At 40.5% G+C, this 144,179-nt stretch overlaps 5 protein-coding genes across 7 annotated transcripts; 1 reads left to right on the top strand and 4 right to left on the bottom strand.

The window, feature by feature from the left end:
* Window positions 1-53,268: 53,268 nt before the first annotated feature.
* On the bottom strand, window positions 53,269-68,087 carry LOC135468089 (neuroglobin-like). Of its 2 annotated transcripts, none has more exons than XM_064746143.1 (4): window positions 67,743-68,087; window positions 67,364-67,505; window positions 56,184-56,412; window positions 53,269-53,741 (listed from the first exon to the last, which is right to left on the bottom strand). In XM_064746143.1, exons 2-4 carry the CDS (start codon window positions 67,459-67,461, stop codon window positions 53,604-53,606), a joined length of 465 nt encoding a protein of 154 aa, XP_064602213.1. In that variant the 5' UTR covers window positions 67,462-67,505; window positions 67,743-68,087; the 3' UTR covers window positions 53,269-53,603. The 2 variants fall into 2 exon arrangements, with proteins under 2 accessions (XP_064602213.1, XP_064602211.1); XM_064746141.1 differs by having other exon boundaries at window positions 67,628-68,086.
* A 9,128-nt stretch (window positions 68,088-77,215) lies between these two features.
* LOC135467837 (uncharacterized) lies at window positions 77,216-88,888 on the bottom strand. Of its 2 annotated transcripts, none has more exons than XM_064745722.1 (6): window positions 88,817-88,888; window positions 86,276-86,438; window positions 85,070-85,210; window positions 81,055-83,713; window positions 79,986-80,066; window positions 77,216-79,325 (listed from the first exon to the last, which is right to left on the bottom strand). In XM_064745722.1, exons 2-6 carry the CDS (start codon window positions 86,332-86,334, stop codon window positions 79,278-79,280), a joined length of 2,988 nt encoding a protein of 995 aa, XP_064601792.1. In that variant the 5' UTR covers window positions 86,335-86,438; window positions 88,817-88,888; the 3' UTR covers window positions 77,216-79,277. The 2 variants fall into 2 exon arrangements, with proteins under 2 accessions (XP_064601792.1, XP_064601793.1); XM_064745723.1 differs by lacking the exon at window positions 88,817-88,888 and adding an exon at window positions 87,518-88,201.
* LOC135466976 (trichohyalin-like) lies at window positions 86,372-98,429 on the bottom strand. Its single transcript, XM_064744730.1, has 10 exons — window positions 98,384-98,429; window positions 97,890-97,969; window positions 97,122-97,151; window positions 96,652-96,741; window positions 95,047-95,138; window positions 94,616-94,778; window positions 92,990-93,361; window positions 91,395-91,577; window positions 89,828-89,934; window positions 86,372-86,438 (listed from the first exon to the last, which is right to left on the bottom strand). The coding sequence occupies exons 1-10, from the start codon at window positions 98,427-98,429 to the stop codon at window positions 86,372-86,374; spliced, it is 1,230 nt and encodes a 409-aa protein (XP_064600800.1).
* Window positions 98,430-98,514: 85 nt separating this feature from the next.
* Window positions 98,515-106,586, top strand: LOC135467823 (CCA tRNA nucleotidyltransferase 1, mitochondrial-like). Its single transcript, XM_064745701.1, has 8 exons — window positions 98,515-98,599; window positions 99,691-100,175; window positions 101,134-101,263; window positions 101,629-101,755; window positions 101,878-101,963; window positions 103,049-103,156; window positions 104,040-104,152; window positions 105,884-106,586. The coding sequence occupies exons 2-8, from the start codon at window positions 99,759-99,761 to the stop codon at window positions 106,283-106,285; spliced, it is 1,383 nt and encodes a 460-aa protein (XP_064601771.1). The 5' UTR covers window positions 98,515-98,599; window positions 99,691-99,758; the 3' UTR covers window positions 106,286-106,586.
* A 3,427-nt stretch (window positions 106,587-110,013) lies between these two features.
* On the bottom strand, window positions 110,014-136,916 carry LOC135467703 (protein PALS1-like). Its single transcript, XM_064745516.1, has 14 exons — window positions 136,789-136,916; window positions 135,307-135,364; window positions 119,333-120,457; window positions 117,895-118,178; window positions 117,512-117,661; window positions 116,956-117,031; window positions 116,319-116,404; window positions 115,812-115,898; window positions 115,326-115,528; window positions 114,499-114,632; window positions 113,408-113,569; window positions 112,607-112,809; window positions 111,915-112,025; window positions 110,014-111,581 (listed from the first exon to the last, which is right to left on the bottom strand). Exons 3-14 carry the CDS (start codon window positions 120,348-120,350, stop codon window positions 111,402-111,404), a joined length of 2,694 nt encoding a protein of 897 aa, XP_064601586.1. The 5' UTR covers window positions 120,351-120,457; window positions 135,307-135,364; window positions 136,789-136,916; the 3' UTR covers window positions 110,014-111,401.
* Between the last annotated feature and the right edge of the window lie 7,263 nt (window positions 136,917-144,179).

Genomic DNA, 144,179 nt, shown 5'->3' with positions numbered 1-144,179 from the left:
TATTTTCATCAGTTCCCCTTGAACAGTGACAGCGATTTAATGTTGAATATTATAAGGCAACATTATATTGACCAATGCCGAAGGCAAATATCAATGACATGGTCCAGCTGCCAAACGTAGCGTGACACTTTCCCTTATAAAAAGCTATTTGTGTTTCTTTTACCTGTATGACAGCCTTTGTTTCATCAGCGGTTCCATCAGTGACATCGCTCCCCCACCCCTTCGCCGCCCCCGCAAAAAAAGCTTCCATAACGTCATATCTTTATTTAACTCTCCACACAGCAAAAAGTATAATCTATATCTAGTCTTTATTTTCACAAAAACGTCAGAGAACTTGAAAATGCACGTCACAAATAATGAATTCAGACTGTTAGGAAATTGTCACGGATAATCAGCGTTCTATAAATATAGACAGAGGGCTATAAAATAGTGTTCAAATGGTAGGAAGTCGTAACCGAGTGGTTAAAATGTATGATATTGAATCGCTATGGCACACGAGACGTTGGTTCAGTCCCAGCCGTGGGAAGAGGACCATCAATATTCCCCCGCTTCCACGCTTCCACTCTCTAGCATTCCTAGTAGCAATGTGTGGTCAATGGCGCTCGTTTGGCCGTTCAGGCGGTCTAACATGAAGTTCATGAGTGATAACTTCCCTTCCACCGATATGACATACATTTGCACATCACTTGTGAGAAAGCCTGCTCGATTTTTAGCCAAAGAACCCCAGTATCCTTCAAAAATAAAACTGACTAACCTGATATGTTTGAAAAGAATTGTTGAGCCCACCGTCAAACCCAGTCAAAAAAATAAATAAATATTTTTTTACTGATTTTTGTCTGTACTGTCGAGTCAGTAATGGGCACTCGGGCATGTCGTTTTTCTTTTGACTGTCGGTATGAATTTATAGGTTTTAAACCACGGATTATCAATAAGTACATCGGCAATCTAATTTATTGTTCATTGTATCGGATTATAAATCATTCAGTCAATTATTCAGAATAACGTGCTACACGACATTCACATATAAAACTATACAAATGTTACATTGAGTTCCAGATGAAGTGGCGTAGGATGTATTTCATAAAACCAGTATTTGCCATCTCCAATGGATAACAATTTATAAAATCTTTAATCCTTTATACATATATCCTTTATATAACCGAACGAGGCACACGCTGAAAAAGAGAGCTTTAAATGATTAGAGATTCTTGTCAATTCCTGGTGCCGCACATTTAATGTGTCCAAAGCAATCAGGGTTGTTTTTCAGAGTTCAAAGAAAGTAACGGGTGCTCAAAAACACGTCTGACATTTGCCCCAACTGTGTGTTACCAGGACTATAAAAAACATGACTGATATTTACCACATGTGGGTGTTGCCAGGACCATCCCGACCATCTCTGTCAAAAACATGACTGATATTTACCACCCGTGTGAGTTGCCAGGACCATCCCGACCATCTCTGTCAAAAACATGACTGATATTTACCACCCGTGTCAGTTACCAGGATCATCCCGACCATCTCTGTCAAAAACATGACTGATATTTACCGCATGTGTGAGTTACCAGGACCATCCCGACCATCTCCGTCAAAAACATGACTGATATTTACCACACGTGTGTGTTGCCAGGACCATCCCGACCATCTCTGTCAAAAACATGACTGATATTTACCACCCGTGTCAGTTACCAGGACCATCCCGACCATCTCTGTCAAAAACATGACTGATATTTACCGCATGTGTGAGTTACCAGGATCATCCCGACCATCTCTGTCAAAAACATGACTGATATTTACCACACGTGTGAGTTACCAGGATCATCCCGACCATCTCTGTCCAAAAGATGACTGATATTTACCACCCGTGTGAGTTACCAGGATCATCCCGACCATCTCTGTCAAAAACATGACTGATATTTACCACACGTGTGTGTTGCCAGGACCATCCCGACCATCTCTGTCAAAAACATGACTGATATTTACCAACCGTGTGAGTTGCCAGGACCATCCCGACCATCTCTGTTAAAACATGACTGATATTTACCACCCGTGTCAGTTACCAGGATCATCCCGACCATCTCTGTCAAAAACATGACTGATATTTACCACCCGTGTGTGTTGCCAGGACCATCCCGACCATCTCCGTCAAAAACATGACTGATATTTACCACACGTGTGTGTTGCCAGGACCATCCCGACCATCTCTGTCAAAAACATGACTGATATTTACCACCCGTGTCAGTTACCAGGATCATCCCGACCATCTCTGTCAAAAACATGACTGATATTTACCACACACGTGTGTTGCCAGGACCATCCCGACCATCTCTGTCAAAAACATGACTGATATTTACCACCCGTGTCAGTTACCAGGATCATCCCGACCATCTCTGTCAAAAACATGACTGATATTTACCACACGTGTGTGTTGCCAGGACCATCCCGACCATCTCTGTCAAAAACATGACTGATATTTACCAACCGTGTGAGTTGCCAGAACCATCCCGACCATCTCTGTTAAAACATGACTGATATTTACCACCCGTGTCAGTTACCAGGATCATCCCGACCATCTCTGTCAAAAACATGACTGATATTTACCACACGTGTGTGTTGCCAGGACCATCCCGACCATCTCCGTCAAAAACATGACTGATATTTACCACACGTGTGTGTTGCCAGGACCATCCCGACCATCTCTGTCAAAAACATGACTGATATTTACCACCCGTGTCAGTTACCAGGATCATCCCGACCATCTCTGTCAAAAACATGACTGATATTTACCACACATGTGTGTTGCCAGGACCATCCCGACCATCTCTGTCAAAAACATGACTGATATTTACCACCCGTGTGAGTTACCAGGATCATCCCGACCATCTCTGTCAAAAACATGACTGATATTTTACCACACGTTTGTGTTGCCAGGACCACCCATATAGCCTGTAGGCTTTCATTATGTAACGATCTGAACACAGTTTCCAAGGAAGGGTTAGTTAACCCCACCTTTAATTAGATCTGCAAAAAAAGTTTCCTTGCGTTATTGTAGGTTTTGCGATGAAATAACAGGTGTGAGATGGAATCTTCTACTAAACAGGTCTCACAAAGACCTGTGTTATACTGATTGAATGTATATAGATATGAATTCACTGGGAAATGACCCGAGACCAGTCGGTGAACAAGAACATCGGCCCGTCTAGTAGGAATCTGCACAAGCCGAGAGGTCACAAGTGGGCACATTTGATGGAAAAACCTCCCTTTCATTTGATGACATTTGGGCATTTTAAAGATTTCAAGGCAGATAGGGAGTCACTTAATATAACACATTTCAATGGTTTAAACACGTTAAGAAACTGGAGGGCCATTAGAATACCCGTTAACTTGGCACAGTAAACAGACTCGTAGTCAGATAACCTGGACTTGTTACCATAATTAAGTTCTGGGATGCTTATGCTTACTTACGGGTATCAGGGCATTTCGAGGCATCGGAAAAAAACAGCAAATACTCTGAGCAATTTTTTTTTAATGTAATCATTACAAAAACATCCTGCTTACGTCCGAAGGGTCAGGCTTCTTAACCTAAGACAACAATTCAAACGATATGTTAGGGATACAAATATACCAGGGTGCGAAAGGATAATACAGCATAAGTTGGTCAGCACCAGATCTCTGGGAGATATTATTTCCCCGGAGCTTAAAGACATATAAGACATCATATACACATGCCTCTAAAACAGCAGAGGCCGAATTTCCAGTGGCAGACTTCAGTTTAGTAACATATTTTAAAGTACGGAACTGACGTCTAATGTATAATGGCTATTCATTACAGAGTACCTGAAGCACATGGAGTGGTGTCGTCCTCAAACTCCATGTGCATATCCGGAGAACAGCACATTGCACGGCATCCAGTTTAGCGTTAAGGGAAACACATGCTGAGTCGTTCCCCCAATTCAATGTCATAGTCGCTTTTATACACGCCATATCACAAGCTCTTGACCATACATGCTGTTATACACGGCATGTCAAAAGCTCAGGACCATGCATGTTGTCACACACGTCATGTCACAAGCTCAGGGCCATACATGCTGTTATACACGTCATGTCACAAGCTTAGGGCCATACATGCTGTTATACACGTCATGTCACAAGTTCAGGCCTATACATGCTGTTGTACACGCCATGACACAAGCTCAGGACCATTCATGCTGTTATACACGTCATGACACAAGCTCAGGACCATACATGTTGTTATACACGTCATAACACAAGTTCGGGCCTATACATGCTGTTGTACACGTCATGACACAAGCTCAGGACCATACATGTTGTTATACACGTCATAACACAAGCTCAGGACTATACTTTAATAATCACGCCGTAGCCAAATAATCATGCATGACGTCCCATGCCATAGATTGAATTTAACACGCTATATCCAAAGATCAGTGTTATAATATCAAGTTCATGGTCATTGGCATACTCTGCCCCTAGCTTAAGTCGAACACGTTGTTAAAGACACCACGTCCCAATCTAAAGTGACACATCCTTTCATCTAATTCGACATTATGGCGTAGCCCTTGAGCAGTATGACACTGTGTCATTACCACACAATGCCTTTGATCCTTCAATAAAAGGCACGCTTTTTGTAAGTTGATTAGATAGGGCTTATGGAAGACATAAAAACGGGGATTTGAAAGTCTATATTTTTTTGGCTGTGCAAAACAATTAATCATCTTGTGTTGTAGACTTAAATCATTTTTTTCTTGTGGTAAAATGATTTAATTTTCTCCACTCTCATCCCATCAAAGGGTTAAGAAGTAGACAGTTTCTCTTTAAAGGATCTTGTGTTTTCTAGAAAACAAGTAACACAAAATCAATAGACTGTTGTTCAGACAGATGGGATTCGCTTCTGCAGAAATCGTCTAAATTCAGATCAAACCGAACGAGCCTGACAGGGATTGCCATAAACCCTAGTGACAGCTAACCAAAAGGCATAACAGAATGTTTACAAGAAAGCTTAATGAATGAGTTACATCAAGCCACGGTTTAAACTTCTTCTCGATACCTTTATCCTGTTACCTTGGCACAAGATAAAAACACACTGATGTGGTTTATGCCCTTTGCTTTATAAACAGGTAAGCACAGCGGTACTTATACTATATTGTCTTCTAATTCCATATGAACAACGTTTAAACAACGCTTAGAAGGTCAGTTTCGGAGAGATTTCCACGACCTTGATCGTCTTGATGTCAACCATGCAAAAAAAAACCCTCAGGCTTAAAAAGGAATTGCTAGTTTTTTTAAATTATGTAAATTATGCTCATTACAAGAGATGAATGGAAGCTTTTCGACAAAACATCCAACAGCTCAAGTTATTCGTATGACAAACATAGTTTTTGAAAATTCTTGCTGTCTGTTTCCAGAAACAATAATGATCTAAAATTTTCATGACAAGCATATTTCCACTTATTTCTAGACTATATGAAACTTCTGTAGCGTTCGAGTGTTTCATTAAGTCAGCGCATTAATGTAGTAGCCATCATAAAAATGGCATTTAAAGTTATATGACAGATAAACCATCCTGTCATTATGAATACAGTACACATGGTAAATTTAGTGCTGTCCCCTGTAGTGTGTGTCCGGCTACTCGCACAGCGGTAAGTGTCCCATCGATATCATATCAGACACGCCGTCTATATATAGAGGGCTGTTAACACTTAGCGATGCCTTGGATAATGGTAAAATGGCGCCACTTCCGGTCCAAACTGTCATCAATCCAAGTTATGATTTTGTAACAATCAACGCTAATTAGGTCTCTACGCTTGTGCTATATGTGTGTTTTTGCTACAATGTTTGGGCCCTGCCCCTCAGTGGGGCTACCATTATAGTTTCAGCTATCATCCATCCCTTTATTATCCTGGTTGAATGTGCTTGCTTCCGGTGACTGTAGTGCGGGCAGCTCCAGAGACTGACCGGCTAGTGTTGGCTGGGCGGACAATTTACCGGAAGACCAATTCAAATAGGCCATAAATCAACGGACTAATCAAGACCACTTTCTCCAACTTAGTTTTCGCATTAACAAATCGTAATTATTTTTCCTTTGAGCATTTAATGAAAGATTTATAGCGGCATTAATGAAGTCTTTATAAATACGTATAGGTCCTATATAACATGGCACCGATCACCAACGTACCAACACCGCAAACATGGTACCGTTATTACCAGCCGTATGCATCTATTGTCTATTTTGTCCCGTCAGTTACAGGCGGAATCTTGACAACGGGGGCAGCAGTATCCAGAAAAAAAATCGTTTTCAATCAACAGGGGTAATTATAAATCAAGTCTGCCATTAATTTGTCTAATTCAGTTCGGCCGATGGATGTTTCTACATGTATTCCTAGGCGGGGTTAATCCGTCTCGAGACCAATAGTTGCGAGGCATTGACCAATGAGATTCAACGCTTCGCGGTAATGCAGATAGGGCCTATACCTAAAGTAAGAGTAGAAATGTCCTAGGTAACTCCAGCTCAGCACAGAGGTTTAGAAGGAGATTTTGTATACGCTTAACCTACAATCCGATTACTGGAGAGTTAAAGATAAGTTTCTTCACAGTGAAAATACCAGTAAAATTGAGCTTACACAAAATGTCTGTCACTGAAGTTGATTTTAGAGGAAGACTTGATTTTGATTGATTTTGTTAACGTCATACTCAAAACAAAAGCGGTCTGTATTACGAGCGGAAGAAACAGAAGTAACAGGGGAAAATTACCGACATTGACAATTTACTGACAAATCTTCCCACACGTGACGTTCAAGATATGCACACCATGTTGATGGATGACGAGTGAGTTTTTTTAGCGAATGTAGACTGCGCAAAAGACCGCAAGCGTAGCCTATCAAAGCCCACAAACAGTGAGAGCGGAGGAATCTAACAATTCCCCGTCTAAGGCTGGGTGTTTGGTGGATCATCATATACTGCCTCGCGTTACCTGACATTCAACGGATAGCCAGAAGGTGGAGCCGTTAACATGTTCAAAACACAACAGCAAAATAAATGGTGACATCGATCAATTCCGACTGGCTGTTATATATTTACGTATTTGATTCTTGTTTTACTCAAAAACTGCTTACTTGTACAAATCATTTTATGAATGTCCAGGGTAAACTATCGACATTTGGCAAGTTGCTGACGGACTTTCTTGAGTGTACTATAACGTAATGACGTCATCAATCTGAAGAACTACATGTTGTTGTGGTGCGTATTAAACTTCTAATTCGTTTCATTGTTGACCCAATATGCCTATATAATAACTATAGGATGAAACTTGGTTGATAATACAAGGTTGCACGGTTAAAGTGAGTGTGACTACCATGCCTATATACGCTTATGTAATACAGACCTGTTACCATGGTAGTTACAATAAACAGCTACAAACACAGATATAGAGGAGATAGGTATGGGTTCAAATCCAACCTGGACTGGACAGGGAATCTGGAGATTCCTCCGCTGTCAATGATTATAGGGCTGTAGTGGTAATATATGGTCGAACATAGTCTTGTTTGGACCATTGTACAGTGTTATGTTCGCCGAAGGCCACTTATGTTCAACCAATAAGGTGTACAAATGGGAAAATTCTATAGAAGCCTTAGAGTATACATTAAAACATATAAATATATATAAATTGGCCTCTAACCAATGCGGTTTCTGCGAGTTCAAGCTCAGGTCATCCTGGCTTCCTCTCCGGCCGTACGTGGGACGGTCTTGCAGCAACCTGTCGATGGTCATTGGTTTCCCCCGGGCTTTGCCCTATTTCCTCACACCAAAATGCTGGCCGCCGTCGTATAAGTGAAATATTTTTGAGTACGGCGTAAAACACCAATCAAATAAATAAATAAATAAATACACAATGATGTCGAAAGCATATACATACATAAATACATACATATAGTCTATGTCATCTTTGAAGTTTTTATAGCATCTTACAGCTCGAATTCCTATTCAACACGTATAGAGTGTTCCAGACAAATGTAACTGACTTTAGTTACATGTACATGTTTATACAAATGGACAACATAAGCAGTCAAGTCCCAGACGCGGCTGAAACCATCAACACACCCTGTAAACTACTAAGGAACACTGGTATTTCAGACAGGTGAGATGTGGAGACCTGTCACTTGACTGAGATGTTCACACCTCAGTCCGAGGTGATTGACTGAGGCACTCAATCTTTCGTATTTTAAAACTGAAAATCCCTCTTTCTGCAAAAAGCCAGGTGTATTTTTTTTTACAACTTTCCCATCTTCTTATTCATTAAGAGTCAGAATAAAATAAAGCTGGCGTTCGTCGATGCGACTGACACTTAAACTGACTGTAAAAATGATAATGCATCAGTTGGTGGGGACTTTAAGACCACAAAACGTTTTTTGCATAATGAGTCCTGGGCCTTCATGATGCTTATCAACCCGTGAATATGGTCTAGTTACGAACCTGCTGTATGTGCTACAGCACATTTTTTGAATGTATGGGTTTCAAAAACAACTGAAATAACTTTAACAAAACTAATACGTTATTGGGTAATTTGACCAGGACCTATATTAAAATGTTATATTTAAAGGCGTCAAACAGCCTATAAAAATTAAAGACGTAGACAAGATAATCTCTTCGCTACTTATTAACATGGTTTCACGAGTATTTTAGACCTATCTTGAGGATGGCTTTGTTGACCAGTTGTGGAAGTGTCACTAACCGATATCACATTGGTGTATATTTAAACTTTTGCTTCATTTAAGTTCCTCTTAACACTATGTTGGCTGTCTTGATAGAGTCTATCATTCCTCACCTACTTCTTCTGGATTCCAGGAACACACCATGGGCCTCTCCACTACGCGTTGCTCAGATAAATAAATAAGCGCGCAGGTCTAAAGTTAATTAATCGTAACGTACAGCTGTTTTTCAGCCAGTGCGCAGATGCGTCGATGCAACTTTGGGTGCATGGTGCTGAATTCCCGCTGTAAACTTCCGCTGGGTAACCGGAATGAGTGAGGAGGGGGCAAATATAGGTATACAAACACCTGCTCTTGAAATGACGGATCGTGTCCGAAAATAGACAGTTTACATAGTTACCCCGGTAGAGGGCGTGTCAGAGTTGTGTAACCATATAGGCGTATTGGCTCAATCCCAAAAATAAACACCAACGTGACGAAGGGTGGTGACACGAGATATTGCGATGAATGTCGACTTGTGGCTTGGTACTGTCTCTAAATGAGCATCCGTTGCTTGTTTTTTTAGTACAGCCATTTTGACTGTCCCGTTGTGTTTAACATGGCTGAAAATGACAGAGTATTAAACTGATTGATCTACTATGAACTGAAAGAGATCTGTCATATGCAAATTAACGTTTGCTTTTCTGTTACGGTACCTAACCATCTCTTGTTGAGGAGGAAGATATTTTTTTTTGCAAATTTTAATCCGTGAACCATTACTGCCAACAGAGGTGTTCTCGTAGCAGTTACAACCAGATGAAATAAAGTAATTGAAAAGCCATGATGTCATCAGTGCCAATTTTAAGTGTAAAACATCGTTCTTGGAAAGATTTCTTCTGTTTCCAACTGACAAGAAATGATAACGGTTAAGAGTTTAGCGTGAGGAATAACTCCGATTTGGGCATATCCATTAGCATCAAAATATAAAATATGTCCATGTGACATGAAAGCGTTGAAGAGTTCTTTCCATGGCCCATTCGTTACTCCAAAAACACAACATAAGTCTGTGCAAAGGTATGAAATGTAAAGGAACAGTTTTGATTTGATGTCATCAGAACCTACCCGTCTACCTGTCAACGATTTCATGATGGGGGCGAATCGTGCCTCAGTTGGTTAGCGCGCTAGCGCAGCGTAATGACACAGGGGCCTCTAACCAATGCGATTTCCGCGAGTTTAAGCTCAGGTCATCCTGGCTTCCTCTCCAGTCGTACGTGGGACGGTCTGGCAGCAACCTGTCGATGGTCGTTGGTTTCCCCCGGGCTTTGCCCTATTTCCTCACACCAAAATGCCGACCGCCGTCGTATCAGTGAAATATTTTTGAGTACGGCGTAAAACACCAATCAAATAAATATATAAATAAATAAATAAAATTTCATGGTGTAGCAGTGTATAATGCTCCAATAATCGGTGGAACAGTTACAGACGGTTTAGTGAAGCGACAGGCGTTGACAGATTTCTAGTCAGAGACGGCATGCCTATGCTATTACTGATAGTCATCCCTAGATCAGCGGTTATTTAAGGGTGCTGTGACAAAGATGGGTCTATAGCAGAGAGCTTTGAGAGTATCAACAAAAATGCGCAAGCGCTGTGGCAGGAAGCCCCTTAACCCACAATGCCTGTTGTCAGGCTGTTATAGGCAACTGTTGATAGGGCTAGCAGACATGTTTAAAGAGCCTAGCTAAGACAGCAAAATTACTAAAAAGTACAATTGAAGCTCCGTTATTACAGTTTGTCATCTCTTAAAATGACTGAATGAATGATTTTGGCTTAACGCCACATCTGCAATATTTCAGCCATATCGCGACGATCTATCTTACTACGAAGCAGACCTTTAGATTGCCACGCTGATCTAATGTCAACACACCTTTCAACAGGTGCCGAACATTCCAGATTCCTTCCTCGAAGTGCTTGTATACACTATTTAAAAATATATATTGGATTGTCTCCATAGTTTATTAGAGAAAAGTACTCCAAAACGCATGGGCATATATACGTCAGTGTGGCATGCATTAGACGTAACCATGACATTCAGTTAACAGAAAACTTCTTAGTTCTTTAAATGTCAGCGTTATATCGAATAAAGGAATCGCTTTAAGAGCTTAAGGCAGAACAAACTCATCCCTGAGCAAAAGAATAGGTTTCAAAAGGGAACTACAATACCCTTACCTGCGTCCGTTAGATATCAAGAAAAGCCGAGCGAGTCAAGAAAGGTAAGTATATCTTCTGTCCCCTCATCATTTTGGGACTATCCTCTGTATCAGAACAACATTTTGTAACGAAACAAAACCCTGCGGAAAGGTCTAAAACTCTGTGACCGTTTGTAACCGTCGATATGTTCAGTACAACTTTCAGCGATTGCGTCGCCTTGTTGTGGGAGGTGCGTGCTGGTACCTTGCCTGGCGCGCCGATCAAGCTGCGATGAGTGACAGGCTTCTCCCGGCGACATGGGCGTCGCTTTAATGCAAAGTCTCTCCGAAACTCTCCGCGATCACAGGAAATGACATGCGCACTTACCCTTGCCCAGAACCGACTTGTCGACTTGAAGTATTTGGCTGAAATTAAAGCTCGAGGCGAGTGGTAGTTTTCAAGCTAGCTCAATTACAAAACCATCGGCCACTGAAATTGCTTTTGTTGGTGGAGATGGAGAGAAACGTGAATGAATGTCGCGCAAAATAGGTGGGAGTGTGCATTATATTATAGACGGCGGTGGTAGGGCCCCAGAGCGATCAATCGAGTGTCTAGGTAACGACGCGTACTCTGTCAGAGATGGCAATCTGAGGATTGGCTGAGGAGTGAGGAATATACAGACCGATTCTATGAGACACAAACGGGCGGGCCGGCTGTGACAGTGCAAATACGGTGTACCAAAAATTGCTAAGGTTTTGGTGCACCACCAAAAAACTACCGAGCGGGTAGCCCAAAGCTAAGCTGGACGTCCCTACTATAAGCCCAACTTCGGTTATATGGGCTTCCACGCAAACAATTTCACTAAAAAACCGGCGTGAACCTTACCTTATTTTTGCTATCCACGGATTCAAAGATAGGAATTAACTGTAAACATGCCAAAGCCGGCATCGGTAAACCATCTTTCAACAGTAGTCGAGCCGTACAAACTTTTGAATCGGGCAAACTAAACTAACGTCCGCCATGTTTCCAATTTTTTTTTTAGTTTTTCCACCTCACTACCTTTTTCACCCAACATTCTATTTACAGGGCATACAATTCTTAAAGGGAACCCCAACGCCTTTATTTTCATACAAAATGTTCTCTATAGACACAATATTTGTGCTATGATAGAATGTAAACTGCATGTTAAAAAATCCATGCCCTATAAACAGAATGGTGGGTGGGATAAAATTTTCGCCGCCCATCATCCTGCCCGAAGTTGAAAAAAGCAAATTCCAAACAACTCAGATGTTAGTTTGGTTTGCCTGATGTTTGAACGGCTGGATTACTGTTGAAAGGTGATTTGACCGAAGCTGTGTGTTACGGTAGAAACGTCGAGCTTAGCCTTGGACTACCGAGAAACGAGTAAGACAAAACTGCACGAAGGTAAACCAGATGAAATAGTATCGAAAAGAACAATGTATATACAGATACACAGAGGTGGACGAACTCACAATAGACACAGGGATGGACCGCCTAGACTTGTAGAGTGGTGGACAAACTCACAATAGACACAGAGATGGACCGCCTAAACTTGTAGAGTGGTGGACAAACTCACAATAGACACAGGGATGGACCGCCTAGACTTGTAAAGTGGTAGACAAACTCACAATAGACACAGGGATGGACCGCCTAAACTTGCAAATAGGTGAACAAATTCACAAAAGACACAGAGAAGTGTGGTCTAAACCACCAGACACGGGGATGGGCGGCCTAAACTTGTAGAAAGGTGGAAAAACTAATATGGTACATAGACGTGGCTAAAAGTACAGAGAAGTGCACAGCCTAAAAATATAGGCGTGTAGGAATTAAAAGTATACAGGTGCACAAGATAAAAACTATAGAGGTGTACAAACTTAATCTATAGAGGTGCACAAACTAAAACTATAGGGGTATGCAAGCCAAAACTATAGAAGTGTACATGCCAAAACTATAAAGTGTACATGCCAAAACAATAGAGGTGTATAAGCCAAAACTATGGAAATATACACGCAAAAACGAGGTGTACAAGCCAAAACCATAGAAATGTACAAGCCAAAACTATAGAGGTGTACAAGCCAAAACTATAGAAATATTCAAGCCAAAAGTACAGACCTGTACAAGCAAAAACTACAGAGGTGTACAATAAAAAGTATGGAGTTGTACACGTTAGAACTATAGAGGCGCACATGCAAAAAGTACATGTATGTAGGTGTGCAAACTAAAAATATACAGGAAAAGATGTGTACAAGCTTTGTACTGCCATAGGTGGTTTGAGAAATTAAAAATGTAGTTAGTTGGACAATCTTAAGGTAAAGAGAGGTTAAAAAAGCTAAAAGTGTACAGGGTGTAAAAGCTAAAAGTATATGAAAGGTGGACAAGCTAAAATATCACGGAGGCGGACTTGCCACTGCTATGGATTGACAGAGAGGTTGACGAAGCACATTTAGCGACGTACATATATAGAGATACTACTTATAGAAAAGGATAGGATAAAACATATACCTAGATGCACCAAAAGCGAATACAGAAAGGTGGACAAATTAAAATCACATGGAAACAGAAGGCTTTGAATCAAATAACGGAAATGCTACAAGAACTGAGATGGGGACAACCTCAGACAAAAAAGATACCTGAACCAAACGATTAGGTGGCATAAACCATACTCAGGTATATCCCTAGAAGTACCTGGATGTGATGGAATTGATGCTCATTGGCAGAGATATATAGAAGCACATTAGTTAATTACTTCGTCTCTTAAGCTGCCAAATGTCAAGGTGGACCGAACAATGGCCTTTTGTCCAACAGGCCTAGTTATTCTTAATTCTGCAGTCCTATCACAATAAAGCAAGCAGGCTGTGATGTGATAACTATGGAGGCAGAAGCAATCTGCGGCATGCGATAGATTTTCTCTATGACGCCAGTTTCCACACGATTATGCCGGTATAAACCTTCCTCCCCCCACTGCTCCAGGCGCACCATACATCCATTCGATAGTTATTGCCTGGTGACGACAGCACAGCCACTAAATTTCTACACAACCCCAGGCGTTGTACAAAACGATTTAAAACCGTGTTTTCACTGAACGTCCGGAAACACAGTATCGGAAAAGAAACTGAAAAAATATGCCCCAGCATTGAACGTAAATGGCGTTCTACACTCGACCTCTACAAAAATTATATGGCTATAGGGTCCAGAAGTCTGAAATAAAAATGCAAGCAAACTGATGATAGCGTTAAAGACGACGGAAATTCTGGGTGGGGTATAATTTTGAAGTGGGTTAAGAATATCTCGGCACCTTAATATAATGGGTGTTATCAGCTCATGTATTTTTATTTCTATTTAGACTTTCTTTCACAAAAGAAGAATGAAAAGAGAACAGATTTCCAATTTCTTTGCTACACGATAAAATATAGCCATTTAGAAACGAAATCCCTGCTTGTATCCACGCCATACGTTCTGAGCAACTGACCATAGAGCTATAACTACAGTTGACTTTATTTTTCATTATTTAACATTGCTGCTGGGAAGTCTTTCTTGAATATGTTTAAAGCACATTTTGGCTGTATAAAAGCTATAAGTAATGGGATTTTCACATTTAAGTGTTTTTACAGACTTTAAACGTCTATATGATTCCTTTTTTTATCTGTTTTTGGATATTATAATTCTTATGTCGAAAGCCCTAACTGCTATAAGGTTGAAATACGGTCACTGTGGCTTTACCCCCAAATGATTCTTTAATTTACTCTTTCGTATGGAGTCAGGACCTCTAAATTGAAGCTTTAGCGAATTACGTAATCATGTCAGTCTTCAAAACGCCTTTGTTCTAATTTTATTTATACCACTGTTTCTGGTAAAAATGATTTGCCATGGTTATAATTCCGCATAATCCGAGCTAGGAGGAAATAATAATCAATTGCTGTTTTACCATTGTACCTTAACCATCACTGTTTTGAGAGAAAGTAAATCTATAAGAAAGTAAATGTAAAATCAATGTAAAATACTACAGCATGGGGAGTGAAGCCAGAGCAGAGACGACAGTTTGATTGTTTATTACAATGCATGATTTGGATGTATCTCTTGACAACTGACCTCTAACAAATTCCAAAAATAGAATAAAATCAAATAAAAATAAAATCATAACTGACGTACCCTGACAAGAAGCCCGATATCACCTGTAATGTATGGCTCTTTAACAGCTATCACACTGTCATCGATATTTTGGTTTTATTATTGTCTTCTATATATATATATATATATATATATATATATATATATATATATATATATATATATATATATATATATATATATATATATACATCATTTGACAGCTGGCAAATGGTAACAATTTTTGCCTTGGCATAGGACCGGTGCCTCGACTGGATGTTTGGAATCAGATTCCATTCATCTCACTAACTTACTGCTTTCGTTTAAGAAATATTTTCCGTTTTTTTTTATTTCAATGTTTCCTTGCATCGGTACTGATGTAGAACGATGTTCTCAATTGATCTTGCAATTAACGAATTACAAGGTTTTCAAAATTCTTGGCTGATAAAGGAAATAAAAGGTGACTCTTTCATATACTGGTTTTCCGACAGTAGTCAAAATATCTTTTTACATGGCATCGGTTTTGGTATTTAATAATTTAGGGTTTAAGAATTCGGTTTAACTGTGCTAATATTTCCATAGATACCTGACAAAATATTTTATGCGAAGTTTGACGTCGTCTTTATCTGGAAAACAGGTGTTATACATTGCACTAAAACAGCACGTTGTGAAATTCATTAACAATCGTCGCTTGTGATATATAAAACTAATGGTAATGGAGAAATATGATCCTGATCAGTAGCACAAGACTTTGTAAAAGTACACATACCGACTGATAAAGGCAAGCAGTAAAGGTTCACATGATACAAATATTGAAATACGAAGCCGATAATTTTACCATGCAGGGCACTGACCAGGTGGAAGGGTCAGATAGTGGGTGGTCACCGCTGTGACTAAAATAGACGCGATGTGGACAAGAGGCTGTCGAGTGTCACATTGCATGGCGATAGGCAGACTGATGTCAGTGTGTTGATTATATGACGGGAAATACCATAGTTCAGCGGCAGGTACTTCTGAGACAACCCGGTACTTTCATTAGTGACACACAGGAAAGCCTATCAGCCATTTATAGACTCAGAGCTGCCATGCTGCCCAGCTATCAGCCAAAGTGCATCTGGGAAAGGCGAAGGTTGCCGATGGAATTTGCAAAGAGAACACTGACGAAATGGGTACTTATTCATGAAGTTCTAAGTGCAGCTGCACAGATGGACATTCTATTAATGTCTTGGGGTTGGCCTATCAGAGACCAGGTGCGCAACCACAGTTCCATAATACACCGACTTCCATCAAGATTACAGGAAAATCAAGCCATTGCAAGTGTATTATATTTTATTAAAGGCCCATAGATGTCGTAACGTAGAAAAAAACATAAACCAGTTTTATTGTATTCCGGGAGAGTTGATTTTTCTCACATAATATCTTGAAAGGATGATATGTTTTCCTATAACTAGGCATCTGTGCTATTGATTCCAGATGCCAAATGTAGGTTTTGGAACTCGCATGACACATACTAGTCTTAGTTGGGAATATCATACGGATCTCTGTGTGAAAGCATTTTAAAATCGTAATCGGCCTTTCAAGTCGAGGACATAGCAAAAAGGAACAAAAACTAAATCTGAGCTGAAACATGGGCTGTCTGAAAAGTAGCCAGGTGCTTTTATTTGAATCACGTATTCTACTCATGCGCACTGATGCCTGCTCGAAAACCGTTCCTTGTCTATTTCCTAAAGATGTATTTGCAGCTTGAGAGATGGCCATTAAGTTGCATTAAGATGATGTACAGTAGTCGTCAAAGTACCCTCTTCCTGGGCCGAAAACATGCCCAAAATCTTTAGTCTTGGGCCCTTAAATGCAAAATCAGCATCATGATTTTTTTCTTTGATTGTTGTTTTTCGCCGTGCTCAAGAATATTTCACTTATACGACGGCGGCCAGCATTATGGTGGGTGGAAACCGGGCAGAGCCCGGGGAAACCCACGACCATCCGCAGGTTGCTGGCAGACCTTCACACGTACGGCCGGAGAGGAAGCCAGCTGGTCTTGAACTCACAGCGACCGCATTGGTGAGAGGCTCCTGGGTCAATACGCTGCGCTAGCGAGCTAACCGACTGAGCCACGGAGGCCCCAGCATCATGATGACAACAAGACTTATAGTAGGCGTACAGTGAGGGCAATGTTAGTATATGTGAGACATAAACTCTGTCCGAATTGCTTACACACGTTTCTTGTATATACATGTACGTGGATTTTTTTTTTGAATTGGCATGTCTAGTGACTGGTCATGCTATAACGGTCACTTCATGCTGTTCTCTCATTTTAAGTGATAGGGAAATTGAAGATACCTTCAGCAGAGAGCACCGATGATAATGAGTTGTATGTAGTATTCTGATAGTGGTAACTATATTAATGTCACATAACATGTTTCCTTTCCGGCCTTACGTGGGAAAATCTGAGGATGGTCGTGGGTTTCCCCTGGGCTCTGATCGGTTTCCCCCCACCATAATGCTGGCCGCCGTTGTATGAGTGAAATATTGAGTATGGCGTAAAACATCAATCAAATAAAATAAATAAAGAACATAACATGTTAAATTTTCCTCTTCTGTATGCTAAAATATCGGCACATTAATAACATTCACTGGATAACTTCATCCATAGATGAATCTGATGGGCAAAAGGCAGAAAGCAAATTATTTTCCATCAGTTATAATGTTAGTGATGTCATTATGGCATTATATATTTTCTGTTGTAGAAACAAAACAACCACTTACAGACCGAAAATGTATACTCTGGTTAAAATGAAGATACACGTTCCTCGAATTTTTCGAATTTTTCGCTTGAACTGGACGTTGGTCAGTGAAAAAGTGTGGAATACGCAAATGCTGGCACAGCAGGAGCGGGCTCATCATGCATTGGACTGATAATGTCCAGATTACCTCAATGAGGGTTTTAAATGTCTGTGTAAACGCTTATATAAACGCGCTCCTATGAGCAAGGCAGAGCAACGAGGAACAAGGAAGCGAAAATGTCGACTTGTAAAGTTGGGTTGAGCAGCTCCTTTGCGCCCAAACTAATTCAGTGATTGACCGCGCGGTCTTGGCGCCTGAATTTCGTTGACGTCCGTGCGATAGGATAAAATTAAGGTGTGTGAGCCGTGAGGAGAGCAATGAGACGACGGCTATCCTACCTACCTGGCCAACGCTGAACAACGCCAGACAACGTTCACCCAAAGAGGGGATATGCTGTCAGTATGAAGCAATCCGCTTCTAACCCTCTTCTACCACAGCAGCCTGCAGAGGAGAAGAAGGCTTGTCTGCCATCTCCCAACAAGGCCGTGACCAAACTCCAGCTCGCCCCGTGGCTTTGGGTAGGGGTGCGTGATTACAAGATGGTTGAGATTCTACAATGTCCCCACCCAAGCTCCGAGGCGGGCTTGACGGCGCGTCAGCCGTTATCAAACGGCTGGCGTATCTCCACTCTGACTACCCCTGACGGCGCCATGTTCGCCCACGTGAAGAAATGGAGAGCATACCGACCCGACGGTCCGCTCTACCCGACCAAAGAAGATGTCACCCTCGACTACCTCACCCACTGGCAAATCCTGGCATCAGCCATCCTCGACATCGACATGTTGCTGGTGACAGCCGAGGAAGAAGAGTCTGCCGGTCCCGGCTGTAGTACCGGCGACGGTGGGGACGTCTGCGATGAAGACAACGTGAAGGCGGAGCAGCCGAATTTGGCTTTGCTGAAGTCAGAGCTTGAGGCGGCGCTGACTAACTTGCTGTAGAATGCTTAGGACGTGACTCTCCAACCTCACCTCTTACAGTTGCAGTACAAAACACACGCTGCTGTCTCGACAAACAACACCCGGGCCCGATCGACCCGACTTCCCTTCCTCCCTTGCAACAGGACCGAGAGCCATCAGCATCGTGGACGAGACCCGTACCCGTTACCTCAAAGAGGGAGCCGTGCTCGTCAATTTCATGCCCCAGGCTCGCACGGCAGCATCACTACCGTTGATTAGGAAGGGCTTAAAGCAGCAATTGCGTCAGTTTTTGAACGACACATCTATCAAGTAGTCTAACCCTGAATTTGCCCAGATATACGTGGAGTATATGACAGACAACCTACCTAAGCCCTCCATGACCGGACAGGACAATCCTGCAGACGAGTAAGTGCTATTAACCGTTCCACCCAGACCACTTTTTGCTCGTGTCGGTCATACAACTACTTACCCCTTGCCGTGGCATACGGTGATCATTTTACTCATGTGTTTTACAGGAAGGGTGCGAGTTCTGAACATAGACCATTGCCAAGACTTTCATATCGGTGATTCATCCACCATCGTCACTACCACTACGAGACAATTCTCACGATAAAAAAAGTTAAAGAAAATTTGTTAAAAAATTTGTTGAAATTAAAAAAAAAAATGCAATAAAGAAAAAATAGAGAAAAATGTTTGAACGTTGAATTCCCGTTCTTTATGTTGGTTATTTCTCATCTGTACAGTGTGCGTTATTTTTCATTTCTTTATTTATTTTTCTTGGCTATGGGTCATACACCGTAGGTCAATTTTTGATTGATGGCTACATGGCTCGGTCGGTGACGGCACTAAAATGACGGTGTCTGCTTTATGTCTTTTTTGTCTTTCCCAGGTGGATGCCGTCACCGACCTTCAAGGCTACGCGGGTGTACTTCACAGTATGTTTGCGGATGGTATTGTCAATCAGGGACGTCTGTAGGCTGTGCGAGCTTACACTGAAGACGTCTGCCAATATGTCAATGATCCCCAGCCCATTCAGCAGTATTATTTAGAGATTGTTCGCTTCACGTTAATGTACGAAGTACGATTACCCTCCAACCACGCTGAGTCACTACTCTATAGACGCTCCGTGTTAAATGCATGTACATTGCTGTAAAAAAAACAAAACAAGATGCATTGTTCAGCCCTTGCTCAAGCCAGCCTGACAACATGGACTCAAAGTGAGTCGGCCCTTGTGTCGGCTTGGCTGGCCCAGCAGGACACGTACACGCTGCAACTTCCCGTTGTATCTGCAAATGGACGAAGGCAAAGAGCTTCTGAACAGACCATTAGAGGTATTTTTAAAAGACAACGGGGTGTTCTTCTTTCACACGTTTAACGAGACCAAATGGTTCGTGGTAGAACTGTTTAACTGTAATTTGAAAGGACGCACGTACAAATATTTTGCCGCTCACAGCACTCAGCGGTACCTGGATGCCTTACCGGCGCTGGTCGGCGGCTACAATCGAGCCTATCACCGGAGTATACGGGGGCCCCCATCGAAGTCACCACCCAGAGCCAGAAAGAAGTGTGTCAAGCACGGAAATGTTCCGAGGAAATGGAGCGCGGAAATGTTTCGCATCGTCCGCACCCACCCTCATCAGCCTGGAGGACTTGAACGGGGAAAGGTTGCTCGGGACGTTTTAAGAGACCGAACTGCAACCGGTGACAAATGCGGCAGACAAGCTTTATCAGGCGGGGAAGATCTTAAAAAGAGAACCTCACCGAGGAGAACTGTACTGTTGGGTGAATTGTTTCGACTATCCACCCAGCTTTAGTTCTTTTGTGCCGGCCACGGACATCAAACGTATTTAACCCCGAGGATGATGGGGGTGACTGTCACTCCCTATCGACCTACCTCAAGGGATGGCTCGGTGGGTACAAGGCTTGCGCGAGAATAAAGGCACCGTGGCAGCCGTGCTCAGAGTTCTGTTGTACATCGGAGTTTTAGTGGGTGGATTAGTCGCGGAAGTCAGCGTGCAACTCCTGCAAGATCAATCAGCCATTCATTTTCTACAAGGGCAATTGAACAAGACGTTTCTCCGTTGGTCCGGGAAGCCTCCACCCCGCTACCCACCACGGCGTTTACCGCCGAGCAGGACGCGTCCAAGCCATCACTCCCCGTTTGAATTTTACGGGATCTCCCAGAATTCCTTAATTCCTCCGGCATCACCGACCATCTCTCCCTAACAACACTTCGATACCGATCACCGTTTCCACACCCGTCTATTCTTCACCCAACACGTCGCGGCGCGGTAGCAGCAGCAGCAGCAGCAGCAGTAGCAGTCCGTCTACCTCGCCCTCCGCCCGCGGTGAAGGCGGCGGTGACCACAACGGCCTCCCACACTGTACCTCACCCTCACCAGTACGACCAGCCGAACTGACTCACCCAGCTTCTGCATCCATGGATACTCGATGGGAGCATCCGTTAACGAGGTGTGGAAAGTCCGTGTTTGTTAAACGATTGGTGGAGCAAGCTCAAGCTCTCATTCACCCACCCCCCTGCATACCGTAGTCTCTTGTTACGGGGAGCGGCAGCCGTTGTACACCACGTTACTCAACGTTCCGTTTGAAGGTGTGTCTAGCCCGTCAGCATTCGACCCGGGGGAGTGGACGATTTGATGGCCTAAGCGGACGAACGCATGACAAAACTCCAAAGGTAGCCACCACCGCAATATCAGCGTGGAGTACATCGTGCAGAACTTGTTCAACAAAACCAAAAATCATCGTACCATCAGTCTGAACGCACACACAAAAAAACCCCGCGAGACGCCTCTCATATTACCACGATGTCTAAACAGATGGCTCCGGACGCAGTAGATGCGCGAGGCGTTTGAGGATGCCACTGGCGAACCTCGCGGGTATTTGCTAGTGGATTTCAAGCAAGCTTCACCCGACCACCTGAGACTTCGCACTCACAATCTCCCCGGGGAGATTCAGCACGCCCACCTGCCCAAGTCATAAAACTTCGTACGCACGATCTTCCGAATAAGTTGTTTCCTAGTAATCCACCCGCGATGTCACGCCGGCTCCAACGTGACGGCCCCTTGCTATCCCTGCTGGCTCGAACCACCCCCGACATTCGACGCGCCGTCCTACGCGGCAACGATCCGGGTTTATTTCGGCGTTCGTGTGAATGTGCCAAGAATGTGCTAAATGGAAGCGTCCCACTATAGCGGGCTCAGAATGGGAAGTTACAGCGGCACAAGACGGATCTTTGCACCTTGGTGAAGAAAAGTGTTCCCCTGGATAAGAAAGGATGGATTTTTCAACGCAGTGGTCTCATTGGAGCGCTGCTCATCTCCCTCCTCACCGTGGCCCCAGCCCTCATCAGTAGCATCATTAAGAGCATAGATGGGAGGTAATGCAGCATGCCAAGAAAATGGCATTGGTCGAGCCGGGGCTCTTAGACACGTTCATGCGACCACCACCCCTCTTCCCGTACCCCGTGCCCAGTACTGTTAAAGCCCTCAACGCGCTCGACCATGATGGCATCGATCCTCCACGACACGACTCTCTCGGACGATGAGAAAATACAGCGGTATCACCACACCCTTCAAAGGTACTGTGCGTTTGAAGAGCAATACCAAGCCACGCAGCAGTTTCAGCCTGCGTCTAAAGCAGCTAATGAATTTGCCGTTCGATTGGATCATTGGGCCGGTGGATCTTGTGCATATCGGTGCCGAGGATTTACATGCCACCACATTAAGGCTGTACCTGTACACGGACATTGTCGAACCGTGTGCGGTGGTAGACACGCTGGCGCCGCTGCTGCGGCTGGTCACCAGGAAAAGGAAAAACCGGCAGCACATCTCCGACGGCCTTCCAACACGTGGAATACTCCCCCGTGGGGCGTAAGCATTTCTCGTCTGTGGAAATTGATATTAGGGACGACACGGGCCAACCCGTCGCATTTGAACGCGGTAAAGTGGTGCTGACACTTCACTTTAGACAACGACGCGCATTACCTTTGCAATCAGCGTCAAAGACAACCCCGCCATGTACCGATCCTACATCGACTATTACACCAAGCAAGCTGGTGAAGGTGAGTTTACCTGTGTTTCGGGGTGCAGTTGTACAGCGAGGTCACGGCTTGCTCGACAGTTCTATCACAAAACGTGTGGGACGAGGGAGTGCCAGTGAGCCAGGCCTTAAAACTACGCGCTCTGGAGGGAAGAAGCCAAAGCCAATTGCTATACACAGCGCAGGATGCTGAGCAAGATGGACAGGGTGAGAGGGGAATCTATAAAACGGAAGGTCCGACGCACCGCTCCCACTCGTCACCTGCACGCAGGACCAAAAAGATACGCCGCTGCTCGTCTTCACATGCCCGTTTGGCTCAGAAGACGTACGCTCTCCAAGCCAACCTCGACTCACAAGGCCTCGCTCCGCACCGGTTATTTTTAGTTATCGCCATGGCTCTCCTCCTCGTCGAGTGTAGCCCTTCGGTCAGCAGTGACTTTGATTTGTGGACGTTACCGCCTGCCGACACCATCATTCGAGAACGTCGCTGGGATGCCCACAGTCCATCGCCAGCCTGAGCAACGTGGAGCCCGTTGAATTTCTCATCACCAACGCGGACGGTGACACCTACATGGACTTGGCCAACACCATGTTGTACGTGAAGGCGAAAATCATCCACGGGGAGGGAAAAGTTGTGAAGGTTGGGAAGAGTGTAGGTCCGATTAACCTATGGCTGCATTCGCTGTGGCAACAGGTCGACGTCTCCCTGAACGACAAACTCATCACCGCTTCCACCAGCATGTACCCGTACCGTGCCTACTTATAGACGTTGTTGTCTTACGGCGCAGAGGCCAAGGACACCCAGCTGTCCTCCGCCTTGTGGTTAGCTGACACCCCAGGGATGTTTGACAGAACGGATGAGACCAACACCGGGTTTACAAACGGCTGCAGCTCACGGCCCAAAGTCTGTCGGTTGACATACTGAAACGCCTGCACTGCGACATGTATCTGCAACGGCGTCACCTGCTGAACAACTTGAGCGTCCACATTCGACTCACTCCGTCAAAGCACGCGTTTGCCTTGATGTCTATTGAGGAGGGTGCTAACTACAAAACCCGCTTGGTATTCAATTGGGGCATTTGAAAGCGTTGGCCAAAGCTCCTGTGCTGACCCAAGTATTTCCCCGTGCCCAATAACCATACCGCCATCAACGAAAAAATCCTCTTTCTGGGCAGCTTACCGACACGTTTAGTGGTGGGATGCTTGAGCAACATGGCTTTTGACGGGAGCTACGCTAAAATCCCGTTCTTTTTCCAGCACATGTACGCAAACTTCGTCGCCTGGCATGTCGGCGGACGCCAAGCCCCTGACACCCGACTCTGAGACCGGGGAAAGTATTTCACGACGAGGGGAACTCCATCCTTCGCACCACAACACGCTGTTTTGTTTCGACTTGACCCCAACCTCCACGACAATCACCAACTGAACCTGGTTTAGAAAGGTGATTTGCGTCTGGAGATGCGGTTTGCCAGGCCACTGCCCGAAACCATTAACGTGGTGTGCTACGCCGAATTTAACAATATCATAGAAGTAGACAAAAGCTGAAACGTGCTCTGTGACTTCGTCAGTTAAAAAAACATGGACATGGTGCAACTGCGACGTGTGCTACAGGCAGACGTGTTTACCCGGACCGTGCTGGGAGATGTCTACGCTCAGGACCACCTCTCTCACCAAGTGACCAACACACCCTGGACTTGCGTCATCAACACAGACACGTGCCTCCGCCCAGGACAAGATTGGGTAGCCGTCCTCATAGACGTGTGCCCAGACCCACCGCGTCTCTGGGGAGAATACCTGATTTGTACTGACTGCCACCCCTCCATACCGATATCACCGATTAGCTCAACCCGAGAACACACCAATAGAGGTGGAATGATCGGCAGCTGCAGAGTCTGGACACGGCCGTGTGTGGGCAATATTGTGTGTATTACTTAACCCAACGGGCTCGAGGTCGTCCCATGGACACTATTGTACTTACGTTGAATTCCTCGCGCACGACGTACGATAATGACTTAATGGTATTCGATTGGGTGGATGGCCAATTTGGGGTCCAGCCCCCGTTTTTTTATCACTCCACCAGCCAGTTGGCTGTAATAACGATCTTTCCATGTTTTGTTTTGTTCCTGTTCGACATGTTATGAAATAAAAAAATAAAGAGAAAATGACACTCGCATACAGTGGTTTTTGATTTATTTTAAACTTCACGGCAATACCATATAAGTGGCATACATAAACGCCGATGATAGTCAGGTCAAATATCCAGGTAGTCGTCGCACTGTCTGGCAGCACTTTGCGCTTTCCGTAAAAATAATTAAAAGCTTCTTTTATTTGTATAATTTCTTACATACCTTTGCCTTTGTTTTGGAAATGGATCTTGCGATTATCGACTTGGAACGCCCTTTACGGACTACCAATGGTATATGAATGTCGGACTTGACGCTTATATTTGTGCTGCGTGTAGGAACACATACTGTTTCCCCGCATACGCATACCTCGGTTCACACCACTCGCGCTATGGTGGTTGCAGAACACGGGGAGGTAAACGTCCTTGTCCACCCCTCGAGCGTTAACGCCTTCGTGGGAGAACAAGTATTGGATTTTGCGATTATCGACTTGGAACGCGCTTACCGGACTACGAATGGTATACGAATGTCGGACATGACGCTTATATATACTGTTCGACAAACCGCCTTAGCAATAGTATGCCTTCGAACACAAACTGACGATAGCGTCACCAGGGCACTCGACTTTGAAGAGCCCGGGAGTGCGTTTATCAAAGCCGTAGTGGTCCCGTCGAGGCAACCATTTGTCCCGCTCCGCCTCGTATACCGCCTGCACCTCAGGTTTAACCATGGATTCCCAGTTCGGGTCAGATCGGGTCATGTACGCGGAATCCGTCTCACAGTATTGCCAATCAGCCTTCTCAAAAAAACGAGCCATAAAATCATAGAAAAACTCCAACATACGGAGTTTGGCGTATTGGTACACCATACATCCTTTTTGCAATTGTAGGTTGTAACAAATGGTCCTCTTGCTGCTCGCCACTTCGAAGGTGTCGTCATCGATTTGGTCGACGGTACAGCACTGTAGACTCTCCAGTAACTGTGGCGTCTTCGGCAGGTCACGGATTTTCACATCCACATGCTGGTCTTGGTTTGTCACGGTTTTACCATAGCCAGAATTTCCTAACAACTTCATCGTTTGCCTGACGACAGCCTTGGAAGGGTCGGTGTCCCCTTCTGGCCGAGCTTGGGTGATGGCGTCCGCAAATTTTTGGAAAGCTCGCTAGGGCGTGTACTCCATCACTTGGTAGACGCGGGTCATTACCAACCCGGGAGCTAGGTACCATTGCAACAACTGGATAGCCAGCAGAATTTCCGTACAGCATTCGCCTGAAACCGGCATAATGTCATTAACCCGAGCGAACTCCGCCATAGTGGGGCCTATGTCCTCTCGGATGACATCGATATTTCTAAATATGGGTGGACATTCCGCAAAGTCTGGTTTGAGATGATCCGACACGTGGATGTCGCTTTCGACGAATCCAAACAACCGGCCTTGGAAGACAGCATCCATCAGCTGAGCCTGTGTCTTGGGCTGTCGCTGTGACGGGGGTAAGCCATACCGCTGCAGGAAGGCGCGCTAGGCCGGGTTCGTTCTCTGCAGGCCGAGAAACTCCCACTCCCATATGGATTTTAGCTTCTCCCCCTGGGACTGGACGTACGCTTCGTCGTTGTCCACTTCCCGGAGCAAGTCTTGTCGTGTCAGCCCTCGCCGGTCGTTGTAGTACAGCTCACCCTGTCGTGGATGATTCAGGTGACAGCCGTGGTAGTGGTTATAGCAACCGTGGAACTGGAAGACGGTGTGACGTCCATCGATGTGGGCAAACCCATTGGCGATCAGCAATCGTTTCTCCGTATGGTTGAGCCGGTGGCGGATGGGAATCCCCGGCTGGTGCTACTGCCAGTCCAGCCATTTTTCGAACTCAACGATCCGCTGACAGAGCTTACCTCCCAGTATACGTTTCACGTCTCGTTCGTGGCAACGATGGAAAACGATGCTCTGCCCGCCCACGATGTTTTTCTTCAGGCAGTCGTGCATGTCTTTGTCTTTCTCACCACTGAGCGTGAACATGGAGCGGAAATCGGGAAACTGGTATGCTAATACAGTCTGAAGAGCTCGGCGTTCATGGTTTGGTAGAACGCCACCATCTTCTCCGCCGCCCCCATGAAGGGGATCACGTCCAGGTTGTTCTACCACCGCAGCAAGTCTTTTACTGTACGCATGCCGTGCACGGCTGGTGGGTGAGATCGTTATCTAAAGCCTGGCGGGGTGGGAGCACCGTTTCCTCCAGCCGGGCGAGAGAGTCTATGTAGCTGTAACAAAACTTACCTTTGGTGACGCTACAGTCGCAAGCTTTAACCCACTTGTCGTAACTGTAACTCGAATATCCAGAAATGTCAACTGCGGCGTGCTGAGGGATATGTGATTGTTGTTACGCTTGATGAAACACTCCAAATCACCGGCCTTGACCAGATGGGGGTAAAGTTGTTGCTTGATGAAGTTCAGGTCATAGTTGGCCGAGTTGTACCACTTCCAGATAAATTAGGTGGTGATGTCGAGCCTGGTTCTCTCACTTTTTGGGGTCGGCTTTGTCTAGATGCACGGCCAAACACCGAAACAAACACAAATGGTCCTTATAAGGTCCATGAGCTCCTCCACTAGCGTCTGCAGCCCCTTGTCTCCCGCCAAGTAAGGCGGTAACATTAACCTGCCCTCACCGATGGGCTGATGGGGTAGTTTGTGAACAAAAAGAAACACTTTAGGCAATAGGTCTACGATCCATTTCGTGTTGAGCCGTTGTTGCTGCGCCCAGATAGGCCTCCATGGCTCCGAGATCGCTGAGCCGGTAGTTGCACAAGTTCTGCACCGGCCTGCCACAATGGAATTGCTTGCGGATGGAACGCCAATCCTGCCGATACAGTTGGCGTATGTCATTCTCGCTGGCACTGCTAAGCAGGAGATAGTCCAGGGGGTTGGGTTGGTTCGGGGTTCGACTCTATAAAAAGAGTAGAGTAGAGTAGAGCATAGTATAGTATTGCATAGTAGAGTAGAGTAGAGTATTGTATAGCATAGTGTAACTATAGTATAGTATATTATAATATAAGGGGCCTCCGTGGCTCAGTTGGTTAGCGCGCTAGCGCAGCGCAATGACCCAGGGGACTCTAACCAGTGCGGTCGCTGTGAGTGCAAGCTGGCTCATGCTGGTTTCCTCTCCGGTCGTATGTGGGAAGATCTGTCAGCAACCTGCTGATGGCCGTGGGTTACTCCCGGACTGTGCCCGGTTTTCATCCACTATAATGCTGGCCGCCATCGTATAAGTGAAATATTCTTGAGGAAGGCGGCAACGTTACACGGCGTGAAACACCAATCAAATAAAAAAGTAAGTAAATTATAATATAGTATAGTATATAGTATGGTAAAGTACACTATATTTATAGTCTATACACTACAGATGAGTATAATATAACTATAGTATAGTTTAGTATACTATAACTATAGTAGGGTAAAACTATGGTAGAGTATAATATAACTATAGTATAGTCACATTCCATTTAAAAATATGGGCTTAGATTAATCATACAGCGCCATCTGTGATGTCCAGTAATTATTATTTTATTCAGTTGGAGCCTCCGTGGCTCAGTTGGCTAGCGCGCTAGCACAGCGTAATGACCTAGGAGTCTCTCACCAATGCGGTCGCTGTGAGTTCAAGTCCAGCTCATGTGGTCGTCGTAAGTGGGAAGGGCTTCCAGCAGCCTGCGGATGGTCGTGGGTTTCCCCCGGGCTTTGCCTGGTTTTCTCCCACCATAATGTTAGCCGCCGTCGTATAAGTGAAATATTCTTGAGTATGGCGTTAAACACCAATCAAATAAATAAATAAATAAATTTTATTCAATTTTACGTATAAAAGACACCAAATCCAGAGAATATGGCCACAGAAACGTGTTAAACAACACATAGGTAAAAAATTAATCTTATAACTTGGAAGCATACGGTTATGTAACACTCACTGTGCCACTTCAAAAGCAGTTCACCAGTAAATCTCAAGTATCGAAAATTGAACCATTCATAGTACGAAATACGGCATGTGTTTATACTGCATCGTATGATAAATACGTCAGTTTTAGTCGAAGGCCTTCAGACTTAGTGTTATGTTGAACACAAAACATCACATGAGTTCTGCAAATACACCTAGGCTATCTGGAAAGCTGAAAATTACTCAAATCCAACAGGCATCGCTGACATCGATTTGACAACAGGCACTTTCCTAGGTAATATTTTGCGGGATGAATTTCTTCACCCACCGTGTTTGAAACCAGAGAAATCACGTGGTCTCTAGGTTTTGGATTGTCTTATAGAATAGCTTATAATTTCATACAGTTATCTGTTGGTATCGGCATGCATACCTTTTCATGAATGTGCAGAAGCAAATAGCGTCGGGCGATTACCTGATGAGCATTATTGCAAGTGGGCTTAGATTAGCCATACAGCGCCATCTATGATGTCCAATTTTATCCAGAGAATATGGCCACAGAAACGTGTTAGGCAACAATATAGGTAAAAAAATAATCTTTTAACTTGAACACTGGACTATTCATAGTACGACCTACGTCATGTATTTATACCACATTGTATGGTAAATATGTCAGCTTTAGTCGATGGCAACGAATACACTTTCGCTGATATTGATTTGACAACAGGCATTTTCCTATGTTATATTTTGCGGAACGAATTTCTTCACCCACCGTGTTTGCAACCAGAGAAATCACGTGGTCTCTAGCTTCTGGATTGTCATATAGAATAGCTTATAATTTTACGCAATTATCTGTTGCTGTTGGCAGTCATACCTTTTTATGTATGTGCAGAAGCGAATAGCGGCGGGCGATTATCTAGCGAGCATTATGGCATCGAGAAGCGACGAAACGAATTGCCGAAATTTAGGTCTGACAAGCTCGCGAGAATGTCCCAGAGTTCGGTAAAAACCCGGCAGCTATCGTCTCCCACATTGTCAAGCTCTAAGTTGTTTACATGTTTTAAACACGATTAACTGTTTAATTGTCATTAAAAGTGATTTTACCAAGTAAAATGAACAAAACAGAACAAGTTCAACACAGCCAAGAAAATCTGCCAACCCATTTTTCGCGCTTTCGGACAATAAAACAACACGAACCGACCACATTCGGTTTAAACATGTGGGCTTAGATCAGGCCCACACAGCCATCTGTGATGTCCAGTAATGATTATTTTATTGAATTTTACATAGAAAGGCACCAAATCCAGAGAATATGGCCACAGAAACGTGTTAGGCAACGTATAGGTAAAAAATAAACTTATAACTTGGAAGCATACGATTATGTAACACTCGCTGTGCCACTGCGAAAGAAGTTCACCAGTATCAAGTGTCGAAAATTGGACCATTCATAGTACGACATACGGCATGTGTTTATACTGCATCGTTTGATAAATATGTCAGTTTTAGTCGAAGGCCTTCAGGTCTAGGGAAGAACGTAAATAAAACTATTGTTTAACGTCATGTGTGACTTACCCTGCCGTGTTCACCACGTCGATGGACTTGCCAATCCCACCACAGATAAAATGTCTTTCCACACCCTTCGCATGGATAGACCCGCTCGGGCTTCTTCCCGTGCACCTGCTGGCGAACGTCCGGGCACACGTGCTGCACGAGAACCTCTCTCCTTCCGCGTGGTACGTCCGTTCATGCCTCAGCCAGTTGTCCCGTCTGCGAAATGTCCTGACGCATGTTCGGCATATAAACTCCCTCTCTCCTCTTCCTCCTCCTCCTCCTCCTCCTGTACAATCGCATCGTTTCATACTGACAGCGTAGCGTCTCTCTGGGTGAACGTGGTCTTCTAGGTAGGTAGGATAGCTGGAATAGCTTGCTCTCTGCACGGCTCACACACCTCAATTTTATCTCATCCGCGCGGACGTCAACGAAATTCAGGCTCCAAGACCGCGTGGTCACCCATTGGTCCGCTTGGGCGAGAGGGGAGCTGCTCAACCCAACTTTGCAAGCCGACATTTTCGCTCCCCTGTCCGTCATTGGTCTGCCTCGCTCACAGGAGCGCTGGACTCAACGACACACCTCCACAAATGCCTCCACAATGAGTCACGTTCGGCCCCTTATATACTACTATACTATACGGGATGCTTTGTTCACCGCCAGGACCCTGCGTTTGCAGACATACATTATCAAAGACTACAGTAAAGAGAACAAATCTCGAGGGGTTATGACGGGGTGATAGTTGGGAAATGTTTACAAGTAAAGGTGAAATCCGACGTCTGGTCATCTTACACCAGTTAGGGTTTTATTCTGATTATTCATGTAAATGCTTAAATAGTAGCTACTTGTCTATATCCTATAACAAATTTGACTGTTAGGTCAGTGTCATATCTTGATTACAAAAGCTATAATACGGACTAGTCAGCTTTGAGAACTCTCAAGTGGAAAACCTAGCACAAAGACTTATGACGCAGAATACACTGATGTTAATAGCAGTTTTATTACTAGATTTCATTGGTCTAGAATTACTCAAAAATACTTTGTTCTCGTAATATTTAACAACCATAAAATAGAAATAATACAAAGGGACCGGGCCTCGGGGATGCTTACATACCACAAGAACCCTGGTTTATGCGGGCATTCATAAGACTTCAGTATAGTTAGTAAATTAGAGCAGCGAAGACAGTGTAATAGTTCGCAAATGGTCGGAGATAGCCAGTGCAGTTCGATCCCTTGTCCATTTACCTCACTTAGGGTTTTGTCCTAACACTTTTACTGTTAGGCAGATCGTATTATCTAGACTGCTGAAAGCCAAAGACCGATGGCTACTCAGCTTCAAGCACTTTCATGTTAAAAACGAATACCACGATATCAAAGCCAATTTAATCTGTCATCTTGCTTTCTGTTATAGTCTTAGAGGCATGAGAAGATTACTGCCATTAGTTTGTGTAGTAGATATATATTTCCTTTTTGTTTTCTTTTCTTTTATGTTATGGACATAATATTCTTCCATCTCCACCCCCGCCCGCTAGCACAGCGTAATGACCCAGGAGTCTCTCACTAATGCGGTCGCTGTGAGTTCAAGTCCAGCTCATGCTGGTTTCCTCTCCGGCCGTACGTGGGAAGGCAACCTGCGGATGGTCGTGGGTTTCCCCCGGGCCCTACCCAGTTTCCACGACGTAAAACACCAATCAAAAATAAATATTAGAAGAAATTTCAAGGAACAATACTGAGAAATTCGTCATCAGACCTGAATGTATCGTCCTATAAATATGTTCTTTAACACCAGAAACATTGCATCAAACAGGCCTATATATATATACCGTCATTTCTTGGCTGGCATATGTTAGGGCGACGTTCTATTGAATTAAACTGCAATAAAAATGTCTGTTTCCATTATAGGGCAAGTTTTTTACCAACACGCGAAAAGAAGCTGACAGCAGAAACTCCTCCACGTTATCTGTTCTTTATGTCAATTTATAATGTTAAACCAGGAAAGGAAATCAAGTTGAGAACGGTCTTGACATTTGTAATGGTCACTAATGTTTTCAAGAGCCGCCTAATGAACAAGGTTTGTAAAAACTTCTGGCTGTCATGGTGAAGGGTTTGCAGCCGTATTATGCGAGGGTTCGGAGGCTTCGCTAATCAAGGAGGCTGCGCATAGCCATTTTCACGTCATTCACAAAGGAAAAACGACAGGTTACGTCAAGCGAAGACGACGACGATTTTACCACGGTTGAAACCGCTAATAATAAACGTCTATCTGGATAAATGGACAAAAGAAACAACGAATAGCCTTCCCTGGGAATCAATTAATCCTTGGCAACCAAGCGGACAACATGGCAACTGTCTCCAAACGATATTCTGATCGAGCTGTTCAGGACGACTCAGCGCGATCTAGCCCAGGATATTATTAACTTCCATGCTGGTTCACAACGATTACAGCATGCGAACTTTCTTTTAAGATGCCCAGGTTTCTTCAAATCTCCTTCACTTGTTTTACAAGAGATTTCCGTGAAATGCATATTTGGATATGAAGGGAAAGGCCTGTATTACGTACCTTGCAGATGAATCACTTTATCGATTTACTACATTAACTTAAAATTGAGATGAAGATAACAATTACCACTGGCCGTTTGAGGTTTGGTTCAATCACACGGGACTGCTGTTAATAACAATATCTTACCACGGTATAGATGTAATGTAGTTGATATAGCCTTAGATCACATTTATTCGTGATTTCAATGATTTCACTAACCTTCGCCAGCCATTAGCAATAAAGGGATGATGAAGAAATGCGCAAATCTAATGTTTAATACGTTTCATATTGCGAGATGCCCAAAACGTGTCAAGTAAAACATTGCTAAGTTACGAATAATGCATTGGTCTCAATCGAAACATTGACGATCTCAATCGAAACATTTTTGAGTTCGCATTGAAACATTGAAATAATAGTAAAAAAATGGCGCACCACAGACCAATAAGGTCGCGAGCTCGAATCCAGGTCTCGCTGCTTCTCAACAGTAGGGTGGTCAGGTACCCGGTGAAAGGCTGTGATTTACTTAGGGTACAAGTTTTCTTCAACCCTTAAATCTGATCACCGTTATTTAAGTGAAAAACAGGACGGATTCATACAAAGAGAAGCGGTCAACAGTTTTCAGTGATGTAGGAAAGACGCAAGGCATGCTCCAGGCGAGTGAGCGAAACCAGTACAAAAACCGCGCAAACTGCTAGAATATAAATTGTCGATGATACAGTATGTATCTCAGTTGGGCTTTGATTGCAAGTGTTCATATATCCAAAGTGACGATCTAATTCAACACGATGAATATACAATCCCTTGCCTCGGGTTAAGCAGGAATAGACTCAATCATGAAGCAGAGCGCCAGAGATTCAGGGCGCTCTGTCCATAATTACTTACAAGAGAAATGTACTCATTGTAGAACTTAAGAAACTTAGAGTGAAGGCGTTTGATGAGATAACCCTGACACCCAGGTTTTTGCAGTAATAACTTGTGACGTTGATTGAAACCCCTCACATACCACACAGGGTCTTACAAATGCTACAAGGCGAGATATGTACACGCCATATACATAGTATATTGCTTCAGTATATTGCTGTCCAAGTAAGGATAATTTACAATCTCCAAAAGTCTATTTCTCCTGTAAAGTCCGCGAGAAAGGAAATGAGCACGCCTTTAAACACTAATAAACTATAAAATAAATAAACATTAAATACAATATTTTCGAGCTTACACCAATTTACGTCTACTGAACACATCAAAGGATGTGCAAACTCTAATGCGTGACATATCCTCAAAAGGGAAAACCAGTGTCAATTAACTAAATTCATGTTTTAGAAAGCATGATGTTTGTCAGTCCGATATTCTGAAGTGTTTCTGTGATTCTGGCGTGCGTACCAGTGTGGGAATCTTTTCTCCATGGCACGGGAAGTTAACCTAAAGAGGCACATGTCGTCATTGTTGTAGACTGCCACACGTCTTGAGCTTGATTTGATTCTGTTGTAAGAATCATTCCATCGACTGAGTCTTCGAGATCTCTCTGAGATCCTGTCAGTAGTCCGGTGCCTTCTGGGGAAGACAATCGTCACAGATTTCTCTCTACACTGTCTTACCAGACCAACACATATAAAAGATTATTGAACAGTGTGTCCATTATCAGTACTGCATCGTCTGACTGCAAGGAAACTAAGCAAAGCCAATTGCTTGTAAAATCAATTTTCCTCTGCTCTAAATACAGGCTTTTGTTGAATCAAAAGAAAAGCTTCTAGGTAAGTCGATACAGGTATGTGGTGACCTTTCTGTACAATCTGTGGATACGTACACGTTATATGACCGTAGTTACAACCAGCCGTTGAGACGTAATAGGATACCCTCCCCGCTCCAAACAATCATTAACCTGCCTTACTTCATTATCCTCGATGATCATTGTACACGTATGGTATCATACATTCGGTATACACTTCCAGGTGCAATTACGTGTAATTACAGGTGTATCAATATGATTTTATCTGAATTGTACACGTAAAAATGATATTTGTACCTATAAGTAAGTACTCATAATACGTAATGCTTTCTCAGCTGAACCTCCAGAAATATAATATAATTTGACCTGTAACAATTTCTTGAGGTAAATACTGTCAGTTATTGGGTTTATATACCAAACATCAGTACACAAATAGGCCTACTGTGTATTCCTTATCATTGTAAACAGTTTGTGCATTACCAGGTAGAAACTGGTGGACTCCCTTAGACAACGGGGATGTGGTACTTCAGTTTGGCGTTTGTTGTCTTGAGTACAAACCTGTCGTCTGGCCTCTTGAAATAAATGACCAATCGGGGGTCAGAAAGGGTTGCATGTGACCTCTCACCTCTTCTGCGTCTTCGTCAATATGTATCGATCCATATACGTCTTACAGTAAATTCCATGGGGAATTTTCCTGAGGATAGGGATCTAACCTGCTTATCTCTGCTATCCCCCAAGTTAACGGCCTCTGTGATTATCGGAGAATTGAAGTAAAAGTTTGGCATTATTTCTGTCATTATCATCCTGTCAATAGACTGTGGTCTCTTGTCCGGCTGCGGGATGTCGCTTTCAGCAAGCCTCTACCAGCTCATTGTCAGCAGTAATGAGGATACCAGGATCAAACATAAATAAGTAATATGTGGCCTCCATGTTTTCACAACAACGTGGCAGCAAGACGATATCTGTTCATTCTTTTTCCGAGAAGACAACCTAAGAACACACAAATGTACCTTTCATCATTCACAAATTCGATACACTATGACAAAAGAGGCCTTTTATTCTCGATAAATAAGTAATGGATTGTGTTATCTCCAAACTATTTCGCACTGATTGCAAACATGTGCACAAAAGTTATTTATTCCGGGACATTACCTCTTTGATGAAAAGTGACCTTGAATCAACATGCCGAAGCAAAATAAGAGGTTTTAGTCGTCTGTCACGTGATGTTTCCTTTGCTGATTGGTTTACTCGGATTATGTTTTCCAATCTTATAGACTGTACTGAATTAATACTGCGTTTAAGGTATTGATTTAATTGATCTTTACAAGTTCATTACGTGGGACATATCGTGAAGAGTTGTGTACTTTATCGATTACAATGACAATTTTGTTATTGATATCTATCGTTATTTTGTGCCTACAGGTTGAATTATGTTGCCTAATTTCGTTATTGTGTGTCGATAAATAACTCGATGTGGCCTTGTTTCAATATTTTGTGCCTACAGATGACTTGAATGTTGTTGCCTAATTTCGTTATTGTGTGTCGACAGATGACTTGATGTGACCATATTTCGTTATTGTGCGTCATCAGATGACTTGATGTGACCATATTTCGTTATTATGTGTCGACAGATGACTTGATCTGGCCATATTTCGTTATTATGTGTCGACAGATGACTTGATGTGGCGATATTTCGTTATTATGTGTCGACAGATGACTTGATGTGGCCAAATTTCGTTATTATGTGTCGACAGATGACTTGATATTGCCTAATTTCCTAACTGTGTGGCGAGAGATGACTTCATGTTGTCACGTTGCCACAGATCCGTTTGACATCGTTTAATACCACTCTATACGTCGGTGCATCTCTAGATCAGCTGTCCCACATTCGTGCGGTTAATACCTTATCATCCGGCAATTGCCTTGGGCTTAATGATTATGATGTCACCCGAGGTAATGAGTTCTTGCCGTCGAAAAGAGCTCACGCAGTTTAAAATTATAAATTAGAAAGGTTTTTGCATGGATATGAACTTTCAACACATCCATGTTTAGAACTTGTGTTGTTACATGTCATTGACTAAAAGCAACTTTTGGATGAAAGAATGGCTGATTTTCACAGACAACTATTAATATAGGAGTAATAATTATAAAAAAAAATCACTGTCAGATATGTATTATTTTGTTTTATTTAAAATTCTTTAATTTGGGGCTCCACATCCCACCCCACCCCACTTCATCACTTAGTGATATCGAACTTAGCGCTTACTGAAAGTTCCTACCGTTAAATGAAACTTTTAGAAAAAAAAATAAACAAAGCACTCTGGGCTTGCACCTTGCAACAGCCACATATCATATTTATTGTGCTTCAGATAATCAAATATTAAGAGAAAGCGGGCATATCAAAGAGACTTTTTGCGTAGCAGATACCATGGTAAGATGAAGAAGATAACTAGCCATGTAATGTGAGATGTCGTGGAAGAAGCCTTGTGCCTTGCAGACCGCCTTGTCTTCTCATGTCACAAGAGAAAGACGATCTTCTTCATCTATCCACAAATAAAACCCTATTCTTTATTTAAAACCTGGAGGAATATTGTTTGGTCATATACGCAGATTCAACCCAGAATCTATATAGGCGTGCTCAGAGATATCTACAGAGCAGTAGATTTGCTGAAGTAAAATAAACAAGCTGCGACTGGGGAATGCAAGGAAACCACAGAGAAGTGGAGCACGAATTGCTCTGCATGGTGCCAATATAACAAAAAGGGACAAACCAAAATTTGAAACTTTATTGTAATGCGTATTAATTTAGTACAAGAACTTATAATTTTAGTCACATATACAGTGTTGTGTTAAGAAGAGTCCATCCTAGTCTCAGTATCCTTCGTTTAAAACTACCCTTAGTAATGAAATTTTAAATCTCAGTGTTCATGATAACTTTGTGGAATATGCAAACACTTACACATCATAGAGCTCGACGGTTATTTATTTATTTATTTATTTGATTGATGATTTACGCCGTACTCAAGAATATTTCACTTATACGACGACGGCCAGCATGTTGATGGTAGGAAACCGAGCAAAACCCGATCAAAACCCACGACCATCCGCAGACTTTCCCTCGCACGACCAAAGAGGAAGTCTACTTACAAGCTGAACTTGAACTCACAGAAACCGCATTGGTGAGAGGCTCCTGGGTCACTGCACCGCGCTGGTGTGCTTACCACCTCGGGCACGGAGGCCTCTAAAGCTCGATGAGGAATCCGTATAAACTGTAGAGCCCAAATACGACCAAAATAGAAATCGTAGCAACAGTGAAATACATAAGGACCTTATAGTGTGGGATATAGACCACAAAGCCTCAAGGCGAACACAAAGTGACCATCTACTATAGAGCAGAGCGAAGAATACTGGGGCGTTGTATCGTAAATACAGGCAGTTCTATGAAGTCAGTGTGAAAAATACATGTAAATCGCACAGCGTTGTGGTGAATACCTATAAAAATCGCAGAGCCAAGGGAGTGTATAGTGGCCTGAGGTTCTTAGAGGCTTTAATGTCATTGCTTATTAAATGTCATAACAACACAGCATTTTGAGTAAATCTAGACCATGGCGTGAAATAAAATGTAGGTAACATCGCTGAATTTTTTTTTACCTAATTCTACCTGAGCCGTAGCGCTAGAGGCGTTTCAGTTTCTGATATTTAAGCAGCTAGAATGAAACCTTGTGCGAGGTAAACTGACGACAGACCGGATTTCACCGGCTGTCACATGGCCGTCGCTGCTGTGGTTTTACTGTCTGTGCTGTACTGTAGGCCCTACTGTGTTTTATTTTAATAGAGAATACAGACCCTTGAGAATTCGTAAATTGTAGCGCCTGTAACCAGTAGATCATGACCCAGCTTTGCTTTCAGACATACAGATATATTTTCGCGTGTTTTGTTCTAAGCATATCAAAACGTTACACTATAAAAACATGTTTCCTTTAGTCCGGAAGTAATTCATTAATTCATAAAACAAAAAAACAAAAAACAAAACGCAAACAAACAAATTAATCTGCTAATTTTATCAGAAAATATGAGTGATGCGGTAGTAATTATTGATTCACTTGACTTTACAGTTTTATCGCTTTCACATTTGTAACTGACACCCGTGAACAGGTACGTGCATAGTTATTTGGGACAGTGTTGATGGGAAATACAGTATGAGCTTTGATCGGGAATGAGGGACATGTGGGAGTGGAAGGACGTAAATTCTGAACCAATAGCTATATTCAACGCGTCACCTCCGTTTAGAGTAATGTCAAGCAAGATTTTCTTGCACGCTATGCAATAAAGTTGACGGGAAGGGTAAACATACATGAAAGATCGCTGGTTGGACAGGATAATTTGCTGTACATATATAGTAGCGCGTAAAAACTCATTATCTATGAGGTAATCTGAACGATAAAGACTACCACATTACACACTCGAAGCTGCAGTAAATGCGCGTGGACGTAAAGGTCACATAAGCTCGTTAACTATGGAAGGCAAACTTTTAATGAGAATGTGCAGGCGATCAAAGCAAATTAATCAACATGTTTTCAGCCCTTTGTTGTATAATGACCTGTATCCGATGTATGTTGACAGCCTTCTTAAATTGTGCTTTCCCAACCCCCACCCCACACCCCCCGCTTCCCCCCTCTTCCCTGTTCAGGCCATCAGGCCCTTGACGAATGAGGTCGCATGTTCGAATCTAGCTCTCGCCGTTTCATCAATGGCTTTAAGTCAAGCGCGTTACTCCAAGCACTCTGATTCTCTCCACCCATAAACCTAACCGCCTTCCTATATACAGTGAAAAATTCTACATCTCAGTATTATTAATCAGTCAATTTGGGGAAGGCGCTGGCGTCCTCTGCGGACTCAGGTAGTGATGCCCATGTAAAATATATATTGAGTGCAAGGGGCAATCGTAAGTGTCGTACGGTACACAGAATGTCACCACTTATAAAGAATGATAGTATTATAACGCATGATTATTAAACAAGAAAAAACGTAGATTATTCGCCATTGCAGTTTATTAGGCCTCATAGTATTGAAAAAGAACTTGTCACCCATTTGTGGTAATTATTTAGTGCACATCATATTTCTACTAGTTACCACATGGTTTAGTTAATGTTAAGCCTCGCTAACATTTCATAGAAAAGCTGTACAGCCTCGTTATTTGTATGTACCACATATATCTGGTTATGACAGACTAATTTGTAAACCACCGATTTCCTTCACAGGTCCTATAAGCTATTATTCTCATTTTGTTTCGCTAGTCATTAATTTATTAATGCAGATTGGTGCTAAAGATCTCTTAACATCACTTAATAAAGTTCTTTAGCTCAATTCACAATTGAACAAGTTGATAACTGGTTTGTCAATACTGACTTCACGGTTGAATCCATTGGATAACATTTCACGCAGTATAGGGATCGTGAAAACAGTGTTAGGTGAAGTAATTAATTCAACTGTCGAGTTCAGATGACCCACGTATATGTACGGACTCTCAGTTACCCACAGTTTGAACATATATCAACCTACATCTAAACTGAACTACAAACATACCCTTTTCTCAGACTGCGAATCAAAACTTACATGTGTATTTCAGACATGTCACATGACTACATTTTGACTCCCAAATACCACAGATGTTTTACATTTTTGAGCAAATATAGCACGTGGGATGGAAAAACATGGTCCATTTTGTTAATGCTGCTTTGAAAGTTATCTTTATGTGAACTAATACGACAGATTCTTTTTAAATTGAAGTGAAATGGTCTTAACTCTGTACGCTGCTGATTTCACCCAATCGTCAAGGACATACTTTGAGTCTTTCCAACATCATGCAATATTGTTGACAGCTTCTATTTGCATGATTCCGTCCTTATTTCGTACTTTGTATACTTTCTCAGTTCTGTGGTGGTTAGTGTTAAACGTTGTTTCTGGAATTTGCCCTTACAATTATTGACTTGGAACGTCTTTATTAGTCAAAGACTGGTATATGAGTGCCTGTTGCGACACATAGATTAAATACGGCGTAAAACGCCAATCAAAACAATTAGGAAAGCAAGATTTCGAAAAACAATTCATGTGTACATGTATAAGACGGTATCACAAACTGCTTCTCCACTTGGTTCCAAAATTTATGTTCTACAGTGAGCAGAGACTTTCAACCAAAACCCGTGTGCGGTGTTGATCATCAGTATTAGCACCTATCAAAATAGCCAGTTTGATTCATGTGTTACAAACGTGAGTTCGGAATTTCCTTTTAAAATGAAATAGATCTTTCGGTTCAAAAAGTGAAATGCATCCTAGTTTTTAAATCTGACCAGAAACCGTTAACCGTTGGATGTCATTCAACTGGGGTTTAAGGGATTTAATCCATAAATAGAACAGAGCTCAAATCATCCATCCAGCGGTGCAGGGTAGCTTTACACAATCGTCCAAACTTCGTGTAGCGATAGAAACTGTGAAATAACTAACACTGAAAGCACATGTCAGAGTTATGGAATCTGGAATTAAAACTGTCAGGCAAGGAAGAATCTTCTTTTCTTGCCCATGCATTAGGGATGATGAGTTGATTATAGTATCTCAGATGAAAAGTATGTCGAAATGGTGTAACGAATGCGTGTATTACTCTCCACAGTTTTGTGGATATTTATATCTGACTATCAGCCAAACAGCAGAAGAAATTTTGTTATTTTTAAGACACAACGCACGACATGTACAAGACCAGTGCAGATATTACGTTCTTTTTGTTTGAAGCTGGCTTGTGTTATACAGATGATTAATGATGAAACACCTAATACACTTCCCGTGAGGGCTCAGAGTGGGCCCTTCATTACCGCCCTCGTGAATATAAATCAAACAGCTCAAAAGAACTAATATGATTTTATTTCTTTTTAACGCTCAGATTTGTTGTGGGCATCCTGTTTTGTCCAGCTTATCCCCCTTTGATGTCATTTAATGAACGGATAACCCGCATTTTTCCATGCGTGCTGGGTAACTCCATAGAACTCGGCGTATTATTGATTATCAGGTCTGTTCACGATAAGACTTTGAATAGCGTGATGATAAAAGTCAGACCATGTACAACCATGAGTTTGGTACAAGCCACCCGACTCAATCACTCGCTCGTTGGCATTAAAAGATGAGCGTTGAAATCTTACAACGCTTAGAACTGTGTTAGATGAAAACTGACTTTGTTTTTTCTCCAAGGTATATAATAATGTATACTTTATGGTATTATGGCAGTATCTGAAATGATTATACTAAACAATTCTATAACAATTATTTATTTATTTATTTGATTAGAGTTTTACGGCGCACTAAGAATATTTCACTTACAACGACCATCCGCAAGTTTCTGGCAGACCTTTCCACGTACGATCCGCGAGGATGATCAGCAACAATAATAACAGTTCATATAAGAACTAACACTGTAATGCTCCTGATTTTACCTCTCAAATAGATCACCATGTGAAACAGAATGTCAGAATGTACTTTAATATAAGACACCTTTGACCACTTGTAAGCTTGGGTGGTCTGCTATGTTACAGCCAGTTTGTCGTAACCAGATAACAAACCATCACCATAAGAGCACAGGTTTACAAATAGTGTAAGATGACCAGTCATTGGCTACTTTGAGGCCTCGCTGGCTCAGGTAGTTGAAGTGCTGGCCTCCTGCATGCGACTATCTGGTCCTGGACCGTTTAGCCAGCTCTTTTTGGTTAGGTGGTGGCTTCAAGTCAAGAGGTTTGTCACCTATACCTTATAAGGTGTTTACCCTTGGTACTCCGATTTCCGACAGCCAATAAACCTCACCGCCGCCATGTGCGTGATACATTCGTCTTGAAACTTCAATCAATCAGTCAATCAATCAATAAATCTTGGCTACATTTCTTGGATACACTGCATTGCAGACCGGATAGCATATGCACATTCCCAAGTAGAATGACCGAAATAAAAGAAGACAAGAATTAATCATCTGTGTTAATGATATATGTCGGTAAACATCAGCTAACCGTTACATTCGATCAATTAAGATCAATTAACCAGAAGGATTAAGAGTGCCAGAGTGAAGCCGGATAGGAGACACCCGAGACACATACATGTGCATGGTATATTCATCTTGGTAAATTACAGAAATCACCATGTTGTATAAATGAAGAGTTGTACTTAAAGTCCAACTGACATACATATTTTGACTGACTACAATTTATTTATAAGCTAGCATGGTAAACGCTTTGAACACAACTCTTATTCTTCCAATTTTGGAGCAGGTATAAGTAGTTCTGAAAGCAAAGAATTACATTTCCTTCTAAGTTTTTGGGAAAAGTAAACATATGAATAAGTTGTTCACATGTTGGACTAACCATGTGAAAAAAAAAGAAATCACATTTTCCTGCTACACGTATATTGGCTACAAAGAGCAAACCAGGTGTCCCAAAATAAGAAGAATTAGGGGACTTTCACTCATACGCTTGGAACACTACTTGAGTCTTTTCAACATCATTGGAAACTGTTGACTGCTTTTCTTTGCACGATTCCGTTTTAATTTCGTACGTTATATACTTTCTTAGTTCTTTGGTGGTTTGTTTTACACGTCGTTTTTGGGAATTGGCCTTGCGACTATTGACCCAGGACGTCCATTTTGGTTGACGGCCTGTATGACTGTTTCGATGCATGGATATAGCAATATTCTTGTCGTAATTAGAGATTAAAATTTACCAAGTTCGTACATACGTGAGGTACGTAACATCATATCACTTTAAACTGGGCGGTGTGCGGCGCTGGCAGTATTTTATCGCTGTTCCGTAAATATCAAGGAACCATGCCTCGATCGGAATAAGTTAATTCAGGTTCGAAGTCAAACTACATTATATCTGAGTTTAGGTTACGGGTATCCTGCATAGTATAGGCTTATCCCCGCCCGTCCTTAACGTGGATTGTGGGAAGCTGTTGAAGTTTGAAGCCAGGCTAGTGAGTCTAGGGTTAATGATTCTAATCAGATCGGATAATGGTCGTGTTTACAGACTCCAATCACTGATCACAACGCAGGGTAGCTGTCCATATGTGAGGAAGGTTACAGGGGAATCATGACAAAGCTAGCAGCAAGCAACATAACCGATACCTTTGACCTTTTTGCGGTGATAACTAACCCTCAGATCTTCAGGAGAAGGCTTTTCATCTGCTCCTCTGAATCTTAAACTAATGACCAATAACGTTCGCTGTCCATCTGAGCTATACAGCCTGCTAAACAACAATTTTGACTGTTTATCTGCCAGAGTCCACTAAACAACAACGTTTTCTGCTTATCTGTCTACCAAACAGTTTTTTTACGTTTTCCGTTCACTTGAATAACAGTTTACTAAGCAATAAGGTTTTCTTTTGATATGAACCAAAGTCTGCCTAACTGTCACGTTTTCTGCTCCCCTGGATCACAGCCCACTAAACAAAAACGTTATAGCAGAATTATACTCCACTAACCAATTATACTTTTCATCAGAATCGTAATCTTCTAAACAGTAACGTTTTCTGTTCACGTGAATAACAGCTTAATACGCAATATCGTTTCCTCTATGTATGAATCAGTTCCTTGAACACTTACATTTCTGCCCATTTCGATCCTAAACTTTTACATTTCTGCCCATTTCGATCCTAAACACTTACATTTCTCACCATTTCGATTCTATGGCCTGTTAATAGTTTTTGTGCTCACTCGAATCAAAGACTACATCTGAAACGTAACCTACTAAAGAATTAAACATGTTCTTTTTTTCCTTTTTGGAATTAGTTTTGGTAATAAAATCTTTTGGAAACTTAAAGTCAAAACATTTTCAAACATTAAAATACACTTTCTAAACAATTTGAAGTATTAAAAGTTAAGTTATATTCCAATATCTGTATGTTCCAAATTTGAATCACACTATGTTATATTTTATTTGTCAGGTCAAGACGTCTTAACCAATAGAATCCCGACTCTTTTGTTTCCGCAATCGTAAATTTGTCTCATTCTGCAAACATTCTAAAACAGCTTTTCTGTTTTAGTGACCTGCTCATATGAAGGCATGTTCTTACTTCCAAGAAAGAAATTTAAGAGACTCTCATTAAAAGCATTCCCAGCAGCACTAGAAACTTGGTACAGTGGTCAATAAACTTGACGTTTTTCATGGATTTATTTCATTTTGTAACTTGCTAAAACAGTTTTTGTTTAATTAGGGGTCTGGGTACTAAATAAATCTTTCTGTATATGTTTCACAACATGAAAGTCTGTACCACGAAAAAACCTTCAGAAAATCTCATAACAGATTTTAGAAGAATTAGGGTACGGGGCTATGACCGACGTCTGCTGGCTTTACCATGCACACTGAACTTCATTCTTAACGCCCACAGCTTCTGAAGCTCTCTAAATATTGCCCGTAACGTTTCTCGAAAATAAGGCCTGTTGGCGCTTGCCTCGATATGTTATTTTTAAGCTGGATGATGTAAGACTCCAAATACTCCGACGGGAATTGATGCCATCGTGTAATAAATTATGCCATGTTGTGTAAGATAATTAAGTTGGCGTTTCTTTAATGCCCAGGGCGAACTGTTCATTTGTATGAATTACTTCAATTATGTTCTCCCTTTTCTGAAATCGAAAACTAATATAGCCACACTTTTGCATACCATACGTATAGACAATAACTTTATTTGTCAATAACGCGTCTTACAGGGATCTCTCCCACATAAGAATATAACAAAAACTCCTATATTCATTTGCATATTTTACATGTAATTAACCACAAAGTTCACTTGTCTCTGATCGATTATTTCTTCATTCGGTGACTCCAAAACAGACTTAATTTTGTAACTTGGTGGTCATCAAGTACTGCAATCCTCGTATACTGAGCTCCTATAACGAGTGGGCTATCCTGTGGGTTAAAGGTAACATTATAGCTTGGGGGCTTTATTCTCCAGCGGTATTACGGTAGTCATGGAAACCGATGCTCGATAATAAGTACCAAGGTAACCTAAAATGCGTGACTAAAGTTTGTTTAGAGTCGATCTGAAAACCATTGAATAACCTTTATCAAAGATGTGCAGATAGCTTTAGGCTAACTATTGCTAAAAGAGGGTGGCATTCCCGTTGATAACGATTAGGAAATGTGCTTGGCTGAATATAGAAATACTCACAAATAGCTATGGATTAGCGTAATGCCTACACTGCACCATAGTAGACAACGAATCGCAAAATACACATGGGAACCAACCAAGGGTGTTGTAATCAGTTCATGTGGATGCAGATCTAATTCCATTATCAGTGGGTGTAAAGGGAGATTAACGAGTACATTGGTTGGTAGATTTACCCCTCCAAAAGTGTAATAACACAGATAGTAGTGGTTTGGGTATTACACCTGAATTATCACCGAGGAAATCTACCAAGGTTATTTGGTGCCATTAGTGACACAGTTATAATATTGCGTTACATCGGGAATATTATATACGTGACTAAATATTGTGTAAAATGAAGAATGACAGGGTGTTTAATTTAAAGTCTTTCTGCAGATATTGAAAAATACGACGGTCAATTATCCAGGATTTTGCAAAATACATTCACAAGCCAAAGACAGACGACTGAGAGATCAACGGTCAAAATGTCAAAATGGTGGGTTCCTATCAGCATGCCGCTTGTGAGATTTTGTTTTCTCATTTTGTTTTCTGTCAAATCAATAGAGTGTATGATGTGTTTTCTGTTAAATGGTACGATTCGGACGACACTCGGTGTACATGCACACAAAAAGGAAGCCCCGAATAACACACATATATAATGTATTTTAAGCAAACTGCCAAGGCTTGCATTTGTACCGGTTTCTTTATGTGTCTGCAGAGCTAAGGTTAATGGTGTACACACCGCAACAAAACATCTCTGAGGAAACCATAAAGAGGCTTGCTGGATCGAAACACTGTGTAGAGACGAGAGAATATGGGGAAACTACAGATAGCTCATGAGAGCTATAGAGCTCACATCTGAAATAACATAAGGCACTTTTGTAAGTCTACGAATATCACGCTTTTCTATGTTTGTCCAAGGCCGGGAAGTAATTGATCAATATAATATATTTATTTAATTGGTGTTTTACGCCGTACTCAAGAATATTTCACTTATGCTACGGCGGCCAGCATTATGGTGGGAGGAAACCGGGTAGATCCGGAACCTACGACCATCCGCAGGTTTCTGGAAGACCTTCCCACTTACAGGCGGAGAGGAAGCCAGCATGAGCTGAACTTAAAGCTCACAGCGACCGCACTGGTGAGAGGTTCCTGGGTTAACTGAGCCACGGAGGCTCCTGATCATATATACACAACAGAGAGTTATTTCTATTATATATTCATATTAGTTCCGACCACTCCAAGCTTATAGGGCAGTATCCAGGATATGTCTTCAAGCTACTTCATTCACTTTTATATACAACCTGATCTTGTTGGACCTCTGGAAACAGGGTCGTGGGCCATTTTAAAGGCCAAAGTCATACACTTGGATTATCACTTGGACTGTAACTGATATCATCTCTTGCTCTCATGAGCTATTACATCTATTAAGATTTTCTATAAATTTATGTGTTTATGCTCAAAATGATTGATGTCATTGCCTAGGTGTTCCATTTATAATACTCAAAGACATATTTATTTATTTATTTATTTATTTATTTATTTATTTATTTATTTATTTATTTCAGGGATGTTCAGGGAATTTTTTTATGCAAGACCACGCAGAAAAGCGTAGTCGGTGGCTTATTGCCTCCCAGTACGTGGGAAGGTCCCTCAGTAACCTGCGGATGGTCGTGGGTTTCCCCGGGCTCTGCGCGATTTCTTCCCACCATAATGCGGGCCGGCGTCGTATAAGTGAAATAGTCTTGAGTAGGGCGTAAAACACCAATCAAATAAATAAATATTGCCTCCCATTGCCTAAGAACAATTCAAGAAGGGATATCTAGTAATTGTCCTTTTCTGTGGACAAAAATCACGTCTTGTGCATTCTAGCTATTGAAAGACATCTGCAATGTAAGCGACGGCGGCCACTTTTGTAAAAGGAGTCGGGAGAAAGCCACGACCATCCGCAGTTTGTTGCCAGACCTTCCCTGGACTTGAACTCAAAGCGACCGCGCTGATGAGAGGCTCCTGGGTCATTGTGCCGCTTTGGCATGCTAACCATCTCCACCACGGACGCCCCCAATTGAAATGTATGTGCCCCCCCCCCCCCCCTCCCCCAACGATACTCTACAGAAGACATAACAGTGAATTACAGCCTTAAAGGTAAAACCTAATTATCACCTACAGTTTCCCTGGAACGTGTGAAAAGATGAATGGTTAGCATGATATGATCTGTATTAAGTGTAAGTCTCTTCCTCAGAGTCCGGTTCATTATTGTCCGCGTATTATTCTTGGCACATCAGCCACGTACGGTGTATATCTCGTGAATGGTTTATAGCGTCTTCGACGGGATACATTAAAAACCAAGAAAAAACCTCATCTTTACACACATTTTCGTGTCAGCTATTGTAGACTCTCTGTGTCAAGAATTGTGGGCGACATTCACTAAATAGAAGCATTAATGCATTCAAACGAAAAATGAAATATTTACAATCTCTTTAAAATGTTTTTTTTTTAAATTCATGGAGGCATCGATGGTTGCGATAGTTAAAGCTCTGGCTCGCTGCCACTCATGATAAGCAATTGACCAATGAGGTCACGCGTTCGTATCCAGCTTCGGCTGCGGATTTAAGTCAGGTGGTTTCGCAGATACCTCGCGAAGAGCGGGGTTTACTCCATCCATAAACTGACCTCCGCCATAGGCCCATAATTGACCTCCGACATAGGCCTATAATTAAACTCTGTCTTAGACCTATAATTGACATCCGTCATAGGCGTATAAGTGAAAATAGAAAATTATGAGAACGGTGTATAAGCTGTGGCTTGTATCGCATACTATCATCGAGCTGGTACAATGGTATCTAGTCCAATTTGTTTCAAATTTGGGAATAAATATTTTATTCTAAGCAGCCCAACTTGTACAAAAGTTTCTTCCTATGTAAACGGGTTGTGCATTCTTAAACAGGTATATGGTCTAAGTACTGTCCATATTTTAGGAGCACATCAGTTTTCTCCCATGCGTTATTTAAGTATATAGGTACACGACACACACGCTGTGGTCTTTAAAGAATGAATGACTGCCAGCTGAGAAAGGGGCTATAACTCTCATGATAATGTTACAAGAGTTATCTCCCCATCGTGGAAGGAAAAACAAGGCGAAACTGGATCACTGGAATCTGCCTTAGACTTATCAGATCTCGAGAAATCAAGCGTGCGCCAGTTAATGTCATTGTCGTGGGTTGAGTGGTTAGGATAAAAGTGATCTTGGTTCCATCTATCCTCCGATGCTTTACAGCGTTCAAAATTGCAGCAAGTGACGTCTTTAAATGAATGGGAACCCGAGACATACCGGTACCTCAAAATGCACTTAATTACCTTTGCTGTGTGAACGAATGTATATAAGAATGTAACATAACCAGAATCTAAATAAAAGCTTAAAGGAAAACAACAACAACAACAACAAATATACCTGACTGTCACAGAAAAACAAGGATATGTTTCCAATTCAAAACAAAAGAATATCACAAGCGGGAGTGATAAATGGTATCCCATTCTCTGTCTTGGAAACTTGTGGGAGCAAACTTTGTGCCGATTCTTTATTGCTGAGGAGACTAAGATTTCTAATGTTTCAAGTTAATGGAATGTATGCCGCCACAACAAACAGGAAACCGCCGTCTCCCACCTGTCATCCTTTAGATCACAAATATTCAGGTACCGATACGGTACACCCCTGCCGCATGATAAGCGAAGCGTAAACAGGGATGATCTAGTTGTTCGAGTGATCGAACGCCAGAAACTCACTGTAAGTTCTCTACACAATCTTTTTGACATACCGGTATGTCACTAGATTGAATTTCATAAACTGTCTTTGCCCTGAACCATTTTCGCACCGTTCATGCATCTATGCAAATCTACCGAACACAGAATTAACACTGTTATCCGATAGATGAAAACATGTACAGAAAATAAGGCAAATTAAAGGACAACAGCTGGCAGTAGATGGCATTTTTCGATCTGTGGTACATGTGACTTTTTCCTAACATAGACAGCAACGGTGAAACCGGCTCCACGTACTTGTTGATCTTGGCGAGCATGGGGCCTCCGTGGCTCAGTCTGTTAGCTCGCTAGCGCAGCGTAATGACCCAGAAGCCTCTCACCAATGCGGTCGCGGTGAGTTCAAGACCAGCTCATGCTGCCTTCCTCTCCGGCCGTACGTGGAAGGTCTGCCAGCAACCTGCGGATGGTCGTGGGTTTCCCCCCGGGAAACCCACCCTCTTCCCCCTCTGCCCGGTTTCCACCCAAATGCTGGCCGCCGTCGTATAAGTGAAATATTCTTGAGTACCGGTACGGCGTAAAACACCAATCAAAAAAAAAAAAAAAAAAAAAAAAAAAATCTTGGCGAGCACATTTACCATGGTGACGTATCTCTTCAAGTTTTGTTGCCATGGACATTTCGCCAGGTGCAGTTGGCAACTGATTCGTACAACGGCCTCGTAAACATCGCCTGCGTTGGTCATTCAACGTCACCGTGAGGGTGAAGAGTGTGCTAAGTGAACCTAGGAGATTGGTAAACTTCGCGCCAATAAAATACAGCTGTACTAAATATCGTCCTGCAAAATATTTGTACAGCGGTACCATGGAGCATGCAGAAAGAAAAAAAAAACGTGAATTTAAGTTATTTGCACAAGTACGGTCTAATAAAGGCTTTAAGCGTTATTTTTACGAATAAACATGTGACAATGTTTTTTCTTAGATGTCTACTACACTTATATATTGGCATTTTGGGTGAATATTTGGGCCCGCTCGCAAAGCGACTGTAGCTACAATTGACTGTATCATAAAAATAATTTACGTCGCTTGCACGAAGGAACTGTCAAGCTATAGCAATTTTTTGAAGTTGGCCACAGACCCCCATTAATTTTCCATAAGCGACAATGTTAACGGTTAGCTCAGTCCCAAACATTCTGTCGCCAATAAGTTTTGGTGCATACCTTGCCCAGCCTGTGAGAAAGAAGCCATAAAAATCTGGAAATAGGTTGACCGTCAAAATCTGGACATTTCTATGCCGGCAGCCGGGAGGTGTACCTAGCAACGCCAAGGGGACGTCACTCACAGCCTCATCACCACCTGTCTCCTTCTGTCCTTTCGCCCCAGAATTTCAAACTTTCATCATTAAAACTCATACCTGCCCTAAGCTTAGACAATTTCCATCATTTTGATACCAAGCATAGACCTGTACACCAAAAACGGCAGGCTGGCAGCAAAAAAGACTTTACACGTCCCTCCCGAAAAATGGAAGTTGTAATGGGTGTCTGTGTCCAACTACAATCGCGATCGTAGATCAAACTTGACTCGTACATAAGTTGGCCAGGGTGAATGGACAATGTACCGGTCAATAACTCTTCTTGACTTCATTTTCAAAGAGTTCTAAGTCAAAATGACTCAGTAACTAGCAACAGCAACATGTGAAAAAATGTTCATCTTTTCTAAGACAATTACATTGCACATTTTTTTCAAATCGAGTCGAAAAGTATTAACAAACTGTCTACCTAAGGCAAATAGTTTGGGCTGAACAGTAATTTGGGGGCAAATGTAAATATTTTACAACAGGGTCGACCCGATTGTAATTTTTGATAGCAACTTACAACTATCGCAGCTTACAATCCCTTCGTGCAAGAGGGTGTCAGTTGTAAGCTAGGGCTACAATCGAGATCTTAGCGATTTACAATCATCTTAGGCTTAACATTCCTTTGTGTAAGCGGCCCCTGGAACAGAATGCATGGTATATGTCACATGATAGACCGGACATAAATCTTCACTATATACTTGGAAAACCCATTGGTAGAGGAAACTGAAAGAGGATCTAAAAACGAATGTGTACCACAGGTATCCACAATTATAGCAAAATCTGACATCTATGCTTTTGTGTACTTAAGAAAATAAAACGTTACGTATTGAAGTTGTTTAGTTATGTTACACTTGTGTGTAGGTATTATACACAATCGTTTTGGTTTTCACCATCTATGCGCTTCATTATGTGTATAAGGGTACAGGAACCTGAAAAACTCCGGTAGAAATCACTTCCCCAGGTGCCTGACAAAATGTATGGGTGGAGGAAGCCGGGAACAGTTCAATGAAAACTTCGTCAGGTGCCTGTAAATCTTTGGTAGGAGGAAGCCAGGAAGAGCCCGGTAAAAACCACTACGTTGAGCTATGTGTGGAGGGGTGCCATTGCTGCGTGGGATATACACGTGGGGTGTAACGTGTGCGGGCAGCCTGAGAGATAAGAGCCACAGTTCACACCTGTTTTGGACTGCTGACATCGATTAGAAGTGAAAATAAAGAACGAAGTATTAAGTACAACCACGTATAAAGACAGGAGTTGAAATAGCCACCTGAATACAGCCAATCGGTCATAATCCAGGAAATCCGTGAAATTGAAAATTTTCTTATCCCCCTGTTGCTTAAACTATTTTCGGTACATGATGGCAAATCTGGACGGAGCTTTCAATTTGGAATCCTATAATTCTGATCAAAATTATATATTAGGTTGTAGCATAATAAATATTATAATATAATTATGATTATATATATTTGCAATAAATTACATGGGTCTATAACACTAAAGTATTTATATAGCTTTCATAGTTTTCAATTTATATGTTTAAATGTATTTAGCTTTGACTGCTTAGTACATTGGCTGACTTTTGTCGAGTGACGATAGTCATTGAGACTATGAAATCAAGCATCATGGTTTACATCTACGATCCAAATTTTATTGTCTTTCCACTTAAATGGGCTGCTGTCCTTGAAACATGGTACACAAAACACTGCGTTTTGGATAAAAATCTCGCTAAATGCATTACAAATAACACTGATTTTTATTTACATTGTTAGTGTACTTTTAACCGATTGGATGAATAAGAAACATTGTTTTATAAATTGGGTGGAAAATGGACTGGCGTTGTACAATATGTGGAGTTATTCTTACTCCATTAAATATCATCGTAAACGTGACAGGTGAATAGGCGCATGTGTCACCTTCTGGTGTCAAATAAGCCATAATGACGTAACGACGCGACTTACAATGGGTTTTTACCATATTTAATTTTACATAAACCTTAACGACTGTGGTTGCACCTAGGAAGGTCTGCCAACCAACTGCTGATGGCCGTGGGTTTACCCCGGTCTCTGCCAGTTTCCTCCTATAGTAATGCTGGCCCCGTCGTCGCATAAGTGAAATATTCTTGAGTACAGCGTAAAGAACAAATCAAATAAATAAAGCGTGTGATGGACGCGAGTCACGTTCTAGAGCGGTAAACGCCATGTTATCATGGGCATTCATTTCAAAATGTTCCAGAGCGGTAAACGCCATGTTATCGTGGGCATTCATTTCAAAATGTGCGGATTCCAACAGACACAATTCATACACGCTACAATGCTGAATTTTATCCAAGTCAGTCTGAAGTGCACCTTCATATACATGTACATAGTAAAAACTCTTTGTAATGTTCAGGTGAATAGATATAAACATATATATGCAAGTATTCTTTGTCTCTTTCAAGAATTCACATCTTAAAAACTAATCCATGAGATTTCTCAAGTGTGCCTTGCCAATAGCTGAAGGACGGTCAGCATGTATACGCAACAGCACCTGTTATGACCGCCAGTGACCGAGTTTCCCGTATATCCCTCAAACCCATTACAAGACGGTACCGGTACACCGCTACATAACTCGTACATTTACAGGTGAAAAAGTCTTTCAGTTTTCAGCTGGCAGTGCCCTTATCATCACCTCCGCCAACCAGCCGTAGAGCTTGCACCATGCGTTTTTCACTTCCGGTGTGAACTTGTTTCCCAATGCATTCTCGAGGGCGTATAACAGTCCATCAGCAATCACCTGTATAACATAAGAGACAAAAATGGTCAATTTCGTTAAGAAGTGTAGCATTAAGATTAGAAATTTATCGACTTTCAAGAACTATGAAAGGTTACAGAGCTTTGTGCAGGTAGTCTTGGCGACAGGTGTGGAAACATAAGGTCTCGTGACTTAAACCGACCGTGACTAGCCGTCGCACATTTGATCACGTGATAACCGACAAGACAACAAGTGTAAAATGCATGGAGGAGTCCGCATGGAATGATGATAAGGAGGCTGATAGCGAGTACTTGGGAAAAGATCTTCGCATTACGTCATCAACAAAAACATGGCAATGTTATGTTGAGCATAAGAAATAACACTGTGAATGACTGCAATATACATGTATGCAATACGTGCAACAAAGGGACCACTTACATTTTCTAGCCTTCGTGTCAATGATAGCTATTATGGCGCCATCTGGGCGCTTTGAATGTCGGGTATCAGATGTAATGCTAGTAATAATTACCGTACGCTGGGCCAATAATAAAAAAGTAAAATATCACACAAAATTATGTAAATGCTACATCATAGGTAAGCGCCGACTATCCTGTGGAGAATTGTTTGTAATATGAGAATGCTGTGTTCCATGCATACCATAAGCTCATTCCATCAGATAATTTTCAGCGTTAATTGAGCGTTGAATTTAAAATTGCTCATAAACAGAATGACATGCTGTGTCACTTATTTAGAAATTCGTCCCTCAGTTAATTATGTGAATTCCTGAACAACAAAAACGGGCAATCTTATGCAATCATGTTCACATATTACGCCTTAAAATAGCGAACTATTATCTCAATTCACGAATTGATACAATTTTACAAGGTACTCTGATAATGTCAAACATTCTAAACCAAAAGTTAAATGTGATTTCTCGCTTATGTACACTCGAATGGCAGCATGAGTATAACCTGAATCAAAAACAATGTAGGTCTAAACAATATTATAGGCAGCTAAAGACATCATGAGTCCAGGTCAAGAATATCCAACAATATGTATTGTACCGCTTATGTTCTTTTGTAGCTTATGTGATTATCCGTTCTGGATGTTCAGCTACTATAAAGGGCATCATGGTCCACATGTTCTATAAACAACAACACTGTGATCAATAGGCATTAAACCCGTGGTCCACCGGTAGTAACCTGGTGTTCTACAACAACGATCTCGTAGTCCACAGGCAATAACCTCGTGATCCACAACAACACTCTCGAGGTCCATAGGTAGTTGTGATCCACTACCGGGATCTCTTGGTCCACTTTAACGATCTTGTGGTCCACAGGTAGTAACCTCGTGATCCACAACAACGATGCCGTGGACCATGATTCACAACAACAATCGCCATGTGATCTACGTTCATAGATCTCACGATCCATATGGTTTTATGACACATGGGCAATAAATATCGGATTTACAAACCGTTACTCACAGACAAGATCGTCATCAGACAAACATTTATAACCCAGCGTCGACCAGTCAAACAAAATATAGGCTACAATGCTAACAAGAAAAATTCATAGGTCAGACAAGGTTGATATATTTTCATTTTTCCTCTGTATCTTCAGCTGTTATACCTTTGATTCCTCATCGATTCGAAATCAGAATATTTCCATTCCTTCAGTGATTTAAAGGCACTGATATACGTGGCACAGATGTCGACAACATGTGACATGTTTTCATCATTTCCCCATTGCGGTTGCCAACATTGCCGTCTCTATTGGAAAACGCAGTCCCTCATTTTACAGTTTGGACAAAGGCTCTGCATTTTCTTATTTAAGAAATGGAATTTTCTAGAACAAAGACAACATGCAAATGCAAAGAAAGGAATGTAAAAAAAACTTCTAGTTTCCGGTGTGGTACCGATCATCCGGGTCTATGTATCCATCAAATGGGTGTAAAAGGATATCCTAGTGAAGTCACTTCAAGTTTTTTTCACTCTTTATTTTATTTATTTATCTATTTTATTGGTGTTTTAGACCACACTCTTATACGACGGTGGCCAGCATTATGGCGAAAGGAAACCGGAGTCCGAAGGAAACTCACGACCAACCACTCTCAAGTGGTTTTACTCTGTATGCTACAAGTCTTTTATTATATTGCATTCATGCACAAACCAGGATTTAGCTGGTGGATTAAGCATCCTTGATTCCTGGTCCCTTTGAACTGGTTGATATGATGGTATGTTAAATGTGATGCCAATTAAAACCAGTTCTGCTTAAACTATGGTAATAGGGGACGTATACGTTGCTACTGTTTAGCCTTATACATCAACAATTAGAATAAAACCCTAACAGGTGTAAATTGACAAGACACCCTATTTCACCGGTTAGGTGTGACCATTAGCCAGGTACCGCACTATCGTCACTGCTCTGGTTTTACTCTCTGTGCTGCTGTAAGCCTTTTACTATACTGATATCTATAGCTCACCTCAAAGTGAGCCCGTTTGATGCCATACTTGATGTGCCGTCTGCCCAAATCCTCTATCATGGGTTCCACCTCGTGAAGATATTCCAGCCCATCTACCACCATTCCGATCGTGCTGAACAGACGCTTCACGTGGAACCGGAACTTAGGACTCTTCTTGTACTGTTCTTCTGAATCATGCTTCATGGAAATTGACCAGATCGGCTTCATGTCCGGTCTCTTCGTGAAAATTCTGGCGGTCAAAAAAATATCAAGAAATCATTTAAGGTCAAAGTTGCGTCCTTTAACTGTTACCACAAACCATTTTATACAGAGTCCACAAGAAGAAGAAAGTAACCTGTGGTCGTTAAGATTAACGTTGATGTATTGTATATAAAATTCAATATGTAAACACAGTTTTGAGATTTGTGAAGAAAATAATGGTAATCATGTGCTTAATGTTTAATTTCTATTCGTTACGTTATTCTACACGGTTTACGTGTGTGGTTAACTGTTTATAAGCCCCAAGTTAATTTAACTTGATTTCCATTTACGTATAAATCAAAGAATAAGTTAACTCAGAGTGTGCAAGCTTTACCATCATAATTTGAATTATACGAATAACATGAAAGCAATGTATTCATTGTTTGTCTTTGTCGAAATTTCTCACGCATGGAGACATTTCGGTGAAATCGTCGAAAAAAGCGGAAATTGCATATATTCAATTAGACAAGCATTGCAATCGGCAGTGCTGAGTTAATATGTTTAGTGAATAATAACTGAAAATAAACAATTATATATTATCGTTGTATTAGACCTGAAAATCACAGGATTTTATTTTCGTTCCAGACTGTAGTATCAACAAGGCTGATGTCTTTCTGGGGCCACTGGAGACGAATGAATGTTCGGACTCTCTATTTTGACGATAATGTCTTTTACGAAAATGATGTTTTGATACCGGCATTGCCGCTGGTTTTGAATTATGACACAATAATAGTAAAATATTTCCAGCCATATCAACTGCTAGCATTTTCTGTACCAAGAGTGTTATCCACAAAGCATTTCAAAGGGGTTTTTTTTATTCATTTCGCTACATAAAGTTGATCTTTCACGACCTTGCATCCCGGACGGCGTATCCTTGATTGTCGCCTGCTACGCTACCATCAACACGTACCAAAAGACGCTGCTGCTGTTATCTTATCATACCAAGACACATATGAACAATACGGGCATGTCACCTGTATAATTAGTGAGTTCACTGTTACCTTATAATAATCCTGTCTGATCGCTTACGCATACCGATATCAGTGCATAACAGTCTATTTTTATCCCCGGCAGAGTGTAAATTACAGAATTAACACGGCTGGTTTCCTGAATCCTCATTACCTATCGAGATCAGAGACTGTGTAGTAATCCCTCTGCCTCGTCACTCACCACATACAGAGCTACCTTAGGGACTATTTATGTTTAGACTGACCGTGATTATCCGCCCGCCGTAAAACCCCAACACCCAGACACAATACCTTAATACATAATCCTACAAGTTTAATTAGTACACATCCGTGTGAAAAGTACTTAGGGGTATACACACACATCATACACGGCATTAAAGATAAAAAAAATGAAAGCATTACTAATTCGTTTTTGAAATCCACTTTCTCTGTTCTACAAACACAACTATTCTTAATTTGCCAGGGAGTGAATCGGATCAGTTAGACCCAATGGTATCGTTAAGAGATCTTACTGGACAACTTTTGTCATTTTTTGCGAATTAAAAACTTTGACTGCTTTCATTTATTTATTTATTTATTTATTTGATTGGTGTTTTACGCCGTACTCAAGAATACTTCACTTATACGACGGCGGCCAGCATTATGGTGGAGGGAAACGGGGCAGAGCCCGGGGAAAACACACGACCGTCCGCTGGCAGACCTTCCCACTTACGGCCGGAGAGGAAGCCAGCATGAGCTGGACTTGAACTCACAGCGACCGCATTGCTGAGAGGCCCCTGGGTCATTACGCTGCCCTAGCGCGCTAACTAACTGAGCAACCGCTTTCAGGACTTGCAGGTCTTCATCAAGTAGTGGTCAATAGGAGCATGTTTAGATGGGCTAATCATTTCACAAAAATATTTCAGTACGATACTTCATACTGGTGTATACATGTACATACGTGATACAGCTAGTCTCATCTTCAAGGCAGAAGTAACAGAAGTAACACGATCGTCAGTAAAAATAACACATTCTTGTTACATTTGGCGGATGTCAGATAACTTTTCTGTGCACAGCTTCCGAACGGGAAATAATTCACTACATCACTGACGTCATTTCAGGCGATTGACACCAAATTATACACCTTACAACAGAACAGGGCCTATAGATCATACACGGCGTCACACCAGCTATAACCGTCTAGTCCCTGGATCACGAAGCGATCTTAAACTTATGTCAAACTTTCTATAATTAAAGTTGGTATGTTCTTTCCCGTCATTTTAAATGAAATTTGTTCTGCAGTAACTTACCCAGCATTTATATTGTCAACCACTATTTTGACCTTGTTACGTAAGCAATCACAAGTTTAAAGTGATTTGAAAGTTTGACTTATGTTTAAAGTTGCCTCGTGGTCCCGGGGCCAGGGTCTTATCACTAAGCTATCAACATCTAAACCAATTTCTTCATCACACCCTCAAGAGAAACCCTTCTTAAAAAGGATGAGCAGTCTGTAAATGTGCACTACGTATTATCTACTATTGTGTAGTCGACGTTCTTAAACGTATCTGGCGGACAAGCTCTGTGATGGGAACGTCGGATAAAATAAAGAATGGTGCCAAGGGGATAGGTCAAGTTACAGCTGCACGGTGTTAAATAGCAGTACAGAGAAGTGCTACAGTGGAAGGGAAAGACGCGTGTTTGCTCTGACAAAACAGGACGAGAGACTTTGCCCAAGTTCACCCGAATTGGACTTATCACTGGCACGCAGGCCTCGTTTGTCTGTCAACAAACATGAGGAGCAGACGGATAAAGCAGATCTGTGTACTACAGTCCTAGGCCTGCTGGTACCGATGTTTTCGTCAGCGTGCTGATAGTGTGGGGACCTGACCGATGGTTTATGATGTTGTTTCTGGGTGGTGGTCAGCTTCTCAATCCCCTACCCTACTCATCACATGATTCAGCTCATGATACTATGATCACTTCAACATGCCACTGCCCAGCGAATCACTCGTAAAACCTCGTCTGTCACGTGACTATACAGCCTCGATCCCATCCTGATCTCCTCAAAGGCGGAATCTTCAAACATCGACCACAGTCGAATAACTACCTCTTTCATGGCTTTCAAGCTCACTTCATAACGAATATGTGTGAAAAAAAAACTAGCCTAGTAGGAAATACAAAACAACTCATGTAAATGATAATGCCTCTTGTATGTTTAAGTGATTCGTATTACAACATGCAGATAAATTCCACATCACTGATTGATTAGCGTATCAATTTTGATTGAAGTATCAACAAATCGTACACAAAAAGAATAAAACAAACTGATAAGAACGTGTTAATATGATTATGTTATCCAATATTGGCCTATCTTAAACATATTTTAGCTGGAAGGCACGGCGGATTAAAGCATCGAGGACAACAGATTAACTCATATCGGAAAAAGCTGTGCCATCTTGGTTAATGTACAAAATGGCCCGAAGCATCGATGTGACTCAATGGAATCCGTCTCTATGTATACATGGCTAGTTCTGGGTTAGTGGATACAGTGTCCTCTGGGCAAACCCCCTACTGTCGTGACCTACTCTAAACTCATAAAACTTGGGATAATCACCGTCGATATTGCTCCTAATTTAACGCGCCAATGGAAATTGATACCTATTGTTTGTAACAGTTGCGGGCTTGCCTAACCGTTACCGGGTTAAAAGCTCCGTATTTGCTCGCCGATGTTATCAACGATTCTCTACGGATTTATTATTGGGATCAAATACACTATCAAGCGCACGTTAATAAACGTGGACTTTGATACAAACCGATATGTGATTTGTTTCAGGCCAGATAACTATGAAACACAAGCTACACATTTAGTTCACGCCGGGTAAACACAATTATGCCTTAATAGGAAATTAAGCAGAGCCAGACTGCATCGTTCTGCAACATTTACGGAAGTTGCAATGTACATACCCCGAGGTCAATGCGCCGCATGCGCCTGCATGGTCACGAATATAAATCCTAACTCACACAATATACACACCGACTTCCACGCACACACAGGTAGAAATGGAACAATATCTTCATCAAGTAAAAGACCATAAAATTAGAAGGCGGACAGATTTAACACATCTGGTGTTCCATTCCATGCAGACTGAATTTCTATACTCACCAACAAACGAACACCATTTAGTTCAAAGCAATACACTGACCTCTAAGATACAAATTTATTTCAGCACTCCTTTTCACAGTTCCTTTTCACGGCACATGCTTAGAGGCTCAACAATTATCACTGTTGCGACACCACAGCAATACACAACCTTCTGTTTGGATTTTTCTGCAGCATTTCACAAATCCTTAACCTTAAATTTTAGCCTTTTATATACCTTCTAAACAGAAACACGTACAGCCCATGGACTTAAACTTTACCCCATGCACCCTTTCGTATTACAACCACGAAGTATATATTTACGTCCATGGTATATACATTATTTTTTGTACATTGCTGACTCTAACAACATTACAGCAGGATAAGGAAGTCCTATTGTTTTTTGTTTTGTTTTTGTTTTTCATTCTAAGTTTTACCACCCAAGGATACATGATATACACCATCCTTAAAAAACTGAAAACTTTGGGATATTTCACATATTTATGTTAAAAAACATTCCTTGAATCTGCAGTAGGAATATATAGTTATAGAGAGTCTGAAAGGTTTTTTGATGGATTTTTTCTCCTCATATTATATTTATTTTATACATAAGACTATATATACTTTATAAATATATATCACAGGTCATACCAAGAGCGTGAGAACGTATCACTAACAAAAGCCATACTGAAACTCGTATGATCAAGAGTGTAGAGTTTAGGACCACTAGGGTAGATCTAGTTGTATGACAAACGCAGTGGTTCAACGAAAACCCAGACAGACCAATTTAATTGACGTCCATTCAAATGGCAATGTATGACATGCAGACCGCATACCCCACATGTCGACAGATATGTTTTTTATGCATTTTTCAAAACAGAGCTTCTCCTTTAATAAGGCAGGCTAGCCAAAGGGGGTGAACTTCTTGGCTTCTTTGTTATTCAGATTTGGGGCAACTCTGAAAACAGGTTTATTTGATAAACTGTATGCAGTTATTCAGTCACGTTGAACAGAACAACAAACGATGAACAGAACAACATACGCTGAATAGAACAACACAAAAGATTCACCATTACCAGCCAAGAATTGAGCAAATGACTGGCTTCATCAAACTTGCTAAGGTTGGACTAAAAAATACACCAGGGCATATAGTGAAAACATACTTAGTATTTCATGTCTAGCCCTTACAAAAACGAAATTCTGAATGAGGGCTCTTTTATGCGAAGTTCTTCGCAACTGATATGACAGAAATGGTACGTAAAGACATGTCGCCATGGTGATCCAAGAGAACTTCATAGGAAAAAGGCGCGGAGGTGTGGTTGGGGTGATAGGGTGTATGTATATGAGACATTTTTTGTGATCACTAAACACTACAACTTCTGTTTAACAAGTGTTAAACCTTGGTAATTCTACAGTGCGCTAGTAAAGGAAGTCCTCTATAGATACTGGCGAGTGCTGCACAAAAATATTACTAATTTGTTACCCAAACACGGGCCCAAATAGTTGACCTCAATCCCATCCTGCTGCAGTTCCGAAATAATGTCCATGGATATGTTTCATTGCCCTGGCAGTAACCTCAGAACGAAGATAGACTGGACTTGCTATTGGAAATGTTCCATAGCTCTGATAGTAACCTCAGAACGAAGACAGACTGGACTTTCTATGGAAATGTATTTTCTATCTAGGTGTGTTCATTCGCGATAAACACCATACTATGGGCGCACAGTATTATATACATTGCAGTTGTGAATTACACCTGTATATTTCAAATGAGCTGAATGTATTGCTATGTTTTTATTTTTTACTAGGCGTTGATGTTGTTAGTTAGGCGTTCTTACGATACATAACTATAAATATTTCATAGAGACCTAAGCATGACAAAACTGATATCGCCAAACCCATGAATGCGACTACCTTCCTCGTGCAGAGATCCGTTTTAATACCCAAAAGTTTGAATGTTATTCCGTGTGTGTGTGTGTGCGTGCGTGCGTGCGTGCGTATGTATGTATGTATGACTGTATGCTTTGGTTTAACGTCGTACTTAACAATTCTTCAGTCATCTGACGACGAGGGGTCATTAGGTATGTGTACATATATTGTCTTCTTGTGCCAGGGCGAGTCCATGCTGCCAAAGTGCTTCCGCCTGTCTTCAGAAGTATCATACCGATGACACAGATATGACAACCCACCCGATCACATTACACTGACACCGGGCGAACCAGTCCTGTTTCCCTGCTCTAACCTCTCGGTGCTGAACGACAATCGATGCAACAACAGGTACAATTTTTAAAGTCTGTGGTAAGGCCAGACCCGGATTTGAGCCAAATCAGGTGCGAGCGTATAGTTGATATATTTGCATTAGTTTACAGATAAAGACTGACCGAGAATGTGCCGTTTTGTCACTGTGAGTGTCCATGACCTTGTCGTCTTGGTGTTTTCATACAACTTCCTTTGTCCACTCAGCGTTAAGCCCAATTGACTGTGCCAAGCATCAATGGAACGGGTATTCTCGAGTGGTGGATATCTGGATACATTGTGTATACAGGCTTATCCGGCTACTACCCATGGTCACATTATAGTTTGTAACACTTACTACTGTCACTCGATATAGTATAAACATTATAGTTACACCATTACATCCACTATTCCTACACAAGTTATAATTCAGCACTACTGCATGCATTACACTTCTGTACATGCTAGTCGAATTCCAGCACACGTTGTAGTTACACCTTACTGCACCTGCTGTTCCTACACACGTTGTCATACCTCACTGCATCTACAATTCCTAAACACGCCATATGGTTATACTTTTATTACAACCTCTGTTCCTAACGACGTTACACCTGTAGTTATAGCTTGACTTATCTTTTATTCCCGCACACGTTATAACCACTCTTTCTATCAGCAACCTGCGGGTGGTCGTGGGTTTCTCCCACCATAATGCTGGCCGAATAAATGCTGGTCGTATAAGTGAAATATTCTTTAGTACGGCGTAAAACACCAATCAAATAAATATATAAACAAATAAACAAATATAACCACTCCCCATCTCGTACACGCATTATACAATCATACTTCCGTATGCCACTGTCCTACCTGTTTTATAATAAGCACACCATCTATCCAAAGCACGTTATACATAGTTACACCTCATTGTGCCTGCTATATATGTTCAATACACACGTCTATAGCAGCACCTCTTCGCCGTGTACGATGCACGACGATGTACGAACTTATTCGTTCCTCATTACAAATTCCCAGCTCATGCTTTAACGCTAATTAGTACTTTTATCGGTCATGTTGAGTACAAGGAATTTGTTTTACTCAAAGCTACCTTTGGGATGTGCTAATTATAAAATACTGATTCTGAACTTATAACTCCACGCAAAAAGAACTTAAGAACGGGTAAAAGTTAATATTTCGACTAAATTACCTCAACGCAAGGTTGTCGATCAACGTTGAGTACGAGGATGACACGTATTCTCTGTCCCTATTTTCATTTCAGGATCTTCATAAATTTTCTCTTTTCTGTCTTTGTCACCGGGTAGCACACTGAGAGTGATTAGCGGGAACTTAAGTATGTAATAGAAATTCTGGTTCCGTACCTAGAGTGATCAGGCATCCATCAAATGGGGTGTGATATCAACACAGTAACCCTTTTGTCCATCGCCCTTCTGTTCGTTGCACTTTTCTGCGGAGAATGATTTGAGTTGAGTTTTTGGAATTATAAGATCTAGCGGTTTTTTGAATTCGTGAATGAATTCCTAGTGTCATGTCTTTCCATTTTCTGGAGTATTCACCAGACATTTCTACACAGCGTCGCTAGCTTTCCATTTTCTGGGGGTAGTAACCAGACATTTCTACACAGCGTCGCTGGCTTTACATTTTCTTGGGGTATTCACCGGACATTTCTACACGGCGTCGCTGGCTTTCGATTTTCTGGGGGTATTCACCAGACATTTCTACACAGCGTCGCGGGCTTTCCATTTTCTGGGGGTATTCACCAGACATTTCTACACAGCTTCGCTGGCTTTCCATTTTCTTGGGGTATTCACCAGACATTTCTACACAGCGTCGCTGGCTTTCCATTTTCTTGGGGTATTCACCAGACATTTCTACACAGCTTCGATGGCTTTCCATTTTCTTGGGGTATTCACCGGACATGTCTACACAGCGTCGCTGGCTTTCATTATATGCGTTGTAGAATTATTGGACCATTTCTTTCATGCGATTAAATTGATTAATATTCCTCGATTTTGTTAATTTTCATTCTTAAGTCTTTGGAATCCGTTTGTATTTGCGCGTGTCGAATTTCAGCGGTGGCACCAACTTTCTGCGAACGTTCAGCCATTCCCTTTATAAGTGACGGGTAAAGGATGCGTATGTGAACTTTTTAGCATCCACATTATGATCAGACTGGCACCATAACTTCTTTTTTGGAGATGTTGTTCTCACGCAGCGGGGAGCAGCATCAGAGCTGATGGCTTGCTCGATTTTCAAATCTACAGGACATCCACCAACGGGATGATCTCTCTGCGAACAGGAATGGCGCCTTGCTCTAGTATCTGACGTGTTACAATACGAGACATCTGTGCTGCAAGGTCTACAACAGCAGCCCTCGTAACCAATGTGTATTCCTCAAGCTGCTTCTTGGATCTTCTGACTAGCTCCAAGGGCTTCACATGATGTCAAAATCATGAGCCCTTCTGATTTCGTGGTTGCATCTTAGAAGAGAACAGTCAGTTCTTTGGGTGAAGACGCTCAAAGGAACCATGTAATTTAGGCCTACATGTCATTCAGAGGCAGTTACCTTCTAGGAAGGCTACGAAGACAGCCACAGATTAAACCATTAGTCTGCTATTGAGCCAGCGTCTTTTGTCTCACTATTCTCACTCCCCACCTTAAGCATCTCAAATCCACACTCCCGACCTCAAGTATCTCACATCCACACCCCCCACTTCAAGCATCTCACATCCACACTCCCCACCTCAAGCATCTCCTATCCACACTCCCCACCTCAAGCATCTCATATCCACACTCCCCACCTCAAGCATCTCATATCCACACTCCCGACCTCAAGCATCTCCTATCCACACTCCCGACCTCAAGCATCTCATATCCACACTCCCCAGCATCTCAAATCCACACTCCCGACCTCAGGCATCTCATATCCACACTCCTCGCTTCAAGCATCTCATATCCACACTCCCGACCTCAAGCATCTCATATCCACACTCCCCAACTCAAGCATATCATATCCACACTCCCCACCTCATGCATCTCGTATCCACACTCCTCACCTGAAGCATCTCATATCCACACTCCCCAACTCAAGCATCTCATATCCACACTCTCCACCTCATGCATCTCCTATCCACACTCCCCACCGTACTTTAATACTTTTGTACCATAATTATTCAATATTGTACACTACTTTCTTATACTTATTCTCGTTCTTATGCGTATTATTTGTGTTTCACAGGAGTTTTCGAAGCCAGTTTTCCATGTAGTAATACCAAAAAATGTTTTTCGGACACACCTAAGCTATATGCAGGCTAAAATCAGTATTTCCATTTCAATCTGTATTTCTTACTTTTAAGTTCATTTGTGCAGCATAATACCGCTTAATCGTGATTTTCAGACAAATGTGCATGTTAGTGATGGTACCACTTGCGTCATCTGCCATGCATGCCCGACAAAATATACACAGGGTCAATTCTTGCATTTCTGGCGTTCCCTCGATTTCAAAGACATTTGTCCATCAAAAGATGACTTTAGAATGTGTTATTCGTTCTCGATATTTCTATGCTGAAATTTCGATATAAGTCTCTAACTACCACAAAAATGGACACGTTTCCAAGGTGACATTTCGATATAAGTCTCTAACTACCACAAAAATGGACACGTTTCCATGGATAAGGCATAAATCACGAAACAAGCCATTTCAACAATCAATTGAACCCATATATCGACCTCTGATCTGTTCTTAAAGTGGTCAGTGCATTGAGTTGTATCTTACGAATCAACCTTGTATATTTAGAATATCTCAAGGTATGTTTTGGTAAAAACAATCAACAATCTTTCTTTGACCGATAAAGTCATACGTAGCGTGAATTAGGCCATTCTTAAGTGGTTTATTATATGAGATGGACACTTAAGAATATGCTTTTAGTGACCAGGATATCATACGTAAGGAAAATACATGAATAAAATAAGTTTCAACCTTCTACTCAACAGTGACCAATAATTATAAGTTGGTGAAAATAAGCCAGGATATTGACCTTTGATCCGTTCTTGGAATGAATTTATGGAACTTGGAGTTGGAACTTACGAATTACCATATTATAATTAGCATGACTCAAAATATCTTCTGGTAACAAAATTTTCCTGTTACTCGACACGGCCTATAAAAGTAAAAATGAGCGTTATAGGCTGTTTCTAAGTGGCAGCGCCGCGCCAGTTATGTCATGTCTGAAATGCCGGGCCGTGATCTACGTCACCAGACACATCGCTAATTTACACGAGCCTTTCTCTCCACAATGCAAATAAATATATCGCAAGTTGAGTTGTAAAGTGCTAATGAGGCTACTGACGCTGAGTTGAGACTCTCAGTGTACACGTCCACATGACTATTCGGTCAATAGCCAAACCGTTATCAATATCATCGGAATACAGAGCCTCTGAAGTGACATGCCCCGCTCATATGGAGTAAGCTGCAACAAATATATACATCTAACTTTTCCCGATTCCATAATCCATGTTATATTATTGGGAGTAGAACGAATTAGAAATATGAAAAGCGTTAAAAAACAAGGGGAACAAAACATTCTAGTGTGACTCGCATGACTTACCTCATAAACATGTGTACGCCCTGATTGACGATATCGCCTTGATTGTATGTTTCCCAGCTGGTCTCAATCAGACGAATTTCTGCGTTACTCAACGACATGCTGTCTTTTGATGAAGTGTCAAAAATGTTCTTAACGGCTTCACCTGAAATTGACACAAAAACAGTCAGTCGTGTACAGGTACCTCAGCGCTAAGACTGATTACAGGTATGTTAGTGCTAAGGTATATATGCAGGTGTATATAAATACATATATAGATATACTCACAAGCTGCTATCGTCTTGACTGGGACTCACGAAGCGACTACGTTATCATGTGTGACGGACCACGCTTTTTATAATAGCTGTATACCAGCGACTTCTTCAATAACTCACACACTTACACTTAATCCAGTTGTAATAATACAGTCCCGTTTTTCACACACCGCCCAGTTCCGAGATTATGTCAGGCGAAGGCCAGCGATTGGAATACGCGCTGAGCCATTCAAGTCATGCCCGACCTGCGTACTGAAGATAAAGCTCACACGTTTTTAGTCTCTTTTCATTGGCTGACAGTCACTTAGCTTTCTGCACTTCCATCATCTGAGAGCTCTCACCCAAAGCAGCATTCCCTCCCTACTTTGGCAGTCGTTGGTTCGCTATCGCGATCAGCAGGCTTTATACCGAGAGTCGTTCTGACGGTAGACAGGTGCCCGACCGTTACACGTTCGCCACACGTATCAAGGTTATCGCTGCATATCACTTAGCGGGACTTCGCGACATCCAAATATTTATCGCTCTAAGTAGGTGATGCAAACAGTGCAAGAGAGCGAGATTGTACACACTGACTATATATGCATATACTGACTTGTCGAGCGCACGACATGTGCCCACGACCGTCGGGGCTATCGAAATCAAATCAGAATTCTATATAAATGCGTCCATTGTACACACCGCATTCATGTATTGTATACATAGCATGCAGAACCTATCTAGATGTTGGCCTATACTCTCACGTGGCAAGAAGGTATGGGGTGTATTACAGTAGCGCGTAAGGAAACTATTCCATCCGCTTGTTGAAATAGGTCATCAGTTGATGGGCACTTGGTCAGTCCTGTGTTGCTTACCAGACAGATTTGGCCTGGTGGCGTGGAAAGTCACGAGCAGTCAGTCAGCTTACAGTAACACTTTGGGGGGGGGGGGGGGGGGGGCGATAGATTAGAGGGGAGGGGGCTGAGCGCAGATACATTCACATACGGGTTATCATCCATAATAAGGTTGACATTTTAAAGGGTGTAATACCGTATTAGTGTGGGTATTACAGGAGTCAGTTGTCAGCGAACGTGGGGTGTCACTCCACGTTGTCACATAAACAAACCAACAAATCATGGCGTCACAGGTTTTTCCATGCTGGCCTGTTAAGTAAAGAGTGTCAAGTGAAGGAATGTGTCTCAGTGCCGTTCGTACCCCTGGGGTCGTGAGAAGGGTTTAAACTGCCCTACACTGGCAACCCTTCTTTGGAAACCGACGCGTGTTGTAGTCTTTGCGACATGTGTAAAGTTTTTCCAGCGCTGTCATCAAGGCAGTGACCCTCAGCAATAGAGCTGTTGTTAGACAACTTCAAGATAAACTGATAAAGGCCATTACCACTGCCATTAACTCCACAGGCCATGTTTTAGTATCCAATCATCCAATTATTTCTTCATCCGGATCATATAACATGGAGAATTTATTATTAACTGGCTATATTATCTGATTGTTTATTCACTTAACTTATTCTTGCAATTCGTCTTCATTATAATCTATACGTAAGCCCATCACTCCTGCACCTGATACAGGAGGCAGCGTTACACTGTGTCCCCCGCTGCTATTTACATGAGGAGTTTAAGATTTGTCCTCTCGCTGAACTGCATAAAATATAAAAGATGCAAAACGCCACGTTATGCATTATCTCAACTGTAATTGTAAATGGTAATTGTAAGAGCCTGTTGAGATATATAGAACATATTAGATATTAAGCCACCATGCGTTTTAATTTCTGAAAGCTTTCGCAGTTCAGGTGAGAAGAATTATATAAAATTTGTGTTTATTGGTGGAAGCCCTTGTTCACAGATAGGACGGAATATACATTTTATTTGTCTCTTGTTCTTCTAAACCATTTTACGTCAAAATGGCTTGCGTTAATGGCGTGTGGGGATAGGGAGGAAGGCAACATAACCATACCGACATGGCACAACCTAACATTTCAAAGTTTTAATTTACAAACCATCTGAAGTGGTAGTTTTAAGAATGACTTTAGAGTCAAATATTGAACCAAATGTATCACATAATGAGGATCATCGTCTGAACCCGCGCAGATACTCTGCGCAGAGTACATGCGAATGTCTTCAGGAGTTAATGTCTCCGTTAAGCTTGGTGTATTTATATAATGACAGCCATCGTCACGAGATTTTTTTCGACTGGCGGGAAGTTTATCTAAGGTTTATGCCGGGCACTCCAGCTTCCTCTAACCACATAGCCACCGGCAGGCTATATATAAGAAAATGAGTAAAAAAAATGAGTGTTTTTAACAATATTCAAATAAGAAAAAAATAAAAATAAATAAATATTTGTATGTTTGAGCTCGGATAACAAGAGCTGATAAAACTTCACGGAAAGCTCGCTGTTTCTACCATATATATATAGGCCTTACTTACAAAATGGTCAAAACCCACATGCTCGTCGATCAACTGTCTACCTTACCACCGCCGTAAATTGGACAAATGAAATTTAGTGGCATAGCGTTTGGTAACGAACATGGGTATACGATATTTGTCAGTATTTAAATCTTGCTTTGAAAATGCACAAAGAAAAACCAAATTTGTGAATAGACCGGATATTTGATATATCAAGCACTATCGCACTTCCTTATTTGCTTTGCTTTGAAGCTCTTTTCTGGTTTATTATATTATTTCGTCATATGTCGACATACATCTGGCAGATTTCACGGTTGAAAGGCTATACAGTGTGAATATGTAAGCAGGAACTCGTCATATATACGTGACCTTGGAATTCAGCAACCTTGACGACTTGACTGACATCACGTAATTTTTAAACATTTTTCTTTTTAACAGGATAGGATGATGAACTCCGTTGGGAGTGTGGGAAATGCTGCTAGATGAAAGTAAACAACTTCTCCTTCAAACTTAGTTCAGTATTTTTCCGTTAACCACACAAAGGCTTTATAATATAGGTGAACGAAATGCACATCTGACAATACACTATCATGCGCCTCATGATATACAGCGGCGTGCCATGGATCTTGACCGGGGGGTGGGGGAGGGGGTGCGGATTTGACAAGAGCGGAACGACTATCGCAGTCTATTAGACGAGGGTCCAGGGGCCGCCTAGGCCCCGGAAGCCCCGGGATATTAGGTGCCGAAGAGAGAATCTGAGTGATTTCGAATCGTTTCGAATGCAGATTTGGCCAATGTGTACACATTCATTTTCACATTTAAAAAAAAGCCCAAAACAACTCATGTTCAGCTTAGGTGGGGTTGAAAACAGGCTGAGTATATAGTATTTATTGTCATTACAAGCAGTACAAGTAAAACTGCGGCATCTGTCTTGTCCACCAGACGGAAATAGCTACTGCTGCCTGCGCGGTACGATTCAAGAGAGGTAATTCTGTAAAACACGCCGTCTTCCACCGGGAACAATATGAAATGGTTCACATAACAGAACATATCTAAATAGCCCTACATACTATTTAGTAAAGTGGTACGAAACTGAAATATTGGACACCCCTTCCCCCAGCCTACGCCCCTGATATCCCTGAGAACACAACTAAGAACTCATGACATTTTTTTAGCAGATCATACAATGGGTACCCTTATCATGATTGGATATTTGGGTGTAGACTACCTACATGTATGCCAGTCAAAGATAGTAACTCAGTGGGGAGTAACTAACAGGAAAAGACGGTCTACGTGCACATCACAAGGATAGTACACAAACAGGTAAAAAGGTGACCTACCTCTTCAATCTGGGGTAGCTCCACCCCCTTTCAAAGAAAACTGAGTTAACGAGTACAACTGAAACGATGACGGTGCGTGGTTAATTATATAGTGGAATTTAAATGTAAACATATACCGAGGCGATATACATAAACTGACTGGGGAAAATGAGACAAAAGTTATGGATACATGGAATAAAGTTAACTGCAAGAAGTCCTGGTATAAGTAAATGGTAGATGTATTGGTTGTTAAACAGTGGTATCACGTTCATTATCTGACTTCTGCCCCCCCGCCCCCCCCCCCACCCCCCCCCCCACTCCCCTCCTCCTCTTTAAATTGAAGCAGTTCAGAGACGGGCGTGCATTGACCTGAGGTTGGGATTTCCATTTAACATCGATCGCTTATACGTGTCCTCACTGAAGTTTAGATATGGATAATTTGGCAACAATGGACAAATTTCCATAACATATAGCTATTTACAGCATTCTAAAGGGTATAAACCTTTCAAATGTTTAGGTCCAAAGCCGAAATTATGCGTCCATGGGATCACCTTGCCTGGGCTATAATGAAATTATTGCCGATTTATCTTGTCGTGGGAAGTCTTAAGCACTTTCTTCACGGTTCGTATATTTTGAATTGAACCTTGACATAGGAAAAAAAATAAAGAGGTCTTTATATAGGATATGTGTTACCAGTTAACTAAGGAACATGTTACCTACATGTCAAAACAGGCAGTGGTTTAGTTACATGCCATAGTACATGGATAAATTGTTGCTGGAACGAGGCCGTACATGTATAAAGGTGTTAAGTAGCGAACAATACAAAAATCAGTACCTAAGAGTGTCTTTACGCAATACAACTAGTGACGATGCATCTTTATTAGCATCGAACGGATGACCCTGCGGATAATCTGTGACATAATATTTGTACATATACAATGAGTAATATGTATACAATGATTAATAAAAATGAACTGGTTTGACAAAATTAATCAACATAAATTATGCAAGCATGAGGTACATCATGATATTATGAGATACAATATTAGGGCCGATGACTACCATTGAGACATCGGTATTGTATTTATTTATGAAGAAAGTTCCTTTTACATCTAAGGTGGCTTGATTTTAATCTCATACTTTATAAAATGGAAAGACTTTAAACGAGAGAGTCAATGACAATGCGCATGAGGGTATGTGCTTACTGACTGGAAGATGACAATATTCTTCGTTGTTGATACGTTGTCAGTGCAGCGTCATTCTGGAGCAGAGATCTCAGGTCTGGCCAATATACTCTCTGCCACATCCCATGCAAAACAAGTGCATATGCAACATTTTTTTCACAGTGCAGCACGTCAAATTTTTACATTAAACAAAGAATTTTCTCTCTCAAACTGAAAGCTTAACCTTTCTACCGTGTATGCATGCTCCACATTTAGGTTCATTGCATTTAGAGATCGATGGAGCCAAAGATTTTTCTGAAAAGTGAGCGCGATTTAACTTTTTTTTTTAGGCTTGTAGCCTGTCGCATGTTATAAAATGAACTTAGATTTGGCTAGAATATCTTTCATCCTGTCACTTTTTTAGAATTGGTAAGGCATTCACAATGAATGGGAAGATGTTGTTATTATTGGGATTATGTGCTGTAACAAATGGAATTACCTTCTCGTCAGGTTTTTTCTGCGAGGAATTTAATGAATGACTGAGAGCGGTCCTAATTCCTCTGTCAATTGATCCTTCCGGATAACCCCTGTTGCGCAGACATGATTTAAGTTCTATTAATCTCTCATTTTGATTTGATCTTACGTTTACTATTGTACAGATTCTTCTGGCAAGGGAATATGGGATATTTTCCCGAGTATGACGCGGGTGATTCGAACTAAAATGAAGACAGAGTTGTGTGTCCGTGGGTTTTCGATAAATATCAGTTGATATAGAAGTCCCCTCTTTCAAGACAAGTATGTCTAAAAAGGTTATTGACTTTATTTGACTTATTGACTTTACTATGGAAGAATTTACTTCCACTGTGAAGGATATTTGGGCATGAAAGTTGTTAAGGCTATCAGAGATCAATCGGCCCGGTTTCCTTTGGCCAGAAAATAAAACAATCATCCAGGTATCTTTTCCACTGGCTTTTAAATTCTGTTGCAAAATCATGCCCAAACATGTTCTTTTTTTTTTTGTAAAGAGATATTTCTAAATAGCCCATTGCTAACTTTGCATAAACCGGGGCCATCTTTGTTCCCATTGCTGTCCCAAGAATTTATACATAATGGCAATCGTTAAAACAGAAGGAGCTATTGTTTAAGATAAATTTTATACAATCTGTAAGAAATTCGTTTTTGAAGTGATTCGGGGTGTTGATTTAACCAATATTGTATTGCTTCTATATACATATATATCAAATAAATAAATTCATTATTACACATCGTTTTAGACAAAAAAGGTCCGAAAACTGGTATATTGTCGACAAGAGGACACGAACGAAAATAGTCGAAACGGATCGACCCTCAGGGGCCAGTTTCACAAAGATGTACATGTACGATAATCGCACGTAAAGGACAATGGTACGGTAACAGTGACGTACAAAATATTGTACGACAAATGTCGTACGCCGCTTTGTGAAACTGGGCCCTGAACCGAATCGGCAATTCGTAATGATCGAAGATAAACAGCTATTAAACACTGCGAAAAACTGTTTCGTTACAGTCTGACTGACAGACAACGGGGGTGTTCATGGTCCCGTCCGGTAACGGTAGAGGTCATGCAAGAACTTGATCCTTATGAAAGGATCACTGCGGTCAGTCGCTCGTACATAGGGTACGGTCTTGGTGCCTGAAAGAATCTCAAGCTGGGCTGTATACCCATGAAGATTTATGGCTGAACTCTGAAAGGCCCACACATTCCCAAACTGCAGTTTTCTGGTTATATCCGAAATATAATTAGTCACATGTTAAATATCACGCTGATACTCATTTTCACCATGTGTCGGTATAAGTAAGGTAACACGGATGATTAATCACTAAAATAGATAACTCGAACAACCATCAAAAACAGCTACGCTTGGGAGAGAAAAAGACTTCTAAGCGAATTAATTCAACAAGGATGCTGTGGTATGCCGACGAAAGTGTTCTTAACCTTTCACTGATCAAACATGAAGTGCACTTGCTTTACACTGTGTATATAGACCAAGAATCGTATGCCTCATTTATTTCGGCTCCACTCAAATTTACTGTTTGAACTGGTACGAAGCCGGTGAGGTTTAGGAGAGAAATACTCCCAAAATATAGCGCCTCGTCAAGTATACACGTGACACGGAGCCATACTAAGTGGCATACTCCTTACAGCGCATGCGTCGCACTCTACCTATCAGTTTACATCACTGTCACCACTAGTAAATTTTGGACAGGAATCTTGAACAAGGTCACGGTGATGAGGCAAGAAGGAATGTCAGAAAACACTGTCTCAAGCTTTGCCTCTAACAATAGTTTATACACGTCTTCGTTTTATCCAGAGTATGTACAGCATGATATGACCAGCAAAACCTAAAACAATTTTATTGATGAATGCTGACTAAATAGTTCCGCGGGAGGACACGTGGTGAGGTTAAATCTAAACAAGCCTACGTGCGTCTCACAGGCTCCAAAGGTCAAGCTTGTCTATTGGTGGTAATGATGTTGAGCGAAAGGCAGCAAGCGACGCATGCGCTGTAAAAAATATGGCTAAATGGTGCGTTGAGCTCCAGAAGGGTAGGAGAATCCCAAGAAAGCGAGAAGTAAAGTAAACAAATGTGCTGCCATCATAAGTGATTCTGGCAAGGCGTTCACTTCAGTGTTCACAGTACTGATAATCTAGAACCATCTAAGATGGAATTCAAGAGCGTTCAGTCAGTCCCCACATGTATTTCCACCTGACTATAAATGTTTTCACGCTGACGTGCCAAGGAACTGTGTGGCACACTCAATCATTTCGCAAGGTTCGAGGTTCTGGTCAGCAAAGCCCACCATCAGAGTTTACACTCCAGTAGCCCATAAGGCCCTTAGCCCCAAACGCTAAAGTTTCCAGGCTTTGGCCCCCCGAAGATCCGCGCAGATAATGCTTCTCGCTTCGGTCAGGTTTAACCGTATCCTGGCCCCGATACCCACAGGTGTTGACTGTACTAGCTTACATTTACGAAAATACTGCCAGAGCTCAGTCAACATGCTTATTCTATTGACCCCGAAACAACCAAACCCTGGCTAAACCAACCTTTGTACTGAAACACTTTCCCGATCTAAACTTGGCTATCTAATGAAGCGTTGAATCTTGATTATGGGTTGGTCACGTAGTCATGTTTTCAACCGATATTTTAAGACAGCACACTGACGTTTATTTCCTTTCAACACATCATTAAGGAGAAATAATGGTCTTCAAATGTATGTATTTGATTTGGGCTTTAAGTCATACCCGAGAATAATGCGCTGAACATGACCACGGATTGATTAGTGGACTACAGCTGTAAAGGGCAGGTCAACTAGCGGGAGATGAATCCGAATGTCCAACCACAATGGTTAAAGTAACGGTGTTATAAAATAATCAACCGCATCACTATTCCTTTTATGTGTCCCTTCATTTAAAATAAGCAAACCCCAGAATATGTCTATACTGACAGGCTTGTATGGTGCACTGGTCGAACCTGCGGTGTTGAAATAGATGCCAGTGCAATACTCGGATTTCAGCGTAATTTTGGCGGCGATTCGAAATAGGCCGAGACTGCGAGAATTTTACATGATCCAACCTTGAAACGGCACGTGGTTGAACTACTCTGAAGAAAATGGCATCAAACATATGGTGAAATAAAATTTCTTTTAATATGTAAGAAATAAATACTTTACATAGTAACGGATTGACTGATTAATTATTAAACGCTATACTCAAAACAAATGGGAACCGTTGCGTCAGCCCAAAGACGTTCAAAACTAGGTCATTTGAAATTAATACGGTACTTCTCCTTGGCAAAATGTGCACATGTGGTACAAGTCTGAAGACAATTTCTTATATAGTTCAAGATATATCGTGTTTTCAAGCCTGCCACAAGATATAACTTCAATGTCCCCGATGACATTGAAAAATAAAAGAATTAGCAAAGTGAAAGAAAATGAAAATAGAATTCTTTTCAAAGCTTAAGTGTGCATATATCGTATACGCTAGGTTAACCTGGTTACAGACGCTCAAGAAATTAATTACATTGCTCGTACAGCAATGGACAAACGGACGATCAGGCGCCAGGCGGTGTACTACGATACCCTAGGCAATGCGATGTTGGCTCACAGCCATAAGGGCAGGCTGTATGCTGGAGGTGAAGGATGACATTTTTGACAGGACAGCAAGATTTACTCGCTTACAGAGGACCGCGAACGCATAAGTCCTTCGATCCCTTGTTAGACGCTATTACATAGATGAAGACATCGATATGTATTCTTCCGCGTGGGGAACCCACATTTGAGATACATAATCATCGCTCTTGCCGTCACTTCATGGCATCACGTTAGGCTGATGCAAACTGAACCAGGGACAGAAGCGGAAGGTCAAATTATTGTGGATCTCCTCAGATTGGGAACAATAAAGTGACAAGGCTCGATATCAAAGACAAATTTCCATCAGTCAGTAGCAACTACCATGCCTTCGATTACACAGGATGAGAACCTTTCACATTGTTATCGTGTGTCCATAGAGCCAAACTAATTATGCTGTCCAAACCGCCGCAGTAACCTTGAAGGTTACAGAGGTAATTTACAGTTGGTATTTCCGACCCGGCCGCAGTGTGCTAAGACTAAGCGATTACCAGTCCTCCAAGTATATCCTGAACACAAAGACGCTCAAATTAACACGTCCATACACGAAAGAACACTTTATTTTTATTAACCACGTCACATATTTTTTGTTGACAGCAACCATATATAAACTTTTATCCAAAAATAAAAGAATGACATATTTATGTCTATGAACAGAAGTCTATAGTCGCTTTGTCAAGCTTTTTGTTAGAATGATGACAATTTTAAGGATGACTGCATTTTTGTGAAAATTCCCGTCACTGATGCATAATGAAATACTAATCAGGCGGCTAATTTTAGAGAAAGACGCTTAAATCCTCATAACGACTGCTAGGTATCAAAAACATCTTTATCTGTAACATAATGTATGTAAACTTAAAATACAATAACATATAGTTGTACACTATAACAGAGATCTAGTTTTACAAATTATAGCGGCACTACACATAGTTTAATTAATTATTATGGTGATACAGGGGACAATGACATATTCATGATTTTTTTAAAACAAATGTTATTTGTGCGTTGAGAAAATCTATGGAAATTAAAATAACACCATTTATACACGTGGTTCGAGGATCAGGAAGCGATCTTAAAATTACATAAAAATTTTAATCATTAAATTTGGTATCTTCCTTTCTGTAATTTTGCCTCAAATTTGTTTTACAATAATTTTCCTTGAATTTCTGCTGTCAAGCACAATTTTGTCCCTGTTACGTAAGAAACAACAATTTTAAAGTGATTTGATATTTGACTTAAGTCGAAGGTTGCTTCGTGATCCTGGGGCCAGGGAATATAAAGGCGACGTTACACGAGGGTGATGATGTTTCTTTATCAATACGAGGGACTACAGTTGAATGTAAGTTATCATCTTAGAAAACGATGATGGAACGTCAAGCCTAACAGTAAAGATAGCATAACCCATCATGGAAATAGCAAAATGCGATTTATACTTAAAAAGCACCACAGATGCTGACACTTTACATAACTATTAATACGAACGTTACCATAAAACACAAATTCAGAGACAAAATCACTTGTAAAAAAGAAACAACATAATGATGTGTATATATCTTCAAAATATAATGTACGTTTTATAAAATCTCGCAGTTAAAAAAATAGCTTCACCCGAAGGCACTATGTCTATATACAGCTTTACAACTCTCGTGCAGTTCTTCACATATTCACAAATGTTTAAGCTTAAACTAACCTGATTAAAAAACGACCCATCCAACGTGCTACTGACCCATGATTGGCTATAAATACGTGTGTCATAGTGTTCACTCATATAGGTGGTCAGCTTACGGCTGTGGTCAGCTACTGTATCATACTTAACAGTTGCTTAACAGTCACAAGACACACCTGTTATTTTTATCCCCGTACACTGCGCACAGAAGCATACATTTACTTTAGGTTCCACAGCTTGATAATGATTAAACAGTAATACAACCACGGAGCATTAATACGGAATTACGGCACTTCACCCTGTGTGACTTTTTTCTCGTTCGGAGAAAGGTGGTACCACAGCGTATAACTATCACAAGATTTCCCTGTTATTATTTACAATGACTCAGCCGAAATGCCTGTGGATGTTGGGTTTGATAATGACTGAAATACCCCGTAATGACAGGTTTTGTGTAATACAGAACTGGGGACATGCATTTAAACAGGGGAACAGTTATTACTCCTCAGGAAAGTGTAATCCGACCCAGCAAGCACTAAGTCGTCATTTGTGTACCCTTGTCTTGTGCAAATATTAATAACACCAGCTTCACCCTATAATAGCTCAAAATTTCAGGAAAGATAGATACTATCGACTTCAGACGTGTCTTGCTGAAACTCCATCCCCTATATCGTCCTTCGTTCAAAAACGAAGACGCATCAACTCGCGAGTTTGATGGGCACTCGCTGTGGCGGGGGCGTTTTAACTACTAATCTCACGAGATTTGTGTCCATAAAATGCTGCTGGATAAGTAAGCTAGAACTCTGATAATGCAGTGGGTTGATGGAACCATTTGGGTCCGCAGCATTTTAATCATGATAAAAATGTCCCACAACACCACCTTTTGAAAGTGTTAAGTGAAGTATACATAGCTCCTTTTCGTTTTTTGTTTCGAAAACACTAATAGAGTTCAGTAGTTTCTTCTATCCGAGTCGGAGATTTCTTCTTTGACAATGACCTGTAAAGGTAAAGAATGTAGCTTGTACCAGTACAACAGCAAATTCTTTGATGACCAGAACTACCAATTATTTCGGTCGTTTCACGACGATGTATCATAGTAGCTGGGTAGACCCTACGTTGACAAAATATAGCGCTATCCAACTGTTATGTCCATACCGTGATCGTCAGGCAAGTCCTAGAAATGACCGACCTTAATCTTGACTTTCATTTTCTTGACTTTATATTATTTTTTATTAATTTATTTATTTCTGTGTTTAAAATGAACGGAATTAGCATTCAATTTTCTCGTCCCCACGCCTCTGTAGTGGCTCTGTAAGCTGTTCCATTTAACCATACTTTCAGCACTGTGGCATACATGCAGTTTCCGGATGAAACAGGACTCTTAACATAAGGTATTGAGATGAGCCTTATGGTTTCCCCACTCAGTGAAACGCAGGGTGTATCGGAACAGGTGGGCCATCAGCAGTCGATCTGAACCTGGAAAATGAGTTCGCACGCTTGAAATCGCACGGTTCTCGATATTTCGCCGCGGGTCTGGAAATTTGCCAGTAACTACTTCGCTTTCCTCCGGCTTTAACCTGACACCGTTGTAAAAGTTTTAAAAAATTCTTACTTAATGGCGTTAAACACCAATCAAACAATTAAATAAATAGTTTACCTGTCTTCCCAGGCTATGCCCTCTATTATCAGCTGTTATTTTGGCCAAGCTGTTCCTTATGCCTCTGCCTTTGGATGGAACCTACAAGTACATCTTACAGTAAAAAAAATCCTGACAGTCGAGTATGGAACACTTGTACTTATAACACCATCTCCGACATAAAATAACTTGGCCAATGTGCGTTTTGCACCATACTGTGCAAACTATTCATTCGACTGGTGTTTTTCATCCGTGCTCAACAATATTTCACATCTAGGGTATTGAAATACATCGTTATGTTATGCAATGAAGCTCAAATCTGAAGCACTGCTAATCGACTTTTGCACGTCCGACCAGAGATGGAGCGGCCATGAAATAGATTTGAAACTACCTTAATTTACATTTCTTTTTCAATAGCAGATCCGTACGTGGGAAAGTCTACCAGCAGCCTCAGGATGGTTGTCAGTTTTCACCGGGCTCTACTCGGTTTCCTCCCACCATAATGCTGGCCGCTGTTGTATAAGTGAAATATTCTTGAGTACGACGAAAAACACCAATCAAATAAATAAATAAATAAATAAATAGATACATTTTAAAACAGAAGCATGCTGTGAATGATATACCTTAAAAACACCACAGAAACTGCCGTAATCTTCCAAAACGTCGTCTTAAAGGGATACAGAATCGATTCTGATTGGCTGGTGTGAGAGACAGGCAAGCCTAGGCCACGCCTGGCCTAAACTGGATTTTAGGTATGGTACATTTATTCAAACGTGACCAAAGGCCTAAGCGTTTAACACAGGAATCCCTATCTCCACTGTCGGTCAATCAGCGTCGATTCTGTATCCCATCAATAGCTCCAAATGCCCGGTACTGACCAAAGAGGTACCCTGTTCAATTCTAATTTTGTTAAATTTTTTTTATTACTTTTGTCGGGTAGATGGCGAAGGACGGGGGTTTCAACTCATAAACCCGGTCACCGTGGTATGAGTGAAACATTCTTGATGAGTTTTAAATTAAACCTCCAATGAAAAAAAAAAACAACAAATAAATGATGTAACCCAATGCGTACTTTTGGATGCATATGTACCTTTTGTGGTGGGCAGTGCCCTTGCTCATATTTCTGCCTTGGTTGACCGTGTATAGTAACATCTACATTTAGAAGCTCTGCATCCCAGGACTCCTTGCACGAGAGGATATTTGCCTTGCTGGTGTCGCTTAGAAGCCTGTGTTGAGATTCACTAACGTTGCCCACTGATCTGTGGTATCTAGGGTTGTCCTCATCTTTATCCTGGGTGCCGTTCATGGTGTTCTGGGACTTGTACTGATAACCTGAAGATCTGTCACTGGAACAGTTATTATCATTTGGGAATTTATATTTTAAACTACTTATGCCCCCTTGAGGTCGGTACTGAGTAATGCCACTGGCAGCTGAAGTCGACACAACGTTGTACGATGTATTACTCCTGTCACTGTGCGAGGTCTGGTACCGTCTACTCAATGCATGACCCCGTCCTCGTGAAGGGAAGCGCACGCCACTGCCTGGCCGCTTCGTGAAGCTTTCAGATTGAGTGGAAGAATCATGTACGCTGGCCAATCTCACACCTGCCGTATTGCTATGGGATACTGAATCGCGGGATACTGAATCTTGGGATGCTATGAGATGTTCTGAACCATCCATGCCTGCGGGTGGGCTTTGAGAAGGCTGGCTTCTTTCTCCTGCAGGAAAGGCCACTCTGATTTTGAAGCTTGGACGGTTAGATTTGGGCAGTCTAAGGGAGTAAGTGCTTTCTTGTGGGGACGAGGCGGTGTTCTCTGGGATCAAGGTCTCCGCAGGAAATCCTTTATCATTCATTAATTGCTGATCCTGATGGTCAACATGTGCTCTCTGGTGACCAGGAGAACGGTCTGGCCTACTCTTGTCTGCTGCTATAAGACTGTGTGGGGCCTGTTCACGCTGTGTCTCCTCTTCCACTAGAGGACCCATTCCTGCAGTCCGCTGCATACCATTCTGTCTGTGCAACATCTGCTGTCGTAGTAATTCCTGCTGCTGCTGAAACTGCAGCTGCATTGCATGCTGCCATAAGTGAGAATTCGGCATCATTGGCATCATGCCCGGTATACCCAGAATTGGCACATGTCCAAGTGCAGGAAAACTCGGCACAGATGCTCCCAGCGGCATCATCAGAGGATTGGACATCATGGCCATGGCTGCATTCTGAGCCAGGTACTGCATGTAGATGTTCAGGTCATCTGGAAGAACGCTGGGTAACCCTGGGAAGTGATCTATCTTCCGGTGTGCCCGTGGAGGAAAAAACTCTGATGAGGAATTTCCTCCTGGCCCATCATGATCCCCTGACTCATCCACACTATTATCAACTTCATTAACCCACAACTGACTGGTACTTTGAATTCTCTCGTTCATTGCTTCTAAATCTCTTCTTTCCAGATTCTCAGGTGTGCTGTTTTCCGTTGGCCGTTCCTGAGGATCCAGTGCAATCTGCGAGTGATTGGGAACATTTGCATTCGGTGTAATAATCCCTTGGTCTTGCTCAGGCTTTCTGTCAACGTTTTCACTGGAAGGTATATACACTGTATCAGACTCCCTTTCTTTTCTCTGTAGATCATCGGCTATAACAAGGATATCCTCTATCAACTCAGTGCCCCAATCTTCATGAGCTGGTGGCAAGACAAATGGAGCACTTACAGAATTATTCCTCACTTCTGTTCCCGAATTTGGCTGAGCTGCAGAATTTGAATCATTTGGTTTTCTAATAGCATTAATCTTAAGGTGTCTGAAGGAGAAAGCCGCGGGTGAGCTCTGGGTGTTTGTATTGCCTAGACTGGCCTCACTATGTGATGGCAACTGCTGATCTGTTCTGTCATTTACACCAAAGTTGGCATTTGTTCTGACAGTTGGGATAGGTGTATCAAACTGGTCTGTTTGTTCTTCATTTTGATTATTACTGAGAAATTTCTCCTCTGGTGAAGTTGACAGACAAGTACTCCCCATAGCTGGAGGATTGTTGTTGGGGGTGTTAGAACCGTCACCTGAGGTATCCTTGGAATGAAACTGCATGAGAACATCAGTCTGGTCCATTTTACTCCATCCATCCTCAGGTTGCTCAGATTGTGACATTTCTAAAGGAAACCTGACGTTTTCTGTGTCAGTTGTATCCCAGGACTCGCATGTTTTACTCCACTCACGTTCCTCTGGTCTGAAGAAACTCGAATTCGACGGCTGCACTGTGTCCAAAGTCTGGTCAGGGATACCCCTTTCCAGTACAATCCCTGGAGCATGGGGCAACTGTGGAGGCTTTTTGTGGCTGTTCACAGTAGTGCAGCTCCAGTCTGTGTTATCTGTCTTGGAAATTGGAACTTCCCAAGAACCCAAGGAATGGTGTGAAAAACTGTGAGGATCTCGGTTTAAGTGAGGCTCCATTTGGGACAACAATTTACAGTCTGATGTTGTGGGGGTCACATCTATCTGGTTCATATCAGAATGACTTGAGTGTGATTGCCCTGTTTCCACAGACTTATGGCTGTTAGTGCTGTTAAAATCTACCACTGTGTTCCGTATCCCCTCTGCTGTCCTGCATTCTTTGTTAACCTGGTTGACATGAGGCACTGCAGACGTAGGGTCACAGTTTATCGGTTGACTTCTGGGTCTCCATTCTGCCGTCAGTCGGTCAGCATAACTGGGACAGGGTTTGGATTCACCAAAGGCTCCCTCTGGCAGGTCGTCATAACTGTTAACAATAAACATAAGACATCTCAGTTCATGGCACTGATAGTGCGGTCTTACATTTCTTTATTAACCCCATTCTGAAACGAAAAATTCAGTGGTAATCTGTCGAATAAATGAAATATTCTTGAGTGCCACTTAAAAAACGCCAATAAAATAACTAAATAAATAAATAAGTTGCCTTAGCACTGCTTCGACTGTTATTGGACAACAATGCCCTCAGTTCTAAGTACATGTATGACATAAGCTAAACATGACATGTTGCCACCCTACAATTATGTTGTAGCACTTTTTCCTTCACAAAAAGTGTGGACCACAACTCACTGCTTTGTGGTGAAGAAAAAAAAAACATCTGATCTGAAAGCATTCTGTCAGTCCTTACCTGTCACAATGGCTACTTTACCTAACCCTGAATTAACTCTGGCGTGTCAAGATAATACATCAATCAAAACAATACATCAGAAAATACATCAGCCAATCAGGCTTAGGTTATTATTTTCAAGTCTATAGTTCAACAACCAACCATGTTGCAGATTGTATCAACCATACACTTAATGCGAAAGACAGCTAAGGCTCATATAATACTATAATATAACTCATAACTATGTGTAAAAGTACTTTCATTTTATATCCTTTTAAGACAGGTAAAAACATTTAAGATGGAAAATGTGTTCATGGGCCATACTGCCAGTAGCATCAAATTTTTTTTAATACATATTCACCTACAGGCGAAATTTTGTGAGCATCCATTTACGTAATCATTTACTTGAGGTTAATTAAAGCTTTTTAACAGAGCTATGTTTGGAGTGGGAAAAACTTCTTATGATGTCACACTACCAAAAAAAAAGAAAAAAGTTACATGGTTCATAAAGCCCACAAGAAAATACAGACATTTAAATGTAACTCTTTAAAAAAAGTTTAAAAATAGATGAAAATATTATTACCCATAATTTCCAATTGTCTGTCAGATGATCCTTATTTCCTTATTTAGCTTTTTTTTCACTTTTAGCAAAGCTGACAGCTCTATGTTTTCCTTTTATCTGCCTGGATGACTGCTGCCCTCTTTAATATGTATTACCACTTTTATTTGTCATGTATCACCTGTTATTTCTGACATATTCCTACAGGAACTGGTGTAATTAGTTGTTTTGGAGAGTGGTTTTGTAATCATGAACTTGGAATGTCCCTTCACAGTCTGAGTCAGACTTGATGCTTCAATTCTATCATATCAATTAATTGATTCTATTCTACTGAATTAAGCTTTCTATACCTTGTTTTGTTTGCTGCCTTTAACTTTAGGCAACACTGAGAGTTCCAAGCTCGTACAATGACCTGGCCTAATGGCTTCTATAATACTCACCTGGAGTTAAGCTGGTAGTTGTCTGGCACGGAGGGGAAGTCCTGGTTCAGCGAGTTGTGTACCAGGTGGTAACCTATATCACTGAGGACCCACTGGCATGGTGTTAGGGCAGCCTCCCCAGCATGATAACCCGTCTTGTACCTGTGGAAAAGGTGTTTATTCTGAGAATTTACAAACCAACAGAGACTTACTTGTATACTTGCATGTTGTTCAACAGTGTTCAAAAATTTTCACTTAATATATTACATCAGGCAATGGGTTAAGGAAACCCTAAGTGTCTGGAATAAACCAGCGACCTTTGGCAAGTGACTGATAACCTTTTCTGTGTGATGTACAGACTTGGTTTACATTCCATACCTATAAAAATGTTTGCATTCCATGCAGGTGATATGTTTAATGTTTGCAGTCCTCTGGTGTTCCACCTAATACATGTGATTTGATTTGTTTAGGTCTTGTCTTTTGGTAGAAATTACCACACAATTTGTCCAGTGAGGATCCCCCACCCTATGCATGTATTTAGTTCCAAAATGTTACTGTCTGCATGTTTTATCTGTATTATATGTCAGCAGACCCCAAATTCAACCCAATTTAAAGAGCCTCTGTGCATTTTTACTTCAATTTAGGATGACTAAGTGGACATCCTTACTTCATACTCAAATTTCAGTTCCTAAATGTATGTTATTTTATGTTTTCAATCTGACTAAAACTCATGACCTTTCAAGTTGTGTAAGCCTTTTGCATATTACCATGACAGTTGTTTACACAAGAAGAGGCAAAAAGTTAATTTCATGACTGAAATAACCCACAAGAAGCCTATTCAAAGCAAAAGTAATATACATGTGTATCTACATTCCGGGGAATTCTGAAACTTTGTCAGTGGCCAGTTGAGTTGTGTATCAAAACGTCACAGAGATTTTACTTGCTTGAAGACATGGATGTACTGCACCAGACATTTTAAATATAAGTGCTGTAATTTTTTTTTCACTTTATAAACACCTGTATTCAATTTTCCCTCTATAGACTGTACATATTTGGAAATAAAAATTAAATATAACTCAAAGACAAACAATTACTTTTTGCTTTTCTTTTGAGCTTTTTTTCCCTGAAAATTTACGGGGCTTCCTACAACCTTATATTTTGGCATTTGCAAATGAGTGTAGTTGAACTATTACTGATTAATTATTTTATTATTCCTACGCTGCGTACCTGTCTCTCGCTGACTTATCCCGCACATGCAGGCTCATTTCCATGGCTTGGGCTAACATTTTCTCCTCGTCCTCCACTGACTCAGGCGTCAGTTCCTCAAGCAGCTGCTTTCGTCTCTCCCAGGGGTTGGAGGGGGCATCTAGGGTGCAAGGCGGGTAACCAACTGGGAAGGGGAATCAACAAATAATGCCTTAATCCACAGCTTAAACATGTCAGGCAATGTTCGTTCCGCTAAAGTTGTTTTGATAGTAACACAAGTGTACCGTAAAAAGTGTACTCAATTTCTCTATTAGCCTCATTAGAGTCACCACAGGCTTATCAAAAACCAGATAAAAACAAACTGAACCTTTCCTTCAAAACTGAACCCCAAAAAACTGATGTACCTTTCGTGTTAACAAATTCCTCAACCTTTTCACACATGGGAGTGCAACTTTCACTGCAATTTATGCACATTTTTAAGTTGATTTTTGATAAACTTGAATAAAAACTTTGCAAACATGCAAACTGGTTGAAGAATAATGGTAAAGGTTTATATTCTCAGAGCATTTTTTTTAAATGCCTTTCTTTTTCAGGAATAGAAAATACTGATTGTATATAATACATGTATTTCATGTATTTCACCTAAAACTTAGTATGTATAAATTCAAAAGGCACTTTCAGAAGCACATAAAGGCCTTAAAATAATGTTTTTGATACCATCTGAATACTTCAGTTCTTCGGATAAATTATTAATCAAACTTCACAAAAAATTCTTAAGTGGTCATATATAAGGGATTATTAAATCAGAATCGCGCAGAATGTGCCACTGGGAAAATGCTGAACTTGAGTTATGTGAAATACAGTATATGTTTTTGACAATGTTAAACTGGAGCCCCTTCCAACATTTTCATCTGCCTATGTCAGCCAGTGGTAGTGGAATATGTCATAGTATTACATACTGAAGTATTTTTACATGTAGTCTCTGAACTGTTAGTGACTAATCTTTACCTCCCAAAAAGATCATAAGCATGAAATTGATTTAAATCCGTAATATGGTGATCAAAGCCCTTAGTTAGAAATGACATCCTCTTGCATGAAGGGATTGCATTAAAGCTACAACTGCCACCTTATGATTGAAAAATTACAATAAGCAGGAAACTGTTGTAAACATTAACTATCACCCCAAAATTAACACTGGCCACAAATACTTTCCTTCATGTAGGCTGCAAGTTTTGATTTAGTTTGCAAAGATGTACAACTTACGGGCTTAGATGTTAAAGTAATTTGTTCACATGTTGTTGTTAGCGGCAGAATCATCAAGATGTAGAGCTCTTTCCAGTCAGAATGAAGGCAAGGAAAATGTTACTGAGTGGTGCACTGTACATTTACACAGAAGAACTTCAAACAGTTACATTCACCTTTACAACTTCTCTTTGGCATAACTTATGTTCACAATCGATTGCAAAGTCTTACCTAGGGTTAAAAATTGTAGCATCAATACCTTTTTGCAAGTGGCCACAGATCAAATTGATTCTTTAATGCAGATATAAATTTCTATAGTACAGTTACCAGAACGTGTGATTCCCAGCAAAAATGAATTTGAATGGGTTTGTACTTATGATAGTTGATACACCTGGATAATATTAATACTGATGGAATATTACATCAGAAACAGTGTCTTCACACATAATTATAAGTACGTGTACTTTATTGGTAGCGACAGCAAGTTTTCACTAAAATCCAAGAAGAACCTTTAAGATTCGATGTCACGACTATGGTGTTTATTTAAAGAAAAGCAGAACATGTGGCTGACAGACTAGTACAAAAGAGCACAACAGTAAATCTGGCAACAGCTGACAATAATACTGTTAGTATTAACATGGAACATCATATATTTACCTTTAAAACGATTTATGAGCGAAGTGGTTAGCGCAAAAATGAAAGAAAATATTGATTTGAGCAGACCCTCACAATATCTGGTAACCTGGTATAAACACTTATTAAACATGAAGAGTCTCAAGTGAACCAGAGTTTGTTGTATCCGTGGCCTCTCTATCACACATGCCAGGGGTGCATGAACAAGTTATGTATTACATACTGGACAGCTACTATACTTATGAACATCAAATAAGTCTATAACATATAAAACCCTGCTTGTTACAACTGCCACATAACTAACATATTTCTACAATATACTAGAATACACTAATTTACAGATGCGACAGTTTAGCATGACAAAAACTATTTGTGTCAGAACAACAGTATACTATTTGATGGTCCTGGCCAGATCCAGTTCTGCACATCTCAAGTTCAGAAACTGCAAACCATGGGTGATACATCATCACTGTTGTGACCTTAAAGCTACTGTATACATTTGCATGCAATTACGACATAATTTTTCTGATTAATTATGTGAATCTACTAAGTGATATTTGATAGATTAGTCAAAATTATGCAACATAACAGTAACAAGACCGTAACAAATGCTGACAGGCAACAAATGCTTGCTCTCCTGTCAACACAAGCTGTGCTGACCACTGGAGAGGGTGGGGTCAAACTTACTGCCCGGCTCTGTGGGCACCTGAGGAGTAAGGTCCAGTCCTCTTCAGGGCACGGAGGTGAGGTACAGGGCTCTGACAGTGGGAGAACAAATCCATCACGGGGGCACACATCACAAAGTTTATTTATCAGACTTTCCATACTCAAGGGTATTTCACTTATACAATGGAAGCCAGTTTTACAGGCTTAGTAAAGCGAAGTGCTCAAAGTAAACCACCAACCCTTAGCAACAATAACGCCAATTTATTTTGTGTATTGTCAATGAGCTGACACTAAAAAATCGAAAACTGAAATAAAAATCAAAGTGAAAATCCACCTTTTTATTTTGCCTGATCTTTATGTTTTTTTGTTTTGTTTTGGGTTTTTTCAGGGCTTTTTGATCAAGTAAACAATGTCTCTAACAGGAACACTTGCTGGCGGGGGGGGGGGGGGGGGGGGGGGGGAGGGGGGGGGGGGCAGTTCACATTTCCCACAAATTACAGTAGGTGATTTTTTTGTGTTAGTTCTACTTTTGTACCCTCCTCTGACACTGGGAAAAGATTCATTCTGCCCATAAAGCATGTGGCTTTATCATGTGGTGTATGCCATGCTGGTGGGAAGCAAGTGGTCTCCTGCAAACATCATGCAAGACCACACAAGACAACACTGTGAACTGTTTATTGCCTACAGTACAAAGAGCAAAGAGAGAATAGGCATCTCAAAAATTTGCTGTCAAAGAATGAAATTGATACACTCATGAGAACCTAGAGATCGACAAGCAAGTAGCATAACTATCAGGCAAAGTTCACATCCCTATCACACAGTTTGTTCACATGACAATCTTCTGGATGTGCACTTTATACTGTTTTACAATACATTACAAACCAAGCACGTGTTCCAACAGAAAACTAGCAGGAAAGAATCAGCGCAAACCTCTGGGAAACATTCCATCACCCGGGTACTAAATACAGGTAAATCTTAGTCCAGTCATCATCTCAGTTCTGTATCATCATCTCTATCCTGTACAAAACATACCTGTGTTTCTGCTTCTCAACAGCCAATATCTCCCTCATCTCCTCCTCATTACGCTGGGCTTCTCTCTCCTGTTGTCTCTTCAGCATCTCAGCCTTGTGAAGTCCCACCTGATCAAGAAACAAACTACACAAATACATAATTAAACACAAGCTTTTCAATTGGTCCCCATGATCAAGAACAAGATTAAATCTCCAACAATAACACAAGATAGAGCTGCTCATTTACAGTTAATTAACAAACCTCTGAAATCCCCTTTAGCTGTTAAGTAAACTGATGACTTTAACAAAATCACTTCATATTATACAACAGAATTATTAGCTTCTCTCTTGATACGGTATTTTAAGTTATGTTACCCTGCTGACCTTTACCTTTAACTGACACTGTAAACATCCAGTAAATCTCACCGGCCCGGATAGCACAGTTGGTAGAGCGTCCGCTTCGGGACCGGTAGATCCAGGATCAATCCTTGATCGAGTCACACCTAAGACTTTAAAAAAGAGGAAGTTGTAACTTCCTCGCTTGGCGTTCAGCACGAGGGGATAGTGCAACGACTGGTTGACCCGTATCAGTATAATGGCTCGGGCGGGGCGGCTTACTTGCCTTCGGTAAGTCGTCTCAGTGAAGCAGCACTAAATAAAAGAGCGGTGGAAATCCGTCCTGCAACAAGGAGGCACATTACATGTACATGCACCCTAATGATTCCTTCGTCGTCATATGACTGAAAAATTGTTGAGTACGACGTTAAACCTCACTCACTCACTCCAGTAAATCTCACCTTGTTGACCTTCACCTTTAACTGACACTGAACATCCAGTTGACCTTGCCCTTCAGTTGACACTGTGCCTTAAGAGTAACTCACATTGCTGACTTTGCCCTTCAACTGACACTGCGTGCTTCTGCTTTATACCTCACCTTGCTGATCAAGTCCCTCATCTGACACTTTGTCTCTCCAGTTTATCTCACCTTTCCCCTCAGATGACAATGTGTGTCAGTCTCCAGTATATCTCACCTTGCTGTCCTTGCCCTTCAGCAGATACTGTGTGCTTCTCCTTAATACCTCACCTTGCTGTCTCAATGTGTCTCATCTGACACAATGTCTCTCCAGTATATCTCACCTTGCTGTCCTTGCCCTTCAGCGGACACTGTGTGCTTCTCCTTAATACCTCACCTTGCTGTCTCAATGTGTCTCATCTGACACAATGTCTCTCCAGTATATTTCACCTTGCTGACCTTGCTCCTCAACTGTGTCTCTTAAGTACATCTCACCTTGCCCCACAACTGACACTTTGTCTCTCCAGTATATCTCACCTTGTTGACCATTCTCCTCAGATGACACTTTGTCTCTCCAGTATATTTCACCTTGCTGACCTTGACCTTCAGCTGACACTGTGTGTCTCTCTAGCATATCTCACCTCACTGACCCCAAGCTGACACTGTGTCTCACCTCCATATCCCACCTTGGTGACCTTGTCCCTCAACTGATGCTGTGCCTCTCCAGTATACACGAATCTCACCTAATTGACCTTTCCCCTCAGCTCACGCTGTGAACCTCTCCAGTATATCTCACCTTGCTGACCTTGCCTCTTAGCTGACACTGTGTCTGTCTCTCAGGCTGAACCAGCATCAGTTCCCTGTACTGCTCAAGGTGATGAGAGGTCAGTTCCCGGTCATGCTCTATCAATGGGGCTTGGCGACAAACAGGTGACAGCTTTGTTTCATGCAAAGGTGATGGCATGTTTTCCTTGTCCTCCTGGAAAAGACCACGAAAACATCTTTTCTGTTATGACCACTTATTTTCCCCTTCTCTCATGGCTTGGTGACACTATAAACCTTGTGCGGCTTTGTCCAAACTAATATTTGTTGAAGATCACTTGTGTTTCAACAACATGGTGTACACATGCCTAAATTTGTCAGTAACTTGCTATAGGTCTGTAATTTATGCTTGGCTCTCCACTTTACTCCACCCATCCTATACCCTAATTCTTCTAAAATTTGTGACAGATATTAGTAGCGCTGAAAGTAAAATATTACATTTCTTTACCAGAATTTTGGACAATTAAAGATATGAGTATGTTGATCATTAGATGGTCTAATCATGTGAGAAAAAAAGAAACTAAATATCTCTGCCAGAATTACATATATATTAACTAAAATAAACAGATAAGGAGTCCCAAATTTTAGAAGAAATATGGGACGTGAAAAATTCTTGAGTATGACTTTTAACAAACAAATAAATACATTAAACCTTATAAATAAATTAAACACATCCATGTACTTAGTATATGCACCCTAAATAAGAACAGGGATTGAACATAGTAAATGTCAGACAGTTATGAAGTACATGTAAATAGAAATATTAAAGCCCTGTGAAAAATGCCACATTTTAAACTGTACTGCTTTGTTTAAGTTAAGAATTGAAACACAAAAGTCAGTCACAAACCACAGTTGAACCAGCATCAGTTAGCCATCTCATTGGTCAATGATTAGTTGGCTGCATCAAAAACAATGTTTTAGTTGATTGAGTTACCAAGGGCCCATTCCCACCTGAAGGTGCCAAACACCTACCTGAACTGTTATCCACAACTTTTTACACTTTTCAAAGGGCCATAAATGTGCGTACAGAGCTTCTTCGTGACAGACAAATAAAATATCCTTGAAATTATCCAAAGCAATAAGAATCGTTTATTTGTTTGTTTTGGGTTTATCATCCACCCTTCAATATTCTATCGTGCAAGTGATCCATTATAATGACGTGCCATATCAAAGGCACAGGGCATTACACCCAGGTATCTTTCATATGAAGATGTTCTTACATGTGTATCTCCATACTCACAGTCTGGTATGGGCATCCACTCTGACGCCTTATTCAGATATAGAAACCAATGCAATGAATGTTTTGGGGGTTGTCATCTAGTTAACTATTTCTGGAACTTCAAGCTCCGCAAATAAGAATACCAGGTGAAAGAACAATTTTAGAAATTTAATGACTGTTTGACAATGGCTATTTAAACCATCTACACGTAAGTATCTCACAGTAAGTCCACTACATTTTACTGTACGGCTAAAATGCACTTACACTGAAGTATCCTGCCATGTGAATAACTGGGCATAATTTAGCATAATTTAAACAAAGGCAAAGAAACACATTCTGTGATGACTTACAAATTTCTCTGGACGTCTTTGTAGTACATGGCTGGTCTTCTGATGATCTGACTTTGGATGTCCTCTCTTCTCCACCTGTTCAATCTTACTTGGTTCTTCTCCCTTGGACACTTGGACTTTACTGTCCTTCCCTGTGTTACACTGAGAATTGCTCTGATTAGTTCGGAGAGCGGAGAGCCTGGGTGGCAAATTCCACAAGTGATCTTTTTTTCTGAAGGTCCCCTCCAGAGGAGGCAATGGCTCCAAATCATCCAAGGTAGATAACTTTTCCTCCTCCTCAAATGATACTGTCTCTTTGAAGCACCTCTGGGAAATTCCTCTACTATGCAGTTCTTCAAGGCGCTGTTTAGCTTCTTGCTGAACAAGCTTTTTCTACCAAACAGAAAAATATTTGATGTGACAATTAAACAATGAATGTTTGTTTATTTGAACAGTGTTTCATAACACCCACCTAAAGGAAACCTTTTTTGAACACCACTTCATTCTCTAATTATCAGATGAGTTCTGGGCCCAAGCCATGCCCCATTATTCACTAGGCAAGCCAATGCCAAATTAGCATTTCATCCATTTATCTGTATGCACAATACTAAACAATTTTATTTACAATTTTTATTTATTTCCTCAGTCCAAAGCCATGGCGTACGGTTTTGTAGTTACTTTTCTGTGCGGCATCCTAAAGCCTGTCTCTCGCTTACGGGCATGTAAGGTATAGACCTGAATAGAAATTGGAACCATTTCTATAACAGTGGAATTTGGCCTCATAAGAATAACATGTTTTGGGCTCGTTATGACTCAAGGTGCATGTGTGGATAGATATTTTTTGTATATTTCACCATGGCTCTGGACTTATATTCCTGATAGCACATGGGTACGGGGGAATGCCTTCGGGATTGTTGAGAATTACCCATGATGCATTGTGAACAGGGCTGGCTTTACGTGCAAAGATTGAAAATTGTCCGTTGATAGCTGTGGAGAAGTGGGAGTTGTTCATTTCTCGGTTTGAGTGACAGGCAGGTTTCCTGCAGCACATGTATAGTAATACACAGTTACCTTTAAAGTCTATGTTAAATGCACAGGCTTACATTTCTATTTCTGAAGTAGGGTGGTCTCATATAAATATTTCTAACTAGAAAACTAGAGATTGTAGCTCAAATCTGTTGGCCTGCAACAGCAACTACATGTCTTGGGCTACAATTTGATGCAAGTCTCACATTTGTAGCTTTCATAGTTCTCAATTACAGGCCAGTTTTTAACCATATCTCAAAAAGTTACAAAGACAGGAAAAATCCAAAAGCGGACTCGAAATCAGTGTTGCCCAATACAGCAGAATCCATGAAAACATTATCAAACTTATACACAATTTATGACGTCATCAAAGTTTGACCAATGGTGAGCTTCCAAAGTTTTCAACGCATGTCCAAGATTTTTTCAAATTTGTTCTAACTGGGATCACGCAACAAGTACATCAAATTTCAACAGAATCTGTTTGTTGGTTCTTGAGAAGAAGATTTTTCCCGGTACAGAGTGCTAGGCCACCTAATAAATCCACCCTGGTAAATAACTTCATGAACATAGCTGTTTCCATTTTATTTTACTTTCCTATGATGTTTTCATAGGTGCCCTTACTGTGTGCTTCATTTCTTTTTTCTTCTTTCTCTTCTCCTTTTTCTTTTCCTGAGCCTCCAAAAGTCTCTGCTTAGCCTCAAGTTTTTGTTGTTCCATTTCGCTTTGAGCTTTCTGTTCCTCTATTTCTGCCTGAAGATCTCTAACGGTTGTCTGCTTATGTTCTCTGAAAAAACAGAGAAACTGTTCCCAACATTTGTGATTTGATTACTGAAGACTGTAGTGTTCTCCATCCATAAAACTGACAGCCACTGACTAAAATATTCTGGCTTTTTGCGGGCAGGGGATGGGTGGATGGGGGTGTAGAGTGGAGAGAGGAGGGAGTGGCCTTATAACCCAATAAAATATATTACTAAACAATGTTTATACAAGACCGATCATTTGCCATGGATCAAGCTAAAGACACATAATGACTCATTGTACAAGTGACTTACTTATCTTTCTCTTTTTTCTGCTCTCCGCTCATTTTATCAACTTCCTGCTTTTTCTGTTGCTCCAGCAACTGCCTCCCAATTTCTGCCATTTCCTGAAAATAATAACATCAAAATTTCGGGCTAGATTAAAATGTCAAGTTATTTCGACAGAATCAGTATCAGAACAGAATTACTGTATTTCAGCTTAAGTTTGGTACGTAAAAATTAACTCTCAGAAACACAAAAATGCGTGGATGACAACACTTACATATTTGTGATAAGAAATTATTCAAAGTTCCTCCCCACCACACCCAAAAATACGGCCAGAAAAGGTGGATGAATCAATAACAATCAAGCAAAATGTGCTGCTTGGAAAATTACTTTAGGTGAAATACAGTATTAATATACCAATACCCAGGACAAACAAACCAAATGTCACACTTAATATCTGCATGCTAAGCTTACTGAGTGTTAAGTTGCCCTTCGCTAAGCGCACTTTATATCCCTAAAACATGCGTTGTCGTGGTAGACACAACCACAAATACAATGTAAGAGAAATAGAAAACTCTCCATTACAATTCACACTGCTCACAGCATCAGGACCACACAGGTATACATGTACTTGTACATACACATCTCACACCAGGAAAACAAACCTTCTTTTTTTTTTTATAAATAATGAATGACAACTTTCTCTGTGGAATGTCCTGGGTATCTTTAAGAGTTGGACAATGTGCCAATGATAACTTTTTTGATGTTTTGATTTCTACAGTCTAAGAACAGCAGGTCACTTGATATGCGAATAGATGACAACAGAATGTGGACTGTAGTTACGGTTGTCTCGTTTTGTCTGAATGAGCCTCTACTTGTCCACAGAAATCATTTCTAGAGTTTAGCACTATGACTTAGTGAACTTTAACCTGAACCTGTTCATGAACTGAGGAACTAGAAGTCTGTGGAACAACAATGTGCATTTAAATGAAAATAAAAACTGCTGTCACTCCATGGACACTTCTGGGTTCACACATAAAACATGTGATGGGTTACACAATCGCCATATTCTCTGGTGGTTTTTGACATGTTGGTCATTTTCTTAGTCACACAACTGTAATTAGGTTGAATAAATGAAGGCCTTTTATGAATATACAACGAACATAGAAACCCATTATGGCATGATAAATGTTGACGACTTGTTCAGTATGTGGAGGGAGCTCTTGCTAATGAAGCAGTAGTGATTCTCTCAGAACGGACTGAGAACCCAGGGCCTAAATATGTTTTAAAAGCGTATTAGCAGTTGAGCCTAGTATTAGTTGTAGTCCACATTAAAGTTACATTAGATTTGTACTAGGATAATGCTGGTTTCATATTTATGATTTACATCTGACCATAGATTTAGTGAAAAATTTAAATTCAGGTCGTCTCATTTCCAATTTTGTCCTATTTTCTCTATCTTTCTGATGTTAATTTTGTCAGAACAGAACATCTCAAAAGACACTCCACTCGCTAAACCTATGCATCTGACTCAACTTTCAATACACTATTGAACAGCCCCAGTAAGCCTGTCAATCCAGGACATGTTAACACAACTACACAATCATTCACTCAGGCTGTGATTGTTGACTGCACCTTTCTGCGTCTGTGTTCAGCGGCCTGCAGCTGTTTCTTGGTGAGGGGTTTAGGTTTCACCATGATCACCGTTTGCTTGCCAGACTTCTCCTACAACAACAAACCTACTGTGAAATCATCAAATTTGTAAACAATCGTGAAGGTTGGATGTTCAGATTTTATACCTACATCTCATGCTGTCCATTAAATGTTAGCGCTTGATTTATGTCACTGAACTACATGTATTAACATATGACCTAATTCACTCAGGTGTTACATTTGACCTAAATCATTCTGATGGAGTTCTACACTAATAAAGCAAGAGAATAAAAAAAGAATAGCATCAAAAGAAGTGTCAGTGAAAAAACCATTGAAAGCTATACATAAAACAGTAGTTTTTATTATAACTGAATAAAATGCACTTAAATGACTGAATTTTATGGCGGTCTTTTTGAACCACTTAATGTGTCAATGACCTCATATTTACCTACCTTCTTTTTGTGGTTATAATCATTTCTTTTCTGTAAAACATAACCAAAGGTATTAGGTTAATGCTTTATTTCTCTGGCAAATAGCATGAAAATACAGAAGCAGAGCAGCTAGAGCCAGAAGTGGTGGGAAACTCAACACACAGGTGATAAAGAATTCACAAAAGTTACAAGATGAGTCCAATGAAAATGAAAAATTGTGTTTTAGTTTTACATCAAACATCAATATATTATTGTTTTAAATAGCTCCATAAGATATGCCAAGTTCATATGAAGTGAAGTGACCAGAAAGGTGAGCTGATCTTCTATCTTGCCTAAAAACTACAATGTCCGGCGTGTGTGTCCAACCCAACATGCTTGACAGATATCCAACAATATACTGGTAGCTGCATTCATACAGTGTAACAATGGTCCCATGGCCCGTTTCACAAAGCACATGTTGCTACAATAGGGATGCAATATCTACAATGCTGGTTGCGACAGAAGTTGCGAAATGTGCCCCTGATCACAAGACTACAGGTTCCACTAAGTACGTCAACCCTCTGTGTCATATATCCTGCCTGGCTGCATTCAGTTCCAGAATTCTCTATTTTATATCTGTAAAGATGTCATGTTTACATGCGTCCATATCAGAATAGAAATTGAAAGATCCAACATGGAGGAGAACTTGAGGATTCCTTTGTTCAGTTCTCGGCAAATTTAATTCTTGTTGCAATAAAAATCCCTGAGAATCAGAGATTGCAATGCGAGATAAGAGTAAGTTAAACCAACTTCTGACATGGTGGCACAGGTTTCCCTTTCTTTTTCATCATTATGTAAAGATTTTACTTCTTCGTCTTCCATATTCACATCTGCAAAAGTTAAAATAACTTCTATTAACCAAGTTCAAGACCTTTTCATTTTAAGAATTAGGCAATAAACTTCGATGAAAATTACACCATCAAGCAGAAATCAAGAGGCTGCTAACTGCATAAAAAGAATGACATAACAAAAAATCATAAATGCAAGAATCTGACAGTAATAAATAATATTTGAAACTTGAATTTCAAATAGAATTTCAACTGCACGGTAACTACATTCTAGTCATCCACAAAAACAATGAATTTGCACATACAATATGTAATTACATTTTTAAACTGTATTGCATTTTGGGATAACCATAACTGTCATTGAGTTCAAACACATAAATTTTGTCTTTAACACTGTCTTTGGGTGAACATAACGCGTTGAATCACTGCTCCAAACAGAACTTTCATTTTGCTTACATTTAAGTTTTGAATCCGTCTCTGACATTTCACCTTTTGCCGCCATCTTTCCTTGGCCACTGGCCACACGTGACAGCGTCAGAAAAAAGTCACACTAAAGGGGAACAACTTTTGAATTATCTCCCCGTACTGGTGCATGTTTTTTATATCGTGTGATGTGTGTTGCAATCGCTAGATGAAATGTCGTACATTAATTGAAAGCAGTTCAGTTACACGGTGAGTTCTGCAAGAGCTGTTGCTACATTCGTCGCTGTTCGTTCTCCGAAGAAATTCGTGTAACGTATCTTTATATTGAAATTTGTATGAAAAGTAAAAGCGAAAAATGGGCCATAGGTAATGGCAAGTGCACACTATTGTGAAAGCCAGGCAATCAAGGAAGAAGCAGTAGTATGTCATGTCGCTCTCTGGGTACCTGCAAAGTGTCTAGATCTCACTTTGTGTCGTGCATGAAATAATGTTTGTCTATCACACTGACAAGCTTGCCTTTCTCACTGACAAGCTTGCCTTTCACACTGACAAGATGGCCTTTCATACTGACGAGCTCTATCAATTCAACGAGGGCATGACTGGCAATTTGGGCCATATAGCCTACAGTATATGTATGAAGTTGAGGTCAGTTTACAACGTTTTTGATATTTAATAAAAAGTGTTAGAAATTGTTGAAAGTAGACCTCTATCCTTAATTTTATTCCATTTATGGAGTTTTGAGTACCATCCCTTTATGGTACATGTACAATGGGCACAGATCACTGCATTTTAACATGGGCAGGAATAAACAATAATGAAACTTATCCACAAAACATGACTTTATTTTCTTGAAAAAATCATCGTAAATAAATATTTATGGAAATAAGTCATCAGTGATGTATAATATTAATTTTTAACATGTCCCCACGCATGGACTGATTCACCCAACCATACCATAAATTGATGAGTGAGTGAGTGCTTGGGGTTTAACGTCGTCATAAATTGATGATGTTACAGCCCAAAGGGATGTCACCACAATGTCGTAACACCCCAGCTGGAAAGCACTGTATTAAACTGGTGTAAGGGGCTATTGTTTTACTTAGTTCATCAAGATAAATGTCTTCCGTCCTTTTGTTTCTTATGGCTACCTGGTCATTGGGTACACTGGTGAATGTACAATAAAAAAAAAAGGCAATGGCATTCCAACTTGTTAAGCTCATTCTAACTGGGACCAAATTTCCTGCAAGAACGCAATGTAACATTGAGCCACTGTTTATTTGTTTCATGGTTTATTTATTATATATTTTCCTGCTTTCTTGTTTTTTTTTTTTTTTTTTCAGGTGCTCTTTCCTTTCACGCTGCAGCCTCAGCCTTTTGACCTGTAAGTCCTAATTCTAGCAGTCTGTTGATGAGGACAATTAGGGGATTGCATCAGTGCCTGGCCCAGCTGTGTAACAGACATGGTGCAATACTTGACAACCATTGTCGGATATTACCTGGCCTAAGACTCAGTTCTTTCACATCTACCAGGCAAAGGCGATTAGGTCAGCTGGTCACTATGAAGCTTGATACGCCCCAGTTCCACAGCCTCTTCACTCCGGAGCTCAAGCGCTTGGTCACCTTGTTTGGGAAGTATGAGTACGAGCTGAGGATTGCTGGTGGGGCAGTACGTGATCTCATTATGGGTTCTCTCCCTTCTGATGTGGACTTTGCAACAACAGCGACACCAGATCAGATGAAGACAATGTTTGAGAAAGAGCAAATTCGCATGATTAACACAAGGGGAGAGAAGCATGGTACAATCACTGCTCGTATTAATGACAAGGTAATTAGTTTCATTTCCACCAGTGTCACAGTATGTGAATCATACCTAATAGCCATAGCTTTTTCAGTTTCGTGTCTTTCATTTGCGTTAGGTCCTGGACGAATGAGACCTTTCTCTAAAGGATCTACCCTCATTCTTCTAAAATTTGAACCTGTATTAGTTGTGTTAAAAGTAGAATATTGCATTACTTTACCAGGCTTTTGGAAAAGTAAAGATATGAGTATCTTGTTCATTATATGGTCTAACCATGTGAGTAAAAAAGAAAGTCAATATTCCTGCTAGAATTACATGTATATTGGCTAAAACAAGCAGACCAGGTGTCCCAAATTTTAAAAGAAATAACATATATCGTTTAAGAGTAAAATTAGAATTTTTGACATCTTTAGTAGTTGACGTCCTGTGTTTGTGCATGATGTAATGTGATTCAAAAGTGTTTCTGCATGATGTAATGTGATGCAAAAGTGTTTCTGCATGATGTAATGTGATGCAAAAGTGTTTCTGCATGATGTAATGTGATGCAAATGTGTTTCTGCATGATGTAATGCGATGTAAAAGTGTTTTTGGATGATGTGATGTGATGCAAAAGTGGATTCAGGAAGAGTCAGAGAAATTGTATTTCCATATGAACAGGCATTGATACTCTGTGTATTGGTTATGATTGAATTAACCATTCCATATTGTCTCCGTTCTTATCACTTAACCTTTCTTTGAAACACAAAGGCGTTGGAGCTGTTTAATGAGAACTGGTTTCAGTATATTTTGAGGTTAATCAGTCAATGGATATAATAGGTGCTTATCGGTGGTAGTCTTTCTGCAAATCGGAATTTGAGGAAAGAGGAATCTTCGATCAGCTGTCAGCAGCAGAAGCAAAAACTGAAATTACCATTTTGAATGTGGTGTACTGGTGTTACCTTGGATTATTTCAACTTGATTTCTGCATTACACACTATATTTTCAGGAAAATTTTGAGGTCACAACCCTACGGATTGATGTTGAGACTGACGGTCGTCATGCCAAGGTGGAATTTACCACAGACTGGCAGCTGGATGCCAACAGACGAGACCTGACAATAAATGCTATGTTTTTAGGTGCAGTACATAATTTTTGTGTTTTTTATTTTTTCACATGACCTGAAAAGGGGTGTAATATTTCTGTGAACCTTTGATTTTAACGATGTGTAGGTTGTGACCTGTTCAACATATGTCCGGTATTGGTTCAGTTCAAACTTCTGACAGGAAATTCACAAGATTTCCTCACTTCCAGTGTACTTAAGGTCTTGTTTCAAAATATTGGTTGTGGAAGTGTCTGGAAAGGTTGAAGAATTAGGGTATAGAACAAAAACAGTCACTGAAAGCTAAAAACAGACCAAAGAGGTACTTATGTTTTAGCCCAGTCATCTTTTGTGCATGTTGTTCACTATGAGGTGACAAAACTTTGTAATTTGTTCTTCCAGGTTTTGATGGCACCATATATGATTATTTTAATGGAAAAGAAGATTTGGATAAGAAAAGAGTTCGCTTTGTAGGAGATGCCAGTGAAAGGATCAAAGAAGATTACTTGAGAATTTTGAGATATTTTCGGTGAGTAATAGAGTACAGTGTTTAATTTTAGCCACATGCAAATTGATTCTGAAAACTTTTATTCTGCAGAAAAATACAAGCTGGTTTGGTGTTTTTTATCACTACTTGTTTTGTTACTGCAGATTTTGTGGGAGGATATGCGAGGGTGAAATCACCCATGAAGATGAGGCAATTAGCGCTATCCGTGAAAACACTGATGGACTTGCAGGTATATTGTACGCCAGTATCATCGTTACTTTTTCTGAATCTTCATTAAGATATTTTGACCACATGTATTAAAATTTGTGATAATAGTTGGACAGCAGTCTTAATAGTGGGAGGGTTTCTTTGAAGGATAGGTCCCTGATTTTCATGCTTTTTACAAAGAATTTCTAGCTGTGTATATCTGACTGATAGCACAGAGCTTATTTATGGTGTACGCATGTATCTGTACTCGTACGCACAGTTAATAAGGTGTACTGACTCTTTACTGATCATTATGTTGTCAGACTTAATTGCAGTTAAAAGACAACCTTGTGTACCTGTAGATAATAGATTGTGGTAAACTAAATCCACCTGTTGTTGCCTCGATGTGAAAAAATAAATTCAAGGGGAGATACTGAAACAGACCTTTAAGCAGGATGTACATCCAGGTATACATGTGATAAATGTACTTTTATATGAAGCCATAATCAGTTGTCCTCTTAGGTTGGGAACCTCTTGTGTTAAACAGGTATATTTGGTTTCGTGCAAGCTTTGTCTTCCGTGTGTTTCTAGATATACCAGATCTTCATTTCATCATAACTGCCACTCCATTAGATACAGTGTACCCTAAATGACCTAAAAATTCAACCACCAAAGAGCATTTTTGGAGGCAAATAAATGTCATGAGATATTACCTCTGGTGCTAAAATTTACATTTTTCCAGTAGGATATCATCCTACCTTCCAAACACATCTCAAACCAACTTTATAAAGTCAATAGCACATCCAAAATCTGGAAATATGAGCAACTTAGTCATGGATGAATTTTAGATCATTTAGGGTAATTATGTAAGAACTGTCTTGTGTGTCTATCTAGGTATGTTAGGTGTTGGTGCAGCAATTTTATCATATAAACTCCTGCATGATATATCTGTATTGAAATCTACACCCGTTCATACATGTGTATTATGACTCTCCTTCATGTCTAGGTGTGCCAAGTTTTTATGGAACAGCTTTATTGTAATTCCACTGGGTCCAACCACTGGTTATGTCTCTCAGATATGTGAGCATATATAGGTAATTTGATCATAATTTATGCGTGTCTATACAGGTATTTCAGGAGAGAGGATCTGGGTAGAGCTGAAGAAGATAGTATGTGGGAGGGAGGCTGGCAGTCTGGTGAAGGTCATGATGGATGTAGGCATGGCACCTTACATAGGTATGTACATGCAGGGCCGGAGAGAACAGTGACATAGAAATGCAGTATTGTATATACATCATGTGCTAATGTCATTAAATTACCTGAAATACATGTCACCTGAAGTACCATTTTATAAAATCTGTTTGCTTATGATTATATTTTGGGGCAGAGACTTTATTTTACAAAAAAATACTTGCTGAATGTGGCCGAATTTGTCTTTTGGGTTTCGTTTTTTCAGCAAGGGCAGTATTGTAGAAATTCAAGTTAAAAACGTGTTACTTGTAGAAAGGGAACTTGTACAAGCGGTGGTGCACATGCATGATTGGAACTGGCCCATCAAATACTAGAGCTTTTCTTTTATGTCTTTTGTATTCTTCATACCCTTTCGTGACAAGTATTTCCTAAATTACACTGTACTTGGAGCCTTAGTTTTTTAAAGGTTTTGACAGTGCTTTATACAGGGTGGTTTAGTTGAAATTGAACTATACTGAATAAAATAGTTATGAGTATTCATTGTAATTAGGAGGGGCCTCCATGGCTCAGCTGGGGGCCTACATGGCTCAGTTGGTTCTCGCTAGCACAGCGTAATGACCCAGGAGCTTCTCACCTATGCATTTGCATTGAGCTCAAGCACAGCTCATGCTGGCTTCCTCTAGGGCCGTAAGTGGGAAGGTCTGCCACCAACCTGCAGATGGTCGTGGGATTCTCGCCGGTAAAACACCAGTCAAATAAATATATAAATTAGGAACAAGGCTATTTTGCATCACTCAGTATACAAGTAGAGATGAATGCTTCAGGCAGAAGTAGTTCCTCCTCTTGTAAATATGATAATTAGTATGTTGCACAAATACCCGAGATTACTGACATTACGCTCCTCCTCCACCGCAATTTGTACCTGTAGGTTTACCTGAGTCACCCCAGGTGTCAGAGTTCCAAAAGGTTTGGAGAAGATGTCAGGCACTCAGTCCTCAGCCCATGACCCTGATGTCTGCCTTATTGCACAATGAACAGGAGGTGAGTGAAAGGTCCCAGACTCCATGTCCTTTCGACTTAGCCCACACCCCTGATGTCTGCCTTACTGCACAATGATCTGAGTACAAGATTCCAGACTCTCAGTTCTCTGTTTATGACTTTAATGTTAATATGAAGGGAGTACAACTCACCTGATGTTCAAGTAATTGTGATGTCGGTATAAAGGGAGCACAACTCACCCGATGTCCAAGTAATTGTGATGTCAGTATGAAGGAGCACAACTCACCCGATGTCCAAGTAATTGAGATGTCAGTATGAAGGAGCACAACTCACCCGATGTCCAAGTAATTGTGATGTCAGTATGAAGGAGCACAACTCACCCGATGTCCAAGTAATTGAGATGTCAGTATGAAGGGAGCACGACTCACCCGATGTCCAAGTAATTGAGATGTCAGTATGAAGGAGCACAACTCACCCGATGTCCAAGTAATTGTGATGTCAGTATGAAGGGTGCACAACTCACCCGATGTCCAAGTAATTGTGATGTCAGTATGAAGGGAGCACAACTCACCCGATGTCCAAGTAATTGAAATGTCAGTATGCAGGGAGCACAACTCACCCGATGTCCAAGTAATTGAGATGTCAGTATGAAGGAGCACAACTCACCCGATGTCCAAGTAATTGTGATGTCAGTATGAAGGGAGCACAACTCACCCGATGTCCAAGTAATTGAGATGTCAGTATGAAGGGAGCACAACTCACCTGATGTCCAAGTAATTGAGATGTCAGTATGAAGGGAGCACAACTCACCCGATGTCCAAGTAATTGTGATGTCAGCATGAAGGGAGCACAACTCACCCGATGTCCAAGTAATTGTGATGTCAGTATGAAGGAGCACAACTCACCCGATGTCCAAGTAATTGTGATGTCAGTATGAAGGGAGCACAACTCACCCGATGTCCAAGTAATAGTGATGTCAGTATGAAGGAGCACAACTCACCCGATGTCCAAGTAATTGTGATGTCAGTATGAAGGGAGCACAACTCACCCGATGTCCAAGTAATTGTTATGTCAGTATGAAGGGAGCACAACTCACCCGATGTCCAAGTAATTGTGATGTCAGTATGAAGGAGCACAACTCACCCGATGTCCAAGTAATTGTGATGTCAGTATGAAGGGAGCACAACTCACCCGATGTCCAAGTAATTGTGATGTCAGTATGAAGGGAGCACAACTCACCCGATGTCCAAGTAATTGTGATGTCAGTATGAAGGGAGCACGACTCACCCGATGTCCAAGTAATTGAGATGTCAGTATGAAGGGAGCACGACTCACCCGATGTCCAAGTAATTGAGATGTCAGTATGAAGGAGCACGACTCACCCGATGTCCAAGTAATTGTGATGTCAGTATTGTGACCTCCAGATGATCAGGATCAGCATAATCATATTATAGATTGTATTACATATTAGAAATGACTTGAATGGTGAAGATCACACCATGTCATCATAGTGTTACCAGTTGGTATGTTTTTATTTTTCTTTAAAGAAAAGTATCAGAAATATTGACAGATGAAAAAGTTGTTTTTTTTCATTAAAGTTTGAAGCACTGATTTGGAATATAAAAAAAATAATTAAACATTCAATTTTTGTTTTCAGTTTACTTAATCATAAAATATGAATTCAAAATGAACATTTTTTTTGGTTTCTCAGGTATTTCAGTCTGTTATTTTGTAATTCAAATTAAGTAAAGAAAAACTGTTGATATTTTTCAGGTATATAAGCTAAACGAGAGATTGAAAATGTCAACAGATGAGCTGAAGTTAGGGTTGTTCATTGTTCAGCACAGACTTGAATGCTTTGACCCGGATCCTCTGAGGGCAGCTCAGAACCTCATGGTTGACACCGCTGGCAAGGACACTAAGGTCAAGGACAGAATATGTGAACTCTTCAAATATAAAGGCGATGCGGAAATGCTGAAAACTTTCTCCACCTGGACCATGCCAAAGTTCCCCGTTACAGGTTACGATCTGGTCGCAGCCAAAGTGCCAAAAGGACCAGTGTTTGCTAAAACACTAAATGAATTACGGCAGTTGTGGAAAGAAAGTAACTTTTCACTGTGTAAAGAGGACTTGTTGTCACATGTTAATGACATTGTTGAGAAGATGAAAACATGAGTTGTCAGAAACTTGAGTGTTTTCATGTTTTGATTGAATACTGTACTATCAAACTGTTTTCAGTGGTTGGCTCAGTAGTATGATTGATAAAGTGAGGTGCACCACAAAGGTCTTGCATGGCACCCACTCTTTACCAAGTAAACATATCCAAGCTTGTAAACTGTGTGAGGTTGAAAATGATTTGATTGTTGGTTTATACTGGATATACTGTAGATTGTTTCACTTTATGCTTCACAGTGGTCATAGGTTCCCCCCGGCCACTGCCTGGTTTCCTCGCACCATGATGCTGGCCACTGTCATATAAGTGAAATATTCTTGAGTATGGCGTAAAAATGCAATAAATAAATAAATAAATAAAACTGTCCTTCATGAAACACCTGAAGGTGTGGGGAAACAATGAAAAAAGATGTTGAGTTCAATCACTACGTACGGTCATAAGATAGGTCAGTTATTTGCTTGAGATTTAGCATTGTCTTTTCCTTGAGTTTGTGTATAACAAAAGACAATGTCATGGTCCCCTGTTAGCTGCAGATGGCTGCATTATTGGTACATAATTGGTATGGCTGTCTCCCTGAAGTGGCTTGCTGAAAACAACAAACATTGCCTTCAAACCAGTCCTTGGCCTAACAGCCCATGCTGAGAGCTAAGCACAAAGATTGATGAGGTTAAAAATTTAACTTCCTTACTTGTGACCTGAATGTATACTCAACCTGTGTGTATTTTTTTCCAAGTTTTCAACATAAAACTATGTTCAAGTCAGTGTGAAATTTCAGGTGACATTGGACTCACACAAAATACACAAAACTTTCTGAATTTTGTATGACTGAGGACTACAATCCTTTAATATCACTATGTGGGTTGGTTTTTCCCTCAACGAGGACATCCCAGACAAGAGAACTCCAAACCGTTTATCATGCTTATATTACATATTAAGTAACTGCTTGAGCACATAATTGGCCTTTCCTCTTACCATGATCCCCAAGATTTGACAATGCTAAAACTGGTATCTTAACCCTGCAGTGGTCACTACATATAAAGTTGATTCACAAGAGTATTAAGAAGAATCACAATACAGAACATGGTTCATGACTGGTTGTAAGCAGGTTTTATTACACGAATTAAACAATACAGGAACATTTACCAAATCACCTGGTAAATATCCTACTTAAAAATGGCATGCAAAGACGATCCTGGAATAGGTAAAACATGGAATGCTACTGAGGTGGCCACAAAGGGAAAAATTTCTAAATAAAGTCATTTGTTTGATTTTATGAAGTACAACACAAATTTGCCCTGTGGTCTTGTCACTAATGAGAAAGAAATAGAAATTTCACATTAAAAATCCTTTTGTAAGTAGTGTATTTGACTTAATAAACGGGTATACTGACTGAAGGGTGATATGTCTGACATACATGTAAATGGACAGCACACCACTGAATATACAATATTAAGAAAAAAAGACCTGGATGAGAAACGGCGACGGTACAAACATATAACATAACCTACATGTACACAGGAATACAACTTCTGAGAGAAACTACTGACATTGTGACATTAGCACCATGTAGGTGACGGTAACCACAGAAACGTTACTACCGAACAAAAAAAGGAATGAACTGAAACCAGAAAAAAGAGCAGCTGATATTGGCAACAGAATTGTTACCTTTACAAGCTCACAGACACAAATTACAAGGGAACAGGAGTATTATGAAAACAACACTACAGTTTTACATGGGGCAACAGTTTTGTGTAATAAAGGAATACGTACAGATTTAAAAATTGGAGATGATAATGACGTGTCCCATAAAATAGAAGCTGGAATGATTATGATGTGTATATAAAACTGATATTGCCTGGGTCACCTTCAGCTGCTACATCCGTGTTGTCCTGCATTCCCACACTAATTAAAATCATACGTAGAGCTCAATAAACTGTGGATATGCTCAAAATATCATATAATTTAGGAATGAGAGAAAAAAAAAAACATGCACTAACTTAAATGTTAGGCTCCAGATGTATTGCTGTAGACGCCTGTATTTGCTGTTGTATGAAACCTAACAACAATGGCTTTCACGAGTGTTCAAGTCTCAGGCTTGCAGGAAATTAAGAATATAAGTGAAATTACTGGGGACTGACCCCTGCATAAAAGTTGTAAATATGTAGAAATATTATCTTACTGAACTCCTGGGGTTCTGTGACTTGATATGGCTATTGTCAGTACTCTCTTTTTCAGGTGTGTGGAAATTCAGGACAAGGTACCAGTCTATGACACTCACAGATCCTGAACAACACAGTTGCAAATTCTCACTTAGGATAAAAATACGTATTTAAGATGAATATTAAAAAGTAAAAATATGAGTATATCAATGACTCCTTTCTCCAAAAGTTGATTAATATGATGCCTACATGAATGAAGTATAAAAAATCTATTTACAGTATATATAAATGGTCAAAAATACTGCACTGCAAACATTAACTAAACCTGCATGTCTTACATAGATATGTATGAAATAATTGTCCTGGAAATGTATTAATGTACATAAATAAAAGATGGACTGCAACTTGATATGCACCTAAGTTAAGGGAAAACCCTCTCAAAGTCCAATTAAAGGTAAGTCTGGGATGTTCTTGGAGCTCTAAGTACCATGCATACAGATATGGAAGCACTTCTGTTCCACAACCTTCCTCATGCCAATACACAAATAAGTTCTTGCCATTTTACATTAAGTAAATACACAAGCACTTTCTTGCTATTTTACACCAAGAAGTTACACATGTGTTTGCCGAACTGGTTGAAGCCACAAAACTCTGCACGTGAATATGTAGTTGTTAACATACATATACATTGTACCCAAAGTTTATGAATAACTGTCCAGCAAAGTGTATAAGAGTTTGATGGAAATCTGGCCTCTTCATGTAGGTATTCATCTGAGAAGAGCTTGTTTGTTTGGTATATGTAGCATTGTACATTCCTGGCCAGCCCATATAGTAACAAACACATCCCAGCAACATGTGCACGGTAAACATTACAGTCCAGTATTCACGCTCTAGTGTTCACACGTCACATAGGAGTAACAGCAGTACATTCAGACTAACACATCTGATTAATATCAAGCGGTTTTTACATCCCATTTTACACACAATGATATATGATACACAGCCTGGATACTAAATCTGGCAGTTTAGAGGTCTGTAATAGAAAGAATACTATCTGATAATTCCTATCTGTCCCTATATAACCTATCCTCTTACAAGTCTCTTAATTCCCCATCATGAAATAATAGACTGGGTAAGGTAAGAGTTTACGGAATCAGGTACAGGTTCCATACACTGCTGAGATAGATTAATGCCTGAAGTGTGACCCTATACCCATACCTAAACAGCATACAGGACACCCCTCGCTCTGTATTCACTTACCTGGCCCAAATGCTTACATAATCATCTTTGCTATGTAAATGCCAACATTTCAATGCTTTCATTTCCATAATTCATTACAACGCCTCACACCTAGGTTACATTGCCCAAAGTTAATGATGCATGTCAAAACAGCACACACTGTTTGACCCTGGATGTTCAGAGTAACATATCATTTATATGTATGTATCTATGCTAGCCATCCTCAGATACCATGATATAAAACATGCCATATGGCCCTGCTAGACTACATGTAGGATAGTGCTTTACATTACTACTGTCAATGAGTAGTAATCCATGTACCCTTGTATAGAAATATGTACACATACCAGTTTGAGTAACTATCATAAACCTATTTACACGTACCTCCACAAAGTACTTGCATTAGACTATACAATGGACATTGTATTTCTTCTTAAGCACTAATCTTTTGGAGTAGAAAGGCCACTTAGCTTACATCAAAACATACTGTGTTACCTTATACGAAATTAAACATACTTGCATAATTTGAGTAGATATATAAGGTGATTACCTCTGTGCATTGACGCTTGGTTGTTGCTTTTGAACATCTTCAGTACAATCAGTAAACAATATTGGCAAAAGCATAAACATGCTAGTAATCTGCTAAGGAGAGTTCCATCAGCACTATTAATGCATTAATCTTCATTTTAAGCGTTTGACTCAGTTGGCAGTAATCTGGTAGAACTCAAAACTGAAATTTACCAGAATAAAAAGTGAAAATTTAAAACAGATTTTGAAAATTCATAGCCATCTACGCAATATTTAAAAATACTTGCTGGTAATCAGCTCCACAGAGATGATTTTACCACACAGTTTGTCTACTAATGAATAGTTGTCTGAAACTTCAACTTTAAAAAAGATCAAGGTTGCTGAGTTTTGGTCACAGCCTTCAATCTGCATATCCAAAAAGTCCTGCAAAAACTGGCATCAGCAGTATTTAGTTGCATTTCAGATCTATCAGAATCTGTAAGACTTTTGACAGGACTACATAATGTGCCTAAATGAACACTGTATGGGTATGTCGAAGGTGTCTGTTGCTTGTGGTATGGCATCATGTATGACGAAACTCTGAATCGAGTGTCAAGTGAAATTTTCACCTAACACACTGTTGTTATTTAAGCACTGCGAAATATTATTAGCAAGATTTAGAAACTGAAATGTAATAACCTCAACCTATGTTTTACTAGATTAGGCTTGCTGACATGGCTGCCTGAATGCTTTATCTATTATACAAAATAATACATTGTAATAAAGCTGTCGCACTCCATTAGTAGTGTTCATGACTTAACTATCACAATAATAATAAAGAGTGCTCAACTGTGTGATTACACCTGGCCAAATAGCCACTGGGTCAGGCAAGAAGTTACATCTCTCTACTGTGTTAGTCACATTTAAATCGTGCATTCCATCAAAAAAAAAATACAAATCATGCATAACAGAATTGTTCAGTCTGGTGTGATGAGTAAGAGTGAAAAAGGGAGAGCACCTCTGCAGTTAAAATAGAGTTCATGTGACCTCAGGCTGGGCCATCCAGACTTGTGTCCAGCATATATTTCTGTCAAACCTTTTCTAATATGTGGTTGGCTGATAGCACTTCAAGAATCACCTATCAATAAAGTAACACAGTCCAAACCAGCAAAGTTTTCTTGGAGTCCATTCCTTAGATAAGGGGAAGAACTCCTCACTTGTCCAGCCACACACGAGGCACCCACTGTGGCTCCACCTCCAGCCTGTTGATCTCTGCTAACAGCTCATCATAGGCCTTGTCCATATCAGAGTTGACCAGAATGTAATCAAAGTAGTGACCATAATTCTCCTCCATTTCTCGAGCCTTCTCTATAATTTCCTTCAGCTCTTCATCCTGTAAGATCAAAGTCAACAAGTTCAATTATAATTTCTTCACTACACTTCTCTACCTTCTCCAACAAAAAAAGAAAATTTTGCCACATCAACAAAACTTAATCCAATCTTAATCTTGCCTCAACAGAGTACATGCACAGGGCAAAACACATGAAACATGGGCCTTAGCGAGAGAGAACAGACATAAGATGCTGAGAATTATTACATTTATAGATGCACAGTGTATGTAAGATGTATATGTAGTCCAATCAAATGAAAGTTTACCCAAAAACTTGCATTACATGTCGATTCCAAACATTATGAGAACATTTAGCAGAACAGAGAATAAACTTACAGAGAGATTGCCTCCTAGTTTCTTTCTGATCAGTCGTAATTTCTCCAGGTTTGGCGGATACACAAAGATCACATAAGGTTTCAGATCTGAAGCCCTTAGTGTTCTCAGACACTGTCAAAACAGGAATATGGGAAATTAAGTCTTATATCTACACAGAGTCAACACAATATAATCACCCTTTGAACACAGACAACCATGTAGTTTGTAGAAAACAGGGACACAGAGTCATAATTGTAATTTAGACTTAGAAACATGAGTAAAACATGGCATACCACAATTCAGAGGTATATAACTAATTCACATATGCATACTAAAACAAGGGTTACGATGAGTACCAGGGCAGAAATCTCGTGGTTCTCAGAGATCCAAAATACAGAGTGGTCTACCAAGTGGCATTTAATCAACACAATGTGATCTAATTTCATCTGCATATTTCAGTTAGTAGCTGAACAGTTTGTTGCAGTCACATGTACATGCACAGCTCATTCACTGCATCATGTGACAACCCGGCAGAACTGCAATACACCAGAGTGGTTGGTCAAACTGTGAAGAGCAGCAGTATTACATGAAGCTGCTGCAGCATATGGAATCGCTTAGGACTGTCTGCCTAACGAAATGGCTGCTGTCCAGTTGAAAAAGGTTAAATGTGCAACATTTAATTATTCGAAAACGCTTAAAAAGCTTAGTCTTACCTCAGGATCGAGATTGAGGACACAGATCTTGCCAGCATTAACCACCTGTCGTATTGCCCCCAAACTCGTACCATAGAGATTCTTCTCATACTCCCCATGTTCAATAAATTTACCCCCAACGATGTCTGCCTCAAAGATCTGCCTAGGCACAAAGTAGTAATCTTTTCCATTGGTTTCCCCTTCCAGTAGAGGTCGACTTGTATCTAAACAACAACAAAATCACAAAAACATCGCATAAACATGTTAGATTTCTCTTTCTTTCAAACTTTAATCATTACTTTAAGCTGACGTATATGTACACCATTCATAAAAATTGGGTAATTCATATGTTTTAAGTCTAACTAATCTACCATTGTACAGAATTACACTGAATTCTTCTTCATTAGTCCCATCAGTTCCATAAATTATGCAGAAACAATGTTTTCTCATGGTCATGATGATGTAAATGTTTAAATTATAGTTTACGTGAAATCATGACTACGTATACAATGGCAGGCTGTTCTGTTATTTCCCTGAAGACTCCATCAAGTGGCCCTATTTGACCTACTGATTTTAATGGTTAATATGTCAGGGAGTGTAAACCAAAAATCACGAGCGTTTCAATTGCAAAGTTTCAAGATTGTAAACGATTGCTTCTCCATTGCAACGGCAACTTTCATACCGTTTCCAATTAAATTTAGCCACTGTAATTTTGACAAGTTCACGATTGGTCTTGATTGGATGAAAACTGTCTTGTGTTTAGGGTCAGAAATAAGCAAACGCACATACTTGATATCAATGACCAGAGAAAAAGCTACTCACGGGGGATAGCAGCGGCAAAGCGGTCAAAGTCAGACTCCATCAGCCGCTGTCGTAACTCATGACGACCCACATTAGGTGCACCAATCAAAACTATTGGTCGTTTGCGATTTGGCTGAGGGTAGTACTTAACAACCTCTTCGTACGTTTGGATTTCTGTAGCCTCTGTGTCGAGAAAAAAAAAATTACACATTTTACTACTAATGATTTCCCAACTTAAAATGCTCATTCTCAGAAGTGCTTGTGTACTCTCAGATGGACAGAATGACTCCCCAACTTACCAAAATGCTCATACTCAGAAAAGCTTGTGTACTCTCAGATGGACAGAATGACTCCCCAACTTACCAAAATGCTCATACTCAGAAAAGCTTGTGTACTCTCAGATGGAAAGAATGACTTCCCAACGTACCAAAATGCTCATACTCAGAAAAGCTTGTGTACTCTCAGATGAACAAAACGACTTCCCAGCTTACCAAAATGCTCATACTCAGAAAAGCTTGTGTACTCTCAGATGGACAGAATGACTCCCCAACGTACCAAAATGCTCATACTCAGAAAAGCTTGTGTACTCTCAGATGGACAGAATGACTCCCCAACTTACCAAAATGCTCATACTCAGAAAAGCTTGTGTACTCTCAGATGGACAGAATGACTCCCCAACTTACCAAAATGCTCATACTCAGAAAAGCTTGCATACTCTCAGATGGACAAAATGACTTCCCAACTTACCACAATGCTCATACTCCGAAAAGCTTGTGTACTCTCAGATGGAAAGAATGACTCCCCAACTTGCCAAAATGCTCATACTCAGAAAAGCTTGCGTACTCTCAGATGGACAAAATGACTTCCCAACTTACCACAATGCTCATACTCCGAAAAGCTTGCGTACTCTCAGATGGACAAAATGACTTCCCAACTTACCAAAATGCTCATACTCCGAAAAGCTTGCGTACTATCAGATGGACAGATTAACTTCCAAACTTACCAAAATGTTCATACTCAGAAAAGGCCAGAATGATTCCGAACTTACCAAAATGTGTATCCTAAGAAAAGCTTGGGTACTCTCAGAAGGCCAAAATGATTTCGCAACTTACCATCAGTTGGACCTCCAGTGTACAGAGCCTTCTTTTTCTTCTTCTTATCGGTTTTCTTTCCACAGGCACATTTCCTGGCTTTTTTCTCATTCTCCCGACTGTCCCCTACAACAGTCTGCCTCATGGCCTCTCTCCTGTAACATCAATCAACCATTACAAACATTGATCAATAGGTACTTGACAGACTCTCTTGGCCAAAGAGTTTTGATATCAACTTTAAACCTTTTGTAATTCATGAATTATTCAAATGCTTCAAACCATTACCCATAGAGCTACGTTTGGCTTCTAAATATAAATCAGCCATAAGAACATCTAACTAACCTTTAAGGAAATAAGAAATGGTCAGTTTATACATCTTAATATGCAGCTCAAGATTTGTCTTAACATTTTAAAGTATAATAAAGGTTCGTATGTCTCTTCTTAGGGCCTAAAATTGGCTTTGAAGTACAGTTTTATAAGGCCTCCCTGTCACACATGAAATTAAGGAACTAAATTGTGACATCAAAACAACTCTGGGCACAAAGTTGGTCCCACGTCCCCAGCAAGATCATAGATGACGTCACTTCTGAAAATTTCTGACCATTGATGGAAATATACAAAAAAATTGAGGGGATATTAAGACAAATAAAATATGTATCAAAAACTGAAAATCTGTTTGTTTGTTTTTTTTTTTGTTTTGTTTTTTGCAATCAACTTTCTTCATCCTCCCTTATAGAATTCCTATTCATGTATCCTTTAAGGTGAAAACAAAAAACACCTTACAATCTAGCGATATTATATTATCCTCATAAACATGATACTTGTCATGGACGTATACGGTCACTCACTGTTCCTGGAATGTCCTGCTGGGGATGAGCCCTGCCAGGGTGTGCTGCTCCTCCTCTCCCTCCCTGTATGCCTGCCACCAGTTACAGTCCTCCTGATTGATAACATGTAAAACATCACCCTTCATGAACGAGATGCCCAGCTCACGACAAGGAATGTAGATGTCCTCCTCAGGGTCGTAGTTGAAGTGGGCCTTTACGTGCATCTGTATCGCAATAATGGTGAAATAGTCTTAGTATTATATGGGTTCTTTATTCCATGTACATCATTGCTGGTTGTTAAAGCCTTACACTCAAGAAGTACTGCTTTGTAAAGCAGATATCAACTTCCTAGATTGGACACACACAGAAAAACACACTACCACTGAAAGATCACATAAGAATGCTTTTTCATGAGAGGAATTCATGCATACCAACTATTACAGAAATGATGTTACAATTATTCGTTTGTATCACTTAAAACACAAGCTTCAGAACTACAGATCTTACCACACTCCCTGTCAGGGGTTGATGAGCCCCATTCATCTGGGTGGAGTTGGGGATGATCATGAATGTAATGGTTCCTGACATATTAGCCTGAAACAGAAATAGTGAGAATTGATGACCTCGTTCATCCTGTCATGTGTGAATCATCTTGTAACATAACATAGACACAGATACAGCACAGATGCAAAACAATATACCATCCATATTTCACAGCCAACTACACTTAAAACAAACTTTATTTATGTGATTGGTGTTTATGCAATAGTCAAGAATAATTCACTTGTACGAACAGCATTATTACAAACATTTACACATGCTTACACACGTACCAACAATACACATAGCAAACACAAATTAACGGGAATATTAATTTGTCCCATTTCACAGATGAAATATAGTTTTTCCTTGAACATTGAAAAATGTTTACATTTTTAATACAATTTCACCGAAAACCTTTTAATGGTACCCGATAATTTTAATAGCAAATCAAAATATGAAGAGAAAACCAACCAGCATGTCGGAGACCTCATTGATACTCTTGCCTCTCATGTCAATACCATTTATCTCAAGAATCTCATCGCCTTCATGTAGTAAACCTGAAACGAAGAAATGGGAGTCATTCAAAGTTCTCAACCATCCACTACTACAATGGTACATGCATCTCAAATATTGGTTAATAAAGCTCACCTGCTCCAAGACAGAGAGGTTGCACATTTGTCTTGAGGCAATGAAACATCTAGCACCAGATTTCTATTTTAAGAAATGACTCTTATATATAAATGTATAATAAATGTTTCAGAAATACAGTCTTTTCTACAGTACATAAAAGTTTCTTGTAAAACATCTTATACACACAAAATTCATGGAAAAAAATATTCCAAGCCAAGTTTATTATTTTATTAAACTGTATATCAGGAATATGCAACTGACAAATCATAAGCAGTATTGTAGCAAATAGGTCAACCAATGTCCCATACATTGGTTACAAATGTTTAATCTTTCTGTGACTTCATGATGTCACAACTGCTTTGACCGGGAATGAAATGAAAACTAATGTTGTCATGAGAAGGGGTGGTGGGACATCAGATATGTTGGATCCATCCATACATTTTGCCCCTGTGGGGGACGTGTTGATAAAATGACGTACCACTTTTTTCGGCTGTTCCTCCCTTGACTATCCTACCAATGATGACATTCTCTCCCTCATTTCTCACTGTGGCTCCCTGTAAACATAGCACAGCAGTAATGAGAGCTTGATCCCAACAGCACATGTACCAAACATCATACAGCATATAATAGTAGAAAACTTTAACAGCCAGTATATCATTTATTTGATTGGTGTTTTACGCTGTACTGAAGAATATTTCACTTATATGATAGCGACCAGCATAAAGGTGGGAGCAATCCGGACAGAGTCAGGGGGAAGAACATGACCATCTGCAGGTTACTGTCAGCCCTTCCCATGAATGGCCAGAGAGAAGCCAGCAGGAGCTGGACTGGAACTCACACAAATAGTATTGGTGAGAGGTTCCTTCGTCACTGTGCCTCGCTAGCATGCTAACCACCTCAGTCAACATGGTCTTTGGCATACATGTAAAATTGTCAACCACTTCTATGTTTCAAAATTACACAACATACTTACACATCATGTGCATAGTCAAACATAGATTTATACACATTACGAAGACATTTGTCTTATATACCAGAGGTTCATTGGTTTTCTCCAGGTGTACAATTTTCACGGTCTCCTCCCCATACTGTGTCAGGGGGTAGTTCATGAAGTCATCTTCAGGCAAGGACTCGCCCCCTGGGGCCTCCAACACTGCAATCCGGTCCTGTGCTAACATTAGATTCTGTAAAGGCAGAAAAACAAATTCTTGCTCACCCACATGTACCTTGGACTACTGGTTTTTAATTTATTGTCACAAAAATACAACAATGATGCTGTCATGACTTCAAGAACTTGTCCAATTTGATCGAACAACACATTTTTTTTTAATATATTATCAAGTTGGTAAACTGAGGATAGGACAATGACCTGATTCAAGTAAAGTATACATGTCAACATAGAACCTTGATTACTCACTGCAAAATTATGGTCCTGGAGAATGGCTTTGAGTTCTTGTGCGTCACGTGAAGATGAGGAGTGCAGCACTGTGATTACATCCCCCACCGTCTCCCTCGCACGGTTAGACTCGGCCCTCAGGGGAGGCGACTGAGACGTCGCAGAGATCACCTTCTGATGGACCTCGACTGCATTCTGAAACTGCTGGTTCTGGAATAATCGTGAAATTACAGCTATGTCTTCCTCATTCCCTGGATAGGTGTTGGCTTTCAGGTGATTCAGTGCAGCAAACATATCATCAACACCTGGAACAGAAACGAGAAACAACACTTGTCAGTTTTGTTCGACTTCAAGCAAACCACATGGCTGTGTGTAAAACAGATACAATTATCAACACATGCATAATGTCATATAGAGAGTTTCAAATAACATAATACAAGTTCCTGCCGCAAGCTGTACTGGAGATAACTCCATAAACTTACTGAACGATCTTCCAGGTAGGTACAATGCTTGACTTGGAATGCTGAAAGGCATCTCTTAGAACTGATCTGTTTCAGGGGTTAAGAATAATGCTTGACATTTACATGGTTACACAACTGGAAAAATCTTTGACCAGGTAACCATTCTCAGGAATTTCAAGAAGTTGACAACCAAACTTACATTAAGCTGTCAGTAATACACATCCACGCATGTAGTTCTCACACCTGCTAGCCACCTTTATATACATGTACATGTACAAGTAGCTGTTATATAATCTCACTGTCTCACTGTGTTACGACTGATTTTCTATATATACCTGTAATAACTCGTTCAGAAGATATGTGTAGATATTCTGATAACACACATATTATCCCAAATGCATGTATGACATCATTAGTACAGTCATAACAGCTCTTACCATAATGTTACACACAAACCTATAATGTATCTAACATAAAAAAAAAACACATCACCTTAGAAGAACATTATGATATATTAAAAAAAAAAAATTCCATGATGAAAACCACTTTTAAAGCTGTCTGTCATCTACCTGCACACTGTATAGATGTGTTATCTACTGAAAGAGAATGAGTACACATATCTGAGGCCTACATGTACATTAGATGTACTGTATATAATTCTCTCGATACACTATAAACTCTTGATCATAGTCATTTCATCTACATACATGAGGTTGGTCAAGACCTGCACGTACAATGTACAGCATAATCTTAAAGTGAAAAGTTTATTTACCAGCACCCAATCATACTGAAAACATGCACGTATAGTATGTAAATATCTTTCTCCGTACAAGTATGTGTCAAAAAGCCGTGAACACAATGACAGCCTGTGCATCCATTTTGTCATGGTTTGTGGTATGTCAACTCATACAATGTACTTTGAGCATGAAAACACTTATAAAATTCCACAAAACCTGGCAGAATGCGCTAGCAATCAGCCACACACCCATATGTCTTACCAATGTTTTTCACCATGTATCCCTGGTCCTCCTTCTGTCCACGTATAGGTAAGGTGGCATGGCCATCCACATCTGCTTCTCTACCTAAACTAATTGAGTCTTCATCAAATGCATCATTCACCACACCTACAGGTGGCCGCTTACTTGACTCTAAAGCCTGCAGCTTTTTAGAGCCTCGTAAAGAAGTCCGTAAGAATTCTTGTTCGGTCATGACACGGCTCTCCTCCTCTCGCCGTTTGCGGAGCTCCTCCTGGTGGCGGTGCAGCCGCTCCAGCTGATCTGCTGTCACTTTGGGCTGCATGTTGCTTGCAGGCATCGTGTAGCTATAGGCATCCGTGAGTTGCTCACTCCAGGAGCTGTCCTGCGAATCATAGTATTCATGAGAGTTAGGCACTCGAGACATGGTGTGGGCAGCCTGAGGAGTGGAAGGAGGTGGGTACTTGGGCGGTGCTTTAGACGCCCCAACAAACGACTCTGGGCAATCCACGGCCATTTCTCTATGAGGGCCCGCATCCTCAGGCATCATGTCCTCCCTGTTCACCACGTCATACTCTGCCTCATAGCCTTCCACATAAGGGCCTTGGAGCCCATTTGAATCAGTGGAGTCAAAAGAACCAGTGACTCCATGAACCTGGAAGTCTCCAGAGTCCAGGCTACTACCTGCTGATTTTGACACTCTGTTCTTCCTTTTCAGTTTATCTCCCTTGGAGGGACTCTCCCTTTCCTTTACCGCATTCATATCTGGCTGTTCGCTTCCATGATCGCTCAGGCTAGAACTTGCAGGGTTTGGGTATACACCTGGGTCAGTTTGAGAAGACCCCGAACTCGCCTCTACGTAACTACCTAAATCGGACTCAGGCAGACCACCTGGGTGGAGATCTGACGGGACTGGGTAACTGGGTGCAGGCCGCTCTGGCAACACCTCAGACTGCGACGTGTAGATGTGATTGATCTCCACTTGGCTCTGATTAGCCGGATTCTCGTCAGTGACATTACATTCCCTGGGGACTTTGGTCATGTCCACCGCCTTGATCTCCCGGAGGCTGGTAAACTGTTCCAGTCGCTCGTGGGCCTCTTCATCTACTACTATCACGTATGCTTCCTTCACATTGGATAGGTTAGCCCCTGTAACAGACAAACAGACAGACAGATAAGCTCAGTACTCACTCTGTACAGTGAGGTCAATTTATTCAACCTATTTGATTGGTTTAGTGCCTGACAAACTTCTTGACTTAAAGCCACAGCTGAGAGCAGAATCTGGGCATTTGCAATCTCACTGGTCAGGGATTTCACAAAATACCTACGTGTAAATGTATGTTAGAGTATTGTAGAGAAGAGGCACAAATAAAAAAAAAAACCACACCTTCCCGCCACAATATGGCTGAGATATTGCGGAGGTGGCGTTAAGCCATAATCACTCATTCATTCATTCACAAAAAATACCAGTAAAATACTGAAACTCCCAAGACTTATCTGAAACAGGCATAGTAAGGCTGACACCATATGTTGTAGCATATTATGCTAAAATACATGTGTTCCTTGATGCATTGGGAGGTCCAAGACAAGAACTACCCAGAAACAATGATGTCCAGTTTACTATCAATAGATTTCAAGACACAGAGACAGGTATACTAAGAGACTGGACATACAAATACATCAACCTACTTTAAATCGTCAACCTTTATGACCTCCACTTTTTTCAGAGGAATTCATGCATACAATTATCATGAAAATAACTCTTAAAAATGATTTGTTTGTGTCACCAAAGATGCATGTTTCATGTGAAACTGTGCAAATTATTTCTCTACACCCCATACTTTTCTCAGAATGCTTCAAACTTGTGGTTACAGAGGTCGTTGAATTAATGAAATTTGCCATGTTGATGTAACCTCCACATACTGTGTGAAAATTTTTGGAAATAATTGCAGTTTTATAAGGCAGTTAATAACATTTTGTCCTCAAATTTCTACCTCCTTCACTCGGTAAACAAGATGCCTACGGTTGTGATCACATTAAAACATGGTGGTAACATTTAACATGCTAATAATGCAATATGAGGTACAGCTGAGTGCATCAAACATAAACGTACGTGTATTTGCAGTCCTCTGCACCATTAATAGAGCACAAGCAACACCAGACAAAACTTTCTTAATTACGTTCTTATGCATCACTGAGGAATTATGAGGCATGTCAACACTATTAGTCTTGTCAAAGGTGAAACAAGACAGTGGGAAGCAGGTAGGACTGTGAAGGAGGGTTGGCATGTGTGGGTTGGAGAAAGGGGGGGAGGGACAGCAGAAACAAGTATGCCTTGACATTTACTGTCTTGAAAGTGTCCCAGTGGAATTGTTCCTGGACAAACAGCACAATTACACACAAGTACTGTAGACTTTAGACTGTTACGTCACAGGCCTGGGATACAGCCCTAGGAGGAGTACTGATACAGAGACAGAACAATGGACGCTTACATCTGTAACCTTTAAATAAAATGTCAACCAACTGAAGGATGCATGAACAGGAAATTAAGCCATGGTCCTTGAGGATCAAGTCAATATTTCACACCTTTCCTAACAATATACTAACAAAAGGCTATATTCATAAATGATATAAATATCAATATACTAACTATTAAAAAACAAAAACAAAAAGAACAACGACTAAACAAAACAGATCAATTCCTGTCTCCTCCCTATCCTCGCAAGGTACAGGGGCAAAATTTTAAGACTTTGTATGATGCATAGTTTTGGGTATGGGAAGTTGAAATTTGGAAACATTTATCTTAAAACAATGATGAGTGGGACAAAATTTTAATTCCTAAAGCGTCAAAAGAAGCTTTCAGATCGTATTTCACAGATGGTCTTAAGTCTGAAATGGCTGTGCGCAATCCGCCCCAGATAATGGAATACAGTAACATATATATCCTGAAAACCAATTCTTCATCTTGTGTTCTGAGGTGATAATGTAGACTAGTAAAGTCATTCACATAAAATAGTTGCATAAACACCTTTTAGCATATTCAGAGGAATTGAGGTAGTTCTCATCTTCTTTATAGAAACACAGTGATCCTAGTGATACATAGGGTGATTTGTCTTGAGAAGTTGAGCAGTTTGGGGTTACACCATTTTGGGGATCACTTCTACATGTGTTTAAATTGTCACACATCAAGGCAACTTTGATATAACTGCACATTCCCTGTTACTATTGGGAATGTACATGTGATTAATTTATTCATTTAATTGATTAGTGTTTTATGTCATACTCAAAAATATTCACTTAATATATGAAAGCAGCTAGCATTATCATTCGAGGAAACTGGGCTAAGCTTGGGGGGAAACCCACAACCATGAATGTACATGTGAACTCTGACCGTTTAGCCAATCTGTTACACCAACAAACACTATGTACTTGTATCAAAGATTAAAAGACCTGTGTCAGTGTAAGAGAAAACAAACTTTGACATACATGTACAGACATGCACAAGATTAACAAGCTATGACATAGAGACAAATGGCCCATCATATACATCAAGGAGACATACAGAAACAAATAACCTCTTCAATCAAAAAGAAAAAAATGTGTTATTTAAACAGGACACCTTTTATGACCTGGATGTAGATGAAAAACCTACAAATGTGCAAACAGTTAAAGACACCTGTTTATTACTGCTATTTCTGTATGGTACAGAAAGAAAAAAAAGAAACATGAACAGCCTTATGACAAAGTCACAATGTTTGTTTCCATAGATAACATCAAAGCATATGCTGTAGCTGTATATGTGATATGCTTAAATGTGCTACAGCATTAACACTGATTTAACTACAGAAAACCCCCTATGTAATGGAGCATGTGTTTGGCTGCCCAGGTCTATCATATTATACTGCCAGATAACCAGAGCCCATTAAATCCAAGGCATTAGCTCACACAAACAAGTCCTAAATAGTCCAGTTCTAAGGAGGCCAATGTTTTCTTACCCAGGTCTTAATGATAAGACAATAGTGAGTGAGCCAAGCTGGGGTGTGGGGCAGCAGGGTTACAGAGATGGGGATTGTTATACAGGCTGCGCCTGACATCTCCAGGCCGACATAAACTTAACATTTGTTGCGAGATCCACAGGTCTTCAGGTCAATACAAACCTCACATTCATTGTGTGATTCATATGTCTTCAGGCCAATACTACCACACTTGTTGTGAGACCCCCAGGTCTTCCGGGCAATACAACCTCACATTTGCTGTGTGATCCACAGGTTTTCAGGCCAATACAAACATCACATTTGTTGTGTGATCCACAGATCTTTAGGCCAATACTAACATCACATTTGTTGTGTGATTCACAGGTCTTCAGGCCAACACAACCTCACATCTGCTTTGTGATCCACAGGGTTTCAGGCCAATACAAACATCACATTTGTTGTGTGATCCACAGGTCTTTAGGCCAATACTAACATCACATTTGTTGTGTGATCCACAGGTCTTTAGGCCAATACTAACATCACATTTGTTGTGTGATCCACAGGTCTTCAGGTCAATACTAACAACACATTTGTTGTGTGATCCACAGGTCTTCAGGCCAATACTAACATCACATTTGTTGTGTGATCCACAGGTCTTTAGGCCAATACTAACATCACATTTGTTGTGTGATCCAGACATTAGTGCAGCACCAGTATACAACAGCAGCGCTCTCATGATGCATGTAATTCAGAGGTTCTGACAGCCAATTATTTTTGGTACCTTCAGGTAGAATTCTGGCAAATAATAACCTCATATCTATTACACATCTGAACCTTTACTGAGATAGTCAGTTATCAGGTGCCTGGAAGCAAAGGTAGAATTTGGACCAATGCATTAAAAGAAATTATTCACAGGTCCAGGACAAACAGTTACAATCAGTTACAATGTACGCCACAGGGATATTAGACTGACAATGTTGTATTACAAGGAAGTAATGAACAGACAGCCTATCTGTACCAGACAACAAACAGTTTAATTAATTTTTCTTTTTCCAATATAAACACACAGTGACAAAGAGAATTACCAATCCACAGGACACTGGGAATAATCATCAACATATACTTGTATTTCACACAAACACAGACACGCACAAACACTTGGCTATGATAAACAACTTAAACTTTCAACCACAAAATGCACTTTCAGGGGCAAACAAGTGTTGTATTATTTTTTTGCTCAAACACACATATTCGTAAGTAGAATAAACTTTAAATCACCTTTCTAAGATCAATATAACTTCCTGAATTAGATAAGTTACAGTGATATCACTTATATACAGTGACATAAGTGAAGAGATACATTACCAAGGTAAATGCACTTGGTGTAGCATTGCAACAGCTTTGTAAGGCAGGCCCATAATGACCAGTAATGCCATAAACTAAAATGTACAATGCACAAGACTGGATACATGTACTGCACCTTTAAATGCCTAATGCTGGCCTGGCTATGATTTGTGGATGTTATGACATGTACAGTCTGACAAAGAGGATATGATTCTGTCCAGGGCAAGGCAGAGAGTTAAGGCCTTGTATCCAGCTCCAAAGCTGGGGGCTTAGGCAAGAGAATCCTCACAGGCTTGTCAGACCAGCCTGGCATCACAGTCTCTAACAAAAGCCTGGTTCTGTTTGCCTCCAGCTAATTTGCCCTCATTCTGTCCTCGTTAAGGAAGTCTGAGGTAAAGACAGCCCCACAAACCCTCTTGAGCCAGTTGATACTTTCCAGACTATGGATATAACAGTGCCTGGATAACATGTCCACATGACCCCCAACCTGTGTCTGTGAATCTAATTTGTTAATTTGCTAATTTGTGAACCACGCTTACGGGCGAAAGGTAACAAAATCCCCCATCCAAAACTTAATGATATAAAGACTGGAAATAATACTCAAATTTAAATTATATATCACAAATTCTGCATTCACAAGGTGCAACATATGAAATACTTGGCACACATATTTCTCTCATTTGCTCACCATTCCACTCTAAAGCTTGAAGAAAAACACACACCTGTTGGATATTTGAACAGCAGTTGCAAATTTTATCTAAAAACCAACTCTGAATGATCCTGTTCAAACAGCTGTGTGTGATCTGTTTCGTGCAAGACATTTAATTAGCCAGCTACAAGTTAGCTATGCTGAATACTTTACAGTTAGGTATTTATAAAGTATTAGCTACAAGCCCACTAGTCTTCTGCATGCTTCCTGGCAATCTAAAAACTCACACCATCCCTTTTGCTTTGAGTATGGAAACATTTACAGTCTTTGACGGCAGTTGCGTCATGGATCAAAGAAAATAATTAACCAGGTATAAACAGACATACCATTGGCACCTTGCCCAGGGTGGGTAAGGGCAGTGGGGGGAAGGTACCCTCTGCCCCGCCCACCTACCACCACAAACATGGCCATGCTGGAGCTGTCAGGATGAGGAATCTGTCTCTGGTCTATGCTAGCTAACCCTGCATCCTGTCTCTGACTGTACGCACCATACAACACCAACTCAACACTCAGGTTATCTGATCTTCACTGACCTCGTTCACACCCATTGTTTAAGGTCCATAGCTTTATATCAGCTCTCAAATTTCACTTCATTTCCAGAGCTTCAGTTAATTATGTACATGTAGAGGAAGGATTAACTCTCCCTTCTGAAGAGCAAGAACAGCAGTCAGGACAATACCCTAATTCTTCTAACGTTTGGGACACCTGATCTGCTCTTTTTAGCCTGTATACAGGTACTTGATGAAGGGATATTTAGTTTCTTTCTTTTTTGTGTAGTTAGTTCATCTAATGAACAGCACATTCATATCTTCACTGTTCCAAAAAACTGGGAAACAAATGTCTTTCTAAAAATTAGAAGAAATAGGGTATTAAAATAAATGTACATGAAGAGTGTAAATCAACATTGCCATTCAATATATATCCCATTAATCTACACGGCTAATCATACTGTTTAAAATTATTTAAAAATATGACATATTTAATTCCAGGAATTAATTATGTTATATGTTCCTTCAGCCAATAAAAATTAATGAGTGTGAGATATTAACACAAAGTAAGTCATAATGTTTGAAAAAAGAAGAAACAATGCTGGGCAATCTACATGTACCCCATTCAAGGTGCAGCATATAATAACACGGTATATTAAAGAGGCAGTATACATATATTTATGTAAACCCCCACCTAAAGAATACGAACATGTACAAGTAATTAAGTGGAAAGACAACATACGATAACAACACACTGTATAGCCTCTAATTAACTTCAGGATTTTCCATTATGCCATAAAATGTGTATGATAGGGAAATGGTCATAAAACAGGTATGAGTCAGAATAGTTTTTTTTACCAGTTAACATGTACAGTATGACGTCGGGATATAATTATACCATCCCTTTACATGACCACTATCATACTGTTAGGTAAAGCTCATTTTAAAAGTCTTACCGTAAGAGGTTGTTAGCCTACAGCTTGCTAGAACTGAACACAAGCACAAGTCACCTGTGCCATTCCTTAAACCAGCAGATCATTAACACCTGTCTCGTTAAGGCTCTGATCACCAATGACATGAGCAGGTGTGAAACCATCCGTTACACAGGTAAACAGATCTGCCATAAGACCGCAAAAGACGTTAGCTAAAGGTCATCGTAATGAGTGGATCTTTGTTGACTGGATTCCTCAGACTAGTGTCTCGGAGTGTCTACATGCCATCAGCTATTGAGTCCTGACAGGTGTGAATTTCCATGGACAACATAATGGTCTCCATAACAATGCTTGAGAAATGAACCCTACCTCAGTTACTTTATACATGATGTTCCTTGTATGTGAAGTGAAAGATGAACCAGGCATACAGATGCTTCACACTTCACAGCAGATTATAAATGTAAGGTTGAAGAAGATGAATCATGGAACATGTATGCCATATACATTCATAAAGAGAGTAAAAAAAAATAACTGAAGTCACATGAACTGCACTGATCTTACATCTAGCTTATCCTCACCACAAATATGTGATGCATAAAGACAGCGCATAACCTTACAAAATTGTTCAATGTGCTAATATTATTCACATAAATACTCAGAGACAGATCTCACTCTACTGTAAACATATGGTATCTGTTATCTGTTACGAGTTTATTATCCAACACATGTCAACTACACTGTAAAGTTTAAGGTAATTACTCTTTAGAAAGTTCAAGAATAAAACACAATAAATGAGAAATACATTATCATGGTTCAGTTTTCTGCTAGAACAGCCCTTATTAGTTAAAATTTACCCATACATAACCATAACCTCTGCTTCTAACTGACAAACTGATGGACATTTAACATTCATCACCTTAAAGAACTTCATCATCCTCATTAAGTAAATGTACATTTACACTGTATCAACCATTACGAAGCATTACTAGGCTAATTAAACAAAATGGGTCATCAACTCAACTGCTGTTATTAAAGCAGACATGAGAGACAAGCCAGAATATGTGGCATATCTACACAGGCCTAACCACATATAATGAACAAGTGCACCTACACTGTGCATGTATTGGATTCCACATTACAATAGCAAATACATGACAACCCCAAAAGTGAGAAATATGCAGGAAGTTCACATCATCTAGCATGTTTATTAAAGCCTACACATGCAACCTACTGTACAGGTATTTTATTATATCAATGTGTTATGAGTTATGAACTGTGTATATATGATGTACCAGTTGTGTACTGTTGTCAGTTTTGTTCTATGCTCATTCATGCTGTACAAAATGAACATTCATATATGTACTTGTATTGTATCAGGAAACAGTTGTGTAATTACAACAAGAGTACTCAATAAGCCCAATCGGAGTTTCACGAATACACAGATATCAGCCAGACAGGAAGGGGCTCTCGCAAACTACCGCAGCTTAAAGACATGATTTTACGTGATATGTATTCAGTCTAACAACTACTGTTAAATAACGTCTTTTCTCTACATTAATTTGCCAGAGCCCCGTTCCTGTCTCGCTGATATCTGCATGAACTCACGAGACCCCTAAAATTCCCACTTGGCTTAAAGACATAGTAAATGACTAAACTAAAGACGAAATCTGGTCAGAGTAAGATTCTATCAGTATGTACAATGGCATGATAAATGTTGGCCTCTAAAGTTCTGCATTTTATTAGCCAACAATGTACAATGCTTAGAAGACAATGAACAACCTTACATGTGTAAATGAACATCTACAAATGTGCACATTTATATATACATTACACATGACATTATGTCACCCGAACTAACTTAATAAACGATGTGTTAAAAGAGAAAACAAAAAAAAGTGATTACAGAGTGCATTGTATCCCGAGCTGATACTCATGTTGAATGGCTCAGCCTGACATAGCTGGAATTGTTCCCCCCATCATGCCCATCAAGGTGGACTATCCTGCCAACCCACAGCTATGACTCATCCCCTGAACAAAACTTGTATGTATCTGTACACAGAACTTTGTGCCCAGGTGGGCTGCATAGGTAACAGTACAGCCCCATGACAACAACAGGTGTGCATACTACATGTACTCTCACACCCACAGTTAAATACACAACACAGCACATTATCAAAGAAACATAATATAACAAAGCACTAGCCTACACAATAACAAAGGGAAACAACCACACACATGAAATCATACAATGAACAAATGGAGCTCAGAAACCACTCACATGTACATGCATACATGTGAGCATACACAATAACACAGGGAAACAACAACTTATATCCATAGGCATACAGAATAACTTAGGAAGTCAGCCATTTACTTGCACAGGCACACAGAATAACAAAGGAAGTAAACCACTTACACGCATATCCATACAGTATAGCAAAGGAAGTCAGCCACTTACGTGCATAAGCATATAGAATAACAAAGGAAGTCAACGACTTACATGCATAGGCGCACAGAATAACACAGGAAGTCAACCACTTGCATAGGCATATAGAATAGCGAAAAAGTCAACCACTTACATGCTTAGACATACAGAATAACTAAGGATATCAACCACTTTCATGCATATGCACACACAATAACAAAGGGGCATACATAATTTATGTAGCACATGACTGACAGACTGGTCACAAACACATGCAGTCAATGTACTGTAAGCATACACAATAACACAGGTCACCAACACCCACATTTAAAACGCATGTACATTTTCATAATAACAAAACTAACACGAAGTTGGTCATTCAATGTAACATGTACATGTACTACAAAATACACAACACTGCAACACATTCTGAAATGTTCATACATACATGCACACATGTAAACTACAAGTATGTATAAAATGATCTATTTATTTCATCAGTGTTTCACGTCATACTTAACTGACAAGAATATTTCACTTAAGGTTATAGTACGAGGCAGCCAGAATTATGGTGGGAAGAAACCAGGCAGAACACTGGGGAATCCCACAGGTACCTTTCCCATATATAGATCAACAAGTCATTGTGTTTTGCTAGCATGCTAACCACTCAGCCATGGAGGTGCCCCAAATACCGTACAACCTTTAAAACCTTTTAAATCTCTAAAGCACATTTTTCAGTGCTGATGCATAAAACTGATACAAAAATGAAGATAAAATGACCTGCTGGTGTCACCAAAGATGCAAGCTTCATAAAACTGCAAAGTTATTTCTTTACACCCCATAGTTCTCTTAGAATGTTTACAACATATTGGTCACAAAGGCGGTTGAAAAAAACTGAGGAATTAGGGTAAATTACAAGCACTGTATAAACACTTGAATCTATTTCTGTGCAACTGCAAAACTGCTGAACTCAAATACCCCTGGTACACATATGTGTACATGAAAGATTTCAACAATTTTTAATTACACTCTGCTGTTTGTTCAAGTGCACAAAAAAATTCAAAGCAACATTTTTTCATCTGCATCCAGCCAACCAGATTTATGCTGTATGATTATTGTGACACTGTAATCATCATCATGTAAGCAGCAAAGATATCTGCATGTCCCTGAAACAAGGATTTCTTTCTGCTTGTGAATTTTAATCTCTGTCTAGATTTAAGTAAATAAGAACAAGATAACAGAGTGCTAATATAGAAAAGAAAACAACAACAAGAAAAACAGCCAAGCATTAAGAATGTGAAGCTATCAAAGTAATACAAAAGAAATGACCTAGAACTTACTACTTGTGACAAAAAACTGGTCATACATGTATAAAAGCCTGAACACAAATTTTTCAAGCATCCTATATATCTACACAGGTAAACGTCCAGTATGAATGTATGTACAGTGTATGTGCACAATTATTATACGTAGGACTGAAAATGTTATGAAGTGTTAATAAAATGATGCATTCACAAAGTCGTTAGTAAGACCTATCCACATACCTCCCAGCTTCCAAGTTTGTTCCAAAAGTGTGTTATACGTACATGAACTTGTGTTATAAATGTACGCACATTTTTTTCGCAAACTTTACTAAACCTACAGATATCTGGCCGATGACTATTATTTGGCCCTAGGCCACAGTTTTGTACATTGCCATGCGATATCCATTAAAACTACAACCTAGTCTCATGAACAAGGATGTGTGCATCATGTATGTGTGTCCTAAACATGTACTTACTAAATACACATGGAACATGCGGTATTCAATTACACCGTACTGACAGAAAGCCACAGGATTTTGATTTATTTGATTGGTGTTTTACGCCGTACTCAAGAATATTTCACTTATACGACAGCGGCTAGCATCATTTCCAGAGGAAACAAGGCAGAGCCCGGGGCAAACCCAAACTTGCATAGTTTGATTGATTACCAATTATTCTGATACTTACTTACTATCACATTCCTACCTGAACTTTTGCCAGGTGCTTTGTACACACATACAGAAAGAAATCATTTTAAAACTACAGTCGTGTCAAGAAATCCAAAGCCCCAATAAGTTGCCTTTGCTTGCAAAATCCTAGCTGTGGCTCTTACAATATTTCCGTGGGAAATGAATTGCACTGATAGAGCAGTACAAACAGTTTTAATGTCCCACTTGAAATGCACACAAACTCAACCAACCATACATGCACGAGAGAATGGTGTAGGTGTCACATGTTAAGAATCTCCTCTTCATGATTTCTAAAATGAGTACACAAGCACAATGAACCACTTACTGTATGAATCTGAAGAGTACATATGCAGACAGTCTACGGACTGTTATTTGTAGTTCAAAGCCATACAAGTTCATGTAACTTAAATGCGATGTTTACTCACAGGAAGAAGTGCAGTATTAAAGACCTGCAAATTCTATTGGTTAAAAAAAAATATATATATACTGGCTATGAGAGACACTTTCACCATTCTTCGGTCCTTGTGTTTCATCTACATGTTCATGCATATAAATGTCTCTTATCACCCAAACATTTAATTAATATCCTTTCTCGAGGTAAAGGTGTGAAAAGAATTTTCCGTTCATTCAGATTTTTTCCCACCACAATGTATTCACAGTGGGACAAATATAGCCACATCTATGTCAGATCTTACGCATAATATGCAAGCAAACTGCACACTGAAAAAGAACTTTTTAATATGCACATGTACAGTGTATAGGGCTATAAATTTAGATGGCTCCAACCTGTAAATGTATTACTATGTCAACTTGTAACTTTCATTAGTAGGAAGTGTGGTGCAATCCAGGCATGGAAAGAAATTGACCCTAAGACATCAGTTGGTGTGTGAATGTATTTACATGCATAAGCAAGAAATCAATGCAGCACTTTCATTTTCAAAGTAAATCTACAGATGCCAGTGGTTTGCAGAGTAGCATTTATTATGTGACCTATGTGTACATTTAGTATCCAGGAAAGAAAAAATCTATTTCAATCCTGTACCTATTTTTAAAAAAAAAAAAAAAAAAGACATTCATGGTCTTAATACCTCGAAAAATGTTACGAAGTTACTGGATCTATGTAACAATGGCATGTGAAACTGTAAATGTGCCACACGTGCCAGTATAGCTACTGGGTTGGCTTAACCCTACTGGACTATGGCCAACTTTATGTCACACATTGTGATAGCTATATGTATTTGGCTAGGTGGACAGGCCTATATTGGGACACAGTTCTCAGCTGACCAAACAGCCCTGGACATTCATGTACACACATGCATACACATTTACTGCTGCAGATAAATTGAGATCTACATGGAGTATCATGTAGATCTACATGCAATCCACATGGAGTATGTGGAGCCCTAAAAAATTATGGCACATGGCAAAGCTTGTGAACAGCTGCTCACTGTGACTTACTGATGACAGGTCATTCACCGGTCTGAACATGCACTCTCAGAGATACATTTGGTCATGAAGTAATCAAGTACACATATGTACAGATCAGTGGTAGCAGGTGACCAGGTTGTGGCAGAGGTACATGTTCCTCATCATCATACTAGCCACATACATGATAGGGTCAGGTGAGAGTCAGTGCACCCCATACAACCATCAGCCCTTATTCAGGTCATACTCACAGGTGAACTGGAACACAACCACTCGGATCGTCTACCTGGTCAATGCCAACAGCTCGTCCCTGGCCTTGCCATTATCATTCCTGTCAGCCATTGTAGCCATTAAATCATCTTCCTACATGTAATTGTGTGTTTACACCGTATGCCTTCTAGTTAGTTTACAGCTATGGTCCAAGCGGAAAGAGATCAAAGGGGATACAGCAACACCATACACACTCTCAATGCACTGGACACAATTCCAAAGTGTCCATGACAATTCACTTCAAGCACTGCCAGTCAACAATCATGCTCTAATCAGTACATTCACTTAAAATCAACCACAGATATCATAATCAGGTTAAGGAACCTATTAACATGTATGTCTGCTCTCACCGCCTGCAGGCTCTTGCTGACAATTAGTCATTAATGATGCTCACACAACCATTTGCTCAGTCTGACCTCTCATGAAGACACTTGTCTTCCACCAATATCGTGTGTATATCTGAACACTACTCACGGGAAAGTTCATCAGTAACTTGCCAAAGATCGGTCACTCTGGTTTCCTCTATCTATGAAACTGACCACCACTGTATATCAAAATATTCTTAAATATGGAATGAAGCAAGAATCAAATGAATTAACAAATTTTATTTCTCGAAAACATCAATTTGCGCCCTGACTTGCATGACATCAGTGATTTACGGAATATGTCTTCTTGTACCCTAATTCCTCAACCTTTTTACATATGACAGAGCAACTTTCCGTGCTTTTTATACATATTTTTAAGTTCATTTTGGAGACTAAACTACAATGGTTGGGCTGGCCAATCTCAGGGTTTCTTAAAAGGCATAATTTTATCAGTCGACACAGAATAATGCCTGCATTTCACACATGAGAAAGGGTTGAAGAATTACTGTGTACAGTGTATCTGTGTTATACAACGTAGATTTACATGTTATGCAAATATACATATGCACACCTAATTATGGCCACTAGAAGTCTGATGAATTTGTGTATTGTTAAAAATGGAAAATAATCGCTTACACAGCTTTATTACATATTTGTCAGACAACATGAATAAAGTGTTTAGTACTAAAAATAGTGTATTACATGCCTTAAGATTGTAACAAGATATCTTTGTAACATGTAAATCAGTTTATCAGTCATAACACCTAATTAACTACAGAAATCTACCTTCTGTGTCCATTGGAACTACAACCCTGAAAAAGTGTACTACGAAAAACCTGTATACATGTAGTATAGGTAAGTGGTGCATGTACTTGAATGTTCGGAACTTCTGACAATGGGCTAGGTGTAAACCTGTAAGCCGAGTCCGTCTATGATAAGCATATATAGGAAAGTCAGTATTAGATACATTTTAATTAGTATGACATGAAAGGTGCCTGGGGCAAGTGTCCTAAAACAAGGCCCTATTGACAAGGCTGACTGAGGTGATATACAGGCAATCACCCCCTGCTACATGTTAAGCTCCCAGGTGCAAGGTGAATACTTCAGCTAACTCTGCCCACAGCTCTGAACAAACCCAACAACCAGTCCAAGTGAGAAGTATGTGTAAGGGCTAACTAGGGCCCCTTCAGAGACACTGACCACTGAATTTAAACAAACACACTGGGTCACTTCAACCAAGGTACAGGGATGGACTCTTGACCTGTGGAAGTGTTATATGCATAGCACCTCAATGTAGCGAAATTCTTTAAGGTTAGTGGTGTATCACACCTAAAATCATCAGTCATCATCCGTGTAATGGTATTAATCAATCATTAAAACTAGGTCTGCCATACAGATACACTGTGAAATTCCCCCTCTCCCATTCCCACTTTCTTAAATACAATGGAGTACAACAATATCATGTTTCCCTAGGCTAATGATTATGCTTAGGCATTCACAAAAAAGATACATTTCTGCTTCCCCCAAATCCACAGACAGTGTACTAGTGATCTATTCCTAGCTGTTCAAATGACCTATAAACTGTGTTACGGTGTGAAATAATGTTATTGGATACAAAACTGTGGTATTTTCAGTAAAATGGTAGACCAACTGTACAACAGTCACAATGATATTGTTTCAATGTCACTCTGATACCTGTATGCAATGTATTTATAGCTGGCAAAGCATGTCACAACAAAAAGTTCACAGATTAACTGTGGGTAAATGTATACATGCTGAACCAACATGCATCTGCAGCGTATATTGTTTACCAAATGTAGGCCATGTCCTATGAATGTCAACTACCACAAACAGTACATACAGGTACACATATGCAAACAATAAGGCAATAAATCACTCGACAAACTCCTTCAATAGGGGTGGAAGGGTCACCTCTCACTGCCTAAGTGAGCTTTGAGTGACAAGTGATGCCTCATACAGTATACATGAAATAAAACCCAATGGGATCCTAGATCCATGTATTAAAACATAATATGAAACAAGCTTGAAATGATATGAAGCAGATAAGCCTACCTGCACTTTTTGAAGTCTTCCGCTTTGCTCGCAAGCAAATTGTCCTCGACTTGATGGACTAAAGAAGAAATGTAAAGAAAAATGTACCAATAAAATTTATTTCTTTGCTTGGTGTTTAAGAGGTGGATACTACCAGCCTATAAAGTGAGCTCTTGAAAATCTACGTCAATGACTACAGCTACCTTAAATGTACTAGGTAAGATCATCCTCAGTTAAAAAATATAGGAGGATTATTCACTCAAACAATAAGGTAAGTTCAAGACTGGGATAGGCAATAAAAACTGACTTTGACAGATATATCATATTCTGAGTTTATTTATTTATTTATTTATTTGATAAATAAATTACGGTGTTTTACGCCGTACTCAAGAATATTTCACTTATATGATGGCGGCCAGCATTATGGTGGTAGGAAACCGGGCAGAGCCTGCGGGAAACAATCAACCATCCACAGGTTGCTGTCAGACCTGCCCACCTACCACCGGAGAGGAAGCCAGCATGAGCTGGACTTGAACTCACAGCGACTCCTGGGTCATTACACACTAATCACACCAATTAACACACCAATCTACATTCATAATTCATAAATTGTTATACCTGGTAGTTAATAAACCGTTGTTTTGATTCCTTATTTTCTGTCACTGTCAGCAGGTTATTTTAAGCTTTCGCGTTGACAGACAGATGTGTACTCAATCTAGCAACTACTTTAAAATTACATCTTTTATCTGTGTTAGCCTGCCAGAGCTTTCACCTCTATCGCTGATATCTGCGTGAGCTCATGAGACCCAAATGGGCTTATTGTTCTGCTGCTAGCACTCAGTTTTCAAAAACATTATGACAAGAAAAAAGGAATCAAGTGTCACTGGTCCAATGAGACAATCCATCAGTCAGTGATATATAACTCTAGTGAGGATGATCTCAAAGACCAAAAAGTAACACAATTCACAAACATTTATATAAGTCAGCGGTATTATGTAAGAATCAAGAACTATTTCAACGAGATATACATGTAGCTACTGTTCAACTATAGTTTTGCAGGACTGCCTCTTCACATTTGGTATGGTGTAAATGAAGAGGGCATGTCAGCGTCACTAGGCCCCTACACTGCCACGGCGCAGAGTCGTGTATTCAGTTGTACTTGTGTTTAGTGTGCCTTGACATAGTGACAGCTACAGCAATACAACAACAGTGGTTACATCTGGCGAAACTGTTCAAAACACAACAACATGTCGGTTGTATGTTTGCAGTAAATGAAGATGTAAAAGCAGGATTCATTGGCAGTAAAAAAAAAAATATATAAAATGCGTGTCTCGTGAGAAAGCGCTTATTCGAATCACAAAGTCATCGATGACTGCACCCAGGAAATGAAAAGTTACAAGAGTCGCTCGGCCACGGGGACCTTCTCGGGAGAGTTTTTGAAGAGTTGAAACTTGGATTGAACTTTTAACTACCATCACCGGGACCGATCACACATATACATACCTAATCCAGGCGTTCAAATTCCTAGTCTCTAAATTGGCATCGTCGACAACCTGTAGTCCACCAAAACATGTGGCTTTTGTTAACCCACTTGCCCCAAAACAATCACCCAGTTATGCGCGAAATTCAACATGGCTGAACTATGCCCCCTATACCATTGAAAACCGGCTAAGTTTGTGTTTAAAGAGTTATCTGCCCTTTGACTCCATGTCTAAATGTCAAACGCCCTATGGGACGAGCGAAATAACTACCCCCTCCCCTTCCCTACGCTCCTCTCCACAAAAGTTATGGTTTCAGTTCATTAATTTTTTTACCTCGAAATATCACCTAATGCCATTTCCCTCATTTGCTAAATGTAAGGTGAAGTTGGGCTTGAAACGACAACACTACGAGAAAAACTTATAAAAAATAAAAAAAGAAACATAATTTCAACAATGCGCCCACCACTTGGTCCTGTATATATCTGAACCGATATCAAAAGGTATACTATGTGTGCGTGTAGTCCTGCGGTTGCAAGTATGTAGCTTCAAGAACGTCTATTACACGATACTACCACGCTGTTAAAGTAAATCAATATAACAAAGTAAGATATGACAAATCAATATCTTCACACACCTAGATGTATATATATATATATATATATATATATATATATATATATATATATATATATATATATATATATATATATATATATATATATATATATATATATACACCAGTAGATGTATGGGGCCTATATGTAATGTAAATATATATAAAAATCCACAAAAACGAACATACACAGGTGTGACAGCTTTTGAAGATAAGATAAGTCTTGCTTACCTCGTGGATATGGCCGATGATGTCAGTATGTGGCATCTTATCCACTGATTTTCCGTTAATCCGCACAATTTCATCCACCGTAGACTCCAGATTTCCCTCTTTTGGAGCAGGCGAGCCTGTATACAGGTATAAGATTTTTGTCAATGGACTGTTGTCATCACAATACATGTAGACAACCATTGTAAACAGATGTTATCACCAGTACCTTACTAACATACATGTAGTAATTTAACACATTCACAACGGTATTTTTTCTTACTTAATTTATTGATTTTAATTGTTATTCTTTTTAACATTTTATTTCAGTAATGTAATGGTTTCCAGTACTTGTTCACGGGCTGGTAAATTTTAGTAGTTGTTACAATGTTAGATATGTTATCAATCATTTCGTATTTTGATCATTTTTCCCTCCCTCGGGAATTTAAGAAAATATATAGATTTATATATCGTAATGGTCTATAACGGAAAGGAAAGTGCCTAGCGACGGTATCACTCCACAGCTGGAATGCTGATGGACCAAAAGAATGATGCCTTGCTGAGTATCAAAATCCAATATGGTTGCACGAAAACAAACCTCTGTTATGTTCTCGGTAATGCAGCCTAGCCTAATAAATTAGATGTTTGTACGATAAAGCGTCTATTTCATTAGGCTATCGGCAATGCAAGAAATTCTGTACAGATGTACAACTGCTGTCTCACATATACCATTATTCCGCTAATTGACTCGTTCATTGCTTCAGTGAGTGATATGAAAAGATTAAACGTTTTAGGTATCTAATATGCTGCGCAGCCTGTACTCTTCGCCTGTATTTACCGTTTACACCTCTAATCATAACACGTAGGCTACATGTAGTGATTGCTGCCCACCAGAACTGGCTTCCCTGACGGAATAGACTGATATATGGTGTGACACACTGGCAGCGCAAATCAAGCGGGGAGACAGTATGGGGGTGAAGCCAGTCAAAGACTGAGATAGTCCTCCCGCTTGACCTCACAGACAATCTGACAAATGATTCCGTTATAGGGCATCGCTTATACCCCTTCCCCGTGTATGGGATACAGCGGGTGGGCTGAGATATGTACGTACATCGGTATTACACTCGTAGAAGATGTGAAGAGCGGAGAGACAGCGTGAATAGCACGTTGGATGAACGCCGATGACTGGTTTAAAGCAAAAGTAAGATACATATACGTTATATCCTAAAGAAAGACTATGCCTGCAGTTTTCTTTAACAAAAAACAGAGCCACGAGAAGATACAGAATCTTCCCTCAGCGGAGCCACTGCATCATGACGTCTTTACCTGCTTGTAGTGTGCATTATGGGCTTAAAAAAGGGTAGACGTGTTTACATGGTAGTGAAAGGAGTATTAGTATGCTGTCCAAGCTCACAGCATGCATGGTTTGCCACGTATAAACAAGAGAGCAATGGTCAAAAAGTGGAATTCTGGAACTGGACGTGCCACTTGAATAGATGGGGCGCAACCCAAACAACAAATGTACACCGTCACACTGCCTCTGTCATGTTTCACTGAAATCAAATCCAAACTGTAGGAGGAGACGCATTGGTAAGGTAGTGAAGACGGACAGACGGACAGACAGACAACCTGATCACCATATCTTCCCGCATTACATGCCAGGGAGTGGGTTGGTGGTGGTGGGGGGGGGGGGGGGGATATAGGTACGAAGTCTTTTAACATTGCTGAAGTTTGAAAGAGGTGACGAAACACAGCAAATATACGCCATGAACACATAACTATACGTCCCAGGATTACAGGCATTAGGAATGTAGTAATAAAGGTGCCAGGATGACAGGTAACCTTGATGTAGTCATAAAGGTGCCAGGATGACAGGTAACCTTGATGTAGTCATAAAGGTTCCAATATGAGAGGTAACCTGGATGAAGTCATAATGGCTCCAGGATGACAGGTAATCGGGATGTATTTATAAAGGTGTCAGGATGACAGGTAATCGGGATGTATTTATAAAGGTGTCAGGATGACAGGTAATCGGGATGTATTTATAAAGGTGCCAAGACGACGGGTAATTGGGATGTATTTATAAAGGTGCCAGGATGACAGTTATTCGGGATTGAGTTATAAGAGTGCCAGGGTGACAGGTAATTGGGATGTAATAATAAAGGTGCCAGGATGACAGGTAACCTGGATGTAGTGATAAGGCACCAGGATGACAGGTAATCGGCATGTATTTAAAAAGGTGCCAGAATGACAAATAATCGAGATGTAGTTAAAAAGGTGCAAGTATGACAGTATGCGAGTAGGTCATCGGTATGTAATTATAAGGGTGCCAAAACGTATGTATGTATGTATGTATGTATGTATGTATGTATGTACACTTTGGCCATGCCACCAAAGTGCTGCCGCCACTGAAGCATCGTGCCGTAGACACCAGACATGACACCCCACCCAGACACATTATTCTGACCCCTGCCTTTGGTGTGACAAGTGGTCACAATGATTATGTGGAGTTACCTCCCCTTTTTAGCTCCCCGCCAGTGGAAGATAGAGACGCTGATGCGGCGTAGTTCCGCGCTGCAGCGCTGTTTGAAACTCTAACCAGCATTATTCTGCCTGCCTTTGATGTTTTGATCAGTAGTGCATGATGAGCAGTGAGACATCCATGAGGTACCCACCCCTGGTCACTTTTTCCATGTTTCACTATCACTGAATAAACCTGAGCATGTACAGCAGCCATGATGATGTCTGTGTTACTTGGTGACACTTCCTCCACCATTGAACTTGACCGCTCACATTGGTATGACCCGACGACCGTGACTGAGATACAAATTATATGTGAGCCAGCAAGATCTCTCAGATGTTAGTGATGGTTTTACTCAGAAATGGTTAATATTGACTTCGGCCATAATAAAAACTCCATGCGTGTACGTGTATATTGGTTTTTTATAATGCGCTAAGTCATAATCTCTACGTACACCTTTATAATTTATTGCACAAGACAATAAAGTTCACCCTCCACGCAGCTTTCTCTTTCCTGTCCTGCAAGTTCGAGAATCGTCGGTTCTAAAATGCGATTTGATTACGGGTGGAGCCTCACCACTGGACTCGGGGTTGATCCCGGTGCTTGATCTAAACATTACGCCACTGGAGAGGTGAGCCATGATGACCGTGATTGAGATACAAATTATATGTGAGCCAGAAAGATATCAGAAATTGTGATACCAATTGTATGTGAGGCATGATGAAGTCAGGGATTGGGATGCCAATTATATGAGCCATGGTGACCGTGATTAGGATACCAACTGTATGTGAGCCAGAGAGATGTTTGAAATTGCGATACCAATTGTATGTCAGCGATGATGAAGTCAGGAAATGGGATACCAATTATATGTGTGCAAGGAAATGTCAGGAATTGGGATACCAATTACATCTGAGCCAGGCAGATGTAAGGAATTGGGATACCAATTACATTTGAGCCAAGCAGATGTCAGGAATTGAGATACCAATTACATTTGAACCAGGCAGATGTCAGGAATCGGGATACCAGTCATACCTGAGCCAGGCAGATGTCAGGAATTGGGATACAAATTACATTTGAGCCAGGCAGATGTCAGGAATCGGGATACCAGTCATACCTGAGCCAGGCAGATGTCAGGAATCGGGATACCAGTTATATCTGAGCCAAGCAGATGTCAGGAAATGGGATAATAATTACATTTGAGCCAGGCAGATGTCAGGAATTGGGATACCAATTACATTTGAGCCAGGCAGATGTCAGGAATTGAGATACCAATTACATTTGAGCCAGGCAGATGTCAGGAATTGGGATACCAATTACATTTGAGCCAGGCAGATGTCAGGAATCGGGATACCAGTTATATCTGAGCCAAGCAGATGTCAGGAATTGGGATACGAATTACATTTGAGCCAGGCAGATATTAGGAATTGGGATAAGAATGACATTTGCGCCGGGCAGATGTCAGGAACTGGGATACCACTTATACCTGAGCCAGGTAGATGTCAGGAATTGGAATACCAGTTATATCTGAGCCAGGTAGATGTCTCGAAATCGGGGTGTACCAATTATATGTGGGCCATTGTATATGGGGCAGAGATCGGGATCGGGAAATCAGATACAAACTACATATACGAGACAGGGTGGTGTCAGCGATTGAGATAGCGTTCCTAACCACACACTGGAAAGTCTCTCAGATGTTAGTGATGGTTTTACTCAGAAGTGGTTAATACTGACTTCGGCCATAAAAAAAACTCCATGCGTGTACGTGTATATTGTTTTTTTATAATGCGCTAAGTCATAATCGCTACGTACACCTTTATAATTTATTGCACAAGACAATAAAGCTCACCCTCCACGCAGCTTTCTCTTTCCTGTCCTGCAAGTTCGAGAATCGTCGGTTCTAAAATGCGATCTGATTACGGGTGGAGCCTCACCACTGGAAATTTTCATAATATAAGACACCGAACATAAAAGGCATGTAGATAGGTTCTAAATTCGGGTTGCGTGTGTAAATCAGGTAACAAGAAGATGAAATTTCTTTACTTCCGGCAGCACGTTTAATAGAACTTTTGGTGATTATTTTCTTTTACTTGCGCAGGAACTAGTTCCACTCTCCCAGTTACCCCCCTCTGTGAGATGTGTTTATTCCTATCTTCATGCTTACTCAGGGGCTTATAGAGATATCATAGGGTAATCAAAATGTCTGGTACCCATTCTACCAAGCTATGTGAGCGATATAAGATCATCAGTGATCAGTTCGTAAACTGTACGAGCACACATGTATATATTCTAGGCACGCAGGCTCTGACAAGATTACCAGTGAGTCATTACGTTAGTGGGTGTTGAAATGGCTTGGTGGTTATAATGCCGTTTGTGCCAGACTTACCAAACACTTTAGTTTTGTTGTCCTCCGTCTGGGCTAGAAGTATCAGGTAACCTCTTAACTCCTCCATGATGAAGGCGAGACTCGGTAGCTTCTAGATCTGCAAGCAGGCAAAGGAACATATTTTGATATTATTTTGATGTATTTATTTGATTGCTGTTTACTATAACAAAAGACTTGCAACAAATAGAGTAAAAGCAGAGTGTGATAAGTGGCAAATGATCACACATTATCGGAGAAATACCGATGTAGTCATTTTACTTCATTAGGGTTTATTCTAAATGGTCATGTATCATGTGCAGTAAACAGAAGTACGTTACTCGCCCAGCAATTCCGTGGCTTAAGCAAAAATGCAATGATGTGAATTGCAAGTTTTTAGACGTTAATAGATTATAGAATTACTCAAAATGTCGTGTTGTCATATTAAGCATATAATAACATTAAATCAATGCGAAGCCATACACAACAATTTTTCACTTATACGATTGCAGTCAGTTTTATAAGTAGAGAAAACTTGAGTGCTCATGTTAAAAAAAACCGACCTTTGGGAAGTTACGGACAGACTTTCCCACATGTGACATACGTATAAGCACGCCATAGCTTTTGGAAGACAAGTGCGTAGTCATCAACTTTTTATTGCTATGAGTGTAGTTTTCCACCGTGCTTAAGAATATTATGACGGAGGCGTGCATCGATGGGGGAAACGGTACAGAATAACGCACCTCTCCAAGTACATGACAAGCACACTGACGAAAGGTGGTAGCGAACCATCTAGAGTTGGAATTGAATATGCGACCGTATTGTTCAAGGGCAAATGGTCGGAACTGAAGCAGGCAGAAAAAACTGGCTAACGACGGCCCTTGAATGGACGTTATACTCAGTCTTTCTAAAGTAATTCAATTCTGATACCGGTCTGGTGCTAGAAATGCTGAACATGAATTGAGCAGGTGACCATGTAATATTAAAGTACAAATGTAGATATGTATACCACTGCTTTGCTGGTGCATGAATAGGAATGCAGATATGTATACCACTGCTTTGCTGGCACATGAATGGGAATGCAGATATGTATACTACTGCTTTGCTGGCAAATGAATAGGAATGCAGATATGTATACCCCTGCATTCCTGGCACAAGAGTAAGAATGCAGATATATATTCCATTGCTTTGCTTGCACATGAATACCAATGGAGACATGTACACCACTGCTTTGCTGGCAAATGAATAAGAGTAGAGATATGCATACCACTGCACTGCTAGCACATGAATAGGAATGCAGATATGTATACCACTGCATTGCTGACACATGAATAAGAATGCAGATATGTATACCACTGCACTGCTAGCACATGAATAGGAATGCAGATATGTATACCACTGCTTTGCTGACACATGAATAAGAATGCAGATATGCATACCACTGCACTGCTAGCACATGAATAGGAATGCAGATATGTATACCACTGCTTTGCTGACACATGAATGGGAATGTAGATATGTATACCACTGCTTTGCTGGCTCGTGAATAGGAATGCAGATATGTATACCACTGCACTGCCGGCACATGAATAGGAATGCAGATATGTATACCACTGCATTGCTGGCACATGAATGGGAATGCAGATATGTGTACCACTGCTTTGCTGGCACATGAATAAGAATGCAGATATGTATACCATTGCTTTGCTGACA

The sequence above is a fragment of the Liolophura sinensis genome, chromosome 6 (assembly GCF_032854445.1).
Source record: "Liolophura sinensis isolate JHLJ2023 chromosome 6, CUHK_Ljap_v2, whole genome shotgun sequence".
In the NCBI taxonomy this organism is placed as follows: Eukaryota; Metazoa; Mollusca; class Polyplacophora; order Chitonida; family Chitonidae; genus Liolophura; species Liolophura sinensis.
This window is presented reverse-complemented; position numbering and strand designations above follow the sequence as displayed.

Excerpts from the sequence above, each read along its gene's own strand:
- LOC135468089 (XM_064746143.1), bottom strand. The coding sequence starts at position 67,461 with ATGTCGTTGAGTAACGCAGAAATTCGTCTGATTGAGACCAGCTGGGAA. Across the intron at positions 56,413-67,363 it reads GGCGTACACATGTTTATGAG|AATTTTCACGAAGAGACCGG; the intron begins GTAAGTCATGCG and ends TTTGACCGCCAG. Across the intron at positions 53,742-56,183 it reads TCAAACGGGCTCACTTTGAG|GTGATTGCTGATGGACTGTT; the intron begins GTGAGCTATAGA and ends TATGTTATACAG.
- LOC135467837 (XM_064745722.1), bottom strand. The coding sequence starts at position 86,334 with ATGTTAGCCCAAGCCATGGAAATGAGCCTGCATGTGCGGGATAAGTCA. Across the intron at positions 83,714-85,069 it reads AACTACCAGCTTAACTCCAG|TTATGACGACCTGCCAGAGG; the intron begins GTGAGTATTATA and ends TATTGTTAACAG. Across the intron at positions 79,326-79,985 it reads GGCATAGCCTGGGAAGACAG|GTCATTGTCAAAGAAGAAAT; the intron begins GTAAACTATTTA and ends TTACCTTTACAG.
- LOC135466976 (XM_064744730.1), bottom strand. The coding sequence starts at position 98,429 with ATGGCGGCAAAAGGTGAAATGTCAGAGACGGATTCAAAACTTAAAT. Across the intron at positions 95,139-96,651 it reads CTGAACACAGACGCAGAAAG|GAAATGGCAGAAATTGGGAG; the intron begins GTGCAGTCAACA and ends TATTATTTTCAG. Across the intron at positions 89,935-91,394 it reads TAAGAGGCAAGGTCAGCAAG|GTGGGACTTCACAAGGCTGA; the intron begins GTGAGATATACT and ends TTTCTTGATCAG.
- LOC135467823 (XM_064745701.1), top strand. The coding sequence starts at position 99,759 with ATGAGGACAATTAGGGGATTGCATCAGTGCCTGGCCCAGCTGTGTAAC. Across the intron at positions 100,176-101,133 it reads CTGCTCGTATTAATGACAAG|GAAAATTTTGAGGTCACAAC; the intron begins GTAATTAGTTTC and ends CTATATTTTCAG. Across the intron at positions 101,756-101,877 it reads AGAATTTTGAGATATTTTCG|ATTTTGTGGGAGGATATGCG; the intron begins GTGAGTAATAGA and ends TTGTTACTGCAG.
- LOC135467703 (XM_064745516.1), bottom strand. The coding sequence starts at position 120,350 with ATGACCAAAGTCCCCAGGGAATGTAATGTCACTGACGAGAATCCGGCT. Across the intron at positions 117,662-117,894 it reads TCCAGGACCATAATTTTGCA|AATCTAATGTTAGCACAGGA; the intron begins GTGAGTAATCAA and ends CTGCCTTTACAG. Across the intron at positions 112,026-112,606 it reads TCCTCAATCTCGATCCTGAG|TGTCTGAGAACACTAAGGGC; the intron begins GTAAGACTAAGC and ends CTGTTTTGACAG.